Source organism: Coregonus lavaretus, assembly GCF_964263955.1.
Source record: "Coregonus lavaretus genome assembly, contig: HAP1_SCAFFOLD_984, whole genome shotgun sequence".
Lineage (NCBI taxonomy): Eukaryota > Metazoa > Chordata > Actinopteri > Salmoniformes > Salmonidae > Coregonus > Coregonus lavaretus.
In genome coordinates this window covers 10,865-118,487 of record NW_028163472.1, presented here as the reverse complement: position 1 = coordinate 118,487, position 107,623 = coordinate 10,865, and the positions used below count along the sequence as shown (strand labels likewise).

The following is a 107,623-nucleotide window of genomic DNA, read 5'->3' as shown; positions in this document are numbered from 1 at the left end:
AGGAGTAACATAACGGCGTGATTAATTATTGAATATTGACCTCCCAACGCATTTGGCCTCATCTATTATTAATTCCTTGAATTATGATTTAAGTTATTATTTAAACCTAATTTAGATTATTCCATTTAACACGAGAGGGTTAAAAGGCGTGGGGGGGGGGGGGGGGGGGGGGGGGGGGAGCAAGTCTGTCAAGAACGCGACAAAGCATTAGTTTATGCTCTGCTTTTGAATATAAGAAATAGACTGCAGTGTGTTGAGGAGTGTAGACTAGAGACCAAACACAGACAGAGTTGAACCTAATCCTCGCACAGTTAGGCTAGTTTTTTCTCTTAACTCATTTTAACAAACAAAAGAAAAACATTGTCTTAAATATCTCAATTATGTCTGTATCTTTAGCAACATTATTTTGCCATGGTAATATTGATTTTCACAGGCCTTAGACAAATATTGTCTCTGAAGGAATCAAAATAGAATAAATAGAGATTCCAAATTCCAATCGTTTCTCTTTTATCGTCTGTGGTAGGTCATTTCACCGAGAGAACATAGCTTATGAGCCCTGCTTACCACGGTTGAACAAATATTAAACAATAAGTAGGCTAATAAATACAACTTTGATCACTAAATAGCCTGCAGGGTAGGCTACTATGATGATGATATTGACTATAGGATCTTAGTTGTGAAGATGAGATGACCCATTGTTTATAAATCAGACCTATGTGAAAACGTCACTTAGTTAACTGTGAATTGCACTTGTCTATCAGCTATAGCCTATATTTCAGCATTGTAAAACGTTTTCGGAATAACTATACACAATTTTCGTTTCAAAATATGTTATGTCCATTTAATTATCTAGGGCAAGTCCTTATCAATTAATAGATAATGTTCTTTTATAACAAATGATGTGCGTACTTCCCAAAGCCTACAATAAGGGCATTCGATTATTTTAGTAATTCATTTTCAATGCATTGGTTTTTCAAAAACATTATTTTTCTCTTATTTCCATCGTCAACTGGCACATGGTGTTTTATAAGTTATTTCAGTCTTTTTGAACATTCTTTACAGAATTTCTGACATCATATTATATTTCACATGCAGTTGCTTATTGAGAAGCTGTCGCTTCGTTGACACAGTAACTTTTATATACTCCATTGTTACAAATAATTCTTCATGGTCACGATATCAATTTAGCATAACCAGTTTCCATTTAACCCTCTAGAAACCGGTTTCACATCATATTTTGCATATAGGAAACAAATTATTAATGTTACACATTTCAGAAGAACAATGACAAATATAAAAACGAAAAATGACTTTTGTTCAACAAATATTTAAAGGTTAAGGCTTGAGGAGCGGAATTTACCTCTAAAGCAATCGAAATATGTGATGTGTGTTATCATTGATAATTCTTCTGGTCTTTTTTTTTAAACACCTAGCTAATCTTTTCTATTCTTTGTAAACATTTAATAAATAAAAATGACCATAAATATGCACAACTATAGGTATAACAAAACTGTTCAGAATAAAATAATTTCATAGTAAAAAAAAAATGGCAATCAATTCGTACAATATTCCATCTGAAAGCTAAACACTGTTCAAAATAATATTGTCAAAAAATATACATGACATTAAGCCTAGACGAACGAAGAAAAACGAATAATGATGGGCTATATCCAAAAATGTTCAGTATGAGGGATAAATGAATGCAAGAACTTGGACCAATAGGACCGGATATGCCTGCAGTATAAATATATAAATGCATATAAAATAGGAAGTTATTATGGTGGTAAATTCTGCAGTGCTTTGTGCACGAGGGCACTGCAATGCGTCGGACTCTTGTCGCATAGCCTATAGATTTGAAAATAAATACTAAACCTCTGTCAAATATACTACTTTCAATGACACACGTTGTGAAAATGTTTCACAAAAATATGACAACTGACAGATTCATTATTAATAGCCTGTGTTGCAATATTTTAAAAGTGGCCTAGGCTTGTTGATGCATTGCATGCACGCGAAGCTGGCTGTCCTATATTCACAACTCACTAGTGTGGCGGGCATTAAACTGCCCTCAAAATGGTATTTTCATGATTTGACAATAGAATCAATAAATATAATATAATGTATTCTAATCTAGGCATAATATAATCTATTCCTGCAATATGAAGTCTCCATGCACCCCTCCAGTTTCACCCCTGTTCTGTGGTTATAGCTGTAGGTCCGTAACCTTTGTCTTATAATAATCATAATCATTCCCTATTTTTATGGATATGGAATTAATAGTCTTTACTTGAAACTTGGTAGCAGAAAACTATTTGTTTATAAGAACAATGAAATAATGTTTTTAAGATGTTGGGATAAAGTCATAAATAAATAAATTGGGATTTGCTTGATTTAATTTATCAAACGCAATAGGCCTAGCCAAGAAGAGAAAAGAAAACAGTGAGACTGTAAGCCTTCAATGCTGGGAAAAACAGTTTCAAATAGTTTGTTTTCACTTGGACAGAGACAACATGGAGCAAAACCATTCTCTTCAAAAAAGATCGAAATAATACTATGTTCCAGGGAGTTAAAAAAACAAACAGTTGAACTTTTGTTGGCGTGCGGGCTCAGTAGGGCATAATTGTCTCCACACAGCACGAGCAAAGGGAAGCCTAACGCGAGCCCTCTACGGTCTCTACGCGTCAATTAGAGGAAGCTTTGGACTAATGAAAGGTAATTAAGGGTTAGCGGTGCACAGCGGTTACCGCAGCCCCCATTACGACCTCTCTCGCGACCACATTGTTTTAAGAGCAGCCATTATGTGGGCTATGAGTTCTTAAAAACCTCACTGTGTGGAAGCTCGAGTGACGGCGGTATAAGGAACGATCAGAGAGGAAAGTTCAGCCTGGACCCTCTTTCAACTTTTCTAGCTCTTTTTCGATAAGACAAATGAGTAATGGAATAAACAGTTATGGGATAGGTGGCCTATAGTTATGAAAAAATAAGGCACAACATGTTAGGCCTGTCCAGTTATTGCAGCATAGAGGGCAATTGTCAATGTTGAGAAATACATATTTCTATCACCTTTCCTAAACCATGTGGATGTATTCATTAAGGAATGACATATTCCCTCACATCAGGGACTGGCTCACCACTTTGCTCATCATATCATTTAGTAGGTGAGCAGTGGAACAATATAGATCCACACTAATCTCATCCAGGTGTCCACACTGAGACTCAGCCCTCAAACTGGGCCTTCAGTCAGGACATCTTCTAGAGTGAATTATTAACATGAACTTCACATCGATCGAACAACTAAGAGCAAACGCAAAAACACACAGAAGACCAAATGGATATGATGAGATATGATGACTGTAAATGTGGCCTTGACACAAGGTCTCCGATGTACAGTATCCCACCCTGGCATTACATATCCATACAGACAAAATCATGGTAGCAGGCCTATTTCACAATTCGCTAAAGCAATCAAATCAAGATAAAGACAAGCGTTCAGCCTTCAACATAAAAACCCCAAACCGAATCTGATCTGCCTAGTAGGCCTATACTGTGTGTTCCTCCTCTATTTGGACTGGCCAACAGAGCTGTGAGAAGGGAGAAGTGCCATATCCCACACAAGGTCTACGTCCCAAATGCCACCCTATCCCCCATAGGGCAGTGGTCAAAAGTAGTGCACTATACAGGGTTTAGGGTGCCATTTGGGGCATACACAAGGCCCTGGAACACACAAGGCCCTGGAACACACAAGGGCCTATTTGTCTGCAGGCAGAGAGGGAGAGGGGTTTATTCTAGCATTGCATTGCGACTGACTGAGTGTTGTCTAGCATTACAAATCTCACTCTCTGGCTGGATGGAGTTTGGACGGCTTTTCTGGCCATTTCTCCTTTTCTCTGTCTGCATCCCATTTACAGTCTGACAGTAAGAGTAACAGAAAAGAGAGGGAGGGAGAGAGGGGGAAGGAGAGAGAAAGCAAGAGAAGAGAGAGAGAGAGAGAGAGAGAGAGAGAGAGAGTGAGTGAGAGAGAGAGAGAGAAAAAACCAAAAGTGAAACAGAGGCACTACTGGCCAACCGAGGGTGAGGGTGAGGAATGCTAGCTGCCTCCTGGCTGGCTGACCAACAAGCTTTAACAGTCTCTTTACATGTTGTTCCAAACGTCTCATTTCGAAGTGTTTAAGGTTAAGGTTAGGCATTAACTCCAAAATCTTAAGGTTAGGCATTAACTCAGAACGGTTAAGGTAATGGTTAAGGTTTGGGATAGGCTTAAAACAAAATCAACAACTTTCTATTGCTGGATTCGAACATACAACCTTTGGCACCAGAGGCTGATGCTTACGCTCATCCACATCGCCTTAGCAAAACCTAAACCTACTTGAAGGTAACAGCGCTCACTGTTGCCCCTAGTGGCCGTTTTCCACATAATCTCCCGACGTCAAATACTGATTTGTATAATAATAATAATAATAATAATATGCCATTTAGCAGACGCTTTTATCCAAAGCGACTTACAGTCATGCGTGCATACATTTTTTGTGTGGTCCCGGGGATCGAACCCGCTACCTTGGCGTTACAAGCGCCGTGCTCTACCAGCTGAGCTACAGAGGACCACATGTATCACGGGTGACCAGGCTGGGCTGACACAGTTAGGTATGGAGGGTATAAAGTATATCCACATCACTGTGAGACTCAATACCATGTGGCTGGTGGATTGAATTTGAAACTCCACTAAACCCAATACACAACTAATACTCAAAGGCAAAAAGTGAGTTGTGTTCCTGGTTACTAGACTTCTGGTTACAGTACCAGGAGTTGAAAATGGAACACTACCCTGGTAAATGACAGGCCTGTCCAGGCTAGTGCAGTCTGGTTGGACCGGTGCTTATCACCTACTGCCATGGGCAGCTCTGTGAACCTGATAAGATACTCGGAGACGCAGGCTGGCACGCAAACACACACACACACACACACATATACACATATACACACACACACACACACACACACACACAGACAAATGATAGCCATGCACACACACCACTTAAGGTACATAAAAACATTCATACACTGAAATACAACCACAAGATACACTCATGCACAGACACCTGCCCATGAAATGGAGCAACCGAGCCATCGACAGTGGCAGTGTGTACCTCAGGAGGCTTTCTAAGTAAATATTCCCTGTTTGCAAACGTGACACAGGGCAGAGAAACCAGTAATTACCCCTCTAAGTCCACATGTTGGTCAAAGGAGGAGACGGCACACACAAACTGTCTTAGGTGCAGCATTGAGAAAACAAGCAAATGAACTAAGCAGTGGGCCGGGTCAGTTAGAGTTAGCTTCAACTACTATTAGCCAACACAGTTGTTATTTGTAAAGAGGGCCGGTGCAGTGGAGGGTCTACAGTGTGTGTGTGTGTATTAAAAAGTGTGTGTCTGTCAGTGTGTGGTGTGTTCGGGGGGTGCTCTGCTCCCCCAGGAGAGAAAGAGTGGACTCCTAATCTGTTTTCCTGGCTCTTCTTTAAAGGGAGAGCAAGACACTAGAGACTCTCTCTGATCTGCTGCCCCATCCCTCGCTTTCTCTCTCTTTCTCTCCTCCATCTCCCCGTCCTTCTCTCGCTCCCATCATCTGTCTCTTGCTCCCTTTTGCTTTTACCCCTATTTTTCGTCCCTGTGTCTGTCCCCCCATGTCCCTTCCCTCCCTCCATCTCATCTGCTGTTTTGGCCAGTGTGTGTGTGTGTGTGTGTGTGTGTGTGTGTGTGTATTCTTTTTATTCTGACAGCCCCTCTCCTCTCCTGATGCAGTAGCTATAGCTGTATAACTCTGACGTCATCATCACATCACTCACTTTTGATTAGTTTTCCTTCCAATCTGTTTGCTATTATAACAGAATGCATGTATGTACTGTGTAAAGCCATAGGCTGTCATAGTGCTTAGTCTTGTGTAACCAGACAAGTGTGTCTCTGAATATTGCATACACTCAGCTGTGACCAAGATTATAATGCTTTACATTGTGGTGGTAACTAACTCACCCCATCCACTATCAATGTGTAGCTAGAATTAGCGGCCACCTGGTAGATTTAGTAATGTTGAGTAAAAAAAAAATATATTTGTAAAAATTTATGATGGCACTTATTTAGCTGTTTAGATGACTCACTTACATTGACATTTTAGTCATTTAGCAGATGCTCTTATCCAGAGTGACTTACAGTTAGTGCATTCATCTTAAGATAGCTAGGTTGGACAACCACATATCTCAGCCATAGTATGTACACTTTTCCTCAATAAACTAGCTATCAGCAAAGTCAGAGATGGGGGGGGGGGGGGGGGGGGGGGGGTCATGTGTAAGTGTTGGTTCAGGAATTATTAATATCATTTTTATTCGAGGTGAGGAGGGGGATTATTTAAGATACTGTGTGTGGAAGTTGAAATGATCTCGCCCCAAAATGGACGCCGCCCGTCACTCGATGGCCACCATTTTGTTGCCTCCAGTCTGTTTTCGGCACTTCTCGTGTATAGCTTTTTGATAAAAAATATTTTGGATGAAACTACTCGGTCTCTGTGTCTCACTCCTTAGATGACTGGTTGTCTACTTATTGGTTACGGTTTGTGTATTTTGAACTCTTCGACCAACGAGAACCAGGAGTTTGACTGACGTTGCCCTCCCTCTCTCTGTTTCCAGGGGCTTCCTGTCTGTGACCGGGGGAGACATGGGCGCTGGCCATCACCTTTACTGACTCTACTGGGAGAGAGAGAGAGAGAGCGAGAGGGAGGGGGGGAGAGAGATAGGGAGAGAACATTAGAAAAAGGAAAAAAGAGAGAGAGAGAAAGATGGAGGCAGGAATCTGCCAGGATTTCTGATCCTGCCTGGGCAGAACTCGGCTGTGATCATAACATTAATATTCATGAACTCGGCCCCTCCCATCCCAACTCAGACCCCCTCCCCCCACCCTTTCTCCCCCACCACCCTTTCTCCCCCTCACCCCACTCCCTCTCTCCCTCCATTGGGTGGCAACACTTGGTAGTGCCACATGGTGAGACAGCTGTTGCAGGCCAACATGGGCATCTGTGCCCACTACAGAGAGAGAGTTCAGGCGAGGAAGGAGGGAGGGGTGGGGTGGCATCAGTTGGGCCAGGGCAGGGCAGGGAGAGAGAGAGGCCATCAGTGGGCCAGGGCAGGGCAGGGAGAGAGAGAGGCCATCAGTGGGCCAGGACACTGAGGGCAGGGCAGGGAGAAAGGGAGACGACCCTGATGCAACCTGAGGCCTGGACTGAAGGAGAGATAAGGGAGAGAGGGGTATAATCACCCAACCCCAGCTGTGGGTAAAAAGTAGAGAGATGGAAAGAGAGACAGGGAGAAAGAGAGAGAAAGAGACAGGGAAAAAGAGACTGTGAGAAAGAGGGAGAGAGAGGGCATCCCAAGCATCCCATGCCAGCTTGTTATGGGTGAAACGTAGCACCTGTCCTTTAAGAGCAGAGCATTAGCATGATAAAACCATTCATACTCCCAGTTCCATGTGAAGTGTTAAGAGTTCTCTCAATACATACACTAACAACCCATCCATTCTCTCTCGCTCACTCTCTTTCTAGCGCTCCCTCTCTCTCTCTCTCCCCCTCTCTCTTCATCCCTCTTTCTCTAACACCCAACATCCCCCTATCCCTCCCTCCCTGATATCTACAGAGGGCATGGGACCATTCCCAGGGTGATTATCCCATGCCAGGTGCCCTCTCCTCCCCCTCTCTTTTCCTCACTCCCTCAGCCCCACCACACACCCTTGCCATTTCCCTCTCTCCCCCGAGCGCCAGCAGTACCCCCCCAGTGGTGGTGCCAACGTGGGCAGCCTCTGCCTTGGCGGTTCCCGGGCCTTCTGGTGCCCCAGATAGGCTGTGTGTGTGTGTGCATTTTGGTGAGTGTGTGTGTGTGTGTGAGTGTGTGTATGTGTGTGTGTGCACAATGGGCCAGCTCTATGTGGGCATCGCCAAGCCTTTAAACTGTGTCAATGCTCCAGATGCTGAGAGAGACTGGGATTAGAACAGGCGGGCGGGCATCCGTGTGGACACACACACCAACATTAACATTGTATTAGAATCCCCATTAGCTGTTACGAAAGCAGCAGCTATTCTTCCTGGGATCTACACAAAACATGAAACATGACATAATACAGAACATTAATAGACCAGAACAGCTCAAGAACAGAACTACATACATTGAAAATAAGTAAGCATGCTTTCATACATTTATGCCTAATCATGTGATTCATAACGTTACTGAATGCAAGTGTAACACACGAAAACTAAAATGCAATAACAAGGAGGTGCATTGCAAATAGGCTGACACTTTTTGCTAAATTCCCCTGACGTGAATATAGCAACCTTGTTTCGATAAAATTCCCCTGATGTGAATAAAGCTACCTTGTTTCTATAGTTACCGCCCGTAATGGGTATGCTGGGGTAAAGTGTAGACTTTTTACAGTTACCACCTGCAATGGGTTTCCTGGGGTAACATGTAATCTCTTACATTTGTTGGCCTTTTGTTACAGATACCACCCGCTATGGAATTCATTAGGTACAATGCAACATTCATGAAATAACCAGGCCTTGAATCTTGAGCCTTGTTACAGTCTATCGCCCTTAACGGATTAGCTGAGATAGTGTAACGCGTTACAGTCTACCGCCCATGAAGGGTTAGCTTAGGTATAGTGTAACGGGTTGCAGTCTACCGCTCATAAAGGGTTAGCTTAGGTATAGTGTAACGGGTTGCAGTCTACCACCCTTAAAGGGTTAGCTGAGGTATAGTGTAACGGGTTGCAGTCTACCACCCATAAAGGGTTAGCTGAGGTATAGTGTAACGGGTTGCAGTCTACCACCCATAAAGGGTTAGCTGAGGTATAGTGTAACGGGTTGCAGTCTACCACCCATAAAGGGTTAGCTGAGGTATAGTGTAACGGGTTGCAGGTTACAACCCATAAAGGGTTAGTTGAGGTATAGTGTAACGGGTTGCAGTCTACCACCCATGAAGGGTTATCTGAGGTATAGTGTAACGGGTTGCAGTCTACCACCCATAAAGGGTTAGCTGAGGTATTGTGCTAGGCTTTGGACCTGCTGAACAAGGTTCTCGTGAACCAGATGGAGTTGTTACGCTCCTGCTAATATAAACTGAACCAGAATCAGATGGGGGTTTCACTGAAGGTCCTTGGCTCCCGCTGAGGCTTTCACCTCAGTCACTGTGATCAGAGTTAACAGACGTGAATGCAGCAACCTTGAATCGTGTGGAGTTTCCTCCCTCTCAAGTTTCAACTGAATGGTTTCCACCTCAGCAGCTTGTCTTACATTTCCACCTCCATTCCGCTACACCACATTCACACCCAGCAGTGTCCACCAGTCACTAGTGATGGGGGGGGAAAAATGGATACATTTCCATATCAGGATATCATTCTTTGACGATATTTCGTATCATTTGGACAATTATTATTTTGCCACTAGTTGGCTGTACCTGCACCAAAACGCCACTCTTTTTCCTTCATAGCTTGTTCTCCATCTTCTCTTCAAATAGGGAGACAATTGTTTTCAGCACCTTTATTTCCATGACTGATCAAAACTCGTTTTCTCATGGCTCTCTCCTCTCCCTCTGCAGCAGACATACAGTGAGCAATATGTTGGGAACATCGAATCGCAATAAAATTACAGTAATGAATCGCAATACATATAGAATTGTGACAATTGTATTGTGACAAAAGTATGGTGATAATATCGTATCGTGAGGTCCCTGGTAATTCCCAGCCCTACCATTCACACACATACCAGTACATAGGTATCAACTCAAGAACAGGACTACATACATTTAAAATAAGAATACACAATTTATACACTTAAGCCTAACATTCAATATATCAATAATACTTTGCTTTACTGAGGAAGGCCCTGATATCCTAATGTCACTGCACCAATGTTCCTCACATCACACATGTGCTAAACATGTAATGCACACACATTCATCCATGAAAGTAAGTTATTGCTACCATTTATGTTAGTATTATAACTGCTGTACAATATCACTGCGCTTGCTAAAGCATTTCTATTGTACTTTGCACAAATGAGTTAGTTACTTAGCAATATAGAGAACATTTATCATTTGAATATAGTGGTTTGAATATATGACTTTGGCAATGGCGTCACATGGTCTATTGATGCCAAAGCAGCACCTTTGAAAGTGGATTTGGATTACACAGAGAGACAGAGGGAGAGACCTTGGAGACCTGACATACACACACCCGTGTCCACACACTGGCCCTTTAGCTGGGTGCCAATACCCCGCGGGCATGGAGAGATTGGAGACAAACAGGCTTTTACATTCAGCCACATACAGTGCCTTCAGAAAGTATTCACACCTCTTGACTTTTTCCACATTTTGTTGTGTTACAGCCTGAATTTAGAATGGATTCAATTGAGATTGTGTGTCACTGGCCTACACACTATACCCCCATAATGCCATAATGCCAAAGTGGAATTATGTTTTTTAAATGTTTAACAAATTAATACAAAATGAAAAGCTGAAAGGTCTTGAGTCAATAACTATTCAGCCCCTTTGTTATGGCAGGCATAAATAAGTTCAGGGGTTAAAATGTGCTTAACAATCACATAATAAGCTGCATGGACTCAATAATATTGTTTAACATGATTTTTGAATGACTACCTCATCTCTGTACCTCACACATACAATTGTCTGTAAGGTCCCTCAGTCAAGTGGTTAATTTCAAACACAGATTCAACCACAAAGACCAGGAAGGTTTTCCAATGCCTCGCAAAGAAGGGCACCTATTGGTAGATGGGGAAGAAAAAAAAAAGCAGACATTGAATATCCCTTTGAGTATGGTGAAGTTATTAATGACACTTTGGATGGTGTATCAATACACCCAGTCACTACAAAGACACCCATACACAAAAAAAAATGTATGCACGCATGACTGTAAGTCGCTTTGGATAAAAGCGTCTGCTAAATGGCATATTATTATTATTATACAGGTGTCCTTCCTAACTCAGTTGCCGGAGAAGAAGGACACTGCTCAGGGATTTCACCATGAGGCCAATGGTGACTTTAAAACAGTTACAGAGTTTAATGGATATGATAGGAGAAAATCCACATTACTAACCTAAATGACAAGAGCAAAAATAAGGTAGCCTGTGCAGAATAAAAATATTCCAAAACATGTATCCTGTTTGCAATAAGGCACTAAAGTAAAACTGCAAAAAATGTGGCAAAGAAATGAACTTTATGTCCTTAATACAAAGTGTTATGTTTGGGGCAAATCCAACACAACACATCACTGAGTACCACTCTTTATATTTTCAAGCGTGGCGGTGGCTGCATCATGTTATGGGTATGCTTGTCATTGGCAAGGACTAGGGAGTTTTTTAGATTGAAAATAAATGGAATAGAGCTAAGCACAGGCAAAATCCTAGAGGAAAACCTGGTTCAGTATGCTTTTCAACAGACACTGGGAGGCAAATTCACCTTTCAGCAGGACAATAACCACATTTCTAAAAACATGTTTTCACTTTGTCATTCTGGGGTATTGTGTGTAGATGGATGAGAAAAAATATAAATTGAATCCATTTTGAATTCAGGCTGTAACAACAAAATGTGGAATAAGTCAAGGGGTATGAATACTTTCTGAATGCACTGTATGTATACACAGTGATGAGCAGTCGCACGCACACACACACACACACACACACACACACACACACACACACACACACACACACACTAGGTATACATATGCAGATACAGTACTAACTCATTCCACTGGGCATTCTTTGTGACATCATTCTGCCAGGACTCAGAGGATGGTGCTGAACTGTTCTGAAACCGTTGAAGAGCCACATTAGTATTATGGAGGAAAGATGGTGATGACACCAAGACTGTAAATAAGGGTGGCATGTGCGCTTGCTGAAATTAGCTAAGGCTGTATACTACACTGCTCAAAAAAATAAAGGGAACACTTAAACAACACAATGTAACTCCAAGTCAATCACACTTCTGTGAAATCAAACTGTCCACTTAGGAAGCAACACTGATTGACAATACATTTCACATGCTGGTGTGCAAATGGAATAGACAACAGGTGGAAATTATAGGCAATTAGCAAGACACCCCCAATAAAGGACTGGTTTGCAGGTGGTGACCACAGACCACTTCTCAGTTCCTATGCTTCCTGGCTGATGTTTTGATCACTTTTGAATGCTTTCACTCTAGTGGTAGCATGAGACGGAGTCTACAACCCACACAAGTGGCTCAGGTAGTGCAGCTCATCCAGGATGGCACATCAATGCGAGCTGTGGCAAGAAGGTTTGCTGTGTCTGTCAGCGTAGTGTCCAGAGCATGGAGGCGCTACCAGGAGACAGGCCAGTACATCAGGAGACGTGGAGGAGGCCATAGGAGGGCAACAACCCAGCAGCAGGACTGCTACCTCCACCTTTGTGCAAGGAGGAGCAGGAGGAGCACTGCCAGAGCCCTGCAAAATGACCTCCAGCAGGCCACAAATGTGCATGTGTCTGCTCAAACGGTCAGAAACAGACTCCATGAGGGTGGTATGAGGGCCCGACGTCCACAGGTGGGGGTTGTGCTTACAGCCCAACACCGTGCAGGACGTTTGGCATTTGCCAGAGAACACCAAGATTGGCAAATTCGCCACTGGCACCCTGTGCTCTTCACAGATGAAAGCAGGTTCACACTGAGCACGTGACAGACGTGACAGTCTGGAGACGCCGTGGAGAACGTTCTGCTGCCTGCAACATCCTCCAGCATGACCGGTTTGGCAGTGGGTCAGTCATGGTGTGGGGTGGAATTTCTTTGGGGGGCCGCACAGCCCTCCATGTGCTCGCCAGAGGTAGCCTGACTGCCATTAGGTACCGAGATGAGATCCTCAGACCCCTTGTGAGACCATATGCTGGTGCGGTTGGCCCTGGGTTCCTCCTAATGCAAGACAATGCTAGACCTCATGTGGCTGGAGTGTGTCAGCAGTTCCTGCAAGAGGAAGGCATTGATGCTATGGACAGGCCCGCCCGTTCCCCAGACCTGAATCCAATTGAGCACATCTGGGACATCATGTCTCGCTCCATCCACCAACGGCACGTTGCACCACAGACTGTCCAGGTGTTGGCGGATGCTTTAGTCCAGGTCTGGGAGGAGATCCCTCAGGAGACCATCCGCCACCTCATCAGGAGCATGCCCAGGCGTTGTAGGGAGGTCATACAGGCACGTGGAGGCCACACACACACTACTGAGCCTCATTTTGACTTGTTTTAAGGACATTACATCAAAGTTGGATCAGCCTGTAGTGTGGTTTTCCACTTTAATTTTGAGGGTGACTCCAAATCCAGACCTCCATGGGTTGATAAATTTGATTTCCATTGATAATTTTTGTCTGATTTTGTTGTCAGCACATTCAACTATGTAAAGAAAAAAGTATTTAATAAGATTATTTCATTCATTCAGATCTAGGATGTGTTATTTTAGTGTTCCCTTTATTTTTTTGAGCAGTGTATATACAACATCTACAGTCAAATTAATTCAAGTGAGTGAGTGGAGATGTTAACAAGGGCCGCTCTCTCTCTCTCTCTGTATGTGTGTGTGTGTGTGTGTGTCCTCCTGTCTGTCACTGAGCAGTAGTTAGTTCTAGTAGTACCAGTCCGTTCTGGAGTGTTAGCCTTAGCAGGAGCCCTCCTATATGCCTAGCCAACACACACTGACTGAGCAGTAGTTAGTAGCTAGTTCTAGTACTACCAGTCAGCTGTGGAGTGTTAGCCCTCCTATCTGTCTACACACACCCCCTAGAAAAAGCATTTGACCTCGTGGGGACCAACAAAAAGTCCCCAAATCTTTGTTCGTTTACTATTCTTGTAGTAATAGTTAAACACGTCCACACACACACACACACACACACTCACCCACTCATTCAGTGAGCAGTAGTTAGTTCTAGTAGTACCAGTCAGTTCTGGAGTGTTAGCCCTAGCAGTAGCCCTCCTATCAGCCTTGGTTGGCACCAAGCCCTAATTTAGGGAATTAAAAAGCACTAGACAGGCCCTTTGTGCCACTGCGCGCCCACTTTAATCTCCCCACGCCTCAGCGGACACCCACAGCACGCGCACACACAAACACACACACACACACAGCGTCAGGAGTGGGCACGGTGCCCATATGACCCTGGGCAATATGGAAATGTCCACCAAAACCCCTAACTAAGCGCCCAGGCTGCCTCTGGTAGAATCAGTACACAGTGGGAACACACTCTAATACCGTCCCCCCACTGCACTGAAGCACAGAGATACACACCGCACTGCACACACACACACACAGCATGCAGATGCTTCCACATGCAATTAAATGTATGCATAGTTGTATTCATAGACAGACAGAGCGAGAGAGAGCGAGAGAGAGAGAGACAGACGGACAGACATACACATGCATTCTTTCACTGTCTTTCTCCATCAAACACACACACACTTGTCAGAAGTTTCTCTTTGAAGTGTAGGTAAGTGTAACTGCAGCGTCGATGAGGCCAATTTCTCATGAGGTCATCCATCACCTCTAATGAAACTGGCAGAGCCTGACTGTCTCGCTGTGTGTGTGTGTGTGTGTGTGTGTGTGTGTGTGTGTGTGTGTGTCTCCCTGGGCAGATCCACTGGCGCCTTGCTAACCCAGGGAGGAGAAATGGACTGATTTAATTACAGATGAAACACACACACAGGCTGGCTATCACAGATTTTTTCACACAGACACAGTCAAAGAGCACAGATTTTATACAAAGTTCATAAACACACCTTTTTTCAAGCCAGTCTGTTCATGTTAGCATGCTAGGAGGCTACAATGGGGAGCTGAGTGGTTGCTGACTGGTGTTCAATCTAAGCTACAAAGTCAAAGCTAACTTAAAGGGGCAATCAGCAGATGCTACATCCATTTATGTACCGATTGATTTTTGAAGAATATAATGTATAAATGCCTCATGAGCTTAGTTTAACTGTCACACCCCATCAGAACCCAAAATATAAGCTTGTTTTACTCCAATGTTTGCAAACAATGTAAACAAACACTATATAGCCTCAAAATATTGTTAACACTATACTTTTTATATCGTGGATGGTCAGTCCTTGCATCCATAGCTCTGTCAATGAATTTGAGAGTGGTAACATTTCTCCAGCCCCATCCCTCAGCTTTTTACAGAAACAGGAGAATGCTTTGTTATTGTTTCTACTGCTGATTGCTCCTTTAAGTAGCTTCATAACAGTACAGCATGAGTTACAGTTGAGGGTAAATTGATCAGCATTTGTTAAATCTGTAGTTAACAGTCCTCTTTTTGATACTGGTGATGGGAGGCGACTATCTCTTTGGTTCTTGTTACGAAACCAATAACTAGCCTGCTAATATTGTTGCACTCACTAAGTCTAAGGGGTCTTAGGCCTAGTTAACTGGTCTGTAACCTGATTTAAGGTTGTGAGAAATCAGCGTATGCGCCTAGGCGTTGAATGTACAGTATGTACCCAGGAGACAGCTACCTATCTTAAGTCCAGGGCCAGCTCCGTCTTGACCTCTTTGTCGGCCAGTCCAAGCGGATTATTATTTGTTCATATTGTGAATCAATAAGTATGTACAAAAAGAAAAACTACAAAAAGGCACGCCCAAACTAAAGACTGAAAAACAAACAAAAGGCCTCAAACAAAACCAGCTGCTTCATGGCTTTTCAACCTGAGACACTCACTGACAATCTTAATTGGCAGCACCTGATGTGCTTTTCAAGCCTTGGCTCAGCACCTAGACCCGTTTGCTGCCACCTGGGGGATGGAGTGTGGAAGTGTGTCCTGGATAGTGTGTTTATCTATGTCCTAGCACTAACCTTCCCCCCAAATCATAACATTCTAAAGAAAGGCAAACCAGCTGACGAATGCTCTTTCATTCAGGCCTATTTCAATCCAGAATTTAGCTGTACGGCTGTTGGCCAAAACATTGGCCACTAGACTAGAAGTGGTGCTCCTGTCACTCATCAATATCGACCAGACAGTGTTTGTCAAGGGCAGATACTCTTGCCATAATATAACAAGCCTTCTAAACATTATTCAACATGCAAATCTATATAGCCCAGAGGCCTTAGTGATCTCACTTGATGCAGAGAAGGCCTTTGACTGGGTCGAGTGGACCTATCTGATTATGACACTTGGAGATGAGTTCATCAAATGGATAGGGATTACTTAACACCTGTCCTACTACTGCTGTTCTCACCAATGGGATCATATTTCACACTAGGAAGTGGAACCAGGCAGGGTTGTCCAAATGGATAGGGATTACTTTACACCTGTCCTACTACTGCTGTTCTCACCAATGGGATCAGATTTCACACTAGGAAGTGGAACCAGGCAGGGTTGTCCAATGACCGCTCTGTTATTAGCTGTGGCAATAAGGCTGGAGGCTGCTATAGGTGGGATCCGATTGGGGACCAAAGAGCATAACATTTCCCTATACGCAGACGATGTTTTGCTGTATTTGGACACATCTAGAAATTATATTCTAAAACTTCTAGACCTTATTACCTCTTTAGGAGCTACAGCCTTTCCAATGGTCTCCCTCTGCTTTTACTTACTTGACTATTAAAATCTCTCCTGTGCTAAAAGACATGTATACACTACCGGTCAAAAGTTTTAGAACACCTACTCATTCAAGGTTTTTCTTTATTTTTACTATTTTCTACATTGTAGAATAATAGTGAAGACATCAAAACTATGAAATAACAGATATGGAATCAAGTAGTAACCAAAAAAGCGTTAAACAAATGAAAATATATTTTATATTTGAGATTCTTCAAATAGCCCTCCCTTTGCCTTGATGACAGCTTTGCACACTCTTGGCATTCTCTCAACCAGCTTCATGAGGTAGTCACCTGGAATGCATTTCAATTAACAGGTGTGCATTCTTAAAAGTTAATTTGTGGAATTTATTTCCTTCTTAATGCGTTTGAGCCAATCAGTTATGTTGTGACAGGGTGTGTGTGTGTGTGGGGGGGGGGGGGGGGGGGGGGGGGGAGTATACAGAAGATAGCCCTATTTGGTAAAAGACCAAGTCCATATTATGGCAAGAACAGCTCAAATAAGCAAGGAGAACACATGAAGGTCAGTCAATCCGGAAAATTTCAAAAACGTAGAGTTTCTTCAAGTGCAGTCGCAAAAACCATCAAGCGCTATGATGAAACTGGCTCTCATGAGGACCGCCACAGGAATGGAAGACCCAGAGTTACCTCTGCTGCAGAGGATAAGTACATTAGAGTTACCAGCCTCATAAATTGCAGCCCAAGTAAATGCTTCACAGAGTTCAAGTAACAGACACATCTCAACATCAACTGTTCAGAGGAGACTATGTGAATCAGGCCTTCATGGTCGAATTGCTGCAAAGAAATCACTACTAAAGGACACCAATAATAAGAAGAGACTTACTTGGGCCAAGAAACACGAGCAATGGACATTAGACCGGTGGAAATGTGTCCTTTGATCTGGAGTCCAAATTGAAGATTTTTGGTTCCAACCGCCGTGTCTTTGTGAGACACGGTGTGAGTGAACAGATGATCTTCGCATGTGTATTTCCCACCGTAAAGCATGGAGGAGGAGATGTTATGGTGTGGAGGTGCTTTGCTGGTGACACTGTCTGTGATTTATTTAGAATTCAAGGCACACTTAACCAGCATGGCTACCACAGCATTCTGCAGCAATATGCCATTACATCTGGTTTGGGCTTAGTGGGACTATCATTTGTTTTTCAACAGGACAATGACCCAACACACCTCCAGGCTGTGTATGGGCTATTTTACCAAGAAGGAGAGTGATGGAGTGCTGCATCAGATGACCTGGCCTCCCCAATCCCCCGACCTCTACCAAATTGAGATGGTTTGGGATGAGTCGGACCGCAGAGTGAAGGAAAAGCAGTCAACAAGTGCTCAGCATATGTGGGAACTCTTTCAAGACTGTTGGAAAAACATTCCAGGTGAAGCTGGTTGAGAGAATGCCAAGAGCATGCAAAGCTGTCATCAAGGCAAAGGGTGGCTATTTGAAGAATCTCAAATATAAAATATATTTTGATTTGTTTAACACTTTTTTGGTTACTACATGATTCCATGTGTGTTATTTCATAGTTTTGATGTCTTCACTATTATTCTACAATGTAGAAAATAGTAAAAATAAAGAAAAACCCTTGATTGAGTAGGTGTTCTAAAACTTTTGTCCGGTAGTGTATAGTGCCTTGCAAAACTATTCATCCCCCTTGGTGTTTTTCCTATGTTGTTGCATTACAACATGTAATTTAAATGGATTTTTATTTGGATTTCATGTAATGGACATACACAATATAGTCAAAATTGGTGAAGTGAAATGAAAAAAATAAATCACGGAAAAGTGGTGCGTGCATATATATATATATATATATAAAAAATGTCACCTTTATTTAACCAGGTAAGCCAGTTGAGAACAAGTTCTCATTTACAACTGCGACCTGGCCAAGATAAAGCAAAGCAGTGTGATAAAAACAACAACACAGAGTTACATATGGGGTAAAACAAAACATAAAAGTATTCACCCCCTTTGCTATGAAGCCCCTAAATAAGATCTGGTGCAACCAATTACCTTCAGAAGTCACATAATTAGTTAAATAAAGTCCACCTGTGTGCAATCTAAGTGTCACATGATCTGTCACCTGTTCTGAAAGGCCCCAGAGTCTGCAACACCACTAAGCAAGGGGTACCACCAAGCAAGCGGCACCATGAAGACCAATGAGCTCTCCAAACAGGTCAGGGACAAAGTTGTGGAGAAGTACAGATCAGGGTTGGGTTATAAAAAAATATCAGAAACTTTGAACATCCCACGGAGCACCATTAAATCCATTATTAAAAAATGCAAAGAATATGGCACCACAACAAACCTGCCAAGAGAGGGCCGCCCACCAAAACTCACAGAGCAGGCAAGGAGGGCATTACTCAGAGAGGCAACAAAGAGACCAAAGATAACCCTGAAGGAGCTGCAAAGCTCCACAACTGAGATTGGAGTATCTGTCCATAGGACCACTTTAAGCCGTACACTCCACAGAGCTGGAAGAGTGGCCAGAAAAAAGCCATTGCTTAAAGAGAAAAATAAGCACCAGTTAGACTGTGCTATCATATATTTTTTCTGGCGAAGGAAAGGACCTAGGTTGAGGTACAGCTCTCTCACCCTACCTACCAGGTTAGCTGGTTTAGCAGCCCCTTCACTTAAATGTTAGCAACTGGCATCTCAATTGAGATTTATTGAGAGCATTGAAAACCCAAGTGCCTCTTGGCTTAATGGTGAATCAGCTACTATTGGGACAATCCCACTCCGTACACTTTTATACATATCCCAGACAAAGATAGCCAAATGGACTAAAGACAATTCATTATATGCTGAATAACAACTCTCTATCTGGGGACAGGTCAGAAATTTAGAAGGGCATGATCATTGTTTCTCATTACTGACCCCTTTGAATGAAACCTAATTTGTCTAGTCTTTACAATAAGTGTCATGGTGTGGATGGTTTTCTTATTCATTGTTTCTGGGGTTGTCCTTACATATAAATATTCTGGTCGGAGGTTCTACAGGAGATTGATACAGTTTTTGAATGCTCTCTCCAGCTGGGTGCAAAGTTTTGTATACTGGAAACTAGAGATGAGCTGCCTCTTAGTCGTAAAAATAACAAACATCTGTAGTTCAGTGCTAACAAACACTGGCATAATCAGTGAGAAGCTGATTGGCTAACTAGCCTAGCTGCCCCTCCCTGTTGCTGTACACACATATTTTACACATTTTACTACATTGTGCACAAAAATGTATTCTTCTGCTGTGGATATCTGATAAGGCTTCCTCAAGAATTCAATGGGAACAAAGGGTCATTGATTTAATTCCCAATTAGGCTTTCTCTACAGCATTGGAAAATAAGCCTTATCAATTCTTTAAGATGTGGGACCTCTTCTTCAACTAACTCCGCCAAAACAAAGCCCAAGTGTTAATTTCAGGACTGTCGGGCCTGGCCTAGCGCGATTCAGCTACCTGAGAATGATCCTACTCTATGTAGGCGGCTTGTACTCTTTTCACATACTTGACCTCTGTGATTGTGTAGTCTGATGCTTATTGTGTGTCTATGATCTGTATACTGATGAATGGTCTTTTTATTTATTTTGTATTGTTGTCTTGTCTGTCTGTCTGTCGGTCTGACGTCTTTATGCATCTGTCTGTCTGTCTGTCGATCTGAAAGTTATGCTCCTCATTCCCCTGTTTGTTTTTAGCCTTGTTTTCTTCTATGATATATTTAGTGTATTTGTCTTACTCTGTAAAAGCCACAAAAGTTAGTAAAAATAGTTGTAAAAAAAAACAAACATCTGCAGTGAAGTGCTAACAAACACTGGCATAATCAGTGAGAAGCTGATTGGCGTTAGCACGCTAACTAGCATAGCTGCCCCTCCCTGCTGCTCTAGGCATGTTCACAGTGTCCTTTTCCTAAAACAAAGAAACCGGATACACTCCCACTTCTCCTCCTTCTCTCTCTCCCTCTCTGCCTCACACTTTCTTTCTCCCCTTCTCACCCCGTCGCTCTTTCCCGGCTTCCCATTCTCCCTTTCTCCTTCAACTCGCTTTTTCTCTCCTTCTCCCCCCCCCCCTCTCTCTCTCTTCCTCCTCCCTCTTTCCTTCCCCCCTCTCTTTCTCTCTCTCATTCTCTCCATTTCTCTCTCCCCACTGGTTTCACTTAATAAGCTTCAAAGGGTTTCTGGGCAACGTGGTTTCTTAAAAAAAGTAACCATGGCATTTATTTGGCACACAACATCTCCCCTCTTTCTGAGGATATGGGGGTTGCCATGACATCGGTGGGCACCTTATAAAGCGTACCATTGTTGCTGTGTGTGTATGTGTGTGTGTGTGTGTGTGTGTGTGTGTCAGTCTTGTGCCAGCTTGGTCTAAACGCTCAGACTCCTCATATGAAACGCAGAACATTGCCTATGCCAGGGAGGAGAGAATACAATTATACCAGCCAACTCATGCTTACCAGACTAGTCACACACATTCTCTCTCCTTTACTCTCCCTCCCTCCGACACACACCCAACTGAATGGTTACTCACACAGCGTTCACACTAAACTACGATAATTCTATAAGATAAAATGTTGTGGTTAGCGGCGATATAGGCCTATGTGTTAACAAGTAGTGTCTAAAATAGTTTTTTCTCTCTGTGTCAACTCTTCCCTCTCTAACAATGATCTCCTGTAGCTCTCCTTCCCCACTCTACCCACTCCTAAGGCTCTCTTCATCTATGCCCAGAATGCTTTACTCAGACACCACTGAACACACGCACACACAAACCTGTCAGACACACACACACGCACGCAACTCCATCAGACACACACACACACCTCCATTAGACACACACACACAACTCCATCAGACACACACACACACACCTCCATCAGACACACACACCTCCATCAGACACACACACCTCCATTAGACACACACACACACCTCCATCAGACACACACACCTCCATCAGACACACACACCTCCATTAGACACACACACACACCTCCATCAGACACACACACCTCCATCAGACACACACACCTCCATCAGACACACACACCTCCATTAGACACACACACACACACCTCCATTAGACACACGCACACACCTCCATTAGACACACACACCTCCATCAGACACACACACCTCCATCAGACACACACACCTCCATCAGACACACACGCACACACCTACATTAGACACACACACCTCCATCAGACACACACACCTCCATCAGACACACACACACACACCTCCATCAGACACACACACAAGGGACTGAGGGTCTTGGGCCCATGCAACCATGGAATATGTGTAGCATGAGTGTGATGAGTTCTCATCTCACAACTCCATATTCTGGGACTCTGGTGGTCTCTATTGGTCACCATATGTAATTACATTTCTATTCAACCTCAGGTACAAGGCTGGAATTGGTTCAATCCATGTGTTTGAAAGAAAACAGATATTATTTAAATTCAAGTTTGTATTGAACCCTCATGTTGCAGCTGCTGCTACTGTATATTATAAATATGGCTAGTTTTTGTTTTTGTTGATCTGTTTATGCTTGACTAACCGACAGTCAGGGGCCAGGACTCTAAAGCAAAACCTTTCTCCACTCTAAGCCAAAGTGGACTTATTATGTTACTGGTGGCGATGGCAGAATTCCCAGTACAGAATTAGGACCTCTGAGCTCCGACAGCGCTCCTGAATCGCATTCCCGGCAAGGCATCATCGCTTTCCTGGTGGTCACAGTGGAGAACACCCCTTCTAAGTCAAGCCAAGTCACACACACACACACACAAAGCCTCATAGGTTCACACAGTGTAAGTAAGCTACTCCCCAAGCCGAGACAGGATTTAGTTATTAAAAGTGAGTAATACGACTGTTTGGGTAAAGGTTGGACAGTGCTACTGTGACTACTGACTACGGCTGCTCATATTGAACTTGAAGGGTCACTCACACAGAGGACAAAACAGAACAAATGTCTGATAAAACTGCAGTTCCTCACAATAAAATGACAGCTCTTAAGATTGTTTAAAAAGACAGAAGAGCAGCTCTATACGACATTAAAACTAATCGTTTTGAGCTAATAGGAACTCTGGGTCCAATTCATTAAGGCAGGCCTTTAAAAGGCGTTAGAAAAGTCCCCTTTATCAATATGTTCTCTGGGCTGGCTCAATCCACTCCAACCTGCATTGAGTCATATGTGGATTCAAGCTTCAGGCAGATAGCTGTGAGGAAAGGTTACCTTCTCTTTCTCTGACTCCCCAGCAAACATGACCCCGTTGGTCCGATGTGGGTATTCGGTGGGCAAGGTGGGCTAACCTACGCCAGCCCAACAAAGGCTAGCCCACACAAATCCCACATCAGCCCAACATCGGCTAGCCTATGCCAGCCCCCCAGCCCAACACAGGCTAGCCCACGCCAACCCAACACGAGCCAGGCCACACCAACCCAACACGGGCTAGCCCACACCAAGCCCAGCTAGAGGCAGGGGCTCATTAGAATATTTGGGGGCGTGGTTTACACACAGTTATTTTTGTGCAACCATTACTGAGAGTGTCGTTCCAGTCTAAGTGTTCTGTTGTGTGCTGCCTACAGTTGAAGTCGGAAGTTTACATATACCTTAGCCAAATACATTTAAACTCAGTTTTTCACAATTCCTGACATTTAATCCTAGTAAAAATTCCCTGTGTTAGGTCATTTAGTATCACCACTTTATTTTAAGAATGTGAAATGTCAGCTTTTATTTATTTTATCACATTCCCAGTGGGTCAGAAGTTTACATACACTCAATTAGTATTTGGTAGCATTGCCTTTAAATTGTTTAACTTGGGTCAAACGTTTCGGGTAGCCTTCCACAAGCTTCCCACAATAAGTTGGGTGAATTTTGGCCCATTCCTCCTGACAGAGCTGGTGTAACTGAAGTCAGGTTTGTAGGCCTCCTTGCTCGCACACGCTTTTTCAGTTCTGCCCACAAATTTGCTATAGGATTGAGGTCAGGGCTTTGTGATGGCCACTCCAATACCTTGACTTTGTTGTCCTTTTGCCACAACTTTGGAAGTATGCTTGGGGTCATTGTCCATTTGGAAGACCCATTTGCGACCAAGCTTTAACTTCCTGACTGATGTCTTGAGATGTTGCTTCAATATATCCACATCATTTTCCTTCCTCATGGTGCCATCTATTTTGTGAAGTGCACCAGCCCCTCCTGCAGCAAAGCACCCCCACAGCATGATGCGGCCACCCCCGTGCTTCACGGTTGGGATGGTGTTCTTCTATTGATTGCAAGCTGCCCCCTTTTTCCTCCAAACATAACAATGGTCATTATGGCCAAACAGTTCTATTTTTGTTTCATCAGACCAGAGGACATTTCTCCAAAAAGTATGATCTTTGTCCCCATGTGCAGTTGCAAACCGTAGTCTGGCTTTTTTATGGCGGTTTTGGAGCAGTGGCTTCTTCCTTGCTGAGCAGCCTTTCAGGTTATGTCGATATAGGACTCGTTTTACTGTGGATATAGATACTTTTGTACCTGTTTCCTCCAGCATCTTCACAAGGTCCTTTGCTGTTGTTCTGGGATTGATTTGCACTTTTCGCACCAAAGTACGTTCATCTCTAGGAGACAGAACGCGTCTCCTTCCTGAGCGGTATGACGGCTGCGTGGTCCCATGGTGTTTATACTTGCGTACTATTGTTTGTACAGATGAACGTGGTACCTTCAGGCATTTGGAAATTGCTCCCAAGGATGAACCAGACTTGTGGAGGTCTACCATTTTTTTTCTGAGGTCTTGGCTGATTTCTTTGGATTTTCCCATGATGTCAAGCAGTTTGAAGGTAGGCCTTGAAATACATCCACAGGTACACCTCCAATTGACTCAAATGATGTCAATTAGCCTATCAGAAGCTTCTAAAGCCATGACATCATTTTCTGGAATTTTCCAAGCTGTTTAAAAGGCACATTCAACTTAGTGTATTGTATGTAAACTTCTGACCCACTGGAATTGTGATACAGTGAATTATAAGTGAAATAATCTGTCTGTAAACAATTGTTGGAAAAATTACTTCTGTCATGCACAAAGTAGATGTCCTAACCGACTTGCCAAAACTATAGTTTGTTAAAAAGAAATTTGTGGAGTGGTGGAAAAACGAGTTTTAATGACTCCAACCTAAGTGTATGTAAACTTCCGACTTCAACTGTATCTCTTGTTGATCTTGTAAACTGCCAATGATGAAGTATTTAGAAACACTAACGTAAGTTTTTCTTGTCAAATATATTCTATATGTATGATAGTAATAACTTGGTTGTCTTTCTGACAAAATGTATCACGTTCCCTAAATACCTGTAAGGCTTGAAAATGATGCAATATATGCAGAATTAAATTGTAATAAATAAATGTTAAATAGCGAAGGTGCTTTGGCCCAATGTGGGCAGCCTACATGGGGACAATATTTGAGCCTGCATTGGGCTCAAATCGTGCCAATGTGGGCACGTTTGCTGGGAAAATATGGGCTTATTTCAGGCAAAGTGACAGCTGCCTCACCAGATCTGGGCTGCCCACACTGAGCCACACTGGGAAAATGCCTTTGGGGCCAATGTGGAGCCGATGAGCAAAGGGGCTTTGGCCCAATGTGGGCAGCCTACATAGGGCCAATATTTTAGCCCGAATTGGGCCCACATCGTGCCAATGTGGACATGTTTGCTGGGGCTAAAACCTACAATTTCTAGTTCCTTGTCATTTTATCACTTTCTCTCCACGGTGCCGTAAGAAAACAATAGAGTCCAAATCTCCCAATCTCCTTAATGTTGTTCTAATCTAATGGATCACACACAAACACACACACACACACACACACACACACACACACACACACACCTAATGTCTCACATTGGGCATATTAAGCTGATTGCCTGCATTAAACTACTGCGGTCAGAGCAGCATGACAGACATTACCAGCACTTAAGGCACTTTGTTTGTGTGTGTGTGTGTGTGTGTGTGTGTGTGTGTGTGTGTGTGTGTGTGTATTCGAACACCCCAAATCTGATTTTCCCCAAGTCTCTAATCGTGCCCGACAGTATGGTCGATTTAAAATGTAAAAAATGTCTCAATAAAGTCATGATATCATGCTGCTGCTCTACTGCTGTGCTGTCACCTCTACTGTGATCATAAGAGACAGGAGAGAGAACGGCAACATCAATGCTTGGGTAACAACTATTACTTGACACTAAATATGTGTATGGATATGAAAGGTCTTGGTAGACTGTATAATGTGTCAGTACAATGGATGTCTTTAATACCATACAAACTCCATAACACAATATCTGCTTCACATGCCACTGTTCTTAAGGCCGCCACACACACACACACACACACTTGTGGATGATGTGTGTATTGTTATTGTGTTGATAGATATTGCTGCATTGTTAGAGCTAGGAAAATAAACATTTCGCTGCACCTGCGATAACATCTGCAAAACTGTGTACACCAATAAACTTTGATTTGATCTGAAACACACTCACTCACGCACTCTCTCTCGCACACACGCACATACACCCACCACACTCCATACAAACACACACACACTCTTCCACCCCCCCAACCCATACACACACAACGCCTGATGGGTTCAGTAGCAGTTCCCTCAGGCTCCCATCCTGACAGGTGTCTCCCACAGTAGTCCTGTAGCCCCTGTCCCACCCTGTACCAGTGGAGACGCACAAAGTCCCCATTGTGTGTCCCCACAACCCCCCTACCATTCCTAACACCCCCGTCACACCCCTCCCCCTCCCCCCGCAAAAGCATCCCGGGCATCCCTCTTTAACTGGGGGAGATTATGCAAATTAGCTCTCATACCACCAAAGTGACAGAAGCCCACTTATAAGAGATTCATTCAGAGGAGTCTATAGATCACAGTTCATATAGGACTGTCTATGGGAGGGACTGGAATGTATAGATACTGGTGTATAGACCACAGTTAATATAGTCTGTCTATAGTAGGGACTGGGATGTATGATACTAAAGCAATAAGGCCTGAGGAGGTGTGGTATATGGCCAATATACCACAGCTAAGGGCTGTTCTTAAGCACGACGCAACACAGAGTGCCTGGACACAGCCCTTAGCCCGTGGTATATTGGCCATATATCACAAACCCCCGAGGTGCCTTATTGCTATTATAAACTGGTTACCAATGTAATTAGATCTGTAAAAAGAAATGTTTTAGACCACAGTTAATATAGTCTGTCTATAGTAGGGACTGGGATGTATGATTCTGGTGGTGGCCGGAGAGGGTGTTCAGTAGGAGAATCACAGGTTCTGAAACCACACTGGAGAGTAGGAGTAGGAACACATACTGGCCCCCTGTGGAGCTCAGTTGGTAGAGCATGGCGTTTGCAACGCCAGGGTTGTGGGTTCGATTCCCACGGGGGGCCAGTATGAAAATGTATGCACTAACTGTAAGTCGCTTTGGATAAGAGCGTCTGCTAAATGACTAAAATGTAAATGTAAAATGTAAATACTGGCTGGTTAGCTGGCTGTACACACACAAACACTCTAGCTGTGAACCCTGAGGTCTATATGTAGTCTGTAGCTACTGGTCAGGTTGGTCAGGCTGTGTAGAATGGGCCTTTGTCATAGTGTGGTGTGTAAATTAATAGACTGGGGGTTTAATAGACCCTGTTCACCCTCCTGTGTCTGAATTGGAGCTATGTGTGTGTGTGTGCGCAATCATGTCAGTTGGTTGAGGGGATTAGGAAAGACAGGGATGGTGTTTCTAGAGGAATGCAGAGATGTGTGGGAAGAAGACAGAAAAGAGAGTGATGACAGAATGATAGAATTAGGAGGTTCTGGGATAGGTTGAGGGGTCAGATAGGGACTGAGGTTATAACAGGGTTAAACTTTCCCCTACATGATAAACAGATTTAAGAGAGAAATGCATGCCAATAACGGCCATCTGTTTTATTTACCTCCTCCTTCTCTCCCAATCTCTTTTCACTCTCCTTCTCTCCCACATTCCCCCCTTTCCCCATCTCCCAACTCTCTCTATTGGAGAAGAGAAAATTAAACGTTAAACTAAAAACGTACACCTTCTGGTCTTTAGAGAAAGTGAGCATAAATATTTGTCAAATCCTAAATATCGGCATTCATAACCAAAATCTCTTGACATTGTATGAGGGTTAATACAAGACAAAGATGAGTTTTTGTTTGTGAATGATAACATATGCTGAAGTCCAACTGTCAACTATCTTTAGTGTAAAGACACCTCTATCTACAAAGCAAAACAACCTTCTTTTGTCTTCAGTTGGATTTGATAGCTTCTTCTTTTTTTGTTCCCTGGAAATCTCATGGAACACGTGCCAACATTTTTAAGAGCTACGAAAAAACTGGGCTATTTTATTTTTTTCCACGTCTTCTTCCTCCACCTCGCAGGTGTTTCGTTTTAAGGCGTGCTGCACAATGCCAAGCTCTGCTCGCCTTGGCTCGTCTTGAATGCAGAGGGCCCACGGGGGAAAACTTGGGTTGGAGGAGAGAAATCGTATTGATTAGCAATGAACCACGCTTCCCTTTCTCTTTTCTTTCTCTCTCACTCTCTCTCTCTCTCTCTCTCTGTGCTCCACTTTTAAAGTGTCGATGGGGGGAAGAGACCAAAAAAACCTTTGTATGCCAGGCCAAAAAAAATTGGGGAAGCGAAAACGAAACCTTAAACTAAAAACGTACACCTTCTGGTCTTTAGAGAAAGTGAGTGTGCTTGAAGTGGTACAGAACAAAGGTGTTGCTTTAAGTGAGACTTGGCTTTTGGAATGAATAAGTGTGACAGGGTGTGTGTGTGTTTGCTTCCTTACTTGTGTGCATGTGTATGTGCATATGTGTGTGGATGAGTGTGTGTGTGTGTGTGTGTGTGTGTGTGTGTGTGTGTGTGTGTGATTGAGTGCGTCCGTTCAACAGCAGTATACGTGGCAGTAGAATCTCTGTACCTTTGTCCGGGCCAGCTAGCTTTAGGCCAAAGCGTCTTCTAAAATTAACAACTCTGTTATTTCACCCCTTCATGCCTTTAGGCCAAACAGCGGCTTACCTATTAAACAATAATATGAGACACATTTCCATAATGATTTTTCTGCTTCAAAAATAGTCGCCTGTATGAGCAATTATTTAACATGTTATCTCGTTCTGAAACTTGACCTGTTTTGTGAGAAACTGTTTAGTATTCTGGATAGGTCAGCGCTTTAGAGACACAAGAACACACACACTTGTGTGCAAAAGAACACACACACACGGACACACACACTACTACAACTAAACCATACAATCACAGCCAAACGTTTGTTAATCTATGTCAAAACGGAACAGAACAGTGCAGAGTTTTATACTGCCACCATGTGGTTTCCCTAAGTAACTACAGGTGAGTCATTTTTAATAGGCCGAGACTGCGGATCCGTAGGTAACCGCCCTGTTCTGCCCTATGGATCCCGCTGGAAAGATTCGTATCATGTTCTGTGCATGTGTTTCTTTACCTCTACTTTATGCACACATTTTTGTTCACCCTCCCTTCACATTATTTATTTATTATTATTATTATTCAATTTCTCATTGTCAATTGTGAATGATAATTATTCTAGTTTTACCGGTGAAACGTCCATGCAGCATCTTCATGCCAACTATTTGATCTCAATCTGTTTCATGGGAATATGCATTTAGATCTTTTTTTGTTATGTACAGTGAGCTGATTTTAGAGCAGATGGCGTTAAACTGTAACATAGCCTACCTGTGTTTTGTTCAAATCAAAGCACATATTTTGCCTAGTGGCGCGCGCTGTTGAGTTGTGTCCGCATGAGATGAAAATGCGTACGTTGCCAAAATCATCCTAAAATCTCATAAGAAATTAGGTGGTGTTTTTTGTCTTACAGTGACAAACTATGCTATTATTCGGTTATGTTATGTACAATACTATCGTTATGTGATCTTGCAGACATTGATTCAGCTTTGATCTAACTTTATTAAACGAGCACCATTCGCCAGAGTAGCCTGTTCTCTACTATTGGTAGATAGAGACTGTGCAAATACAGTGAGGAAAAAAAGTATTTGATCCCCTGCTGATTTTGTACGTTTGCCCACTGACAAAGAAATTATTCGTATATAATTTTAATGGTAGGTTTATTTGAACAGTAAGAGACAGAATAACAACAACAAAATCCAGAAAAACACATGTCAAAAATGTTATAAATTGATTTGCATTTTAATGAGGGAAATAAGTATTTGACCCCCTCTCAATCAGAAAGATTTCTGGCTCCCAGGTGTCTTTTATACAGGTAACGAGCTGAGATTAGGAGCACACTCTTAAAGGGAGTGCTCCTAATCTCAGTTTGTTACCTATATAAAAGACACCTGTCCACAGAAGCAATCAATCAATCAGTTTCCAAACTCTCCACCATGGCCAAGACCAAAGAGCTCTCCAAGGATGTCAGGGACAAGATTGTAGACCTACACAAGGTTGGAATGGGCTTCAAGACCATCGCCAAGCAGCTTGGTGAGAAGGTGACAACAGTTGGTGCGATTATTCGCAAATGGAAGAAACACAAAAGAACTGTCAATCTCCCTCAGCCTGGGGCTCCATGCAAGATCTCACCTCGTGGAGTTGCAATAATCATGAGAACGGTGAGGAATCAGCACAGAACTACACGGGAGGATCTTGTCAATGATCTCAAGGCAGCTGGGACCATAGTCACCAAGAAAACAATTGGTAACACACTATGCTGTGAAGGACTGAAATCCTGCAGCGCCCGCAAGGTACCCCTGCCTAGCCAGTCTCCAGACCTTAATCCCATAGAAAATCTGTGGAGGGAGCTAAAGGTTTGAGTTGCCAAACGTCAGCCTCGAAACCTTAATGACTTGGAGAAGATCTGCAAAGAGGAGTGGAACAAAATCCCTCCTGAGATGTGTGCAAACCTGGTGGCCAACTACAAGAAACGTCTGACCTCTGTGATTGCCAACAAGGGTTTTGCCACCAAGTACTAAGTCATGTTTTGCAGAGGGGTCAAATACTTATTTCCCTCATTAAAATGCAAATCAATTTATAACATTTTTGACATGCGTTTTTCTGGATTTTTTTGTTGTTATTCTGTCTCTCACTGTTCAAATAAACCTACCATTAAAATTATAGACTGATCATGTCTTTGTCAGTGGGCAAACGTACAAAATCAGCAGGAGATCAAATACTTTTTTCCCTCACTGTAGATAATCCCAAACACGTGCAGAAGCTTCGGGACCTTTAGCGGTTGGTAATATTCAGAGAATACTGGTAGTCACTGAGAATGCGTCACTGAGGATATATCCCAAATGGCACCCTATTCCCTATGGGGCCTGGTCAAAAGTAGTGCACTACATAGGGAATAGGGAACCATTTGGGATGTAGCCTGAATAGGGCATGGGTTCTGGTTGAGTAGAGATCTCATCTAACCACAGTACAGAGGTTTGAAGTATGAGGATTGATGCATTGAGAATGATAGGGACATAAACAAACACACACTCATTAACACACACATACACTCTAGACTATATATATTATAAGAGAGAGGAGAGTGAGGGGGAGAGAGAAAGAGGGAGAGAGAGGAGAGGAAAGAGAGAAAGAGGGAGAAAGAGCGAGAGAGGAAAGAGAGAAAGAGGGAGATAGAGGAAAGAGAGAAAGAGGGAGATAGAGGAAAGAGAGAAAGAGGGAGAGAGAGGGAGAGAGAAAGAGGGAGAGAGAGGGGGAGAGAAAGAGGGAGAGAGAGGAAAGAGAAAGAGGGAGAGAGATGAGGAGAGAGAGGAAAGAGAATAGAGGGAGAGAGAGGAAAGAGGGAAAGAGGGAGAGAGAGGAAATAGAGAAAGAGGGAGAGAGAGGAAAGAGAGAAAGAGGGAGAGAGAGGGGGAGAGAAAGAGGGAGAGAGATGAAAGAGAAAGAGGGAGAGAGGAAAGAGAAAGAGGGAGAGAGGAAAGAGAGAAAGAGGGAGATAGAGGAAAGAGAGAAAGAGGGAGAGAGAGGGGGAGAGATGGGAAAGAGAGAAAGAGGGAGAGAGGAAAGAGAGAAAGAGGGAGAGAGGGGGAGAGAAAGAAGGAGAGAGAGGGGGAGAGAGAGGGAGAGAGAGGAAAGAGAAAGAGGGAGAGAGAGGAAAGAGAGAAAGAGGGAGAGAGGAAAGAGAGAAAGAGGGAGAGAGAGGAAAGAGGGAAAGAGGGAGAGAGAGGAAAGAGAGAAAGAGGGAGAGAGAGGAAAGAGAGAAAGAGGGAGAGAGAGGAAAGAGAGAAAGAGGGAGAGAGATGAAAGAGAGAAAGAGGGAGAGAGATGAAAGAGAGAAAGAGGGAGAGAGAGGAAAGAGAAAGAGAGAGGAAAGAGAGAAAGAGGGAGAGAGAGGGGGACAGGAAGAGGGAGAGAGAGAGGAAAGAGAGAAAGAGGGAGAGAGAGGGGGAGAGAAAGAGGGAGAGAGAGGAAAGAAAGAAAGAGGGAGAGATAGGAAAGAGAGAAAAGGATGGACAGAAGGAGAAAAGTCAGGATCAGTCATACACCTGCTAGATGTAGGGGATGAGAGGATGAGAAGAGGGGGGAGATGTGTGAGATGGAGAGGGAGATGAAACGAAGAGTGGGGAAAGAGGTACCATCTGGGGGGTTTCAGAGGGACGAAGAAAAGGGAGATAGAACTGGAAAGAGAAGTGGTGAGTGCCAGAATATAGCAGAGGAGAAGAGAGGAGAGACGCAGGAGACGAGAGGAGAGGTAAGGAGAGGAGATTTATTTGATTTGATTAGGATGCACAATAGCTGATGCCATGACAACAGCTAGTCTTCCTGGGTTGTCCGACACATAACCAAAACAACATTACAGACAAAAGAGGAGGAGAGACACAGGAGGAAAGGAGAGACAGGAGAAGAGGAGAGACACAGGAGGAGAGGAGAGACACAGGAGGGGAGGAGACACAGGAGGAGAGGAAAGACAGAAGGATGGGAGAGACAGGAGAAGAGGAGAGAGGAGGAGAGGAGAGACAGGAGAAGAGGAGAGACACAGGAGGAGAGGAGAGACACAGGAGGAGAGGAGAGACACAGGAGGAGAGGAGAGACACAGGAGGAGAGACAGGAGAAGAGGAGAGACAGGAGGAGAGGAGAGACACAGGAGGAGAGGAGAGACAGGAGGAGAGGAGAGACACAGGAGGAGAGGAGAGACAGGGGGAGAGGAGAGACACAGGAGGAGAGGAGAGACACAGGAGGAGAAGAGAGACACAGCAGGAGAGGAGTGACACAGGAGGAGAGACAAGAGAAGAGGAGAGGAGAGACACCGGAGGAAAGGAGAGACAGGAGGAGAGGAGAGACACCGTAGGAGAGGAGAGACACAGGAGGAGAGGAGAGACAGGAGAAGAGGAGAGACACAGGAGGAGAGGAGAGACAGGAGGAGAGGAGAGACACAGGAGGAGAGGAGAGACAGGAGGAGAGACAGCAGTAGAGGAGAGACATAGGATGAGAGGAGAGATACAGGAGAGGAGACACAGGAGGAGAGGAGAGACACAGGAGGAGAGGAGAGACAGGAGGAGAGACAGCAGTAGAGGAGAGACATAGGATGAGAGGAGAGATACAGGAGAGGAGACACAGGAGGAGAGGAGAGACACAGGAGGAGAGGAGAGACAGGAGGAGAGACAGCAGTAGAGGAGAGACATAGGATGAGAGGAGAGATACAGGAGAGGAGACACAGGAGGAGAGGAGAGATACAGGAGGAGAGACACAGGAGGAGGAGAGGATAGACAGGAGGATAGGAGAGACACAGGAGGAGAGGAGAGGCAGGAGGAGAGGAGAGGAGAGAGGGCTTGCAGGGCTAAGTCTGGCAGTGGTGTGGATGCAGTGGCACACTAGCATCAGGAGGGGACATGACTCTGCATGCAACTGGGGTCCAGCTGGGTCAACGCTTTGCACAGCCATGTTGTTTTGGCTTTGGTTTGGTTCCTCACTCTCTCACACTCTCTCTCTCCATACAAACACTCCCTCTGTCTCTCTAATACACACACACACACTCTCCCTCTCTCTTCCTCTCTCAACCACACACAAACACACATACACACACATAAATTGCGTGGCTCTGGCTATGCCAGGTCGCTTCCAATGGAAACGCCAAACTGGTTACTCTAACGCTGGGTGACAAGGGCACCTTGGGCTGCAGATGTTCCTCTCTATGACAGATGGTGTTGGCATTGCCAGGGGACAGTGGGCCCGCGCCCGCCCGCGCCAGCCTGCTCCATGCCACCTGCACCCCCTTATACTTCCTCTCTCTGTGGCACACACACATATGCAGACAAGAAAGCACACACACTAAAGATACACACATGAATGTATACACACAAAGACAGACAGACATCACATACCGTAATCACACACACACACACACACACACACACACACACACACACACACACACACACACAGTCTCTCTCCCTCTTATAGACAGACACACACACACACACACTTCTACTCCTTCTCTGTGTACTCTGCCATCCACCACACACACTCAGGCCCTCACAAACACACACACACCACACGGCCAAAGCAACAATGCCTTTGTGCTTTTGTAGACACACATCCATCTCCATCGCATTTGAGTGTGTATTTATCATGAATGGATCTCGTATTGCCGTTGGTACTAATAGCATTGTAGCTGGTAGTAGTAGGTATTGTAATAATCAGTTAGCCTATATGATATAGTCCCAGTAATAACAACATGTATTATACGGAAATTGCTTGGTGTGAAACACTGTTTTTTGGCAGTAACACAAGTAAAGGGTAAAACTGCTGCCGCTTTATCTGAATTTTGGAATGTTATAAGACTCTCTGTTACAAACCCCGAAACGTTGAATCATGTTGAACATTATCCATTACAATTTTGTACTTCCAAATAAAAAAAAAGGATTCCAACAGGATGTTTAATCGATGACAGAGCCTGTTTAATGATACCATTTATCTTCATAGAGATGGTGACAGGATTCTGGAGGCGATTCGTCTGGTCTGGCGGAGTCAGCGGTCCACCAGGATTATAACTCTCTCTTTCCCTTCCCCTCTCTCTCTCTTTCTGCCTCTCTCTCTCACTCTCTCTGCCTCTCTTTCTGCATCTCTCTCACTCTCTCTGCCTCTCTTTCTGCCTCTCTCTCTCACTCTCTCTGCCTCTCTCTTTCTCTCCTTCTCTCTCGCTCAAACAATGCCGGTGGCCAGATCACCAAACTACTCCACTCAACCACTCCATTCGATTTCAATCAATGACGCATTTTACAATGTCGTAAAAGTGTGTGTGTGTGTGTGTGTGTGTGCCATCGCATAAAAGCCCACTTCAAAAGAGCTCAAACTGTCTGGAATGTGTGAGAGTGTCTGGAGTCAGATTACTACACCTACCGTATCCACCATGTTTGGTGGAATGCCCTTAAAACCCCATCCTCACTACCATTCCCACTGTTGGCTTCTGGGCTTGGGACATGTCTGAACCATGGAAAGAGGAAGACATTGGAATGGATTGGCTGAGAAATGCAGGAAAATGGAGCTGCGGGTAGACAGACGTCCCAAAAGGCACCCTGTTCCCTACTTTTGACGTGCACTTTAAAGGGAATAGGGTGCCATTTGGGACGCAGACAGAAACTCATCAAAGGTTTTCTCACAGACGTCATGATGGATTTTCTGGAGGTCTGGATGAGTGAAAGTGCCCCCATGCCAACTAACAAATAGACAAATCCAACTCTCACACACAAGCACGCGCATACACACACACACACTGCTGTCAGCTAGAATCATGCTTGGTTAGATTAAACCAGGAAACCAAAAGGGTTTCATATGTTTCTATAATTTAGATCACCTTCGTCAGCCAGATCAATGTCTCCATCTTGGCCTTGTTTGGTCGTTCCCACTCTGTCCTTCACTTCGTTCTGTGAGAGATTTGGAGGAATGAATCTGGATTGTGAAACCCATTCTTTTGATGCATCATGAGAAATATAGTAGGTGTTTGGAATAAATGTTGAAATGGAACTAGAATGGTTCTGTATGTTCCGATTGGAATGTTGTGGTTCTAGACGTTACTATGCTAAATTGAATACTTGCTAGTGTTACGGAAAAGAAGGTGAATTTAACATTTGGATGAACTAGCTCTTCATGATCCATGTTGGTATGTGTCACACATATTCTAATGGGTGAATACAGTCTCACTGTTTCTTATTTGAGCGATACAGACGGATGCAAGGGATCAGTAGAAGTGACTTTTTCTGTAGTCTCTTCTCCCCACCTGCTGCGTCTGACACACAATCCATTAACACGCGAGTTTGGCAAAGCGAGACTACTTTGTCTCTGCACTTATTTACAGCAGTTAACTCCACATTCTGAGCAGAAGGAGATAGCCCCTGGACTCCTTGAGTGTGTCACTCACTGACCCAGCTCGAGGCTTTTACAGTACCCCCGACTGACCCACACTCCCACGGATCCAAAACTACAGGAGTCTTTTATCCCTTCCCCGTTGCTCCCGTGCCCACCAGCCCCCTCTGTCCTAAAACCATGTGTGACTTGTCACTACCCAGAGCCACTACCCAGCTCCCTCAGCAAAAAAAACAGAGGGAAAAAAGAGAGAACAGAATAATGATCTTATCCCGCCTCGTTAGAACCTGGCAATCCTCCCTCTTATTTCCTCTCTCCTTCCTGTCGTTGTTAGACAATAAGTTGAGTGGAGACTCTCTTAAGTGCTTCTGAAGTGGACCGTTTAGGAGCTTTTAGACGTCATGTTTTTTTTAAGTGGTGGCGGGTAGCGATGGTCGGTTGTATCTGGGAGTGGAGGGTGGAGAGAGCTGTGCCTGTTTTTCTGCCCATGAGGAGAAATGGTGAGTGGTGTGTGTGTATTTGCATGTGTGTCTGTATGTATCTAATGTGTGTGTGCGTGTGCATCAGGAACCCGATGGATGGATGATGGCATGGTGCGGGCGCCATGGCGACGTGCGGTGATGAAAGCCCACAGCAGGGTGAAGAGGAGGAGGAGGAGGAGCTGAGGGGGAGAAGCAGGCCAAGATGTGAGAGGAGGTGCAGCGGTCTCCATTCTCTTCGCCCTGCCAGGTCTTGATTATGTTAATTGGAATCATTAAGGGAACGACGAGAGATGTCACCTGCAGCTCACACAGCCCTGCACCTGCCACCATAATGACAGCATCATTATTATCACACACACACTGGGAAGGAAGGAGAGGGAGAGACAGGGGGACAATGGCAGCTCCCGAACAGCCGACTGACGTCATCCCAAATACTGATTCTATTCTATCCTACACCCCAGTTCCACTGGATATGAAGGAGTGGTCACCTGTCCAGGAACATGGTGGTTGTGTCCCAAATGGCGCACTATATTTGTGCACTACTTTTGACCAGGGCCCACCCTATGGGCCTTGGTCAAAAGTAGTGCACTACATGTGGAATAGGGTGCCATTTGGGACGAATCCATGGTTTGAGAATGTTATCTGACACAGTAAGACCCACTAGGCCCTGGCCCATGCTAGTATCTATGAATGAACCCTTCTCTTTCTATTGACTCACAATCAGAGGGAGTCTTCAATCTCAGCTTGATACTATTAGCAGTGAGAGGATTTCAATTGACAATGAACGATTATGAAGAATAATACTATCCATAGCGAATCTCTTTGCCCCACTAATTGTGAAATAAGTTTTATTGACTGGCAGACTGGCACCATTGCTGGCATCGCCAAGTCCACCTCATTATTGTCCCCACCCCCCGGCTACATCCATCTCTATCCCCCCCTCCCCCCCTCCCCACACAGCACCCGGCAAGCTGGCACAGCCCCCGGGCACTGTCTCCCTGCCCAGCTGCTCCTGTGGTTAGTGCCATAGAATGTAGCTACCACTGTATTGGTGTAAAGGCCAGCTATCCTACCAGCTATCGCTTATTGCCCAGGATCTAGCAACTCTCCTCTAGCCTGGCATTTCAGCATGTAAAGCCCAGGAAAGCCTCAGGCGTTTGGGGAATGTCCGGTCCTCTGCCATGCCACCCAGAGCCTTTCAATTAGCCCCACTGTCTGAGTTCTGAATGAGCAGAACCCACCACATAGCTCAGAGACGTGGGGATGAGTAGGTCTAGCTACTGATAAAACTGGTTGCTCCGAAGGCCTCTGAGGGCCAAGATAGTCAGGTCAAAGATCATAGGCCTGGTTTGCTTGGTGGTTCTGGTTAATTCATTTAGATGGGATAACTGAGCGGTGACATAATTAACCACCAATATTCAGTAAGGTACACAGTGAGATTTACAATCAATGAACAAATATATATAAAAATGCACATGCAACAATTTCAATGATTTTACTGAGTTACATCAGTCAATTGAAATAAATTCATTAGGCCCTAATCTATGGATTTTACATGAATGGGCAGGGGTGCAGCCATGGGTGGGCCTGGGAGGGCATAGGCCCACCCACTTGGGGGCTAGGACCTGCCAGTTTTTCCCCACAAAAGGGCTTTATTACAGACAGAAATACTCCTCAGTTTCATCAGGTGTCTGGGTGGCTGGTATCAGACTATCCCGCAGGTGAAGAAGCCGGATGTGGAGGTCCTGGGCTGGCGTGGTTACACGTGGTCTGCGATTGTAAGGCCGGTTGGACATACTACATTCTCTAAAACAACGTTGGAGGCGGCTTATGGTAGAGAAATTAACATTCAATTCTCTGGCAACAGCTCTGGTGGACTTACCTGCAGTCAGCATGCTAACTGCACGCTCCCTCAAAACTTGAGACATCTGTGGCATTGTGTTGTGTGACAAAACTGCACATTTCAGAGTGGCCTTTTATTGTCCCCTAGCACGAGGTGCACCTGAGTTATGATCATGCTGTTTAATCAGCTTTTTGATATGCCACACTTGTCAGATGGATGGATTATCTTGGCAAAGGAGAAATGCTCACTAACAGTGATGTAAACAAATTTGTGCACAACATTTTAGAGAAATAAGCTTTTTGTGCGTATGCAACATTTCTGGGATCTTTTATTTCAGCTCATGAAACATGAGACCAACACTTTACATGTTGTGTTTATATTTCTGTTCAGTATAAATGACCACAAATGCAAACGGAATGGGTTTCTAATCGCTGACTCTAAAATGGGGACAATGAACCTATTCTAATCTATTCTAATTGCACGGAGCACTTGAACTGTGATCACTTCGCTTCGAATCTCCCTACTAAACTCTGGGACCCCTGAAGAAAGTGTGAACAATGTAAGGCTCATTGTTTGTCTTCTGGCGTTAACTAGGCCACTTAGCGACCCGCCATGACGATGATCGGATCCCCAAGGCGTTGAACTTGGCAGCGTCGTCGTGCCCACGCCAAAATACGAATAAGCCCCCCCACATCGTCGTCACTCTGCCCCTATTCCCTCCCTCCCTCGCCATGGGAACCAGGCCATCTTTAAAAACGCAGGAGTGCTCGACGAAGCTCCCACAATGCAAGAGGGCTGACATCTGTCTCGCTAAGTGGGCGCACTCTAGTGCTCCTTGTTTGTTCCAATCGCCCCCGACCCCCCTCCTCCATCCTGTACCCTTTCTCTCTCTCTCCCCCTCTACACTCTAGTGTTCCTCCTGTGTTTCCATCACACTCCCCCTTACCTCTCTTCTATCCCCCCCCTCCCCCTCCCTCCCTCCCTCCCTCCCTCCAGAGAAGAGAGGAAGGAAGACGAGTCACATGGAATGTGAGGAGGAGAAGGGGAAGACATATGAAGCTTTTTTCTTATGAGATCTCAATCTCACTCAGCACTTCCCAGTATATACTGTATGACCCCCACTATAGGCTGAGATGACTTCCCTTTCATCATTATGTAAATGACGCAAGCAAAACATTCAACATACTTGGATTCAGTCTGCTTGGAATATCCAGCCAGTCAGTCTTGATCAATAGCACGTCAGATGGATGATTGAGATGTAGAACTCAGAGCTCAGACAACTCTGACAGGATATGTTAGTTTACCCTCGTCACCTCCCCACTCTACAGAGATGGGAAATAACAACAGCCCAGACCTTCACCTCCTTACTAACCAGACCCCCTAATTTGATTCTATATGTTAAGTCCAGAGCAAATATTATTCTCGTCAAACTCTTTTGTGGAAATATAGTCATCAACCCTTTGCAAATGCAAATGTAGGTCTAAATCCACGGGCCTCAATCAACGCAAGCATCCCCCGTAGCTTTATAAAACACTGAATGCAAATTGGTGTGAGTAAGTAAGTTAGCGGTGTTATTGACAGCTTGCCAAGGCTACACGATGTAAAGAAGAGCCTCCTTTATATTCCGCTGGGAATGTATGGATGTGTGGGATGAGTTCATTTTACCAGGCACACACACACACATGCACGCACAAACACACATGCACGCACACACACACACAAACACACATGCGCGCATATCCATGCATGCACGCACACACACACACATGCACTCACACATGCACAGGTTCCAGGAAATAAATGAATAATACTTGTTTTAGGCCGCTAACTGAAAACACTCAAGTGCATCTACAGGTTTAAAAGCTACAGTCTGAGATCTGGGACACTGTTCAATGGTCATTTCAACTAATGATACACCCATTGATTCTTGAGGAATGTAACTTATAAATGCCTCATAAGCTCAGTATAACCTTAAATTATCTTTGGTATAACAGATTTGAATTTTAGAGTGGTTACATTATCCCTCAGCTTAATACCAAACCAAGTTGTGGGGCGGGGCCACCGTTTTTGCTGAAACACAAACTCCAGATTGTGGCTTTAAGGATGAGAAGATGAATTCCCACCACAGTGAAAGAGCCAGGGGAGAAAGAGACAAGATGCCTTATACATACTGCAGTGTCTCATGCTGAAACAATTACCTCTGTTTGTTCCTCTAAAGTACCCATGTTCAATGCTGTACACACACCAGCTCTGCCTCCCAAATGGCACCCTATCCCCTATATAGTGCACTACTTATGACCACAGTGCACTAAATAGGAAATAGGGCGGCATTTTGGCAGTTCAGTGCTTTCAGATGTAACTGGAGTGTGGTGAAACTGCACTAAAACGTTTTAATAAAACATGGAGGCTGATACTACTGGAATACTAAATGTTTTCCCCATGTTTGTCTATGTAGATTATATTGCGTGAATATAAGCGCATCAAGGGTAAAAACCAAGTGATAGGCCAAAAATAGATAGACATTTTTATTTCACAAAAACAAAATGCAGTTCAGTTCAGATGAATCTAAACAAGTTATTCAACATTATTACACTGTCCGGTGTGGACGACTCATTCTGCCATAAGGTTGAACAGAAATGTGCATGACAAAAAATGTTAGTCACTTGTCAACAATCATTGGTGACATTTGCCTCCAAATCGTTTTTTCTCTGAATTAGAAATTCAGACTCACACATACAATACACATAATCAATGTCCATATCTGACATCACAATATAAATTATATTTACTGTCTAAAAACAATGACTTAAGTCGTCTGCTAAATGACTCAAATGTAAAATGTAAGTCATCAAAATAGGCTAGAGCAGGTGCTGTGAGACGGGAAACGAGCATTTAGGGCGATACTTTCGCACTGCAAAAAAATACTGTAAACCTCATTATAATCTCGCAGTGTAGGTTTTGTAATTGGCACAGTGCTTTTGCACTAGGAAAATGTCGCCCTTAAACTACAGTCTCTTCAGTTCCAAGTGCATGGAGGCCCCAGCCTCAATATTCCCCTCCTCTCGGCCAGTCTCACACTTGCATTCCTCCACCACCATCACGCGCTTCTCCCGCTCCTCCATCCCACAGCGCAGAGGCACGGTCACTGTGTGGGCCTTGGATGGCGCGCAGCGGGAACAGGGCGCACGGCGGTGTCCCCCTGCACTGGTCAGCCTGGCGGACTCCCAACCAGACGGGACGAACAGTGAACTGCATTGACCGAAGCACAGTTTGTTGTGGACCGTCACCGTGTCGCAGCCCTCGGACGTTATCCGCTGTACATGGAAGATATAATTTTTTTTTTAATTGGACTACCATTAAACATTTCGTATTTTGATGGTTCAAGCATTAGGCCCTACTTATAAAACATTTCTCCCTTTTAACTTTCTAATTTAGGCTAATCATTTGATTAAACATTAAGCCTACTGTACTCTACTGGCCTACACCATCTTTGTCATTGTTAACCACAATTGAAAGGTTTGACTCACCTGAGTAAAAGGCACGGCGGCGCAGCTCTGTTTGTTGGCAGAGTCCTTCAGACTGAGGGGCAACGACATGGACATGGTCTTACTGTGGTCGTTCTTATCCATGGCCCTCTGCCACATCTCAAATCCCTGCCTCTTCTTCATACCCACCCCACCATTGCCCTGACCGTCGGGGTGCAGGTGTGACAGTGGATGCAGAGGCACCGTAGCTGCTTTGGCAGGGAGCGCAGGAGGGCCAGGACGTCCCATGGACAAGAAGGCCGGGAAAGGCATCCTCGGACCGGGTGCGCCTCGGGGGAAAATCCCGCCTCGTCTAAAAAGACCCGACTGACCCAGGTTATTGGGGTTAAATTTGACTACTTTGACCGTTCCCCGGATAGGCTTCTGTTCATCGACTGGACCGTTACCGGATGATTCAAAGTCCCGGCTCGCGCCCATCTTCGGAACACTCTTGATGGAGTTGTGAGGGAATGGAAGTGCCAAAGCCACGGCAGCAAATGTGGACAAAAACACAAAGTTGATGAAGAAAGTCATTTTTTCCTCAACAAAAATAGAAAATCACATATACAAATGTGAAGAAAATCTTAGATATTTCGTTCCAGATTTCAGAAAAACCTAATTATTCGCCAGCAAATAAATCAATAATCAATTGGTTGTCTATATTTGAGTGGTTCAAGGTTCCAAATGGAGACCTTGCTGTCAGTCTGGGCTATGAGACACTGGAGTTGGTGGCAGCCTTTTATAAGGACCGACCAACCAACCCAGCCTTCACCTCTTGGAAGGTGTCATAATTCCCATGCTAATGGTCGGTATATCACACCTAGTATTTAGGATTTTATTAGGATCCCAATTAGCAGTTGCTGAAGCAGCAGCTACTCTTCCTGGGATCAACACAAAACATAAAACATGACATAATACAATAAAAACATATTTCTTTAAACATCAAGAACCGCCCAAGGACTGAACTACACCTGCTGGGTCGTATAAGATCCATTGACATTTACAACTTCAAAGGGTTTCAGTTTATTACAGGTGGGTGTTTGAAAGGTGGTTCCAACATTTGAAGTAGTCCTATTGAGTTTTGCTAGACTCTGAGGATGTGAGTTTGAGAGGTACCCCGTATCAACTAAGAATAATACCTAGCCAAACAAGGGGCTTTCATTACATGTGGTGGTAAAGTCATAATGGGTTTATGTTCCGAGGATAAAAAGCCCAGCTCCCTTGTTATGGCCCGTCATAATACCATTAGAGTCCTGTGTTCACTCACCCATGACCTGATCAGTCATTGGCTGTCTGGAGTTCTAGAACCCTGCTAGGAGTTCCCATGGACAGGCTCGGTGTTAATTGACACATTCACTTTCCCATCCTCACCCCCATTCTACCACTTTCCCATCCTCACCCCCTTTCTACCACTTTCCCATCCTCACCCCCATTCTACCACTTTCCCATCCTCACCCCCATTCTACCACTTTCCCATCCTCACCCCCTTTCTACCACTTTCCCATCCTCACCCCCATTCTACCACTTTCCCATCCTCACCCCCATTCTACCACTTTCCCATCCTCACCCCCATTCTACCACTTTCCCATCCTCACCCCCATTCTACCACTTTCCCATCCTCACCCCCATTCTACCACTTTCCCATCCTCACCCCCATTCTACCACTTTCCCATCCCCACCCCCATTCTACCACTTTCCCATCCTCACCCCCATTCTACCACTTTCCCATCCTCACCCCCATTCTACCACTTTCCCATCCCCACCCCCATTCTACCACTTTCCCATCCTCACCCCCATTCTACCACTTTCCCATCCCCACCCCCATTCTACCACTTTCCCATCCTCACCCCCATTCTACCACTTTCCCATCCTCACCCCCATTCTACCACTTTCCCATCCCCACCCCCATTCTACCACTTTCCCATCCTCACCCCCATTCTACCACTTTCCCATCCCCACCCCCATTCTACCACTTTCCCATCCTCACCCCCATTCTACCAATTTCCCATCCTCACCCCCATTCTACCACTTTCCCATCCTCACCCCCATTCTACCAATTTCCCATCCTCACCCCCATTCTACCACTTTCCCATCCTCACCCCCATTCTACCACTTTCCCATCCCCACCCCCATTCTACCACTTTCCCATCCTCACCCCCATTCTACCACTTTCCCATCCCCACCCCCATTCTACCACTTTCCCATCCCCACCCCCATTCTACCACTTTCCCATCCCCACCCCCATTCTACCACTTTCCCATCCTCACCCCCATTCTACCACTTTCCCATCCTCACCCCCATTCTACCACTTTCCCATCCTCACCCCCATTCTACCACTTTCCCATCCTCACCCCCATTCTACCACTTTCCCATCCTCACCCCCATTCTACCACTTTCCCATCCCCACCCCCATTCTACCACTTTCCCATCCTCACCCCCATTCTACCACTTTCCCATCCTCACCCCCATTCTACCACTTTCCCATCCTCACCCCCATTCTACCACTTTCCCATCCTCACCCCCATTCTACCACTTTCCCATCCCCACCCCCATTCTACCACTTTCCCATCCTCACCCCCATTCTACCAATTTCCCATCCTCACCCCCATTCTACCACTTTCCCATCCTCACCCCCATTCTACCACTTTCCCATCCCCACCCCCATTCTACCACTTTCCCATCCTCACCCCCATTCTACCACTTTCCCATCCTCACCCCCATTCTACCACTTTCCCATCCCCACCCCCATTCTACCACTTTCCCATCCCCACCCCCATTCTACCACTTTCCCATCCTCACCCCCATTCTACCACTTTCCCATCCCCACCCCCATTCTACCACTTTCCCATCCTCACCCCCATTCTACCACTTTCCCATCCTCACCCCCATTCTACCACTTTCCCATCCTCACCCCCATTCTACCACTTTCCCATCCTCACCCCCATTCTACCACTTTCCCATCCTCACCCCCATTCTACCACTTTCCCATCCTCACCCCCATTCTACCACTTTCCCATCCTCACCCCCATTCTACCACTTTCCCATCCTCACCCCCATTCTACCACTTTCCCATCCTCACCCCCATTCTACCACTTTCCCATCCCCACCCCCATTCTACCACTTTCCCATCCTCACCCCCATTCTACCACTTTCCCATCCTCACCCCCATTCTACCACTTTCCCATCCTCACCCCCATTCTACCAATTTCCCATCCTCACCCCCATTCTACCACTTTCCCATCCTCACCCCCATTCTACCACTTTCCCATCCCCACCCCCATTCTACCACTTTCCCATCCTCACCCCCATTCTACCACTTTCCCATCCCCACCCCCATTCTACCACTTTCCCATCCCCACCCCCATTCTACCACTTTCCCATCCTCACCCCCATTCTACCACTTTCCCATCCCCACCCCCATTCTACCACTTTCCCATCCTCACCCCCATTCTACCACTTTCCCATCCTCACCCCCATTCTACCACTTTCCCATCCTCACCCCCATTCTACCACTTTCCCATCCTCACCCCCATTCTACCACTTTCCCATCCTCACCCCCATTCTACCACTTTCCCATCCTCACCCCCATTCTACCACTTTCCCATCCTCACCCCCATTCTACCACTTTCCCATCCTCACCCCCATTCTACCACTTTCCCATCCTCACCCCCATTCTACCACTTTCCCATAGGCAGGTTCTATCTGTTAGACAACTGACCAAGTGAAGTTTAGAATTACTGTTACTGAGTGAAGTGACTGTTACGGATTACAAAAATGTATGCACGCACTGCTGTTAGTCCCTTTGGATGAAAGCGTCTGCTAAATGGCATATATTATTATTATAACTCAATGTTACTTAATGTTCCCAGACCGGTGACTGACCAGGATACTGTGATACTGCCTCTGACACTTCAGACATATTCCACAGGAGGGAGTAGTTGTCAAAGCGTTTTTCCTGTTCACTAGACTGCTATTCATCATAAATTCACATATAGATCTACCATAAACCCTAAGCAGACCCTAAGCACCACAATAACCACAGTCTACTGACAAGGCGGCTTCATTTGCAAGTCCCATTTATTATGCTGTTGTCTCTGGTCTGGTTGGACTACCCTGCCTGGGTCAGGCTCTGTTCTCTGTGTTGCTGCTGGTCTAATAAAAGGTGTTACCTAGTCTGACGAACAACACTACTGACACCATCATGGACGCCAACTGTAACACACACACAACAAAAAACACACACATTAGGCCATGGGAAACACATTGAGGCGTCATGAACACACACCACATGCCACGGGAGGGAAACTACAGTATATCTCGAACTTTGACTCTTTCTGACGAAATGGTTTAGTCGGCTTTGCTGACAGTTCATTCATGTTGTAATGGTGTTGTTTGCGTCGCGCGAGCGCACACACACACACACACAACTACGTTTTAACACAAAAGTCTAACTTTGGGCTAAGTTAACGTTTCAGTTCATTTGTGTGGAGGTGGTGTTAGTGGTTGTAGAGTCTCTCTCTCTCAGAAGGACAGTGTCATGAATGGAGTCATTTCAATAGTGGATGCCAAGGCAGATAAGACTAAGTCTGCATCCCAAATGGCACTATATTCCCTACTGTACATGGTGCACTACCTTTGATCAGAGTCCTATGGGCCCTTACTTACAAAATGGTGACCACAATGGAAACCATCTTTGGCTGTTATTGGTCAATGTCTCTACCCTCTAGTCATGCTGTTCCCATATAAGTTTGGGCAACTCTCACCATATATGTTTAGCCAACTCTCACTATATAAGTTTGGGCAACTCTCACCATATAAGTTTGGGCAACTCTAACCATACAAGTTTGGGCAACTCTCACCATATAAGTTTGGGCAACTCTCACTATATAAGTTTGGGCAATTCTCACCATACAAGTTTGGGCAACTCTCACCACATATGTTTGGGCAAATCTCAAAGGACACTTACCTCCATGACACAGATGCCAGAAGCGGTGGAGCCAAAGATGACGCTCTGGTCCTGGATCACATTGATCAGTTTGGTAATGCAGCTCTGGTGATCGGCAGATAGATAAAGAGGCCGTTACCATCTGTTTCTTCACAAGACATGGCCACTACCCAAGTTAGGATTTGTCCCTTAGAAATGGACAAAGCAGTAATGGCTTTTCTCACTACTACATCCACCATAGTTACTGGAACCGTGCTGAAAAGGACAAACACATGAAGAAAATATCCAAACCAGCACAGTTTGACGTGGGTCAACACGATAGTGTGAAAAGGGTCAGAGTCGTTCCAGCTATGGTGGATGCGTAACCAGGCCAGCTCGGTACAGCTTGGTTTGGCTCGGCTTATTCATGTGGAAAAGTGTACCCTACCTTTGGGTGTATCAGGCCCTGGGTGGTGTCGAGGCCGTCGCAGGCGGTGCTCGTCAGGTCAACACAGCACGTCTTGGGGTACAGCAGGCCAGTGTTAGCACTGAACACAGAGTTCTTGAAGTCAGCCGTGGAGTTGTCAAAGCCACAGCACTTGTACTGCACACAGTAGAGAAAGGCAGAGTGTTGAGACAGTGAAACAGGTGGGCTTCTATTGGTTCCCATTGACAATTTCGATGGGCTTACATGTTTCTTCCGGAGCTTTTGCACATGTACAGTAAAGAATGGCAGATCTAGCCTGAAAACCAGACCTGTTTTGTGCAAAAATTCCATTCCTTGTAGTCCATGTCATATGCCAAAGTTTGGCATGACAAGGAGAGGCAAGAAGTGGAATGATAGACCCAGGATATGGTAGATCCTACTGGTATTAAAGCGGCAATCAGCAGTAAAAACAATAACCCGTTCTCCCCACCCGTTTCGGTAAAAAGCTGAGGGATGGGGCTGGAGAAATGTTACCACTCTCAAGTTCATAGACAGAGCTATGGATGCAAGGACTGACCATCCATGATATAAAAATGATAGTTTTAACCATGTTTTGAGGCTATACAGTGTTTGTTTACATTTACTTTGTTAACAAACATTGGAATGAAATAAGCTTACAGTATATTTTGGGTTCTGATGGGGTACGACAGTTGAACTAAGCTCATGAGGCATTTATAAATTATATTCCTCAAGAATCAATGGGTACATATCATTAAAGTCCAAAAATGAATGTAGCAACTGCTGATTGCCCCTTTAAGGTCAGAGTTCACATAGCCCACTCACATGGACCATGATGGTGTTCCAGGCTGTTGATATGGGGTCTGCAGCCGTCGGTCCCATATAGGACATCCGTAAAGAGTCCTTACTGGCTCCACGAATCGTAACCTCCACCTGAAACACAGGAAGTCACCCAATAATTTACCCCAGTGCTTGACTGTTAATTAAACCAAGACAACTTTACAGCATCTTTGTAGCAGTTCAGACAGTAAGGCTGTGAGTATACTATCTGTGCTTTGTAGAGTTTCTTTGTTGCAGTTTAGACAGTGAGCGTGAGTAGGTAATCTGTGCTAAATAGTCTCTTTTGTACTTTACAGTATCTTTGTTGCAGTTTAGATGGTGAGAGTGACTAGATCATCTGTGCTAAATACAGTATCTTTGTTGCAGTTTAGACAGTGAGGATAGGGTCCATGTGGATTGTCTGTGCTTTGTACAGTATCTTCTTTACAGTTTAAACAGTGAGGGTGAGTGGATAATCTGTGTTTTGTACAGTAGGGTTGTTACAGTTGAGACAGTGAGGGCATGAGAGTGGATCGTCTGTGCTTACCAGATCTTTGTACACCAAGATGAAAATAACTCCGGTAACCTCAGCCGCAAACATCATGGACACAATGAAGAAATACTGTCAGAACAAGGAGAGGGTTAGAATCAACCATATCATAGTTCCAAAGGTGAGCAGGACAAGAACTGTATACTCTCTATACCGGTGCATCCCCACTTCCTGCTCTCCTGTGACCAGTGACCTATGACCCTCTAGTGTACAAATTAAAGTGACGCTACAGATGTTTTGTATAATTTCAGCCAGTAGTTTTGAAAGTTGTGCTCACGAGCTAAAACGGGTCCGGGAAAATCATGCACAATTGTGTACATCATCCATTTCGTATGATATGCTACGTCCTAAAAAAAATATTTTTAAAAAATCATGCAATTCTTACACTATGTTAGCAAATCCAATTCGTACGATACGTTACGAATTTGTAAGTGCTTAAGATCCCGTTCAATCTCTTTAAGTGGACTAGACAAAGACTATGGAGCAACCTTCATCAAATCTCAGCCGTTTCATGTATTTGAACCATTTCAGAACTTGCCTAGAACACCTGATTCAAGTAATAATCAAGCCCTTGACTACTTAAATCCAGGGCCCGTTCAGGACACAACATTTTGGAATGTTCAGATAGAAATATGTTACGTAGAACAAACATACCTCTCCGACATGTAGAACAAGGAATCATGTTGGCTCTATTCATGGCATTACTATCTGCAACGTTTGACAACTGAACGTGGCCCAGGTTTACTAGCTCAGGGCTGCAATAAAATTGTTTGAGAAACAAGCCTATAGACTACACTACACTACACAACAACCACATAAGTAGGCCAAAATGGCTCCTTCTAACAGACTCGCAACCAATACCAAGCCTTTATGTAGACTACACTCCACAAAGAGCGACCCAACTCTCTTCTAGACTGAGCCCCAAATGGCACCCCATTCCCTATTTAGTATCACACCCCCCGCCCCCACCAAGTTATACTGTTACTGAGGTTTATATCTTTAGAAACGACAGGGGGAATTTGAATGTCATGCTTGTTTTATGATTTAAAAGTGGAACATGAATTGCCTCATTCAAGTCACGAGTGTGTCCCGAAGTTAAAGGGTTTATTGATCCGTTTCGACAGCAACAGAGGGCCCTCAGAGCGAGTTGGTAGGTGCGAGGGGGTGGTCTGGGATTCACGGTCTCTTACCAGCATGATGAGGCAGCGGTTCTCGCTCCAGGCCCCGTAGCAGCCAATGAACCCCAGCAGAGACAGGATGGCCCCCAGGCACATACACACGTAGCTGATGGTCACCAGCTGTGCCGAAAAAGAGCCCATCACCTGGACAAAGGTGGCCGCACCATACCTGATCCACACACCCAGGCCAAACAGCACAAGGCCACTCACCTGGATGGGGGAAGAGATGGACCATAGAGTTAGAATGACTAGAATGGAAGGACCTTCTGATTTAAGACAGTGTTCTGTTGGTGAACTGGCCAGGCGAACATATTGGGGTAGAGAATGAGATTTGCATCCATGTGATTGAGGGTATTGATAGAGTGTATTGACATTGGATGTACTCATTGGGTGAATTAACATGAGATTGATCATATTGATGCATTTATCATCATTATCGTGTTTTCCCCAACATTTATTGTAGACGCGAGCTAAGAGTTGTTCATACTAGATTCTGAAATGATTGCAGGGCCTCAACTAAACTGTATTGAATTTAAAAAGGTGGACTATCCTGAGCATACCATCTGTAACACGTAGGCCAGTTTCCTGGAACAGATTAAGCATAGTCTTGAACTAAAAAGCTGTTTCAATGGAGATTCTCTGAGGTCTGATGATTCTATCAAACTTTCACTCCAACCTACACGTAGTAGCGAATGTAATCGTTCTGCAGTGCGGATCTGATTGAGGTCCAGCCTAATAGTCTCTTATGGTATAATCTACAGATATATAAAATATATATATATTACAAAAGCATACAAAAATGCGGTACACTTACAAATATGATGCCACTGAGTAGCATCATCAGGTACCTCAACAGGCCATACAGGTGATGTAGTCTGGACATGGCTGACTGCGCTGTAATGTCATGAACCGAATGGTTCAATCTATGGAAACCATACATACAGTTTAACATTTTTCTCATAGACTTACGATCTGGTCGTTTTCAATACTTTCAATAACTAGCTACTACAGGCATGGATATTTCATATTCATTTGTACAAATTTGCATTTTTTTGCTAGTTATCTAGACGTTAGCTAGATACTGTATCACCCTTGCTTTAATAATCACCAGAAGAAGAATACATTGGCCAAAGGCAAAGCTAAAACTTACGAAATTCCTTATTTGCTGTTCAATAATTGACAAATCCGTCAATAGCACTTGCATTCTCAATTACCTTTTTGTAGGCCTGCTGACACGCTAACTTGCTATAGGTATGTTATTTTGACAGGGGCACGAGCACGAACCTTCATGTCAATGCGCACCCGTTTCCAAGGGCAACGCAGGTCTGGGTCATGAGGTCATAATCAGAGGTGTCACGATTAACATTTCGTAACAATGGATGTAGCTGAGGATACAATGTAGATAACAATAACTTTATTTATATTGTGCTTTTCAATACCAACCTGGTTTCAGAGCATTTCGTATTATTCTGTATGTAAATCTGAGGCACTCTATATAGTACGATATGTTACGTTTTGTATGGTATGTATTGAGGATGTCCAAACCCATTGTATGCTATGTTACGAATTACAAATCGTATTATATGTTAAAAATTTGAAAACTGTACAATATGTTACGAATTCGCCAAACGTATGATATGTTACGAATTCTAGCTAGGTGGCTAACGTTAGCTAGTCTAGGGATTAGGGTTAAGTTTAGGAGTTAAGTTAAAGGGTTAAGGTTAGGAAAATGGTTAAGGTTAGTGTTAGCTAAAAGGGTTAGGGGAAGGGGTTGCAAAGTAGCAAGTAGTTGAAAAGTTGCTAATTATCCGTGATGAGGTTCAAGTCCGCAACCTTTGGGTTGCTAGACGTTCGCCTTATACGGCCACCCAGCCAATCACTCTGCTTTCATTTAATTATCCATCTGTCTTATGTAACCATACCAAAAGTAACATATCATACTAATTTGCATTTCCCGGATTTACATTTACTATGTTATGTCTAGTCTATGAGTCCAGGCTGTCAATACAGGTAAAAGTGCTTCATATCATAAAATAAAAGTACTAACAAAGAAACAAAGACAGGAGGAAGGATAATGAAAAATAAATAGCTAATTAAAATAATTCATTAAAAATCATACATTAAAAGCATCTTAATAAAAGTATTGTCTTCAGCAGGGTTTTAAAAAGAGTAGCCTAGTAGATACCAACTTTAGGTAAATATGATTTAGAAACTATTGCAAATAAGAACATTTTAATAATTTCCTGGTAAAGAATAGAACAAGAAATAAAACAAGTCAAATGTTATGTGGTAATTTCTAAACTTCAATATTTATATGTACAAAAAGAGACACTGTATATCCATTCAAGACAGCTGAAGAAATAACAACAACAAAAAACTAATCAAATGTCTTGCCAGTTACAGCAATCACTTTTCTCAACACAAAACGTCATACATTCATGTAAAGTTTTCAGCTTGTGCAAGAAACAAATAAGGATACAGCGATAAAGGAATCTAATTTAAACATCATAAAATATGAACTGAATGCGTACAGTAGGCTCTATACAGTATATGTGCACAGATATTGTTGATATACCATGGAGCTGATTGATTCACAACAGGGTTTTGAACAAGGCTGTTTTTCTTTTATAACTGAAATATTTTAATACATCTTTGGTGTTTGAAATTAAACATGTCGACTGAAGGTGTCAAGGTGATGCCATGATGATGATTAAACAGGCGTGGTCATTGATAGTCATGGATGTCAGTGCTATTTGTTACCAATCTGTTGGTAGAGAACCATTGACACCACCATGGCGGCAATCTGAAACGATGACAGGTCACAAGTGTTAACACAATATAATAGTTACGTTCCAAATGGCACTACTACTGTTGACTAGGGCCCAAATGGCATTCTATTACCTTTATAGTGCACTACTCATGAACAGGGCCCATAGGGCTCTGGTCAAACGTTGTGAACTACAGTGCCTTCGAAAGTATTCAGACCCCTTGACTTTTTCCACATTATTCTAAAATTGATTAAATAAAATCTCAGCAATCTAAACACAATACCCCATAATAACAAAGCGAAAACAGATTTTTTAGAAATGTTTGCAAATGTATAAAAAATAAAAAACAGAAATACCTTATTTACATAAGTATTCAGACCCTTTGCTATGAGACTCGAAATTGAGCTCAGGTGCATCCTGTTTCCATTAATCATCCTTGAAATGTTTCTACAACTTGATTGGAGTCCACCTGTGGTAAATTCAATTGATTGGACATGATTTGGAAAGGCACCCACCTGTCTATATAAGGTCCCACAGTTGACAGTGCATGTCAGAGCAAAAACCAAGCCATGAGGTCGAAGGAATTGTCCGTAGAGCTCAGAGACAGGATTGTGTCGAGGCACAGATCTGGGAAAGGGTACCAAAAAATGTCTGCAGCATTGAAGATCCCCAAGAACACAGTGGCCTCCATTATTCTTAAATGGAAGAAGTTTGGAACCACCAAGACTCTTCCTAGAGCTGGCCGCCCGGCCAAACTGAGGAATCGGGGGAGAAGGGCCTTGGTCAGGGCAGTGACCAAGAACCCGATGGTCACTGACAGAGCTCTAGAGTTCCTCTGTGGAGATGGGAGAACCTTCCAGAAGGACAACCATCTCTGCAGCACTCCACCAATCAGGCCTTTATGGTAGAGAGTGACCAGACGGAAGCCACTCCTCAGTAAAAGGCACGACAGCCCACTTGGAGTTTGCCAAAAGGCACCTAAACGACTCTCAGACCATGAGAAACAAGATTCTCTGGTCTGATGAAACCAAGATTGAACTCTTTGGCCTGAATGCCAAGCGTCACGTCTGGAGGAAACCTGGCACCATCCCTACGGTGAAGCATGGTGGTGGCAGCATCATGCTGTGGGGATGTTTTTTCAGCGGCAGGGACTGGGAGACTAGTCAGGATCGAGACAAAGATGAACGGAGCAAAGTACAGAGAGATCCTTGATGAAAACCTGCTCCAGAGCGCTCAGGACCTCAGACTTGGGCGAAGGTTCACCCTAAGCACACAGCCAAGACAACGCAGGAGTAGCTTTGGGACAAGTCTCTGAATGTCCTTGAGTGGCCCAGCCAGAGCCCGGACTTGAACCCGATCGAACATCTCTGGAGAGACCTGCAAATAGCTGTGCAGCAACGCTCCCCATCTAACCTGATAGAGTTTGAGAGGATCTGCAAAGAAGAATGGGAGAAACTCCCCAAATACAGGTGTGCCAAGCTTGTAGCGTCATACCCAAGAATACTCTATGCTGTAATCGCTGCCAAAGGTGCTTCAACAAAGTACTGAGTAAAGGGTTGAATAATGATGTAAATATGTTATCCGTTTAAAAATAATAATAATTTAGCAAACATTTCTAAAAACCTGTTTTGGCTTTGTCATTATGGGGTATTGTGTGTAGATTGATGAGGGTTGGAAAACAATTTAATCAATTTTAGAATAAGGCTGTAACGTAACAAAATGTGGAAAAAGTCAAGGGGTCTGAATACTTTCCGAAAGCACTGTATGTAGGGAATAGGATGCTATAGGATGGTATTTGGGATGCAGATAGTATTGTAACAGGTACTGTACCTCAAGGGCAGCGATGCCCAGTCCCACAGCTCCAATGATGACAGCGTTGTCCTCGATCAGGTTCAGCAACATATTAAAGCAGCCAATGACTTCCTGGGGAAGAAACAGTACTACAGTATTAGAATTAGATAGATGTAGATAGGGGATTCATTGATTAAAAACACACAAACACAGGCTATTAAATGTCAAACCTAGCCAGGGGAAGGAGTTTTTCGTGACCCCACCAAGAATGGTCAAGTCCAAGGACCCAGAGTTTTACCTGGTCAGGTACCAGTGTAAGGAAACACTCCTGATCTAAACAAAGCACATAGGATGACCCTGTACTGTATTATTAGATATCTGTACCGAAGACTCCGCAGCTGGTTCCATGCAAGTGGCAGTGTTCTTGCAACATGTGAGTGGGTAAACAGAGATAGTTGGGTTCCCTTGAAAGGGAGATCCATCGAAGTCTGTGTAATTGCGGAATCCACAGCACTTGAACTAGGAGGGAAGCACAAAGACAAATCATTATTACATGGTAGCATCTACAGAACACAGTAAGCAACTAGCTTAGCAAAGCACCACTGCCTTCTCTGAAACCTGTAAATAATCTGTATAAGAACATATGTATTTCTTGAGTATACAAATGTGAGCTAATAACATCCACTGGCATAGTGGCAATAGATTCACTACTTAATATAGTAGTATGAATGAATGAATGAAGTATACCTGTTCCATGGTGCCATTCCATAGTGAAGTCAGGCTCCCATCATTCCCATAGTCTTTTTTAATGCTGGCAACAACCTTCTCACTAAGGTCCTCAAGAATTTCCTTAGCCTAAAACATACAAACATAACACAAACTCATTTCCACAAATTCATAAAAGCTTTACTGTCCCAACATTAGGCAATGTGATTTATAACTGTATAAAAACTGTTTTCATCTGCCAACATGAACAAAACCACCACCAGCATAGCCAAATAAAGTTTCAAACGTTCACCCTATTTACTAATTAGTGCACTGCTTTTGACCAGGGCCCGTGTTAATAGCTACCTACCAGTGGTTGGAAGACTAGGACCAGAATGCACCCAGCCACCTCTGCAATGAATATGATCAGGATGATGATAAAGAACTGGAAAGGAACAGACAAGCATACAATGGTTAAGGGTTTGATTTTTTAAAAAATGTTTAAAAAGGGGTCAAAACTATGACCAATATGACATCAGGTCAAAATTCTATAAATATAATTGTATTGGCTATCAACATACAACATCATTTTGTGATCAGGATGATAAATAACTGGAAAGAATAAAAATGGCGACAGGCAAGCATACAGTGACCAATTACCAAGCAAAAGATAATGGGTCAAAACTATCACTATGACATTATGTCAAAGGTCAAGATAGCCCTATTTGGTAAAAGACCAAGTCCAGATTATGGCAAGAACAGCTCAAATAAGCAAAGATAAATGACAGTCCATCATGACTTTAAGACATGAAGGTCAGTCAATTCTGAACATTTCTAGAACTGAAAGTTTCTTCAAGTGCAGTCGCAAAAACCATCAAGCGCTATGATGAAACTGTCTCACATGAGGACCGCCACAGGAATGGAAGACCCAGAGTTACCTCTGCTGCAGAGGATATGTTCATTAGCGTTACCAGCCTCAGAAATTGCAGCCCAAATAAATGTTTCACTGAGTTCAAGTAACAGACACATCAACATCAACTGTTCAGAGGAGACTGTGTGAATCAAGCCTTCATGGTCGAATTGCTGCAAATAAACCACTACTAAAGGACACCAATAAGAAGAAGAGACTTGCTTAGGCCAAGAAACACGAGCAATGGACATTAGACCAGTGGAAATGTGTCCTTTGGTCTGGAGTCCAAATTTGAGATTTTTTGGTTCCAACCGCCGTGACTTTGTGAGATGCGGCGGTGTGGGTGAACGGATGATCTCTGCATGTGTATTTCCCACCGTAAAGCATGGAGGAGGAGGTTGTTATGGTGTGGGTGCGCTTTGCTGATGACGCTGTCTGTGATTTATTTAGAATTCAAGGCACACTTAACCAGCATGGCTACCACAGCATTCTGCAGCGATACACCATCCCATCTGGTTTGGGCTTAGTGGGACTATCATTTGTTTTTCAACAGGACAATGACCCAACACACCTCCAGGCTGTGTAAGGGCTATTTGACCAAGAAGGAGAGTGATGGAGTGCTGCATCAGATGACCTGGCCTCCACACCGCAGAGTGAAGGAAAAGCAGCCAACAAGTGCTCAGCATATGTGGGAACTCCTTCAAGACTGTTGGAAAATCATTCCAGGTGAAGCTGGTTGAGAGAATGCCAAGAGTGTGCAAAGCTGTCATCAAGGCAAAGGGTGGATATTTGAAGAATCTCAAATATAAAATATTTTTGATTTGTTTAATACTTTGTTGGTTACTACATGATTCCATATGTGTTATTTCATAGTTTTGATGTCTTCACTATTATTCTACAATGTAGAAAATAGTAAAAATAAAGAAAAACCGTTGAATGAGTAAGTGTTCTAAAACTTTTGACCGGTAGGGTACACAATTATATATTTATAGACTTTTGACCTAATGTCATAGTGATAGTTTTGACCCATTACCTTTTGCTTGGTAATGGGTCACTGTATGCTTGTCTGTCGCCATTTTGTTTCTTTCCAGTTCTTTATCATCATCAATAAAAGGAGGAGAAGAAAAAAAGGAACAAATATTGAATGAATCTTTCCATACCAGTATGTAAATTCAAAAATAAACAGAGTAAAAGTCAAGTTGGTATTTGTATTAAATCGATGTATGAATATTTATGTTCAATGGTCAAAGGTGACTCACCAGCATCAGCATACACCTGGACTCCTTCATGGCTCCACAGCACCCTAGGAAGCCCATGATCAGCAGGACAACTCCAACCCCAATGAGCAGGTAGGCCACGTTAGCCAGCTGGCCCAGTTCTGCTGGGGCATCCTCAATGTTGTCTAACACGCCCAGTAGAGAGCCACTGTCCACCTTCACCCACACCCCCACCGCCAGGATGGCCACACCCGCCAACTGATACACACAACAGGGAGAGAGAAAGAGGAGAAATAGGGGGAGGGGGTAGATTTAGTGTTTGGGACAATGTTGATGAAGAGCACAGGGAGTATACTTTCAATACTCTGAAAACTCCAAAGCATATCATAAGAATGCATCGTGGAGAAAAGCTGAGTATAAGTGGGGAAAGTGTTGTCAACATCATACAAAATGTGGTAATCTACGCAACCATTACCTTTAAAAAAAAAATAATAATGTAAATCCCAAACCCACAGTAATTAGCAAGTATGACAAGGCAGGTTATTCATCTACTGTGACTAAAAATGACAAGCAATATTAATTCTGGGAAATATTCTAACCAGATAGAGTATATAGGTAAAGTTTTCCTCAGTACACAAATCTATCCTCACAAAGATATGAGTCATTTATGGTCACCGTGGAACTTGGATGTGACACATTGTTGTTCTGAAGTGCACTTTCTTATCCTGTTCGCTCTCTGAAAAACCTGAATGACCTTGAAAATATCTAAGGGGTTATTAACCCTAACAGGTCAGGAGGCTTGGGTTCAAAATGGCGGTTGTGTGGACATCTACATGTTCCGAGTGCTACAGAGGACAGGGGAAGTGACAACTTAATTCAGAGCCTTCAAGTGAATATAATAGCTTCTGTTTTTAGCATAATATGCTTTCTCTCGACTGTTTTGATGTTAGTATAGAGATGGAATATAGGAGATGGGGAGGGGGGATTATTGAATGTTAGCTGAATAAAGGTTTAAACTTACAAAGATGGCTCCATTGAAGATGAACATCATAATCTTGAGAAACCCGGAGCAACACATCTTCACCGTCTGTTGTTTCCTTCTCTTGAACAACAAAACAAAACTTCAACAGTGAGTTTAGGGACAGGGTTGCCCAGCCCTGTTCCTGGAGAGCTACCCTTCTGTAGGTTTTCGCTCCAACCCCAGGTGTTACTAACCTGATTCATCTTATCAACCTGCTAATTATTAGAATCAGGTGTGCTAGATTAGGGTTGGAGCAAAAACCTACAGGACGGTGGCTCTCCAGGAGCAGGGTTGGGCAGTCCTGGTTTAGGAGATACACTTGGACATACAGAATACGTAGTCAGCTATGGTTTCAGGCCAGTGTGTGTGTGTATGTTCATACAATTGTAGTGTTTTAACTAGACAGCCAACCTGTCTGGTTACAAGATCACAGGATGTTAAACCAGGCTTGTCTGAATCATGTTACAATGGCACAGGGCCTCCACGCCAGCGTCCATTTTAGTTACACATTAACCAGGGAGAAAGAGACGGTTATGGGGCGAAAGCAATGCTGTCTAAATATAGCATTTTATTTGTTTTCATTTAGCAATAAACTGGGTTTGTGGTTGAAATTAACAATCAGAAAAGACAACTACGTTTACATTTTGTAAAACTGTGTATTCTACTATGTGCCCATGTTGTGTTTGCCAGTCAAATTCTAAGAAGACTTACCAATCACAACATCTTCATGACGCTAACTTCTTTATTTCAACTGTCAGTCCCACATCCCTCAAAAACCCTTAGACTGGTAACACGGCTTTCACACCTTGCAAGATAGTACCAGTCCATCTCTTTACTTGAAGTCGGAGCTACTGGGCAGATAACTGTCAAAAGTAGTCCCTTGGTCAAAAGTAGTGCACTAAATAGGGAATAAAGGGCCATTTGGGACGCACTCAGAGTTGATTGATGTTTTATTACTAGAGGTATTTTACAGCCATTGGTATTACTGGAACAGTCGATTAGTCTTATCGGAATGTTCCTGACAGTCACTGACCTTCAGTAGCATAGAAAACACCTCCATGAGATACAGACTTAGCTATCAAGACCCATAATATCTTTATGGTCCTTTTCTCCAGTAGCTTGTGGGCTTTGTGGGAAAGTGTCACTGGACGAGACCAAGCCTAGTTTTTTGGTGTGTACTTTAGTATCATAGTAAATACATTTACATTTTTTAAAAAATTTTAGTCATTTAGCAGATGCTCTTATCCAGAGCGACTTACAGTTAGTGAGTGCATACATTTTTTTTACCTCCATAAGGCACACAGACATATAGTTTAGAATTGTTATGTTGATACAGTATTTGTTTATGCCCTCTTCTCTAGTAGCTTGCTGGCTTCCAGTGAACTGGAGAAGTGTCACTGGATGAAACCAAGCCTAGATTTTATGACCATCATGACCAGGTTGTTCCTTTTTGCTGTTTATCAGTCACTGTCTTTATTTACTTTGACAACTTTCACCTGCTACCCACAGGGCCATAAACGTCCCCGTGACCAGGAAAGATATAACAAGATTGAGAGGCAGAATGCTACCTGAGTTAATGTTTTTAAAACAAAGGGTGAGTTTCCCAGACAATGATTAAGTCTAGTGCTGGACTAAAAAGCATGTTCCGGTCTAGGCTTAATCTCTGTCTATGAAACTGGCCCTAAATGTGATTTATCAACAGCACCATCCCAGGCCAGGAGTCTCGGTTTCCCTCTAGTCACATGACTAGTGTATGAGAATGCAGCAGCACCATCAACATTTTAACAAGTCATTAATATGTTGCCATTTGATCTCATGTCTGCTAGAACTTTAATGTGAACCAGTCTTTCATTGGGCAAAGTTCTCCCCTTAGATACAGGATCTTCGGACAGAAGCAACCGGATTCATGCTAATAAGTTATTTATTAATCCCAAAATTAATCTTCCTTCTAACAGAAGACACATTTCTTAATTTTTTAAAAATACAATGTATCAGTTAAATAGAACGATTTCTCTGGATGTCTGCGATCTGACTTTCTGTTGCATATTGGATGCAAATGCAACCTGTCACAAAATGTATTAAATTGAGTATTAGTTTATTTACTGAAGAAAGTACTGGTTTTCATGAAGTGTTTTTTATCTAGTACATCAGACAAGTACTATTGTATCATTCAAGTTTGTGTATAGTAGATTACTTTAAGTGGAGTAGGAGAATTGAGTCTCTTACCTGTGCTGAGGTGATGACTGTTGAGGTCTGAGAGGAGTGTTTGTCCCAACAAGTCTCTATCTGACCCTTTATCCTCTCCCACAGGTCTGACACACACATGAGGGGAGGGAGTAATTGACCAAAGCACCACTGATTGGTTTCTAGTTTAGGACAACTTCCTGGAGGCTAAAGTCCTACCGAGGTGAAAAACACACACACATTCTAGAGGGTGAAAAACACAACTACACAAATTATTGCTGCACTTTTGTCACTTATTCCTCTTCAGAATCTATTGAACCTCAAGAAGACAAAAAGTATTTCAAACTACCTTTCATTCAAACATGTGGTATTGCACTCTCTCACTGTTTACTGCGTGGCTCATCATTCATTTATAGACCAGGAAAACTTTTTTTCCGTCAAAACCCCAACACATTGACGTCACTCAGCCAAGTGTCATGACCTGTCGCTAAGTCCAGTAAGAACTGCTGTAAAAAAAAACTTTGTCAGCAACCCAAATGGCACCCTATTCCCTATGTAGTGCACTACTTTTGACCAGGGCCTGTAGAGAATAGGGTGACATTTGGGACATACCCAAACCTATCCATCAACTCTATTTTTACCCCTTTTATGAATGGAACATCTGGAGATAAGAAACATTTTTAGATTATGTCTAAGGTAGACCTACTAGGTCTATGTCAAATGACCACAAACAATGGCAACAACTAACTGCACTCAAACACACTCAGACATTCCCAAGGAAATGTATTCATACATGTTAGCTGACATGGGAGTTCATAGCATTCATCTTACAGTATAAAGTAATTAGAAGCAGTTTCTACGACTGAACTATTCAATGAGGAAGTCACTACATGTTACTAAGCAGTTACTGTAATTGAAGGTAGGCAAATAAAGATATTTTGGGATGAAAGCAAGAGAGATACACCTGACCGGACTTCAATAAATTTACATTACATTCTTTATTTTGTTCATTCGAGGGGATTGAGCAGATATACAGTCATTAACTGAAATGAATCAAATGAAATCATGCTATGACTTTTACATTTGACCTGAGCACTAAAACACAAACCTATAAAACACAACCAGACCATACACAAATATAGTAAGACGTTTTTCCATTGAATGCCTGATGTAGAATCTAATAGCTCATTCAGTTACAGTAGTTAGTGGGACAGTGCAGGTCAGGAAGGACATTTAGTCCAGCACGGTTGGGGTCAATTCCTTTTCAATTCAGCCAATGCAGGAAGTAAACCGAAATTCTAATTCTCCACAACGCTACTCCATAAGAATAAAAATGGAATTGGAATTTCAGTTCAGTTCCTGAATTGACTGCATTGAAATTGAATTGACCCCAACCCCAGTATCCAGTTGAATCAAGAAACTTTGGCAGGTTGGTTGGTCAGTCATAGTTGACCTAACATTTTGGTTTACAGTGTATAGGCTACAGCTGAACATTCATAAGCAATAGCCTCATAAGCCAGCCATCTAGACGCTCCCTTAGTATAGGGCCTTGAGTTTTTCCACCACGCAGCCAGGAGAAACTCAGGGCCCTACAATGTCGTTGATGTCAGGCAGACACAGCTGCGTTATTGACACTATTAGAGCAGGTGCCTCCATTATTACTGCAGTGACACTCAACATCCACATGGGGGCAGTATGATCATTTTTACCCAATACATTACTGGGAGGTTATACATGTGGAGTGTGCGACTCAGTATGATCATGACACAATCAAACAGAATCTGAACTACAGCACTGAACAACTGTTCTTAGGCTAGGCTTGGGTTGTGGGAAGGCTCCCAGATGAAGTTTCCCCTAGGTACAGATCTAGGATCAGCTTACCCTCCCCAATCCTAACCATTAGTGGGGGAAATGTTAAACTGACCCAAGATCAGTGTCTAGGGGCAACTTCACCCTACTCTGGGAAGCTTATCCTATAGCAAAATACATGCCATCAGCTCATTCTAAACAAGAGAACTGATGTGAAATCTGTTGTTAGAGGCAAAGTGAGTGCAAGTGACTGGGGAACCAGTCGGTAACAGGGATAGTAGCAACAATGTTACACAAAACCAAGAGTACATTCACAACGCTAGATTTCTGGCAAGTCATTGAGCGTGTGTGGGAGTGTTTGTGTATTTAATTTTTTCAGTGTGTGTTTGTGTGTGTGTGTGTGTGCGCGAGCATGTATACCGTATGTATGTTTAAGGCGTTATCAGCAGGAGCAGCCACCCTTGTTGTCTGGGGGCGTGTCCTGTAGGCTGGGGCCCTTGTGATTGGCCAATGGGCTGGGCTCCCCATTCATGCTCTCGCTCATCTTCTCGCAGATGCGGTCGACGAGACACTCGAACACCTGCTTCACGTTGATGTTGTCTTTGGCACTGGCCTCGAAGAACTGGAACCCTGGAGAAAGAGGGAGGGAGGATGGAGAACAGGGAAACAAAGGATTACTAGAAGCAACAAACCTAGCAAAAGAGTGACTTGCATTTTGTTCTCTGTGAGAGATAGATAGATATATATATATATATATATATATATATATATATATATATATACACTACCGTTCAAAAGTTTGGGGTCACTTAGAAATGTCCTTGTTTTCCATGAAACCATACATGAAATGAGTTTGAATAGGAAATATAGCAAAATAAATAGGAAATGTAGTCATTGACAAGGTTAGAAATAATGATTTTTAATTGAAATAATAATTGTGTCCTTCAAACTTTGCTTTCGTCAAAGAATCCTCAATTTGCAGCAATTACAGCCTTGTAGACCTTTGGCATTCAGTTGTCAATTTGTTGAGGTAATCTGAAGAGATTTCACCCCATGCTTCCTGAAGCACCTCCCACAAGTTGGATTGGCTTGATGGGCACTTCTTACGTACCATACGGTCAATCTGCTCCCACAAAGGCTCAATAGGGTTGAGATCCGGTGACTGTGCTGGCCACTCCATTATAGACAGAATACCAGCTGACTGCTTCTTCCCTAAATAGTTCTTGCATAGTTTGGAGCTGTGCTTTGGGTCATTGTCCTGTTGTAGGAGGAAATTGGCTCCAATCAAGCGCAGTCCATAAAATGTTGCAAAATTCCTTCATCAATATCCCTTTTACCCTGTACAAATCTCCCACTTTACCACCACCAAAGCACCCCCAGACCATCACATTGCCTCCACCATGCTTGACAGATGGCATCAAGCACTCCTCTAGCATCTTTTCATTTGGTCTGCGTCTCACAAATGTTCTTCTTTGTGATCCGAACACCTCAAACTTTGATTTGTCTGTCCATAACACTTTTTTCCAATCTTCCTCTGTCCAGTGTCTGTGTTCTTTTGCCCATCTTAATCTTTTCTTTTTATTGGCCAGTCTGAGATATGTATTTTTCTTTGCAACTCTGCCTAGAAAGTCAGCATCCCGGAGTCGCCTCTTCACTGTTGACGTTGAGACTGGTGTTTTGCGGGTACTATTTAATGAAGCTGCCAGTTGAGGGCCTGTGAGGCGTCTGTTTCTCAAACTAGACACTAATGTTTTTGTCAGTTGTGCACCGGGGCCTCCCACTCCTCTTTCTATTCTGGTTACAGCCAGTTTGCGCCGTTCTGTGAAGGGAGTAGTACACAGCGTTGTACGAGATCTTCAGTTTCTTGGCAATTTCTCACATGGAATAGCCTTCATTTCTCAGAACAAGTATAGACTGCCGAGTTTCAGAAGAAAGTTATTTGTTTCTGGCCATTTTAAGCCTGTAATCGAACCCACAATTGCTGATGCTCCAGATACTCAACTAGTCTCAAGAAGGCCAGTTTTATTGCTTCTTTAAATCAGCACAACAGTTTCAGCTGTGCTAACATAATTGCAAAAGGCTTTTAAAATGATAAACTTGGATTAGCAAACACAACGTGCCATTGGAACACAGGACTGATGGTTTCTGATAATGTACACCTATGAAGATATTCCATTAAAAACAATACAATAGCCATTTACATCATTAACAATGTCTACACTGTATTTATAGGTGACCTCAAACTTTTGATACTGGGGTCACTTATAAATACAGTGTAGACATTGTTAATGATGTAAATGGCTATTGTATTGTTTTTACATACACACACACTACCAGTCAAAAGTTTGGACACACCTACTCATTCAAGGGTTTTTCTTTATTTTTACATTGTAGAATAATAGTGAAGACATCAAAACAATGAAATAACACATATGGAATCATGTAGTAAACAAAAAAAAGTGTTAAACAAATCAAAATATATTTTATATTTGAGATTCTTCAAATAGCCACCCTTTGCCTTGATGACAGCTTTGCACCCTCTTGGCATTCTCTAAACCAGCTTCACCTGGAAAGCTTTTCCAACAGTCTTGAAGGAGTTCCCACATATGCTGAGCACTTGTTGGCTGCTTTTCCTTTACTCTGCGGTCCGACTCATCCCAAACCATCTCAATTGGGTTGAGGTCAGGGGGTTGTGGAGGCCAGGTCATCTGATGCAGCACTCCATCACACCCTGGAGGTGTGTTGGGTCATTGTCCTGTTGAAAAACAAATGATAGTCCCACTAAGCCCAAACCAGATGGAATGGTGTATCATTGCAGAATGCTGTGGTAGCCAAGCTGGTTAAGTGTGCCTTGAATTCTAAATATAATCACAGACAGTGTCACCACAAAGCATCCCCACACCATAACACCTCCTCCTCCATGCTTTACAGTGGGAAATACACATGCGGAGATCATCCGTTCACCCACACCGCGTCTCACAAAGACATGGCGGTTGGAACCAAAAATCTCTAATTTGGACTCCAGACCAAAGGACACATTTCCACCGGTCTAATGTCCATTGCTCGTGTTTCTTGGCCCAAGCAGGTCTCGTCTTCTTATTGGTGTCCTTTAGTAGTGGTTTCTTTGCAGCAATTCGACCATGAAGGCCTGATTCACACTGTCTCCTCTGAACAGTTGATGTAGAGATGTGTCTGTTACTTGAACTCTGTGAAGCATTTATTTGGGCTGCAATTTCTGAGGCTGGTAACTCTAATGAACTTATCCTCTGCAGCAGAGGTAACTCTGGGTCTTCCATTCCTGTGGCGATCCTCATGAGAACCAGTTTCATAATAGTGCTTGATGGTTTTTGCGACTGCACTTTAAGAAACTTTCAAAGTTCTTGAAATGTTCCGTATTGACTGACCTTCATGTCTTAAAGTAATGATGGACTGTCATTTCTCTTTGCTTATTTGAGCTGTTCTTGCCAAAATATGGACTTGGTCTTTTACCAAATAGGGCTATCTTCTATATACCCCCCCTACCTTGTCACAACACAACTGATTGGCTCAAACGCATTAAGTCAATTCCACAAATTAACTTTTAAGAATGCACACCTGTTAATTGAAATGCATTCCAGATGACTACCTCATGAAGCTGGTTGAGAGAATGCCAAGAGTGTGCAAATGTGTCATCAAGGCAAAGGGTGGCTATTTGAAGAATCTCAAATATCAAATATATTGTCATTTGTTTAACACTTTTTTGGTTACTACATGATTCCATGTGTTATTTCATAGTTTTGATGTCTTCATTATTATTCTACAATGTAGAAAATAGTCAAATTAAAGAAAAACCCTGGAATGAGTAGGTGTGTCCAAACTTTTGACTGGTACTGTATATATGTTTATTTTCTGGGTATGTACTGTATATACAGTGGGGGGGAAAAGTATTTAGTCAGCCACCAATTGTGCAAGTTCTCCCACTTAAAAAGATGAGAGAGGCCTGTAATTTTCATCATAGGTACACGTCAACTATGACAGACAAATTGAGAAGAAAAAAAATCCAGAAAATCGCATTGTAGGATTTTTAATGAATTTATTTGCAAATTATGGTGGAAAATAAGTATTTGGTCACCTACAAACAAGCAAGATTTCTGGCTCTCACAGACCTGTAATTTCTTCTTTAAGAGGCTCCTCTGTCCTCCACTCGTTACCTGTATTAATGGCACCTGTTTGAACTTGTTATCAGTATAAAAGACACCTGTCCACAACCTCAAACAGTCACACTCCAAACTCCACTATGGCCAAGACCAAAGAGCTGTCAAAGGACACCAGAAACAAAATTGTAGACCTGCACCAGGCTGGGAAGACTGAATCTGCAATAGGTAAGCAGCTTGGTTTGAAGAAATCAACTGTGGGAGCAATTATTAGGAAATGGAAGACCACTGATAATCTCCCTCGATCTGGGGCTCCACGCAAGATCTCACCCCGTGGGGTCAAAATGATCACAAGAATCCCAGAACCACACGTGGGGACCTAGTGAATGACCTGCAGAGAGCTGGGACCAAAGTAACAAAGCCTACCATCAGTAACACACTACGCCGCCAGGGACTCAAATCCTGCAGTGCAAGACGTGTCCCCCTGCTTAAGCCAGTACATGTCCAGGCCCGTCTGAAGTTTGCTAGAGTGCATTTGGATGATCCAGAAGAGGATTGGGAGAATGTCATATGGTCAGATGAAACCAAAATATAACTTTTTGGTAAAAACTCAACTCGTCGTGTTTGGAGGACAAAGAATGCTGAGTTGCAGCCAAAGAACACCATACCTACTGTGAAGCATGGGGGTGGAAACATCATGCTTTGGGGCTGTTTTTCTGCAAAGGGACCAGGACGACTGATCCGTGTAAAGGAAAGAATGAATGGGGCCATGTATCGTGAGATTTTGAGTGAAAACCTCCTTCCATCAGCAAGGGCATTAAAGATGAAACGTGGCTGGGTCTTTCAGCATGACAATGATCCCAAACACACCGCCCGGGCAACGAAGGAGTGGCTTCGTAAGAAGCATTTCAAGGTCCTGGAGTGGCCTAGCCAGTCTCCAGATCTCAACCCCATAGAAAATCTTTGGAGGGAGTTGAAAGTCCGTGTTGCCCAGCGACAGCCCCAAAACATCACTGCTCTAGAGGAGATCTGCATGGAGGAATGGGCCAAAATACCAGCAACAGTGTGTGAAAACCTTGTGAAGACTTACAGAAAACGTTTGACCTGTGACATTGCCAACAAAGGGTATATAACCAAAGTATTGAGAAACTTTTGTTATTGACCAAATACTTATTTTCCACCATCATTTGCAAATAAATTCATAAAAAAATCCTACAATGTGATTTTCTGGATTTCTTTTCTCATTTTGTCTGTCATAGTTGACGTGTACCTATGATGAAAATTACAGGCCTCTCTCATCTTTTTAAGTGGGAGAACTTGCACAATTGGTGGCTGACTAAATACTTTTTTCCCCCACTGTATGCCAATATTAGTCTGTCTTTTAAGGTTGCGAGACAGATAGACAGACAGGAGACAGACAGAGAAAGAGAAGAGTGTGTATTCCCTGCCACCCAGCTCTTCAGCCAGTCTCTGTCCGTCCTCAGAAAGAGAGAGCGAGCGAGCGACAGACAGGAGACGGACAGAGAAAGAGAAGAGTGTGTGTATTCTCTCCCACCCAGCTCGTCAGCCAGTCTCTGTCCGTCCTCCGCTGGTACCAGCCTGTCGTCCTCCAGGTCAGCCTTGTTCCCCACCAGGATCACCTGGGCGTTGTCCCACGAGTACGTCTTGATCTGGGTCGCCCTGGGGACCGGACAACGACAATCAATATATGACTTTCATAACAATAGTATGCATCTGTTACTGTATTTAACCTCAGAGGTAACTAGTGTTGCAAAACCCTCGCATTCCAGCTGTTTCATGACTTAGCGAACACGATTTTCCAACAACAGGTAAATCGAATGGAGAAAGCTGAGCCCCATGGGAGTACTGTACCCACCAGTCCTGCCCACGCACGCACGCATGCGCGCGCGCACACACACACACAGAGAAAGTTAGTGTGAATGTCTGTGCTGTGTCAAATGTAATTGAATAAACTTTATTGATCCTAGAAGGGGATATGACCCACCAGTCCTGCACAGCGTAGAATGAGTCCTGGTTGGTGATGTCATACATGAGCAGGAAGCCCATGGCTCCTCTGTAGTAGGCTGTGGTGATGGTCCTGTAACGCTCCTGGCCCGCCGTGTCCTGTCACACACACACACACACAGTTGGTTGTTTTAAAGAGAGAGTTAGTACCATGTCGTCTATGCCCCACCTAAATAAATACACACAGCACAGCTTTTAAATGGACGCCTCCAGTTTCAAAACACAATAGGCTTATCCTTACTGCAGCAACAGACAGATGAGCCACGAGGGCTACTAGGCTAGCACACAGAAACACTGTCAACCAACATACTGTAGGTCCTGTAGCGATGGAGAATCACCTTCCCCAAAGATATAGAATAACTTAAGGAATTAAAAAATCACCCATTATGACCTCACCTCATTGACTTGAAACGGGGACTCCCGTTCTAGTATTTCTATGGGGTTCACATTGCCCCAGCACAGCAAAAGCCATAAGGGCCATCCATCATACAGACACATGGTGTGAGTAGTGGAGGAGTATTAGGGGTTAACTGGTTAACTGTAGCCTACTCTGCTGCAGGGAAGAAGAGAATGATTAACCCATAACTGCAGCAGAGCAGAGGGAAGTCCCTGCCAAGACAGCCCTCCTGTTTCCACACCCTATATGTACACCAGGATACAATGGCACTGATGCAGAATACTGTAAACCTGGTCTGACTAACATAACCGATAGGGCAAGGCGTTATTCCATCCTGAGCAGGAAAAACTCTGGGCCCTAGTTATAGTAGCAGTAACTAGGACCTGGAAGTTGTTCCTGGTCAGGTCAGGGAAACGGCTGGCACTAGCAATAACACCTCAACGAATAATCAATATTACAACTAAGCTAATGTGGATGGTTGATCTAGATAGCAACATGCGGGCGGCAGGTAGCGTAGTGGGTAAGAGCGTTGTGCCAGTAACCGAAAGGTCGCTGGTTCTAATCCCCGAGCTGACTAGGTGAAAAATCTGTCGATGTGCCCTTAAGCAAGGCACTTAACCCTAATTGCTCCTGTAAGTCGCTCTTATCTAAATGACTAAAATGTAAATATCAGCGGTCATAAAGATATGACCAGTAGTTTAGTGTAGTGGTGAGAAAGCTACTGTGAGAGAATCTTCTAGGCACCCTTTTCCCTAAACCTACATAGTGCACTACTTTGTCATGATAATAGGGTGCTATTTGGGACGCAGCCCTCATCTTCTTCTTGTGAGAATCCCATCTGACAGACAGCAATACTGTAATAGACATGTATAGGGCGGCAAGTAGCCTAGCGGTCAAGAACGTTGGGCTAGTAAACGAAAGGTTGCTGGTTCGAATCCCTGAGCTGACTAGGTGAAAACCCTGTCGATGTCCCCTTGAGCAAGGCACTTAACCCTAGTTCCTCCTGTAAGTCGCTCGGGATAAGGGAGTCTGCTAAATGACTCAAATGTAAAACGTATTGGGTGTCAGATTGCACTGTAAGCCGAGACAGCAGCACAGCCTTCCGCATCTTTTGTCAAGGGACGATGTTCAACATCAAGTGAGGTTAACGTCGAGAGTGTATAGTCCAACCACAGTCTGTGTCCAAAATGGCACCCTATTCCCCATATAGTGCACTACTTGGGCCCTGGTCAAAAGTAGTGAATGAGGAAACAGGGTGCCATTTCAGATACCGTACATAATACAGTAAACAGGCAACATGTTTCAAGCAACTGTGGGCCCTTCTTTGACGTGTATAGCTGTTATTTCAGGGCCCATCTTTGACGTGTATAGCTGTTATTTCAAGGCCCTTCTTTGACTTGTATAGCCGTTATTCAGGACCCTTCTTTGACGTGTATAGCTGTTATTTCAGGGCCCTTCTTTGACGTGTATAGCTGTTATTTCAGGGCCCTTCTTTGACGTGTATAGCTGTTATTTCAGGACCCTTCTTTGACGTGTATAGCTGTTATTTAGGGCCCTTCTTTGAAGTGTATAGTGCTGTTATTTCAGTGGACAAACATCCTCCTCACTCAGCATACCATCATCAGCCTGCTGGAACATAAGGGGCAAAAATTCAGAGAATTAATGTTGTTTTAGCAAAAACTTCCTCTCCTTCCTCCCTTGTTTTGAGTAGGCTGGTAAAACAAGCCAGGCGAACATAGCAGACAAAAAGGCACAGTAACAAGCAAGAATATGCACAAGGATGCTCACACACACTCCCTCAAGTTTTACACACCTTCCCTATAACCTTTGACCCCCTTGCTGCCAGCTCTTAGGAAACTGTTGGGGAAAAAACGTGTTTGACCAAATACAATGCTATTACTCTGTAAACAAATTAACAACAGACTTTCAGCATGCTTATATAGAGAAGGGCACTCAACATGTACTGCACTGACACAAATGACTGATGATTGGTTGAAAGAAATTGATAATAAGAAGATTGTGGGAGCTGTACTGTTTTCAGCGCAGCCTTTGATATTATTGACCATAACCTGTTGAGAAAACGTATGTGTTATGGCTTTTCAACCTCAACTCTGAATACTCAACTCTGAATACACGATAAGGTAATCCATCTAATAGAACTGGAAGCTTCTCTAATGTCAAACATGTCAAGTGTGGTGTACTGTAGGGCAGCTCTCTAGGCCCTCTACTCTTTTCTATTTTTACCAATGACCTGCCACTGGCAATAAACAAAGCATGTGTGTCCATGTATGCTGATGATTCAACCATATATACACACACACACACGTGTCAGCAACCACAGCTAATAAAGTAACTGAAAGCCTTAACAAAGACTTGCAGTTAGTTTTGGAATGGGTAGCCAGTAATAAACTGGTCCTGAACATCTCTAAAACTAAGAGCATTGTATTTGTATTATTATTCCCTAAGTTCTAGACCTCAGTTGAATCTGGTAATGAATGGTGTGGCTTTTGAACAAGTTGAGGAGACAAAATTACTTGGTGTTACCTTAGATTGTAAACTGTCATGGTCAAAATATATAGATTCAATGGCTGTAAAGATATGGAGATGTCTGTCCGTAATAAAGAGATGTTCTACTTTTTTGACACCACACAAAGCAAATCCTGTAGGCTCTAGTTCTATCTTATCTTGATAATTGTCCAGTCATATGGTCAAGTGCTGCAAAGAAAGTTAAGCTGCAGCTGGCCCAGAACAGAGCGGCACGTCTTGCTCTTCATTGTAATCAGATGGCTAATATTAATACTATGCATGTCAGTCTCGCTTGGCTAAGAGTTGAGGAAAGACTGATTGTTTCTTATAAAAACAAGAAGTGAAGCAATGTGTTGGAAATTCCTAATTGTTTGCCTAGTCAATTTACACACACCACTGACACACACACTTACCCCACCAGATATGCCACCAGGGGTCTTTTCACAGTCCCACGGTCCATAATAAATTCAAGGAAACGTACAGTATTATACAGAGCCATGAGTGCATGGAACTCCCATCTGACATAGCGCAAACCTGGTTTCAAAAAACAAATAAAGCAACACCTCACGGCACAACGACTCTCCCCCACATGACCTACTTGTTGTGTGTATGTACTGACATGTATGTGGAACTGATAGAGGCACACACACTACAAGTAAAGTATTGTCTGTAATGTCTTTTTCCCAGTGAGACTAGCTGTCCACCATTGGCGTCGGCTAATGGGGATCCTAATAAATCTAAATCAAACCCCCTTCTTACCCAGATCTGTAGCTTGACCCTCTTATCGTTGCGGTAGACCGTCTTGACCTTGAAGTCGATGCCCACGGTGGAGACGAAGGCCGAAGTAAAGGAGTCGTCAGCGTAGCGGAAGAGTAAGCTGGTCTTCCCAACGCTGCTGTTGCCGATGATCAGCAGCTTGAACATGTAGTCAAAGTTCTGGTCGGCGGCATCCTTCTGGGCCTGGGTCTGCTGCTGGCTGGCACCGGGGTCGCTCGCCAGCGCCATCTAGAGGAGCGGAGGGGAGGAAACAGTTGAAGCAGTGCAACTCCTAGTCCAGGGGTACGTTCAGTACGACAGAACTGTGTGTAACGTTTAATTCCACAGAAACGGTACTGTACCGAACGACCAGCTAAAATAACGTTGTGATTATGGTGGCCCAGAGGTCGATTGAGTTTTGCAATTTCAAATGGTCATACCCATATTGTTCAGCCCACACCATAGGGCCAAACCTTGCCCACATCCTTCATGAAACTATTCAATATTTGGTCAGTCATTGGACCTGACTATGTGAGGATCAGGGTGAATTTATGACAATGTTGTGAGTCAGCAGGTTTCCTCCATAACTCTCGCTCGCCCTCTGTTTTCCTGTATCATGAATAAAAGCCAGAGTATCCTGTCCACTCCCTCCATCCCTCACTCTCCTCCATCCCTTTCCTCCCCCATCCCTCTCTTCACTATAGTCCTGCAGCATGAATAAAAAGCCTGGGGTAATTCCACAGTAACGGAATTGCGCTGAGACAGATTTCTCACTTAAAATGTATGCCAAACAAAAACCATTGATTTCAAAGTTTAACAAACCATACAGCTCTATGCACAATGACTACTTTTAACAATAGAACACTGAATATTTTACAAAAACATATTTACTGGAAGAACTGTGCAGATGCAAAATTTGGTAACAGAATTTCGGTAAAATCTCCCTCAGTTTAGGTGTCCACGTTTTCCTAAATATCTGCTCTGAATTAAGATTCAATAATGTCTGCAGAAAGAATGGGGTGTCAGCTATAACATGACACTGACTTTAAAAAAAAGAAGGTTTTTGAACTACAGTAAGTGAAGTCTATTTACACCAGGTAACGGAATTGCAGTAATGGAATTTCATCATGGGTCTCTGATCTGTACTACACAGAAATGCATAATCATGGATATGAACGTCATTCTCTTCATGGTGATGTATCCTAGGTATAAATATGCAATATCCTCCTTGGGTATTATTCTACACACTGGCTATTATTTTAATGAGCTCTATACCCAAACAAGACCAAAGTTGGTTGGTCTGGACCAAATTGGAACCAATCATAGACATCTATGTTTCACAAGTTTGGACATCAAAGTAAAGCACAGTAGAGTACAGTACAGCACACCAGTAGAGTAGAGATCAGTACAGTAAAGTATAGTTCAGTACACTACAGCAGAGTAGAGTTCAGTACTGTTCAGTAATGTAGAGTATAGTTCAGTACAGTAGAGTTCAGAGCAGTACAGCAGAGTACAGTACATTAGGGTACTCAACTCTAGTCTGCTCTACTGTACAATACCCTACTTTTCTTTACTGTATACTGTGCAAACTTGTGAACCCAACTGTAGTTTGTGAATACTATGATTTCCCATTGTAGCTATTTCGATTTGGTAATGGAATTGAGTTTTACCAACAAAATTGATATCAGTAAAAACCCTAATTGATCGGTCTACCTTCACTTCTTACTTTTGTGAACTTTAATTATCCTCCCTCCTCATGAGGGAGAGAAATTAGAAAATATCTTAAAGATGTGGGTTTTTGGTAACGGAATTAAGGCAAAGGGCAATGTTTCTTAAACTTACAGAGTTTACAAAACGAAATATACTCTGAACAAAAATATAAAATGCAACATGTAAAGTGTTGGTCCCATGTTTCATGCGCTGAAATAAAAGATCCCAGAAATTGTTAATACGCACAAAACGCTTATTTCTCTCAAATGTTGTGCACAAATTTGTTTACATCCCTGTTAGTGAGCATGTCTCCTTTGCCAAGATAATCCATCCACGTGACAGGTGTGGCATATCAAGAAGCTGATTAAACAGCATGATCATTACATAGGTGCACCTTGTGCTGGGGACAATAAAAGGCCACTAAAATGTGCAGTGTTGTCACACAACACAATGCCACAGATGTCTAAGGTTTTGAGGGAGCGTGCAATTGGCATGCTGACTGCAGGAATGTCCACCAGATGTGTTGCCAGAGAATTGAATGTTCATTTATCTACCATAAGCCACTTCGAACTTAGTTTTAGAGGATTTGTCAGTACGTCCAACCGGCCTTACAACCGCAGACCACATGTATAGCGTTGTGTGGGCGAGCGGTTTGCTGATGTCAACGTTGTGAACAGAGTGCCGCATGGTGGCAGTGGGGTTATGGTATTGGCAGGCATAAGCTATGGACAATGAACACAATTGCATTTTATTGATGGCAATTTGAATGCACAGAAATACCGTGAAGAGATCCTGAAGCCCATTGTCGTGCCATTCATAAAAGGTTGAAGCTCATTTACTGCATTTTAAAAACTCTAAAACTCTATTTGGAGAACAGCAAAAACAAGCAAAAATGACCTCAGCCATTATCACATTGGTTACTGTAGCTTCATTCACCACAATCGATCTACAAACACATAGCCTATTAGCTATACAATTAGCTGCTGCACATTAACTCAGCACCGGGATTAAAAACTATAATTTATTACATACTGAGGGATCTGTTAGCAAAAAAAGTATTTTATTAACAAAAGGTAAACAAATAAGTTTGCTTTACAGAACCATCTTTTTTGTGCAGTTTTATAGAACATTTCCTGCAATGCTAAACATTCTGCCATGGGGTAGGGAGACATTTTTGCAGTTTTAAAGCTACATTTCATGCAATTCTATTCTATTCAATAACCTTCTTTGCCATGACTTATGCCAGGTTAATATGATATCTGAGTGAAAGTGACAAAATCAATGGGTGCCCCTTGGAGGTCAGGACCCCCTGGGCACGTGCCCAGCGTGCCGGTCGGAATTCGGCCATGATTACTATAAGTTTTGATAGCTGGCTAGACTAACTACACTAATCTAATCTGTTTGACTAACATGGGCTAATTGAGTGACTGTCAGTGAGTGGAAAAAGGAAATCTGCTGCAACCAAGTTTTGAAATTGCACCTTTTATATTCTACTATTCTAACACTCAACAGTAAGTTGAGACTCCGACTGAGTTCCAATGGTTTAAAAATAAATAAAGATCTGAACCTCGGTGTCCTCATATGTAGCTACGATCCTGTATATGCCTCAATTTCTAAAAAAATATAGACTTTGGTTTGACACCCATTTTGACATGCTCCTATGAACTTCACATATTGGTGCTCATTGGTCCTTTTACATAGAAATGACCCCAGAATGTCCACTCTTCCTTCATCCCTCTCTCCCCTGGCCTGCAGCATATGAGCGACGCTGAGCCGAGCAGTGCTCTTTGCCTGATTAAGACCGTTTCCTTGGCGACAAGCTCAGCACAAACCATCCAGGGCCATAAAAGAGGGACTGGCAAATACAAACTAAGCAGAACAGAGACTCAACACACACAATGAATACAGTAACACGACTAGAAGACACCAGAGCGTGCTGCTGTTGCCAAAATAGCACTCAATTCTGACTGCATTTATGTTGGCATCCATTTTTGCGGTCTTTATGAGGAGAATTGCCCCATATCAATGCATTCAATTTCAATGTAGGCCCTTTTATCAATCATAAAACCATACAGGTACATTACCCTCCTTCCAAAAATGAACATATTCAAAAGCAAAGATACTACACATGATGAGTGATCCATTGCCCTTTAAAAAAAAAGAGGTAATTACATATTCCACTGGTAACAGTTGCCAACATTACAAGTACATTTCCACCTGAGGCTGGAAATGTTGGTCTCTCTGACAAGGTCTAGGTGACCGTGACCCAGAGGAAGAGGGACTTGAGCTCACAGTGGTGGTGGAAGGCATCAGGACATGATTCAACATTCCACTCACTGTACATAGTGGGCATATCTGAAATACTACTTCCCCTAGAGTCTACAGTGCATTACTTTTGATCAGAAACACATAGCTGGTGTGTGTGTGTGTGTGTGTGTGTGTGTGTGTTGATGGAAAAGGTAAATGAGGTCACCTGTTTGAGGTGATGATGGGTGGGACGCTTTTAATTCCTCCCAACAGGATATGATGACCCAAACAATTTATGGTGGTGTCCCGAATGGCACCCTATTCCAAGTGGTGCACTAGCGAGTGCCATTTGGGATGCCAACATTACAATCTCATTCATGTATGGCCAATAGACTATAGGTCTAACATACAAATGTAAACCGTTGAACTGCCTGCTCAAAAAGTAAGCAGTAAAGGGATACATTCCCAATTCAAGTTGCCCTACAGCCTTCGTTCTTTTTTATTTACAGTTGACGGTAATAGATCTGTACACATAGGCCTAGTCTACTCTACTTTGACGTAGTAGGCATAATAACCATACAAAATAATGACTAGTTGTAACTGGTTGTAGGCACTTGCTGAAAGCTTTTTACATAGAGAAACTCAGGCAAAACGCAACAGCTGTCCCAAAACCACACGAGCAGTCCTCGTCTAAGCTGACTGTAACCTTTTGCAAAAAATATATTAAAAACACCCATAACTTTGGTTTTGACACTCATGAAAGTCAACGTTCAGAGAAGCATCTCTGGGCTTCCATATGGCCAATATTTAATTTACATCATGTCAAATAAGAAAAGAACCTATGGAAAAGAACCAAACACAAAACCCCATAAGAAATGCTCCTGAAAATACTGTCGGTTTCTTTTTCATTACCTCAAATCCAGTGTGTGAATCCTTTTTTTCGTCCACTCCCTCCTCCCGTTCCAACTCGATGTCTATTTCTTTTCTCTCGCCTAATGTAAGGTACTCCCGGATCTCATGCTCGCTCTTCCGTTGATTTTGCGATATGGAAGGCTGCGGAAGTTTCCCAATTTTTAATCCGGTGTCACCGACAGACCGACTGACGGAACGTCGATGAATCCACGTTCACACAACCTCTAAACATACAAACTCTGTAAGTAGTGTTGCCCGTTTGCTTAACTCCAAAGGTAGTCAACGAGTGCGGTGCGCGTTGTGCATTGCAACGTTGTTGCTTTTTGATGTATTGTTAGTTTTTCTCTCTCATTCAACTAAGTTTACATTGTTACAGCTCAGGGGAAACTTATAGTCAACCAGGCAAACAAATACAAGATAGCTATTCTCCATCTTTTTCTCTGAGAGTTACTCAAATAATGTAGGCCTACATTGCTAAATATTAAATTGATAGAGATCAGAATTCATACAAGGAACAGCTTAGTTAGAAGAAAAACCCAATCAGCGATAGTGTGCTATGTAGGCATATGAGTAGGGTTTCAAAATTCCAGTGTCTTTCCTAAAATTCCCCGGTTTTCCAGAAATCCTGGTTGGAAATTCATGGCATTAGGAGGGAATAAGAAATCCACGTGTCCTCCTACCAGGATTTCTGGAAAAATTGTGCAGCCCTATGAATGAGACACCTGTAGATATATTTATACCACTAACTAAACGGTGGGAATGTATTTCTGTTTTATACTGGAGAGGATACCCAACCCTTATTACGGTTTTGATTGAAGAGGGCTTTATGTATTCCTGAGAAGTTATTGCCGCTTTCATGTGCTAGTCGGAACTAGGAAGCCCTGAAGTTTCCGACATTGCTAACTGGTTGTAGTTATACACGTGCCGAGGTGAACCAGTTAGAAAGTCGAAGATTTCAGAGTTTCCTAGTTCCAACTAGCACCTGAACGCAGCATTATTCCTCAGTCAGCCTTCTGAATGTCCACCCCCACAGCCAGGGGATGAAGGCAGTCTAGGATACAGTACAGTCCAGCTGACACAGAGCAATATGAAAGATCTAGTCTAGCTGACTGGCCTGTACCACCCAGGGCTCTGACTGATCATATAAATAATGCTCCTTCCTGCATGAGAAATGGAAGTACACTATGGATCCTGGGAACAAGGCCAAATGGCACCCTATTCATATAGTGCACTACCTTTGATCAGAGCCCTATGGTGTCTGGTCAAAAGTAGTGCACTATATAGGGAATAGGGTGTCATTTGGGACACATCTCCTGGGGCATTGAGATGCAGAAGACCTGCCAGATTGCAGTAGAGTGGATGAGTAGGTTTTTTATTGGAGCTGTGTGCTCTGTGAGAAGCATTACAAATCTCTTCTGCATGAGTGCAGTGCACCACTTATCCCTCAGTGCAATTGTTATGACTGGGCATAGTTATCTGACTCTTAATGATAAGCCATAGGATGGACTGAGTTAAAGATGGAAATAATAAGAATACTTCATGTTATCTAAATACTGTAATGAAATCCTATTTTAAATATAACGTTTAACATACAAAAATAACACATTCCACTCTTAGTTATCCAATTTAACATTACATTTTTTTTTTTACAGAATTCAAATGACTTTTGTATTAAAATATATAAAACAATTTGTCATACAATAACAAAATACCTCAGTGTAAACAATGTAAAACTACAAAAAACTTTCAATATAAAAGTACAAAATATCAAACTACCCAATTCTACATCACCAGGGTAAAGCAGCGATTCATCTGGCAAAAAACTATTACTTCTACTAAAGTAGGAAAGTACACATACAGTCCATGTCTCGCAGGCCCTCTACTTGACGAAGATAGCTGGTTTCTCTGATAAGATGTGGATGAGCAGGTTTCTCTAAGATTGAAAAAATATATAAAACTACTAGATAGCAAACTACCCAAATTATACATCATGTACTAGACCAGTACTGCCCAATCCTAACGTACCACACTACACTAATGCAAACACGATTTGTATTTGGACACGTTTGTCCCAGATAAGGACCATACAACCTTTGTATCCATAGTACTAAACTAGCAGGTTTCTCAGAAATTGAAAATATAAAAACTAAATATACAAAATAAAAATCTACATAATCACCGTACCAGTTGGTAAACCAAAAGTAACCACTAGCTACTGCTACTGTAACACAAATACTTCAGCCATGTTTCTCAGTCTCTCTATAGTACTAAACTAGCAGGTTTCTCAGCGATGGATGGCAGGTTTCTCCTAGCCGGGTCATTGACGTCCCAGAGCCTCTGGAACTCAGTGATGAAAGGCAGGACCAGGTCTGGTTCCTCCGTGACCAGGATGTTCTCCTTGTTGCTCTGGATGGCTGTCAGGGTCCAGTTCAGGGAGCCGGTGATCAGGCGCCGGCCGTCCACCACGGCAAACTTGTGGTGCATGTGGACGGCGCCGGAGTCACACCTCACACAGATGCCTGGGGGAATGGAAGGGGAATAGACAGGATGAGAGCGGCCATGCTATATTATGAATACAGTCACAGTTGTGGTGCATTGTGGTGGAGTCACACCTCCCAGAGTCAAACCTCACATGGACATCACACAGATTCCAAATAGAGGGGGGAGGGGGAGAGAGAGCCATTCATAACATGTCTATCTACCTTTTTTGAATCGTGGCACACCTTGATGGGATAAACAACTCTGCAGCACACCTAAAATGTCCCTGTTAATGTCACCTAAAATGTCCCTGTTAATGTATTTAGTAGTAATGACCTCCATCTAACTGATCCATACTGCTTTTTTATAGATTAAAAATAAATTAAATAAAGATTAAATAGGGTTTATTTGTACTATTTTCATAATTCCTTAATCATGATGATTAATTTGTGTGTACCCAGTGCTTGACTTGACTGAAATAGGTTCAGGTACTAATTTTGGGTGCCGGTACTGTTTATATTTAGGTGCAGGAGCTCCAAAATACTTTTCAACATATATTCTATAAAAGGGAACAGGCAGTCGTAGCTCAAGCAGTAGAACATTTGAGGTGCCAGTACTCAGCTCCTGCCCAAGTCAAGCACTGTATTTAACCCTTTTAAGAGCGTCCCGCGAATCCGTGCTAGAAATAAAATATTTATACTAAACAAAAATATAAAACGCAACATGTAAAGTGCTGGTCCCATGTTTCATGAGCTGGAATAAAAGAGCCCAGATATTTCCATAGGCACAATCTTATTTCTCAAAAACATTTTTTTTTGTTTACATCCCTGTTAGTGAGCACTTCTTCTTTGCTAAGATAAACCATCCACCTGACAGGTGTGGCATATCAAGAAGCTGATTAAACTGCATGATCATTACACAGGTGCACCTTGTGCTGGGGACAATAAAAGGCCACTCTAAAATGTGCAGTTTTGTCACAACACAATGCCACATATCTCTCAAGTTTTGAGGGAGCGTGCAATTGGCATGCTGACTGCAGGAATATCCACCAGAGCTGTTGCCAGATAATTGAATGTTAATTTCTCTACCATAAGCGTCCTCCAACGTAATTTTAGAGAATTTGGCAGTACGTCCAACCGGCCTCACAACCGCAGACCACGTGTAACCACGCCAGCCCAGGACCTCCCCACATCCGGCTTCTTCACCTTTGGAATCGTCTGATACCAGCCACCTTGACAGCTGATGAAACTGTGGGTTTGAACAACCAAATAATTTCTGCACAAATTGTCAGAAACCGTCTCAGGGAAGCTCATCTGTGTGCTCGTCGTCCTCACCAGGGTCTTGACCTGACTGCAGTTCGGCGTCGTAACTGACTTCAGTGGGCAAATGCTCACCTTCGATGGCCACTGGCACGCTGGAGAAGTGTGCTCTTCACGGATTAATCCCGGTTTCAACTGTACGGTTCAGATGGCAGACAGCCTGTATGGCTTTGTGTGGGCGAGCGGTTTGCTGATGTCAACAGAGTGACCCATGGTGGCGGTGGGGTTATAGCATGGGCAGGCATAAGCTACAGACAATTAAGACATTTGCATTTTATCGATGGCAATTTAAATGCACAGAGATACTGTTACGAGATCCTGAGGCCCATTGTCATGCCATTCATCTGCCACGATCACCTCATGTTTCAGCATGATAATGCACGGCCCCATGTCGCAAGTATCTGTACACAATTCCTGGCAGCTGAAAATGTCCCAGTTCTTCCATGGCCTGCATACTCACCAGATGTGTCACACATTGAGCATGTTTGGGATGCTCTGGATCGACGTGTACGACAGAACATTCCAGTTCCCGCTAATATCCCGCTAATATCCAGCAACTTCGCACAGTCATTGAAGAGGAGTGGGACAACATTCCACAGGCCACAATCAACAGCCTGATCCACTCTATGCGAAGGAGATGTGCCGCGCTGCATGAGGCAAATGGTGGTCACACCAGATACTGACCGTTTTTTTTCATCCACACCCCTACCTTTCTTTAAGGTATCTGTGACCAACAGATGCATATCTGTATTCCCAGTCATGTGAAATCCATAGATTAGGGCCTAATTTATTTATTTCAATTGACTGATTTCCTTATATGAACTGTAACTCAGTAAAATCGTTGAAATTGTTGCGTTTATATTTTTGTTCAGTGTAGCTCCGGTAAAATAGGTATTTAGTTTTGAACGGGTTGAGCTAGAGACAAGTGGTTTTTCTGCATAGTAAAGGTGAAAGTTGTGCAACCACAGACACAAAGCCATGCTCCATTGGTTTCTATGGTAGAGGCTGTGATGCAGATAGACTAATCAGACCTGCCTGTGCTAATGGTTCTCACAGGCGAAGTAAAATGATACAAAATGACTTTGCTTGTGATGCGCAACCCTCAAATGATACAAATGTAGCCTAACCACAGCCTGAGCACACCGGACTTGAAACAACTGTACAGATGTAACCATGTGCAATTCAATGTATTTTTTCAGAGCTGCACTGGTGCTCCCAAGTTTAAATTCCATGTGCATTCCACAGGTCTCTGACTCGTCGGGGCTTGTGCTGGCAAGCCCACTAGGGCCAGATTACGCTTGCAACATATTTAATCATCCCTCTGGATACGTCCCAAATGGCACCTTATTCTCTATATAGTAGGGCTGCACAATTAAACAATTTCACATAGAAATCACAATATTTCCATATCGCAAGAGATCCATATCGCATGCAATATTTTGAAATGCATCTCAGCCTTGTGTAACGTCCGTTTTGATAATTTACTCTTATGTCACACCAAGCTCCGCCCCCTGTCACTCAAGCGGCGCAGTTCCTCCTCCTTGCTGTTACTTTGCATGCTGTTCTGTTAGGTCAAATGCAGTCAACCTATTGTTCCAAACAATAACATTTTGCATTCCACTTTTCTTCTTTAATATAAACCAACAGGACAATGATCCAACACACCTCCAGGCTGTGTAAGGGATAATTTACCGAGAATGATGGAGTGCTGCATCAGATGACCTGGCCCCCATAATCCCCTGACCTCAACCCAATTGAGATGGTTTGGGATGAGTCGGACAGCAGAGTGAAGGAAAAGCAGCCAACAAGTGCTCAGCATATGTGGGAACTCCTTCAAGACTGTTGGAAAAGCATTCCAGATGAAGCTGGTTGAGAGAATGCCAAGAGTGTGCAAAGCTGTCATCAAGGCAAAGGGTGGCTATTTGAAGAATCTCAAATATAAAATATATTTTGATTTGTTTTACACTTTTTTGGTTACTACATAATTTCATGTGTTATTTCATAGTTTTGTAGAACATGGTAAAAATAAAGAAAAACCCTTGAAAGAGAAGGTGTTCGAAAACTTTTGACCGGTAGTGTATATTTTTGGGGAACTCAGTCCAGCTTTCAACTTACTCTTAAAAGTTGTAATAGTAGAATGCACAAGGTGAAATTTCGAAATTGGGTAGTGCATCAGCAGATTTCCTCTTGTCATGTCAGTCATTTCATACCTTAGAGAGCTATTTATAACTCAAATGTCCAGATCAACTAGCCCATGTCACCTAATGTTTTTTTGCCCATAGATTTTGTTGTAATGTTTGAGTCACTCAAATATGACATGAATAAACATTAGACATGGCAAAATGTATAGAATTGCAGGAAATAAACAAACCTGCAACATTTTCTCACCGTCAACAAGAGGGGTGTGAACAGTTTGTCATGAACAGTGCTTGTGCCCATAGAAATAGACGTGGGGCGCGGGATGTTCCCCAATGCAGGAAGGGGGGCCTGAGTGAAAAAGTTTGGGAACCCCTGGCCCAACCTGCTTTGCAGATGAGTGATGTAGGCGCATAAGGGGATAGTACAGTAGGGCCCTGTGTGGCTCAGTTGGTAGAGCATGGCGCTTGCAACGCCAGGGTTGTGGGTTCGTTTCCCACCGGGGGCCAGTATGAAAAAATAAAATGTATGCACTCACTAACTGTAAGTCGCTCAGGATAAGAGCGTCTGCTAAATGACTAAAATGTAAAAATGTACATAGCTAGGTGGTAGGTTCTAAGAACTGCTTTAGGATTGGGCCTCTGCCATCAGCCTACCTGCTCTGCAGATGGCCCCTATTTATAACATTAGCAGCAGTGAGAGAGGCTTCCCTCCCTGTCAGTGACTTGATTTATTGACTTTGGCATATCAGCCTACCTGCTCTGCGGATGGCCCCTATCTGGGAGCCGGTGATGAGGGTGTAGTCCATGTCAGTGAGGATACGGATGGGGATGCCCCTGGTGTGGAGGGCCAGCACGGCCCGGCTCAGGTCCAGGTTGGTGAAGGCGAACACACACAGGTCCAGGGAGGAGGAGGCAGACAGGATGTGGCCCAGGAGACGGGTGAAGGAGGTGTTGACGTTGTGGGGTAAGGGACAGGGGCAGGGGCTTGGGGGGGAGAGAGGAAGGGGGGGGGAGAGAGGAGGGGGGGGGGGGCATGTGAAGAGGAGGGGAAGATGATAGGGGGACAGAGGAGAGGAGGATGAGAGGGAGAGGAAAGGGGGAGAGAGAAGGAGTTACTGTGGAAGGTGGATCTACTGTATAGTAGTCACTCACTGAATAATTGTTCCTAGCCCGTAGCAAAACATCTGAAATCAATAGAAAGACTATAAAAAAAACAGCAGAATTCTTAGAGATATTGGATAGATATATTATTAATGAAAATGATGGTGAGTAGTTAAAGTTGACTGTGCCAGCATCCCAAATGTTACCCTAGGGCACTAGTATCCACTACTGGGCCCTGGTTAAAAACAGTGCACTATATAGGGAAAAGGTGCCATTTGGTACGCATACTATTACTTACAATGGTGAGTCAGGAGTGAAGAGACGCTCCGTGCAGGCGACCTCCGTGGGGAAAAAGAACACTTCTTTCAGGGGCCCCCGGGATATTTTCCGGGGCCAGAGGCGACAGAGGAGCCAGCCCAACCACTTCACACTGAGAGTGAGGGCCACAGCCCCCAGACCCACAATCTTCACCATCTGAACCACTGACATCTGTGGGCAGAGGGCCAAGTTGTCATGAAAATGTTGAATGGAAGCGCTAAATTACATACAGTAGGCCTTCCCTTCTTTCCCCCCTGCCTTTCAGCTCTTGGTTAGGATTAGCCTAGTTAGGGTGAAGTCTTGACAGCTAATGATAGTTGAGGTCTGTTGGGTATGCAAAACAGCCATTAACTTCTGAACGGTGCTCGTTTTCACCAGCTTTATGGGGACAATGACATAGCTAGCAAATAATGGAACTCTGCTGCAGCCCAGAGCAGAGGCTAGCTACTTAGCTAACTACAGTAAGTGAGTTTGTTAGCTAGGCCCATCTAGCCAGCTTATCTCTGCAAGTCTGAGCTACCTTCATGCAGTGGTTTTTTTGTAAGCACACTTTCTCAGTTCATTCCTTGCTGTGTGCTAGAATTAACTCTTATTTTAAACCACTTTAGACCTAGCTACCTTGACTTTTTTCACCGGCGAGTATCGGTCTCCACGATGGACTTTTATTTGAGTGGACGTCGAAGACGAACGCCGGCCGGTGCTCTAGATCTGTCAATCAAATTAAAACACGCAGGATATTTGCAACGTTTCCACCAATCAGGGGACAGTTGTTGAAGCGGTTGAACATGTATTATTATTTTGTGAGATGTATGATGTAGAAAGGGAGAGGTTGTTTGACAGGGTCAGAGAAGTTGGACAGGAATGGGAAGTGGGTGGTATTTTGGGTGGGGATGATGGGAGTAGTGAGGGTTGTAGGGAATTATTTTATTGTATTAGAAATTCAGGGTTAGTTAAGAGAATAGTGGTATAGATAGGTCGTGACCGGCTTCACACTCCACTACAGTAGGAAGCGGTGTATGCACCTGTCAGTTGGTTGCGATTCGCCAATAAAACTTGAAGAAGAAGACGAAAATGGTTTAATGTGAACTTCCGGTTCTGACGGCGATCTCAGGAGGAAAAATGGCGGAAGCGGATGTTCTGTTTGAATCAGATGGCGTGTCGACTGGAGAAGAACGTGAGGAGAATTGGATTACTGTGGCGGATGCAAAATGAAATAAGAGAAGCAAAGTGGTAGTGAGTCATTTTTGGCTGGAATAAGGGTTTTGGGACGATGTTGTTACCTGGAAGATCCGTTTGAAGTCTATTAAAATTGTGGATGCGTTGAATGAGGTGGAGTCGATGAGAATAACGGGAAGTGGGTTTATTTTGTGTTTCTATGGAACAGAAGGAGCATGCTTTGCGCCTCAAGAAGATTGGAATGTGTCGTGTGTGGATCTTTGAAGCAGGGCGCCTATCAAGGGTGTTATCTCTGGGGTGGCGCTAGAAGTAAATGCAAAGGCTATATGCGTGAAGAATTGGATCAAGTGGTTGGTGCACAACGACTGACCCGCATGGTAGATGGAGTGCTGAAGCCCACTCCATCCATTCTATTGTTATTTTGATGAGTCTCTCCGTTCTCACGTGTATTTGGGTTATATGAGATTCCCTGTGAGAGCCTTTGTGCCCGAACCCATGCAGTGTGATAAATGTAAATGATTTGGTCATGTGTCAAATGTTTGTAGATGGGAGGAGTATTAACATGCACCTGCATTTCTGAAGTGTCCTGTTAGTGTGAAGGAGACGGAGGTTGCATGAATAAGGGCTGTCCAGAATGTCTTCTATCCGGAGGCGTTGAGAACAGTGGAATAAAGGCGTGAAGTTGAAGAAGTAATGGTAGTTGGAGTAGAGACACAAGATGTTCTGTGTCAACCGAGGGATCCTGAGATGTTGCATGTTAAGAAGGTGGACTTTGTAGCATTTATTACTTTAGTTATCAACTACACAGCGCAAACGGAGAGGAAATCGGAGAAAATAGGCATCATTGTGAGTGCGGCTGAGGCATTGCAAGGAATCCTGTTGAAAAATGCTCCATCCTCACAGGCACCTGAGCCTGTGTAGGGATGTGACTGAACAATTGGGATGGTTGTTTTGATTATTTATTTTGTATTTTGTATTATCTCGTTCGGGTCCCCCCATCTCGCAATGGAATATATTATTTTTGTTTTGTTTCAATACCCCGTACAGTAGGTGGCGGCAATACACCAATAGGTGTAGTCTGCCATAAAACTTTGACGAAGAACAACTTCCGGTTCTCGTTGCTTGCTTACTTTCTCCACTAAAAAGCCGAAGCGTGTGTTTTCTTAGGAAAGGTAGCGAAACAAATATATCGTTTCATGGAACAATTATTTAATATAAGGAGCTTGATTATAGATAATGTTGTACTTTCCATTATTAATAACGAAACATTCAGTTTCATGAAACCACCGCTGGCATCAGCAAGGAGCCAAGAGTTGTTGGAGAGTTAACAGTTTATGACAACAACACACGTTGTTGTAGCTAAGCTAGCTAGCTAGCTACTTGCGCCTAGCAGGATTACATTATTAATTTACAGTTTAGAATACGTTGATTTGATTGAACGACTGCGATCTATTCAGTTACAAAGTTGCATTATTTGTAATTGATGTACATTTGCTCAACAGAGTTTAGCGAACTAACTAGCTAACCTTACTGTACACGTGAAGACTACCTAATATGGGTCGCCGCAAGTCCAAGCGAAAGCCCCCTCCAAAGAAGAAGCTTACTGGAAATTTGGACACTCAATTCACCTGTCCATTCTGCAATCACGAAAAGTCCTGTGATGTGAAAATGTAAGTAACAAAGTACAGTATGGCTACCTCCCAAATGGCAAATCAAAACCATCGCGCTCTCCCAAAAGCTTGGCGGGTGGTGCGTAAAACCCGCGAATTCAGACAAAAAAAAGAGGTGTAATGGGTTCGCACTCAAAATTATGTCGCATAAAGCTTACTAAATTATTCGATGTTTTAAAATGTTTACTGCATCAGGGATAGTGTACATAGAAGTTTCGGCTACACAGACGTGACCTCCCAAATTGCACCCTATTCCATACATACTGCACTACTTTTGACCAGAACCCTATGGGCACTGGTCAAAAGTACACTACGGGCATTAATATGGAGTTGGTCCCCCCTTTGCTGCTATAACAGCCTCCACTCTAATGGGAAGGCTTTCCACTAGATGTTGGAACATTGCTGCAGGGACTTGCTTCCATTCAACCACGAGCATTAGTGAGGTCGGGGACTGATGTTGGGCAATTAGGGCTGGCTCGCAGTCAGCGTTCCAATTTATCCCAAAGGTGTTCGATGGGGTTGATGTCAGGTCTCTTTGCAGGCCAGTCAAGTTCTTCCACACCGATCTCGACAAACCATTTCTGTATGGACCTCGCTTTGTGCACGGGGGCTTTGTCATGCTGAAACAGTAAAGGGCCTTCCCCAAACTGTTGCCACAAAGTTGGAAGCACATAATTGTCTAGAATGTCATTGTATGCTGTAGCATTAAGATTTCCCTTCACTGGAACTAAGGGGCTTAGCCTGAACCATGAAACAGCCCCAGACCATTATTCCTCCTCCACCAAACTTTACAGTTGGCACTATGTATGGGGGCAGGTAGTGTTATCCTGGCATCCGCCAAACCCCAGATTTGTCAGTCGGGCTGCCAGATGGTGAAGCGTGATTCATCTCTCCAGAGAACGCGTTGCCACTGCTCCAGAGTCCAATGGCGGCGAGCTTTACACAACTCCAGCCGACGCTCGGCATTGCGCATGGTTATCTTAGGCTTGTGTGCGGCTGCTCGGCCATGGAAACCCATTTCATGAAGCTCCTGACGAACAGTTCTTGTGCTGACGTTGCTTCCAGAGGCAGTTTTGAACTCGGTAGTGAGTGTTGCAACTGAGGACAGATGGTTTTTACGCGCTTCAGCACTCTGCGGTGCCATTCTTTGAGCTTGTGTGGTCTACCACTTCACGGCTGAGCCGCTTCACGGCTGAGCCGTTGTTGCTCCTAGATGTTTTCACTTCACAATAACAGCACTTACAGTTGACCGGGGCAGCTCTATCAGGGCAGACATTTGCAGAACTGAAAGGTGGCATCCTATGATGGTGCCACGTTGAAAGTCACCGAGCTCTTTACTAAGGCCATTCTACTGCCAATGTTTGTCTATGGAGATTGCATGGCTGTGTGCTCGACTTTATACACCTGTCAGCAACGGGTGTGGCTGAAATAGCCTAATCTACTAATTTGAAGGGGTATCCACATACTTGTGTATATACAGTGTAGTTCACTAGAGGGTAATGCACTACAGGCTGTAACTCTTACATTTCAATGACTTAACTATTTATTCATGCTTTGTGTTTTAACTTCTCTTTCTTGCCAACAGGGAAAGGACCAGAAATACTGGGATAATATCATGCACAGTTTGCCTGGAGGAGTTCCAAACCCCCATTACCTGTATCCTTTGAATGCTGATCAAGTCTATTGAACTCAGACACAATAACTGTTGTTGTTATCACATTTGGTACGTTTACATGCACACTAATAATTCAATATTAAACTGATTATGGCAGGTTATGCAATAGTCATATAAACACCGTACTCTTCTTATCTTGATCTGCGTAAGGTTAAAATCGTAGTAAGCATAAAACAACTGCTTTTCTGAGCAATCTTTCTAATTATTAGGACGGTGTATTTGATCTGCACATATGCTAACACCAGCCAAGCGAGCCTCCCTCTTTAGCGCGGGTGAAGTGAGTTCGGAACAACTGAATGTACGCGTCTTAGGGACTTACCTGGAGAAAATCGGATCTCTCTGAAATAAAAATGGATTGCCCTCCCTTCAGTAAAATAATATTTTTACCCAACCCACCCTGAACACTTTAAAAAAAAAGTAAGTGACCCCTATACCCAAATTAATAATTAAAACATAAAGTGGATTGCAGAGAACATGCCTACTGTTTACCCTCACTCCTAGGACAGACCAGAGCCATAGATATGCAGTTTTAGAAACTGTTCTTCATTTTGTAAGGATTACATGGCAAAGCAGCCAGAAGGTTGTGGATTCACAGACCACCACTGACAAGGGGGAGAAAAGATATCCATTATAATAAAAGCACTGCATGAATCTATCTTATTTGTGGTCTGTGAAAAAATTACCTCTTATAAATGCATTTCATGCAATTCTACGTAATTTTACATAATTGGAGACAAGCAGAATCTTTTTTGAATATCACAGAACATGACAACAAATGAGCGCATGCTGCAGCACCGGAGACGTTTTTATTTCTATACAGGCTATTGTTAAAAAAGAGGATAGTCTTAAGTTTGGAACAATGCTGAAGTTGTCTATCAACAGTAAATATTGAGTACAACATAATCAGTTACAACGGAAGTATCTGATCATCAATGAATTTGAGAAAAAGCCATTCAATGTTTAACACAGCAGCCATATATCATCAGTTAGGCCTATATGCACTTGTAAACCATTTTCATTTGGGAAACTATCATTTTCAAATGTATTCTGTTTATTCCATGACATTGTTGTTACAAAATAGATGTGTGTTGACTGTGATTAGGGCATGGGAATATAAGAGCATCTGCTAGGCTAAATTAACAAACTAGGCATGCATAGCTGATCCTCAAACCAAAGACTGGCCAAACTCGTGTTTCTAAAAGTGAATTACAAGGCACTGTAGAATGACTGTATAGCCTAATAAGGCATTTTTTGTTTCATTATTATTTAATTCTAAGTAATAATTGTAAATATTGTATACAGCATAAATGCTAAATGTATAGACATGTTGTTGAAGTGCTGTTGTTGAAATGCTAAGCTCTCCTGCCAGTCTGTAGCGTGTCACAAATGCTTCACAATGTGTTTCTTAAATGGCAGGCTGTATTCCCTGTCTTCTTTCTCTATGGCACGAATTATGACCTGTAGGCGTGTGTGCAGAGGCCCGTCGGTCGGAGGCGTGGCCAGTTTGAGCGGGCCAAATCCGACGTAACAAGAACAGCCACAGACACAGAACTCTACCAGGGGTTGCTAAAACGGCTGTCATCAAAACGCACTTGAACTCACCCTACTGTCCGAGTGCTTAGCTTACAGAAACGTACCACCTCTATTGCATATGCAGACAAACTCATCCACCGCGTGAACCTTATCATGACACCAACGAGAGCTGGGATCCAAATTCACAGCGCGTCTGCCATGATGTTTATAAAACTCAGCGGACCCCCTTGCGCAGTGGAACTCAGAACGATACGTGAACATTGCTGTCCTTTCAGCAGTGAGATTCGAAGGGCGCTCAAAATAACCCTCATCAAGATGTAGCCTACTTATCACTTGTTATTATTACTAATAGATGACTCTCACTTTTCACAGTGGTGCTCGTTTAGTAACGTTAGATCAAAGCTAAATCAATGTCTCGCAAGAGCCCATAATGATTAATTGGGATTTGACATAGCAGATCCAAATATAGTAGCATATAAGCCTATAATCTTACACCAAAAACACCTCCGCAGTCATTTCTTATCTGACGCTAAATAGTCATATTTTCCTCACGTGGCCAAAACGGAACAGTTTGCGCACCGCAGGCAATGCTTTGATTGATACAAAATAGTCTTACAAGAAATGCTAATAGTTTAACACCACCTGCTTTAATTTGCTCGCAAAACAGTTATTCAAGAAGATCTATATGCATATTCCCATGAAACTGATTGAAATCAAATGATTGGCATGCAGTTTGGACATTTCACTAGTAAAACGTGAAGAATTCTAATTCCCGATGGACAGTGATAATGGCCTACTAGGTACAGTGATACTACTAGGTACCTACTAGGAATGCCTAACTTGGTGTTTGAGGGTATTAAAAATAGAACATTTTCTTGAGACGATGTTGTGGGCATATAGGCAGACGTTGCAGTTGGAGGATGCATTTTATGCACCTATTCTTAAATGATATTCAATCTGTCGGTACAAACGTTGAGAAATTATGTCATTAAAAAAAATGCGGAAAAGTAGCTGCTGCCTTGGCAACAGCTAATGGGGATCCGGAATAAAATCCAATAGAAATACCTCTGGTCCTCAACTTCACGCTGTCCCTCTCAAACTGAACAGGACATCAGCAGGCCTAGTCGGCACTCACAGACATTGCATTTTTTGACAAATTGACTCGCCTCCTGAAGTGACAGCGTACACAGCACAGCCATTGGTTAGGCAGCACAAACACAGCACAGCCATTGGTTAGGCAGCACAAACGTAGCACAGCCATTGGTTAGGCAGCATAAAAGGGTTACATCAGCAAGAGCAGGGCAGGCCGGGGCTCATGATTGGGAACGCCTATCCATTACAGTGTAGCCTAGTTTTATATACACCATCCCAGCAGTGCAAAAACACGGGAAGTAAGTACATTTTATTAGAAATATAACTTTGCCCTGTGCTTCTCCTAGCATGCTCTATAGTATAGTATAGTATAGTATAGTATAGGCTATGGGTCATTTGATTGAGCTACCATACACTTGATATTGCGCGCCCAGCAGAGAATCAGGGTGGAGGGGCATCATCGGGCACAAATGAGATACTATAATAAGCAACTAATTCTTAAACCCTGAGAAATATGACATTTAGTAAATTACAAATTACATGACCCTGCCCTGGACTAAATGTAAAAAAAATACTAAACCATCTTCCGCCGGGTAACTATTGTGTACATTTCGATCTCTCCTTTAGAAGTCGTTTTCACATACACATTTGATATGTTTGAACTCAGAATCAAATATGCTTCCCAAAAATAACATGGTCGCTGTGGCAGAAGGTTTATTTTGATTGCCTCTTTTCTCATTTATCAGAGTGCCAACAGGTAGCCTGGTTTCAGATGTGTCCATGTAAACGGGATCGAACAACACAGGTAGCCACGGTAGTGGGTTCAATCCCCGGGACCACCCATGCACAAAAAAAAATGTATGCACGCATGACTGTAAGTCGCTTTGGATAAAAGCGTCTGCTAAATGGCATATTATATATTATTATATTATTACAGGTATCTTTTGGTTATCACTATGGCAACAGCCTCCAGGAACAATAAAAAACACAATATTTACATCTTACAGTTAAATGAGAAGGAATTAAACAACAAAACATTTAAATCAAACTATTATATTAATCAGACTATCCATAATAATCGCATTGTGTGCATGTAACCATACTAATTGATACGTAATCAATAAGGCTGCAGCAGTTGTAATTTCCTAATGATGTAATGCCTCATTTCATTGGATTGGCTCTTATGATAATATTGTTTCTAGGTATTTTAACATCAGGAATGCAAACAGCCCAGTTACAGACTATAAGTTGCTCTGGATAAGAGCGTCTGATAAATGGCTAAAATGTAAATACTGCCATGACTAGACACAGTTGCATGCAGTCGCATTTTCTCCAATCTCCTGTTGCTAACATCTTCTGGTTGAGTGTATATAAGTTCTATATCCTTACCTTACTCTCTAAGATCTGTCAGAGCCTGTGGATGTGTACAGTGATTGGATAGACGCTTGTGAAGCAGCCAATCAGTAGCTCAGGCTCACCGGGGCTGAAGACATCACATTGGAACAGGAAGCTGATTAGAGGTGGCTCTCGTCTGCTTCTCACCAATCACTGCCCGTCTACAGCCCAAGATAATGGTCCCGTTCCAGGCCGACTACATTGCAGACGTTGCATTGCATCAACCAAGTGTTGCGTGCCATGTCGTCAACTGCAGTTGGGCATCATATTGCTATATGATGTCGTGGTTAGCTGATATGTGAAACAACTATCAAGTCGTTGTGAGATCTGGCAGATGCCTGCAATGTAGCGGCCTCCGACCCTTACCTCACCACACATCTCCCACACTAGTGACCTGGCGTCCACCGAGACGGTCAGACCAGTCTGTCTTGCATAGCTATAGTTCAGTCCAGAGACATATATAGGTAGCGTCCCAAATGGCACCCCGTTCCCTATGTAGGGCACTACTTTTGACCAGCTCCCAGAGGGCTCGGGTGGACAATGGTGCACAATATTGGGAATAGGGATGCAGCCATAGAGGTATATATGACTGGTTAAGTCAACCTATTCCCCTACTCACCGTTTGTTTTAATTTATACAGACCTCTCATCTTACAAGCTGTCAGTCGTCATGGCTCCTAGTTTACTGGTCGGATTATACAGTTAGTAGCTGCTGTGGGGTCAGTTTTTGTTTCACCACAATTCATTTTTACTCTCCCTCGTGTACAGTTCTAGAGATACCCCATTGGAATGACCCAACACTGTGGTATTGTGTATATTCGGTGTAACTCTTGAGTGTGTTTTTATGCAGAGTAACTTGTCACTAGTGGGGTGTTCCAGAAAGCAGGATCGTTAAGTTAGCCAGCTAACTTTGATATGCAGTTAAATATATCTCTTCATCTTTTTATTTAGAAAGCTAAACTTGAATAAGGGTTGTTGTTGGTTGTCAAGTCAATTATACCATGAGAATTTCAAGTTTGATTTTTTGGGACAGTTAGCTGGCTAAGTCATTGATCCTGCTTTCTGGAACAGTCCAAACACTCAAGTAGTTTTATGTCAAGTGGTTTATGAAATATTTTCTATGAATATCCAAGGTCCTTTTTCTAAATGATAGAATGGTTAAGGTATCTCCCTGAAGACATGTTGCACCATTCCTTTGTTAGAGAAAATGGACTAAAGGGGAGAGGTAGTACGGTACATACACACCAGGTAAACAGTAGGTCCAAATTATTATTATTATTGATTTGAAACCATTATTGATTTGATTATTTTTAGTTTTTCAAATGATAAGAAAATTGCCAATGATTTGCAATTGGTTGCCCTTTGTAATATTGTAATGACTTTTGTTTTCAATGTGACAAATTAAAAAGTGTCGTATTTTGACACCCACAATGAATGTGTCTGTGTCAATTGTCTGATTTGAGAGTTAACCATCAAAACTAAACTATATAGAGCATATTTCTACCGGAGAGACATGCGGTTTCATTTCCTGATAATGGGCTAGCTAGAGGAAAACGCCATACTGTCCAGTTTACGACTAAAACTAACAGATGTGATCACCATGTATATGTCGGTACGTGTGTCCATGCGCCCCAATGCATTTGTGTGATTGTGTGCGTACCCATGGTTCTCAGCTGGGGATATTGACAATAAGTTATGATTCACAGAGGGCTATGATGAGTGGTTATCAGTTTGTCTATCACCTCATCCCTATCTCCCCCTCGATCTCAATCTCCTCTCATTCAGCGTGTGAGGTCAAGTATCACTCTAGTCTCTGTCAAGGCTGCCAATAACCTATACAACGGTGCCATGGCAACCATTTCCAAGGTAACAAGTATTTGGTTTCTAGGCACCTGGAGCTGTGCTCACACAATCTGCAATTTTTAAAAAACGTTTACACGCTCGCTATCAACAAGTTGCATAATGTATGTACATCCTAATTGCTGCATTTAAACACAATGCAAATGTTTAAGGAACACTTACAGGGCATTGAAACAGTCAGTTGATGGTGATATAATGTACAGTGCCTTTGTGCTAAAATAATTTTTGGGGGTTTGACTGCTCTAGGGATTGATCTCTTGAATCTCGGAGTTGCAGAATTGGGATGAAAAGTCTATTTTTTGGCTTCTAGCTAGCTGGCTGTTTGGATTCAAATAATGCAGCCACAGCTTTATTGTTTCATCTGTAGAGAAGAATTACAACAAGTACTGCATGCTGTGTCTAGAGATGGCAGAAGAGGCTCAGGGACTGTTCTTAACCACTGCCAAGATGTGGTGCAGCCGTGGCATCACCCAGGTGGGTGCTACATGTTTGGCAATGGAGAAGTTGGTCCTATGGAGGAACTGACCGTCAGAGAAGCAGGTGTGGTGCACTGATGAAGCGCTGCAGGCCTGTTTGTCAGACTGTCTTTGTTTCTCTCTGGCTGTACCATCGATGCCCCCTCCCCTGAAGCTACACTGCCTTTCCAATCCAAACTGCCTCAACTCCCAGGCTTTCATCAGAAGCCAAATAGAGACAATCAATATCCATCTCAACCATCTCAATTTCAATTAATTTGTTTTGCTTTTTATGCGCTTTGAGGTAATTTTCTGTAATGAAAAGCACTATGCAAGTTAAATTATTATTATTACAAAACAATGCCATGAAATTACTAAATATAAAGGAAAGCTAAAGTTGATTTATTGGACATATATTATCAGCAATAATGTTAATGAACCTACATTTATTTCAACACATTTATCCCCAACTCCTCTGGCACTTTCTAATCTGCAACCATTCATCAGTTAGGGGGTGTATTTACTATGAACCAAACGAAAGCCAACACTCCGAAACAGGGAGGGACCTACCTGAACTTGTCCAATAAGAAACTCTTGTTTTTGTTACAAAAGTTTTCAGTTGCAAAGCGTTTTGCTACAGTGTGCGCTAATGAACACACCCAGGCCTTGACACTGTATTAGCCTGAGTAGAACAGACTGAACACTGTGTTTCATTGTGAGCGCAGGATTCAGTCTGGTTTAACCGGGGCCAGGCTATCAAAATATTCCCCAGATCCCTTGGTGAGATGGATGTTGGAGTAGAGTGATGCTGCCTCTAGACACAGGTCAATTTGGGCATTTTCACCATAAGTGGTTTAGGTTAGGATTTGGGGAGGGTGAACTGATCCTAGATCTGTGCCTAAGGGCACCTTCTATCTGGAGCTGAAACATCAGCCACCGCAATGTAGTCCTTAAAGTTGCCCCTAGACACTGATCTAAGGTTCGTTTTAGCCTTGGGGAGGGAAAGCTGATCCTAGATCAGTCTACAGTATCTGGTGCTGATATAGTATTACAGCCACTGTGATGCAAGCCTTGACATGTCCTCATGTGTTACTGTCTCTAGCGGTCGCTGCAGGCGTCAAAGTCACACGCACAGTTCTAGCATGTGGATATATAAATAGTGATAGGAGAGATAGAAAGAGGGAGGGAGAGAGATGGAGACAAAGGGTGGTGGTGGTGTTGTCATGGACCAGCACAGGTGAAAATACAAAGTACCTCTTTATCCCTACACACTTGTTAAGGAGTTGATTGGGCATATATAGGTGAAACATTTGAACAGGAAGTGAGTGGCCTGTGTCTTCCAGCAGCCGCTGACACGTCACATGCATGCCAGAGACGGCATGGGTTTGAATCCGGCCCACTGCCCTTTGACTCACCCTTCCCCTATCTTCCATGTCTTTCCAACACTATCTCTTCAATAAAGCTCAACAACAGAAAGGAAATATACCTTGTCCATCATTAGAGCTCTTTAAAAATATATATATTTTTGTTGTTGTTGTAATGATAGTCAATTGTCGATGCAATAGCTTCCACTCGGCTACGCGTATTCTCAAGCAATAACATCGACATCTGTATTATCAACCCAAGAATACCCGTGGTCGAGACGGGAGCACCGGGTCTAACCACCTCCCCTCCATCCTTTCTTCTCCCCTCTATCCATTGTCTCTCCTCTTTTCTCTTCTTCATTCTTCACCCGTAGAATGATAGATGGGAGGGGGCAGAAGACATCGGTGAGAATGGTGGCCTGGGAAAGAAAAGTGTTTGATTAGAAAACAAACAATAACATACACTGTACACAAAGAAAGACAGAAATCGGTACCTGAAGTGAACTGGTAAACAGTTTCCATTCCTCCCTTTTCTGACCTCTTCACCCCTGTTATTAAACAAGCTTTTAACCTACTGTAGATCTCCCTGCCTGCCTGTCTCTCTCCCTCCCTCCCTCTCTCTCCCTGCCTGTCTCCCTCCCTCCCTCTCTGGTTCCCTCTCTCTCCATGCCTGTCTCCCTCCCTCCCTCCCTCTCCCTGCCTGTCTCCCTCCCTCTCTCTCTCTCGTCTTCTCTCTCTCTCCCCCCTTTATCTCCCTCTCTCCCTGTCTCCCTCCCTCCTCTCACCCTCCTCTCTCTGCCTGTCCCATTGAGAATAAGGCAGTCAGCAAGACTCAACCACACTCTCACTTGCTAATTAGAGGCAGTGGATGTCAATCAACAGCTGAGAGGAGGAGAGGAGGAGGAGGAAAGAGGGAGAGGGGGAAGAGGAGAGGGAGAGATGGAATGCATCAGCACTATGGACAGCTCCCGGTGGAGAACTCAGGGCAGGTTTCCAAACATGAGTTTACTCCTCTCTCTCTCTACCTCTCCTGTCGAATTTAAGGTTTATATCTTGATTGACTGATTTACTCTCTACCAGCCCATCAATCACATGGTATAACATGCACCTTGAATAGAGGAACACTGCCAAATGCTCTGTCTGAGAGAGAGTCCCACTCTGTCAAATTTCTCACCATCCTTCTTCCTGTCTGTCTACTTCCCCTCTCATCGTCATTGACAGGAGGTGCCAAAACAAGTCTGACACGTCAAGTATTCTGACACTATATCCCTCAATACCTGGCTTCTAGCTTTCTACCTCTCGCTCTCACTTTGTGTTTCTCTCTCTCCCTCTCTTCCGCACTCACACGTGGTAAACACTAGGAAAGAGGGTGTTTACTGGTAGGCTATGAGAACAGCAAGCTTATCATTAAAGGAGGACATTCCTCCTTTACTTTACTGTTCAATTACTTGGAACTAAAGCGCTGCTGTAAAGATGTTTATGTTGTTTACCTACAGCAGCAGTTCTCTCCTCCAGGTCCTATAGCCACTGATGCTGGAGCCAGAGTCACTATTCTATAACTTCATGAATCAGTTGACAACATGATCAATCTGTAGCAAATGTATTGTATTTTTTTCCTCACCGTTTTTGGCAACACTTAGTGACAAAGTATTACATTTAGTAGAAGAGTATACTGAAGGCTAAATACACAGTAATCACGATTCCATAAAGACATCTTCTAACCACTGTAAATAGTAAATAGCAGCACCTGTTTTGTTTCTACGTAACAGGATTGTATATTAGGGTTTGTTTGTTTGTAAATACTGTACATCCGGTAGACCGCTTCCTGTAAGTGGAACATAGTAGGCTACACTCAGAATAGCAGTGAACTGATTCTTTCAGCCTTATACTGCACACTATTCATTTCCCCATCAAGTAACAGCCCTTAAAGGAGCAATCAGCAGTAGAAATAATAACAAATAATTCTCCTGTTTCTGTAAAAAGCTGAGGGATGGGGCTGGAGAAATGTTACCACTCTCAAATTCATTGACAGAGCTATGGATGCAAGGACTGACCATCCATGATATCAACATTATAGTTTTAATCATGTTTTGAGACTATATACTGTTTATTTACATTTAATTTGTTTACAAACATTGGAGTAAAACAAGCTTATATTTTGGGTTCTGATGGGGTACGACAGTTGAACTAAGCTCATGAGGCATTTATTTATGTTAGGCTATATTCTTCAAGAAAAGAAAAAAGAATCAATGGGTACATATCATTACTTTATAAGTAAAATAAATGTATGTAGCAACTGCTGATTGCCCTTTTAATTATTCCTAAAATAAATAATTTAAATAAAATTCCAAGAACAACAAAATAGCCTAACCAATTAAACACTGTAGAATAATGTTCTGTGATATTGTTGACAGTTCTGACAGTGCATGCTTCATTTTAATGGGACCTTTCTTTGGTTATCTATTCATCAACATATTCCTGCTTCCTTCCATCAATAAACAAAGTGTTATTCATCTATACAGAAGAACAATATAAACGCAACATGTAAAGTGTTGGTCCCATGTTTCATGAGCTGAAATAAAAGATCCCAGAATTTTTCCATATGCACAAAAAGCTTATTTCTCTCCAATTTTGTCCACAAATTTGTTTACATCGCTGTTAGTGTGCATTTCTCCTTTGCCAAGATAATCCATCCACCTGAAAGGTGTGGTATATCAAGAAGCTGATTAAACAGCATGATCATTACACAGGTGCACCTTGTGCTGGGGACAATAAAAGGCCACTCTGAAATGTGCAGTTTTGTCACACAACACAATGCCACAGATGTCAAAATTTTGAGGGAGCGCCCAATTGGCATACTGACTGCCGGAATGTCCACCAGAGCTGTTGCCAGATAATTGAATGTTCATTTCTCTACCATAAGCCGCCTCCAACTTTGTTTTAGAGAATATGGCAGTACGTCTAACCGGCCTCACAACCGCAGACCACGTGTAACCACGCCAGCCCAGGACCTCCACATCCGGCTTCTTCACCTGCGGGATCATCTGAGACCAGGCACCCTGACAGCTGATGAAACTGAGGAGTATTTCTGTCTGTAATCATGCCCTTTTGTGGGGAAAACTCACTCTGATTGGCTGGGCCTGGCTCCACAGTGGGTGGGCCTGGCCCCCAAGTGGGTGGGCCTATGCCCTCCCAGGCCCACCCATGGCTGCGCCCCTGCACAGTCATTTGAAATCCATAGATTAGGGGCTAATGAATATTTCAATTGACTGGTTTCCTTATATGAACTGAAACTCAGTAAAATCGTTGAAATTGTTGCATGTTGCATCAATATTTTTGTTCAGTATATATATATATATATATATATATATAAATATAAAACTCGATACTAAGCCATCAGTGAATTGTAGCCTAAATGTCGCTACACCCGCACGAGATGACAGGCTTAATAGTTTATAATAATAAGTGATAAGCTCACCCGTCCATCGCATTTCCACCGTTGTCCCAGATCGGATATCTCGAGTCCATACCACATAGTGTAACCATGTTTTCATAAAAAATCAGCGAGAAACGCTCTCCAATTCCTTTCTCTTTTGTGCGTTGCAGTTTTTGGCAACCACCCCTCTTTCTCCGGAAGGTCTTTGCTATTTGGGATCATTGGGACGTCCTTTTAAATGGTTAAGGTTAGGGTTAGGTAAGGGTTATGGTTAGGGTTTAGGGTCGGGACGTCCCAGGGATCCCGGATAGCACTGTCCCGAAAGCTCTACAACGAACCAATGGGATGAACCAACGCTTGTGGCATCTCCCGGCTGATTGTGAACTACAACCTCTCACTTCTCCTCCGACCCCCATCCCGAGGAAGAGCACGCCCTCCCTCACCACTCGCCACACCCGTCGCTATGGGCGGGCCATAGGGGGCCGGGCCCGCCCCCAAAAATGCTTGTGCCCCCCCCCCGCCCCCCCACTTGAGGGAATTTATTATTAAATATAGGTACTGTAGGCTAATAATAATTGTGCCCTGCCCTCCCATGCATTTCATATGCCCCCCTTAAGACTGAGGTCTGGCGACGGGTCTGCCACTCGCTCACACGCGCCTGTAGAAAATGCATAAAACTAAAAGGCGCAGTGGACTTCTTCTTCAAGATTATTTTCCACTGAACAAGGGTGAGGAAAATCTATGTCCAACAACGACGTGGCGAAGGCTAAATGACAGTCGGTTTGAAGTTACTTTTTGTCACGAATTCAGCCGAGACTGCCCCTCCTCCTTGCTCGGGCAGGTTTCGGCGTTCGTCATCACCAGCTTACTAGCCACTACCGCTCCATTTATCATCACTCCATTTGTCTTGTCTTGTCTTGTCTTGTCAATCACACACACCTGGTACTCATTCCCTCATTAGTCTGTGTATAAGTGTTCCCTCTGCCCCCTTGTCCTTTGTGAGTGATTGTTCATTGTGAGAGTGAGTAGCTCGGTTGAGCTACTCTTTCCTTGTATGTAGCCAAGGTGGATTTTTCCCTTGTGCTAGTTTCGTTTTGACACTTGCTGCGCTTTATTCATGTACACTGAATAAACTCTGGATTTCGGTGTTTTACCTCCTGCGCCTGACTCCGTCATTCACACCTCATCACAGAATCACTCACCGTCTATGGAGTCAGCAGAAGAGGAGCGCACGCCTGGAATAGTGGCAAGGGTCCAGGAACATTCCACTATGCTGGCCAGCTTAGGGGAAGCGATGGATCGGGTTCTTCAGGTCGTCCAACGCCTGGAGAGAAGAGGAACCTATCCGTCGAGACAAGCTGGCCAACCGGATCCAGCCACCTACATCACTGCACCCGGAGGGATCCAGATATCTCGACCACGGGCGTTCGATGGGACGCCGGCTCTATGTCAGGGATTCCTTGTCCAACTGGAGCTGTACTGCTGAGGCTGACAGGGCCTTCAGTAACCTGAGGGAACTGTTGACCTCGGCCCCGGTACTGGCCCACCCCGATCCATCACTACCGTTCGTAGTGGAGGTGGATGCGTCCGAGGTTGGGATGGGAGCAGTCCTGTCTCAATGCTCGGGCACGCCACCCAAGCTCCGCACCTGTGCGTTCTTCTCAAAGAAGCTCAGCCCGGCGGAGCAGAACTACGGCGTTGGTGATCGGGAGCTGTTGGCTGTTGTTCGAGCTCTGACCGTGTGGAGACATTGGCTCGAGGGGGCGAAACACCCATTCCTCGTCTGGACAGACCACCGTAACTTGGAGTACATCCGGGCAGCGAGGAGGCTGAACCCTCGCCAAGCCAGGTGGGCCTTATTCTTCACCCGGTTTGATTTCACACTGTCATACATTCCGGGTACGAAGAACGTGAAGGCAGACGCACTGTCCCGGCTGTATGATACAGAGGAGAGGCCCAGAGACAATACCCCCATACTGCCAGACTCATGCATTGTGGCACCGGTAGTATGGGCGACGGACACAGATATAGCGCAGCCATTACGCACAGATACATCTCCTCCACAGTGTCCAGCTGGGCTGCAGTACGTGCCTGCGCTTATCCGTGATCGTCTGATCTACTGGGCACACACGTCACCCTCCTCTGGTCACCCAAGTATCGGTCGTACAGTGTGCTGCCTGACCGAAAAGTACTGGTGGCCTACCTTGGCTAAGGACGTGAGGGTGTATGTTTCCTCATGCTCAGTGTGCACCCAGAGTAAGGCACCTAGGCACCTCCCAGCGGGTAAGTTAAAACCTTTACCAGTTCCACAACGACCATGGTCTCATTTGAGTGTTGATCTTTTTTTAAACTGATCTGCCTCTCTCTCAAGGGAACACCACCATCCTGGTCGTTGTGGACCGCTTTTCGAAGGCCTGCCGCCTCCTTCCTCTGCCCGGTCTCCCCACAGCTCTGCAAACTGCGGAGGCCCTGTTTACACACGTCTTCCGGTACTACGGGGTACCAGAGGATATAGTGTCTGACCGAGGTCCCCAGTTCACGTCAAAAGTCTGGAAGGCGTTCATGGAACGTCTGGGAGTCTCGGTCAGCCTGACCTCTGGGTTCCACCCTGAGAATAATGGGCAGGTGGAACGGGTAAATCAGGATGTGGGTAGGTTCCTGAGGTCCTGTTGCCAGGACGGGCCGGGGGAGTGGTCGGTGTTCCTGCCATGGGCAGAATATGCCCAGAACTCTCACCGCCATTCCTCTACGAACCTAACGCCATTTCAGTGTGTTTTAGGTTATCAACCGGTTCTGGCACCGTGGCGCCAGAGCCAGACCGAAGTTCCTGCGGTGGATGACTGGTTTCGGCGCGCGGAGGAGACGTGGAACGCTGCCCATGTTCACCTCCAATGCGCCGTGCATCGTCAGAAGGCCAACGCTGACCGTCACCGCAGTGAGGCCCCCGTCTTTGTACCGGGGGATCGGGTCTGGCTCTCGACCCGGAATCTGCCCCTCCGCCTGCCCTGCCGGAAGCTGAGCCCGCAGTTTGTAGGGCCGTTCAAAGTCCTGAGGAGAATCAACGAGGTCACATATAGGTTATTACTCCCCCATGATTACCGTATTAACCCCTCGTTTCATGTGTCTCTCCTCAGGCCGGTGGTGGCTGGTCCGCTCCAGGAGTCTGAGGTACGGGAGGTCCCTCCACCTCCTTTGGACATCGAGGGGGCGCCGGCGTACTCTGTCCGTTCCATACTGGATTCAAGGCGCTGGGTGGGGGGCCTTAAGTACCTCGTGGAGTGGGAAGGGTACAGTCCGGAGGAACGGTGCTGGGTACCGGTGAGAAATAACCTCGATCCCTATCTGTTGAGGGACTTCCATCGTCGCCATCCGACTCGCCCTGCACCGCGTCCTCCTGGCCGTCCCCGAGGCCGACGTCGGCGCACTGCTGGAGCAGCGCGTCAAGGGGGGCGGGTACTGTCACGAATTCAGCCAAGGCTGCCCCTCCTCCTTGCTCGGGCAGGTTTCAGCGTTCGTCGTCACCGGCTTACTAGCCACTACCGCTCCATTTATCATCACTCCTTTTGTCTTGTCTTGTCTTGTTAATCACACACACACCTGGTACTCCCTCATTAGTCTGTGTATAAGTGTTCCCTCTGCCCCCTTGTCCTTTGAGTGATTGTTCATTGTGAGAGTGAGTAGCTCGGTTGAGCGGTAGAAGGATTACTTTATAATATTCCAGGTATTCTTTAAAGAGGTAGGGTTTCAAGTGTCTCCGGAAGGTGGTCAGTGACTCCGCTGTCCTGGCGTCGTGGGGGAGCTTGTTCCACCATTGGGGTGCCAGAGCAGCAAACAGCTTTGACTGGGCTGAGCGGGAAATGTGCTTTCGTAGAGGTAGGGGAGCTAGCAGGCCAGAGGTGGATGAACGTAGTGCCCTCGTTTGGGTGTAGGGTCTGATCAGAGCCTGAAGGTAAGGAGGTGCCGTTCCCCTCACAGCTCCGTAGGCAAGCACCATGGTCTTGTAGTAGATGCGAGCCTCAACTGGAAGCCAGTGGAGTGTGCGGAGGAGCGGGGTGACATGAGAGAACTTGGGAAAGTTGAACACCAGACGGGCTGCGGCGTTCTGGATAAGTTGTAGGGGTTTAATGGCACAGGCAGGGAGCCCAGCCAACAGCGAGTTGCAGTAATCCAGACGGGAGATGACACGTGCCGCTTTTTGTGTAAGGTAGGGTCGTACTCTGCGAATGTTGTAGAGCAGGGTTCTTCAATTCCAGTCCTGGAGGGCCAAAACACTTCTGTTTTTTATTTCTACCTGGTAGTTAATTGCACTCACCTGGTGTCCCAGGTCTGAATTAGCCCCTTATTAGAAGGAGAGGATGAAAAACAGAGGTGTTTCGGCCCTCCAGGACCGGAATTGAAGAACCCTGTTGTAGAGCATGAACCTGCAGGATCGGGTCACCGCCTTGATGTTAGCGGAGAACGACAGGGTGTTGTCCAGGGTCACGCCAAGGTTCTTTGCACTCTGGGAGGAGGACACAATGGAGTTGTCAACCGTGATGGCGAGATCATGGAGTGGGCAGTCCTTCCCCGGGAGGAAGAGCAGCTCCGTCTTGCCGAGGTTCAGCTTGAGGTGACCATTGTTCTAGGTTGCTAAGGGGAATGGTAGCTGTGCCATTTACCTTGGCCCAGAGTGTGTCCAACTTGTTCTCTCTCTCTCTCTCTCTCTCTGTTAATGGCTCCATAATTGTCCGAGGCGGTTTTCACATTGATTATTTTGGTTGAAATGACATGGAAACAATGTTGATTCAACCAGTTTTTGCCCAGTGGGTGGTGTCAAGTGTAAATAAGATTGAGAACACTTCGGGAGGAGGGTAGGAGAGAAACATACTGTATAGAGAGAGACATACTGTATAGAGAGAGAAAGAGGGAGACAGAGAGAGGACAGTGTGTGTGTGGGAGAGGGAGAGCAGGTGCATCACTAATGTCTTGTTAAAAAGGTTACAGCATGGCGCTCCTCTTTTCTAATGGGGCTCCGACTGTGCTTGAGAGGCAATTTCCGGAGAAGATGATGGTGCTATGAGAGAGTGCTGGGAGTTCTCAGTGTGTGTGTGACTTTGTGTGTGATAGAGAGAGAAATGTGTGTGTGTATATATGCCAGCTTGCATCTGTCTGCGTATTTTGAAGAATTACTGTAGCCTATCAATTCATTTATTTGAAAAATGCTGTACATAAAATCAGCCGGCTGTTCCAAACACCCATTCTCAGCATTTTGTCAAATATCACATTTCCAAATTGAGTCTAAATTAAACAAAACAAGTACTACTCTCAATAACCCAAATCAGCATTTTTAAAATCATACTGTGAAGTGTGCATTTTCCTCTCAATAAATTACAAGTGAGGTAAATGTCGCCACCATGTGGCCAAAAAACACTCTCACAGTTTGAGATGGACCGTTCCTTGAGTTTGAATGCTTTGTTTGGAACCAATTTGTCCAATATAAACAGCAACATTTCTCTCACATGTTTTATTTCAAGGAGAAATTATGCCTTTATTTCTTTAAAGGTGCAAACTGCGATTGCTACATCAATTTTTGGACTTTTAAATTAAGAATATACACCCATTGATACTTGAAGAATGTAACTTATAAATGCCTCATGAGCTTGGGGAAATTGTCATACCCCACCAGAACCAAAAATATAAGCTTGTTTTAATTCTTTATTTGTAAAAAATGAAATTGTAAACAAACACTGTATAGCCTCAAAACATGGTTAAAACTATCAGTTTGATCTTATGGAATTTGAGAGTGAGTTAATTTCTCCAGCCCCATCCCTCAGCTATTTACCAAAACACTGGTGGGGAGGTCACTTTGCTGTTTTTTGAACTTTCAGGGAGAAATATGTTCATATAACACTAGGTGAAACATTGCACCATACTGGATTGCTTTGTTCAGTGTCCTTACATTTCTTTTTGGTAAATGCTATTAGGAATCTCAATGAGAGAGTGGAATCATTAAATAAATGATGCCTTCAAGGCTTAATCATATAAAACATGTCAGTAGTGAGAAGAAGAACTCATTAAGTTTTCTTCCAACCAGAGCTTCCAACAGCAGTGTGAAAGGTAAATGAGAGCTTGTCAAACTTGGTATAGCAATAGGCATTTCTTTATTTCTTATCTGACAAATCTATCCAAAACAGAGGATACATCATAATATGAATACAACATCATAATGAGCACCTTCTTCATGAAGACGCCTTTCTAACGGGTCCTCAGAATTCCTGAAATTCCACTTAAGTTATGATGACTGCATGGTTATGGTAGGAGTATATGACAGCCAGGGAACCCCCCCAAAAAGTTTGGATCAACACATTAACAGTTAGGATGTTGTGTTTTTCAGGCACATACACACACTTCAGTCATTCACTCACTCTCTCAAGTTGAGTCAATTGTTGATCACTGACTGTACAGCACGTGTTAACAATGTGTCTGTTATAGAATGTCACTTCACTTCTCTCTTGATGCTACAATCCAGCTAAAGTTAGATGTTTGCTACTCTTGCTTTTAAAAAACAGTTTCAGGTAGCTTGATGCTCTTGTTAGCATGACTGATATAACATACAGTATAACATAATCAAATACAACAGGAAACCTATATACCTTTAAGACACGATACACTCTTGTTCCAGTGTTATAACTAGACTGGAGAGAGAATGGAGGGAGTGAAGGTGAAAGAGAGAATGAACGAGGGAGATAGACAGGGTGGGGAATAGAGAAGAGGTACAGTACAGATGTTGCACTGAGAAAGACGGGGTGGAAGAGAAGCCTGGAATCCAAAGTGAACATACTTCCTTTTTACTTTTGTTACAATAGATCGATAGTTGGATTTAGACTATTTAAAGACAAGGAGAAGTACGACAGGGCAAAGTGATGACGATGGTGAGGAAGAGGAACATGAGGAAGAGGGTAGGGTCTGTGTAACTGCCATGCTAAGTGAAAGAGTGAACCACACTGACCTCACAGCAACATTTAGCTGCATGAATATAAAAATCGATAGAAATACAAGTAAACAAACCACAACTGAATGAATGACAGGTAGCCAGTCCACTTCAATAGTGATAATGAATGACAGGTAGCCAGTCTACTTCAATAGTGATAATGAATGACAGGTAGCCAGTCCACTTCAATAGTGATAATGAATGACAGGTAGCCAGTCCACTTCAATAGTGATAATGAATGACAGGTAGCCAGTCTACTTCAATAGTGATAATGAATGACAGGTAGCCAGTCTACTTCAATAGTGATAATGAATGACAGGTAGCCAGTCTACTTCAATAGTGATAATGAATGACAGGTAGCCAGTCCACTTCAATAGTGATAATGAATGACAGGTAGCCAGTCCACTTCAATAGTGATAATGAATGACAGGTAGCCAGTCCACTTCAATAGTGATAATGAATGACAGGTAGCCAGTCCACTTCAATAGTGATAATGAATGACAGGTAGCCAGTCCACTTCAATAGTGATAATGAATGACAGGTAGCCAGTCCACTTCAATAGTGATAATGAATGACAGGTAGCCAGTCCACTTCAATAGTGATAATGAATGACAGGTAGCCAGTCCACTTCAATAGTGATAATGAATGTATATTTAAAGAAATATATCAAATGTATATTCCAGTATGTAGGAAAGTTATTGGGTGTTAGTAACCGGGCTGTTGCATTGTGACGTCTTGAGAGTCTTTGAGCTATTAATGTATGTTTCATAACATTTTCATCCAGCTGTATAATAACAGTAATGTAATCATATG

At 43.6% G+C, this 107,623-nt stretch overlaps 5 protein-coding genes across 8 annotated transcripts; 1 reads left to right on the top strand and 4 right to left on the bottom strand.

The window, feature by feature from the left end:
- Nucleotides 1-40,790: 40,790 nt before the first annotated feature.
- Nucleotides 40,791-51,092, bottom strand: LOC311118086 (tetraspanin-16-like). Of its 3 annotated transcripts, XM_084192961.1 has the most exons (9): nucleotides 51,005-51,092; nucleotides 50,535-50,643; nucleotides 49,733-49,930; nucleotides 48,540-48,614; nucleotides 47,999-48,106; nucleotides 47,177-47,332; nucleotides 46,771-46,854; nucleotides 41,808-42,254; nucleotides 40,791-41,594 (listed from the first exon to the last, which is right to left on the bottom strand). In XM_084192961.1, exons 2-9 carry the CDS (start codon nucleotides 50,601-50,603, stop codon nucleotides 41,286-41,288), a joined length of 1,446 nt encoding a protein of 481 aa, XP_084049087.1. In that variant the 5' UTR covers nucleotides 50,604-50,643; nucleotides 51,005-51,092; the 3' UTR covers nucleotides 40,791-41,285. The 3 variants fall into 3 exon arrangements, with proteins under 3 accessions (XP_084049087.1, XP_084049086.1, XP_084049088.1); XM_084192960.1 differs by having other exon boundaries at nucleotides 50,535-51,028; XM_084192962.1 differs by lacking the exons at nucleotides 40,791-41,594; nucleotides 41,808-42,254 and adding an exon at nucleotides 45,212-46,016 and having other exon boundaries at nucleotides 50,535-51,028.
- A 27-nt stretch (nucleotides 51,093-51,119) lies between these two features.
- Nucleotides 51,120-60,444, bottom strand: LOC311118087 (tetraspanin-1-like). 2 transcript variants are annotated; one of them, XM_084192963.1, is made up of 8 exons: nucleotides 60,359-60,444; nucleotides 58,133-58,213; nucleotides 57,154-57,369; nucleotides 55,355-55,429; nucleotides 55,027-55,134; nucleotides 54,664-54,798; nucleotides 54,319-54,411; nucleotides 51,120-52,523 (listed from the first exon to the last, which is right to left on the bottom strand). In XM_084192963.1, the coding sequence occupies exons 2-8, from the start codon at nucleotides 58,187-58,189 to the stop codon at nucleotides 52,470-52,472; spliced, it is 738 nt and encodes a 245-aa protein (XP_084049089.1). In that variant the 5' UTR covers nucleotides 58,190-58,213; nucleotides 60,359-60,444; the 3' UTR covers nucleotides 51,120-52,469. The 2 variants fall into 2 exon arrangements, with proteins under 2 accessions (XP_084049089.1, XP_084049090.1); XM_084192964.1 differs by having other exon boundaries at nucleotides 58,133-58,208; nucleotides 60,359-60,434.
- An 851-nt stretch (nucleotides 60,445-61,295) lies between these two features.
- On the bottom strand, nucleotides 61,296-77,081 carry LOC311118091 (ras-related protein Rab-3D-like). The gene is made up of 5 exons (XM_084192966.1): nucleotides 76,832-77,081; nucleotides 71,966-72,211; nucleotides 68,264-68,382; nucleotides 67,814-67,938; nucleotides 61,296-62,755 (listed from the first exon to the last, which is right to left on the bottom strand). The coding sequence occupies exons 2-5, from the start codon at nucleotides 72,209-72,211 to the stop codon at nucleotides 62,568-62,570; spliced, it is 678 nt and encodes a 225-aa protein (XP_084049092.1). The 5' UTR covers nucleotides 76,832-77,081; the 3' UTR covers nucleotides 61,296-62,567.
- Nucleotides 77,082-79,090: 2,009 nt separating this feature from the next.
- Nucleotides 79,091-84,356, bottom strand: LOC311118092 (mitochondrial cardiolipin hydrolase-like; the record flags this gene model as incomplete). Its single annotated transcript, XM_084192967.1, has 3 exons — nucleotides 79,091-79,350; nucleotides 83,521-83,750; nucleotides 84,166-84,356. The coding sequence occupies 3 exons, from the start codon at nucleotides 84,354-84,356 to the stop codon at nucleotides 79,091-79,093; spliced, it is 681 nt and encodes a 226-aa protein (XP_084049093.1).
- Nucleotides 84,357-86,475: 2,119 nt separating this feature from the next.
- LOC311118090 (transcription elongation factor 1 homolog) lies at nucleotides 86,476-94,156 on the top strand. The gene is made up of 4 exons (XM_084192965.1): nucleotides 86,476-86,533; nucleotides 86,864-87,031; nucleotides 88,617-88,687; nucleotides 92,734-94,156. Exons 2-4 carry the CDS (start codon nucleotides 86,916-86,918, stop codon nucleotides 92,796-92,798), a joined length of 252 nt encoding a protein of 83 aa, XP_084049091.1. The 5' UTR covers nucleotides 86,476-86,533; nucleotides 86,864-86,915; the 3' UTR covers nucleotides 92,799-94,156.
- Nucleotides 94,157-107,623: the final 13,467 nt, after the last annotated feature.

Coding starts and splice junctions, on each gene's coding strand:
- LOC311118086 (XM_084192960.1), bottom strand. CDS start 50,681: ATGAGAAAAATGTTAAACTGTATGTATGGTTTCCATAGATTGAACCAT. Junction 48,615..49,732: donor ACCGCTGCCTCATCATGCTG/GTAAGAGACCGT, acceptor TTGTTCTGACAG/TATTTCTTCATTGTGTCCAT. Junction 41,595..41,807: donor CCGCCGTGCCTTTTACTCAG/GTGAGTCAAACC, acceptor TTCCATGTACAG/CGGATAACGTCCGAGGGCTG.
- LOC311118087 (XM_084192963.1), bottom strand. CDS start 58,189: ATGTGTTGCTCCGGGTTTCTCAAGATTATGATGTTCATCTTCAATGGA. Junction 55,430..57,153: donor CCAGGTGTATGCTGATGCTG/GTGAGTCACCTT, acceptor GTTCCTTTCCAG/TTCTTTATCATCATCCTGAT. Junction 54,412..54,663: donor AACCAGCTGCGGAGTCTTCG/GTACAGATATCT, acceptor TTTCTTCCCCAG/GAAGTCATTGGCTGCTTTAA.
- LOC311118091 (XM_084192966.1), bottom strand. CDS start 72,211: ATGGCGCTGGCGAGCGACCCCGGTGCCAGCCAGCAGCAGACCCAGGCC. Junction 68,383..71,965: donor GGGTCAAGCTACAGATCTGG/GTAAGAAGGGGG, acceptor TGTGTGTGACAG/GACACGGCGGGCCAGGAGCG. Junction 62,756..67,813: donor GAGACTGGCTGACGAGCTGG/GTGGGAGAGAAT, acceptor CTCTTTCTCCAG/GGTTCCAGTTCTTCGAGGCC.
- LOC311118090 (XM_084192965.1), top strand. CDS start 86,916: ATGGGTCGCCGCAAGTCCAAGCGAAAGCCCCCTCCAAAGAAGAAGCTT. Junction 87,032..88,616: donor AAGTCCTGTGATGTGAAAAT/GTAAGTAACAAA, acceptor TCTTGCCAACAG/GGAAAGGACCAGAAATACTG. Junction 88,688..92,733: donor GTTCCAAACCCCCATTACCT/GTATCCTTTGAA, acceptor TTACTCTCTAAG/ATCTGTCAGAGCCTGTGGAT.